Source organism: Mus musculus, chromosome 2, assembly GCF_000001635.26.
Source record: "Mus musculus strain C57BL/6J chromosome 2, GRCm38.p6 C57BL/6J".
Classification (NCBI taxonomy): Eukaryota; Metazoa; Chordata; class Mammalia; order Rodentia; family Muridae; genus Mus; species Mus musculus.
This window is the reverse complement of record NC_000068.7, coordinates 180,955,174-181,073,558: the sequence shown is the minus strand read 5'-3', so window position 1 is coordinate 181,073,558 and position 118,385 is coordinate 180,955,174. Positions and strand designations below refer to the sequence as shown.

The following is a 118,385-nucleotide window of genomic DNA, read 5'->3' as shown; positions in this document are numbered from 1 at the left end:
TTCTCTAGAGTCAGAACTTATGGAATGCCTCTATGTGTATCAAGGGAATCATATGAAGCTAGTTGTTTAAGCTGGTCTTCTGTAGAAGTGGGTTCCAAAAGATGTGCTGGCAAGTAAGTACAATTGGTCGAAGAAGAACGAGCCTTCCTTCTTCCAATGTCCTTATGTGAGGCCTCCAGCAGAAGGTGTGGCCCAGATTAAAGGTGTGTATGACCAAACCTGAATCTAAAACTTGCTTTGTCCCAGGCTGACCTTGAACTCAGAGATCTGCTTATCCTATCTCCTGGAATTAAAGACGTGTACTACCATGCCTGGGCCTAAGCCTCAAGATCTTTATGTCAAGATCCAGGTCAGAAACCTGTCCTCCAGCCTCAAGATCTCGATCACAGGTGTGCTCTCCATTCCTGGATTGTAGTTCATTCTAGATGTAATCAAGTTGACAGCCAGGAATAGCCATCACATAGTCTGAGCCCGGGACTGTGTTATATAAGGAATCCCATGGTCAGGTGACACCAAGAGATGGGAAGCAGTGAGCTAGGACATTCATGAACAGTGTGTAGGAACAGAGGGGCATTCAAAACACTAAGAATCTGGCTTTGGAGGAGAAACCACTGCATCTTTGCACTGCCCCTGCATAGGGTATTTCCTGTCCCTCAACACCTATATATCCACCAAGTCTATTTTGCTGCCAGTGATTTTTCTCCTTACACCTCATCTCCATCCTGTCTCCTGTCCATGGTCAAGTTTATTGATTTAGCAGAGGGACCTCATCTAGAGTTGTGTGAGCAATTGCTTCAGATGCTCTTTCAGTGGTCACACCAACTTCCCATAGGTCTGAAGTAGCATACATGGTGGTTGTGAACCTTTGTTCACAAAGCAAACATCTATGCCAAAAACACTATGACCCCAAAATTTACTGAGACCCCTAGGTACTTGCCCATCACCTTGGAAAGAAGGGTCCCTCCTGAGAGGGCACATGCACAGGGGCTGAGTGGGGTTTGAAGGACCCAGGATGTGTTGCAGACCAGAAGAGATGTGATGTGTATAACTGCCCATGTGCAGGGAAGGAACCACCAGCCAGAATGGTTTGAGGTACATTGGGAGTCGCCTATCTAGAAAGGACTGAGGAATAGGGTTACTATGGGTCAGGCCAGTTGCGCGTACCTCTCTGGGATAAATGTCCCAGATGACTTTGAATGCTGGAGTTGAGGCAATACCCAGCAAGGCCACCAGGTGGCAGTGCTCACCAGAAGAAGAGTCCTATCATTAGTCACATGAACCAGTTCTCTGAACAGACAAATCCAGACTCCTGGAACCTGCCTCTTAGGAGGTCAGGCAGAGCACACCTGCCCACTATTGCCTTTCTCAGCCAGGCTGACAAGGCTTGGGTAGCCATACCAATCAGTAAAGGCACAGGAGCTCAGAGGAGGCAAATTTGCCACAGGGGGCTATTGCCACATGGGGATCTCACATTCTCTTGCCACCCTCAGGATCTGGTTCCAGGCTCTTTAGTAGATCCAAGCCAGAGGTAAGAGTTCAGATGAGCTAAGGGAATCACACGGGACCTGCCGTCTGTTCTCTCTCATTTTCGGAGTCATACACACTCTGGGTGCTCACACTCTTAGCCTATCCCAGAGGGCCTCCACCCCTTACCTGCCTGATATGTCCCTCCCTGGGGTGTGTACCAGCACTGATATTCTCCACAGAGCCTAAACTCCACAAGACATAACCGGGCCTGTCTTCCATGGATTCCCCCTGCACGGGACCTGACCTTAAAAGAGCCTAACTTCCACAGGGTCAGCTGGCTTGACTTCCTTGTGGTCCAACCTCTGGAAAGAAAACTGTTCCTGGCCTAGTATGCAGATCCTAGCAGGTCAGGGCACTGAATACTGGAAGTAGGGAATGGGGTTTGGGGTTTTGCCTCCTAGGGCCTAAGAGGGGTTTTGTTTGTTTGTTTGTTTGTTTGTTTGTTGTTGCTTTTAAAATAATCTCTTGGTGTTCTGTAAGTGCCTGAAGATACATAGTCCTATTCATATCTCTCCTATCAGCTTGAACTGCAGCCAGAACTGCTGGCCCCATACCCACCCTGATTCCGTGGCCTCCGATAACTCCAGTACATATGACATATAGCACATATAGCAATGGGACCCAAAGCACGAGCGTCTTCATTCAGGGCCTGGGAAACTGAAGTCAGGGCGTTGGGACAATAATGTCCAGGACAACAGTTATCAGGATTCCTGCAATTCTGGGGCCCCAAAGGGAAACCCCCGCCTTGCCTTAAGTAGTTGTCTTGGTATGTGCACCCTGCACCTTGTGCAAGAGAGGTAGAGGCTTTCAGAGAGGAGCAGGCTGCCTGAGCAGATGCTGAACGGGCTTCCACAGAAACAAATCCTGGATACCCCAAGGTCAACAGTACCCCTGTGTACTTTCCACACAACCATCATCCCAACCTGGATTTGTTGGTACAGGTTGGTGCTGACCATCTACACCAAATCGTATGTCATTTTCTTCTGGTATCATCTGGCTGCCCTTCCACCTGGCTGGGTTCCCATCTTCCCCTTAGGGAGGGGTCCAAACCCAACCTCTTTTTCCAATCCTCGTTCACAATGTCCTCTTTCCTCCAAACACTGACCTCAAAGCATACTCCTTCTGCAAACACTACACTGCTTGTCCTTCAGGCACTGTGCCCCCCAGGTAACCTCTCTCATACAGCACTCTTGCTTTTGTGGTCTCCTCTCAAATGGCCTCTTCCTGTGATCCCGTCTCTCTAAGTGAGCTCAGGTCCTGGCATTCAGGGATGGGGGCTTGTCCATAGATAGATTCTGGACACCTCTGAGTCCTCAATAATCCCTTCTCCGTTACAGTTGCATCTGCTATTCCAAGGTGAAATAGAAGGTTGTTTTGTTTTATCAGATGAACCTTGTCCTCCACTTTAGGTGTAGTCTTGTGCTGACTGTTGTACTGAGTACCAGCTACAGCCCTGCTAGATGGAAGGCCCCTGGCCTTCTGCTCCTCTCAGAGCAAGTAGACATCTCTCTCCTGGTGGAGTTGTCAGATATAAGGTGCCTCAAATCTCCCTTACCACACCCTGGATTCTCTCAGCCCACAGAGGCCTAGCTCTCGCTTACAGGGAGCTGCAGACCGAGCTCTCAATCCTGCTCAGAGGCAGACAGCTGCGTCTGGGGCTATGCTTGACATTCAGAGCTGCTATTTTTCTCTCACACGTGGGTCTTACATTTGCGTTGGAATGGATTACTGCTAACTTCTTTGCTGCTGCTGCTGCTGCTGATAGCACAGTCATCTGTGGCTGTGCGGGATGGACAGCTCACACCTGCCCACTGCTATCCGCCAAAGGAACCTGGTGGTCATGGAGAACTTGCCCCCAGAGGACATAGCTGCTTTTCCTTCCCACAGCTCCTGCTATGCTGTTAAGGTCACCCTTTTTCTGGTACACTTTGAGCTCACCTCTTCCGCACATATTTTCCCTCCCCCATCAGCTCCCTTCTGGTAGGACTGCCTCTGTTCTTTCCTTCCCTGCTACTGGAATAGGTTCAGCACCTACCAGGTCACCCTCTTTGCAGGGGCATTAGGAGAGCCACTGTGGGTTCTGGGCACACACTGCCCCCATGAGAGTTTAATTTGATTGATAGTTGCTTTTTCTATTGCAAATTTTACTGTTTCTGCTCTAATCTTTGCTTCTACCTTTTCTCTTTAGGTTTAATTTTCTCTTCTTTTTAATTTCTTTCAGTGAGAGCTCAGTTTGCATATTGAACTATATTCTGTTATACACAGGCCTCGGATGCTGTGGGTGCCCTTTCCTCTCAACACCACATTACCTACCTCCCTCACATTCTATATATTCATCTTGATTCAGTTCTAAGCATTCATGTTCCTCAAGCTTCTCCTTCTGGCTTCTTGTGGGGCCACTAGTTCATCTAGCTTAATTGAATGCATATGTATATGTGTACATGATGTGTATGATGTATATGTATATGACATATATATGTGTGTGTGTATGATGTGTGATGTATATGACATATATATGTGTGTGTGTATGATGTGTGATGTATATGTATATGATGTGTATGTGTATATGTGTGGGTATGGATTGGTGATATGTATGTGTGTGTGCTTGTATGTGTATGTACATTTGATGTATATGTATGTATATGTGCATATGTTTATGCATATGATGTATGTATATGATGTACATGTGTAATGTGTATGTTTATATGGATATGTATGTGCATGTGATGTGTATGGTATGTGATGTATATGATGTATATGTGTATGTATATGATATATATGGGTATGGATTGATGTATATGCATATATGTATATGATATGTGTGTGTTTATGTGTATATGTGCATATGTATATGCATATGTGTGATATATATATACACACGTGTGTATATGCATAGTATGATATATATAATATGCATATGTTATTCTGGAACCACAGTTCATGTGAGTTCTGCATTTTCAACTGTGCCATGGCCCAGGATCCAGTTTGCTTTTCTGAAAGCTGGGAGTGGTACTGGGGGGTGACGGGGGCATGTGATGAGATCTCTCCAAGTAGGACTGTATTAAGTTACTTGTTCAGGTTCTGTGCAGCTTTTCAATCTCTGTTCTCATTCACTATGACAATGGATACTGGTGAAGTCAGATCTATCATCTCTGTTGGCTGTGTTTGCTTTTATTCTATTTGGCTTCATTTCTCTCTTCTCTCATCTGGTAGAAAATAACCTCATATTCTAGTTTTCTCTCTGTCGCTGTGAGAAAACACTGACTGAAAACCATTTGGGGAGAGAGGGTTTATTTGGTTTCCAGGGAGGGAGGCCAGGGGAGGAACTTGGAGGCGGGAACTGAAGCAGAAGCCATGGAGAAGCGCGCTTCCTGGCTCGTGTTCAGCAACATTCCCCTTTCTTTATGAAGGTGATATCTTACTCTTTATTTCAATTAAAAATTTAAATACCTTTTTAATTGAAACAGAATTATTTTTCCCTTTCTCCCTCCAGCTCCTCCCATTCTGTCCCCTCCCCACACATACATGAAAGTCCCCCGAACTGGGAGGGACCCTCGCTTAAGCCCCAGGATGACGAGACGCCCAAGAACTCACCAGAGACTGGTCTTGATGCAAACAGCAAGAGGTTTAATTGGGAAAGGCCAGTGCGCTAGGGACGACTAGTATCCCATGCAGGGGTAGAGGAGTTGACCCCCAGCTCAAAGGGTAAGGGGCTTGTAAAGGCAGAAACCGCAAACACCTGGCATGGGCTATAGCATTTGGCAAGCATAACAGGTTCCAGGAACGGCTGGAGTATTCTGTACAAACATTTCCTGAAACAATGGAGTAAGTTAAATTTCTACTTTGTGGTTAGTACAACCTGGAACAATGGGGCAAGTTAAACTTTCACTCCCTGCCATTAGTGGGGTCTATTTTGGACACAAGTCTAGGGACTTACATAATTTTTCACTCTTCTTTCTCAGGGTCTTTCATACACACTCTCAAGCTGATAGCCTTTTTCTTTGTTTCTTTGTTTTTTGTTACAAACTGTGATGGCTAATCTTAGTTGTCAACTTGAGGACATCTGGAACCAACTAAAACCCAAGCAGCTGGGCACACCTGGTGATGGGTTTTCTTGATTGGGTCATTGTTGTTGTTGGTTTTTTTCTTTATATATTCTGGATATTAACCTTTTGTCAAAGATCCCTCCCACCTCCATTCTTTGGCCTTCTCCTTCATTTGACTGATTGTTTCCCTAGCTGGACAGAGCTTTTTAATTTTAGATTTATAATAATGAAGTCTGGAATAGTAATATTTAGGATTTTTTTTTCAAAGACTTATTTATTTTATGTATATGAGCACACTGCTGCTGTCTTCAGACACACCAGAAGAGGGCATCAGATCTCATTACACATGGTTGTGAGCCACCATGTGGTTGCTGGGAATTGAACTCAGGCCCTCTGGAATAGCAGACAGTGCTCTTAAACACTGAGCCATTTCTCAAGCTCTTAGCTACATTGGAAAAAAAAAAAAAGATACAGCTCAGGGTAGGAACAGCACTGCCCACAGTGGGCTGGGGCCTCCTACATCAGTTAGCAAACAAGACCACATTCCCTCAGACAATGCCCACAAGGCAGTCCTCTAGAGCCAAACCCTTAACTCAAGTTCCCTCTTCCCAGGTTTGTCAAGGTCATCACTGAGACACTTCAGCTCCTCCTCCTCCTCCTTTGGGTTTTTGCATGGTTTTTATTTCATTTCTATGTTAACAACATGAAACATGTTACTTCTGTTTTTGCTTTGGGTGGTGGAGTACCTTTCAAAAAAAGAAAAGAAAAAAAGAAATTTGATTCCACAGTCACTGATTTCTATTCCTTCTAGCTTGTTTGCGTGGACCTAAGGTCTTATTCCTATGGCCACTATTTCCTCTTCCCCGGGGAGGGAGAAGATCTGAGGTGATGAAGCCGTTGTTTTTGTCTGCCTGAGAGAGATTTTCTTCTTTATAAAGGGTAATTTTGCTGGCTATTGAATTCTGGGCAGACAGCTTTGTTTCTCGGTAAAGGCATAACTGCACTGGGTTCTTGTTCCAATTTCAGTGTTTTTCACACCTTTGATTCTCTGTCGTCTGTATGTGCATTATCTAAATGTGTATACGGACCTATATATGTGTGTGTATGTGAACGTCTGTATGGTATGTGCGCGTGTGTGTTCTTATGTTTACAAAGTTCATATGTGTATTCATGTGTATGTGCGTGTGTGTGTTCTTATGTTTACAAAGTTCATATGTGTATTCATGTGTATGTGTGTGTGTTCTTATGTTTACAAAGTTCATATGTGTATTCATGTGTATGCGTGTAAGTACATACGTATACATATGTGTGGCATCTATATGTGTGTATGCATGTGTGTATATGTATGTGCATGTATGTGTGCATCATGTGTAAGAACATACATGTACACATATGTGGTATCTAAATGTGTGTATATGCATGCATGTATATGCATGTGCATGTATGTGTATATGTCTTTACAGATGTCATAGTACATGTATGGAGATTAGATGACTCCTTGTGGGAGTTGGTTCTCTCCTTCCAGCATGTGGGTTCTGGAGACTGAAGTCAGATCATCAGGCGTGGCAGCAAGTGCTCTCCACTGAGACAGGATTTTCAGAATTTTGAGGTGGACGTTCTCAGGCACAGTTCTTTTGGTGTTTATCCCAGTGTCCTTGGATTTCCTTGGCTCTGTTGTTTTGGAGTCTATTGTCTAACTTTGAAAGCAATATGACCACTGCTCCCCTAGATGGCTCTCCTTGGTTTTGTTTACACTACTCTACACTCCAGCTTAGAGCCGACCCTTGGTCTGTCTTTACTTTTTTCTGACTTCCTCACCGTGTGAATCTGCTGAGCATTGAAGTTAATTTTTCTGTCCAAGTTGTTGTATTTCCATCTGGATCTTCCTTCCTTACAGGCTCCATCTCTGCTGGAATAACTCTTAGTGTCTTCTATGCTGTCTACTGTCTCCACAGATCGCATAAAGCTATTTTAGGTTCTCTGCTGGCAGCCCCAGCATCTGTCATGTCCCAAACACTCGGCTTTTGATTGTTTCTTTGCTTCCTGGGAGTGTTCTTCCTGCTCAGTATTGCTCTAGGATAGAAAAGGTCCTTTGTGGGGGACAGCAGGTGCTGAGATGGTGTCCTCAAATTTGGCCATGAGGGGCTTTCCTTTTTCCAGGTAGTGGTGTGAAGGCCTGAGGACAATCAGGAGCAGGCTGGCTTAAAGCAGTTGTTGTTGGTTGCTCCTTATTCAGGGTACACAGCTTTACATCAGAAGTGGTCTTAATATCTCCCCCTCAGTTTGTATCTTTTCCTCATGCCTTGCTAGAGAGAATCTGTGTGGTGTAATTTCAATCAGCCCCTTTTAGAATCATGTGGTAGGATGGTAACTATTACATGTGTTTAGTAAACCCCCTCTTAGGCAGGAACTTGAGATCTGGGGGTGCCTTTCCCGATGCTGACTTCTTTGAGGGCCCTCAGCTGTGTGTTGGCTGAGCACTCTCTGCCTTTCCTTCAGAACCTCTTCTTCTCCTGTTCTTCTGTGGCAATATCTTCTTCAATGTTCCCTGTGGAAGGAGACTCCTGCTGCAGGGTAGATGGAAGTGGGCAGAGTTTGTGCCCTTGCTCAATGAATGGCACTGGCCCTGGAGACATGATTCCTCATAATATTCCTCATCTGTCATATAAGCACCCAGTGGCTGTAAAATGTGTAGAATACTCTAAACTTTTTGTGGTTCCATTTTCTGCTTCTTTTTCTCAGGGTGTCCAGGTACTGCCATACACTGGGCAGGAAAGAATGAAGCAAAGTCCAGAACAGATGGGTCAACAGGATCCCAGTCTGGCAGTGATTACGGGGGTTGGAGTTTAGAGGGGTGGGGAGCTGGGGTTGGGGGAAGTGTTCTCCAAGGATTTTAGTGTTACAGTTCTCTTAGACTGTATTCAACAAAACAGCTTGCATGCACACACTTTATTCGGGGTTAATCAAGGGCTATATATATGAACCTTGGAGAGTGGGAAGGGGCTCTTCTTAGGGTGAAGTCTCATTGGCCGAGGCTTTAAGGATCTGGAGATTCCTCATTTTCATGGAGAGACCTTCCAGGAAGTTGAACCTGTAATTTCTCCAAGGACTATGAGACATTCCCCCGGTTGACAATTGGAGGTCTGAGTCCACAGATCAGGCGGAGAAGAGGAAGCCCTGCTAAGAAAAGAGAGTCCTCCATTTTGTGCCAAGCTCAGGAAAGTTGTCTGAGCCTTAGTAGTAAGGTGCAACATTTTTCAGTTCCAAGCAGTTTAACAATGAGACTAGCCCGAACTCAGGCATCACCACTTTGCTAGTGTAGGGTCACACTGAGCCTTGGAGTGTGCACTGAGTTTACAATTACTCACCCCTAGCCCTGACTAGTTACTGTGGGCTCTCCTGACATCTCTCGGAGTCAAGAAAAGTTGATCGTCTGTGTGTTTTTGGTTCCCCTATGGAGGTTAGAGTGATGGTTTCAGAATTCTCTAGGATGAAACTCTGCCTTGCTTTTGTTTTTGAAAGATGCTTTGTCTGGGTATAAAATTCTAGGTTGACTTTTTCCCTTTTATATGTAAACATGTTGTCTCCAAGTCTTGTTACATTGTTTCTGTTTAGAACTCTGATAGGCTTAGACCTGGTGGTGACACAGGCCTTTAATCCCTGCAATCTTCAGGGAGGCAGAGGCAGGCAGATTTGAGGCCAGCTTGGTCTACATAGTGAGTTCCAGGACAGCCAGAGCTACATAGTGAGGCCATACTTCAGAAAAACAAAACAAAACAATACAAAAGCAAAACATACTGCAGTCCAGAAAAGAGTGGGCCACAAAGAGGAAAAAATAAACAGAATCTCACAGGCAAAGCATTGTTGGAGAATATGAGGTCTGTGGGGCCTGACAGACAGCATAGCATATGCAAAACAATATATAAAAGCACTAATAATACCAACAATCTAACCAAGGACATGTAGGACTTACACAGCACAAAACACTGCTGGAAGAAACTGAAGCCTGACAAATGGAAAGATGCATACATTCTCCAAGATGACAATATTATTAGAAAAATAAAGAATCTGCTGCTCCTTTTGGAATTTAAAAAATTTTTATTTTCTATGTGTGGTCATTTTGATTGCATGTGTGTTCATGTGCTATGTGTATGCAGTACTTGCAAAGACCATAAAAGGGTATTAGATTCCCTGGAACTGGAGTTATTGAGGGTTGTAAGATGGCATGTAGGTTCTGGGAACCAAACCTGGGTCCTCTGTAAAAGCAACTGTGGAGACATCTCTCCAGGCATTCTTTTTTAAATTTTATCCTTATTATTTTAATAATGTGTATGTGTGTGTGTATTTGTATGGATATGTGCATGTGACAGTAGAGGACAGAGTCATTGGATCCCTCTAGAACTGGAGTTACATGTGGTTGTGAGCTGCCTGGCATGGGTACCAAGAATCAAACACTAGCAAATGCTCTTAATGGCTGAGCCTCATCTCCAGCACAAGACCTCATGTTCTTTATTCTTTGTTTTTTTTTGTTTTTGTTTTTTTTTAACCTTGTCTTTCCCAACCTCAGGCTGTTTTATGAACCAATTTCATTGACTTCTGTTAGCTTTTTCTCTTTGCCGTAGACTGTGAGAAGTTGAATTGTGATGTGTCTGTGTAGGCTGAGTCACACACATGCCTTTTGCTGGGAATATATCGAGAGTATTGAAAAATCTAGAAATTGCTGAATTCTAGAATTTTTAAACTTTTCCTTTATGCATATGGGTGCTGCCTTTAATGTTTGTGTGTGTGCCACATGTATTCCCTGCTCATAGATGCCAGAAAAGGGCACAGGATCCCTAGGACTTCAGTTAAAGACAGTTCTGAGGCACACATGGGGGTGCTGGGCATTGAATTCCTCTGGAAGAGAGGGCGATGCTTACAATCACTGAGCCATCTCTCTAGTCTGGTGGGTCATATTTTTTTCAGGTATTCTTTCCTGTCTTCTGAATGGGGACTATAATTATAAGTGTATTGGGTCACTTTACATTGTCTTGTAGATCACTGATGCTTCTTTTATGCCTTTTATATTCTCTCTTTTTTTTTTTTTAAAGATTTATTTATTTATTATATGTAAGTACACTGTAGCTGTCTTCAGACACTTCAGAAGAGGGCGTCAGATCTTGTTACAGATGGTTGTGAGCCACCATGTGGTTGCTGGGATTTGAACTCCGGACCTTTGGAAGAGCAGTCGGGTGCTCTTACCCACTGAGCCATCTCACCAGCCCTTATATTCTCTTTTATGTGTCATTATTAATCGCGTCTTTGCTGTCCATGCTTACTAGTCTTCTCTTTTGCCAAGCCTCTTACTTCATTCTCTAGAAACATCTGGATCTTTTCTCTATTCTCTCCATCTCTATCTAACTTATTCAAAAAGTTAAATATAGCTACAATAACCTATAAATAAGTCTGCCAAATCCAATAGGAAGGCAAGCTTTGGTCAGCTTCAATTGTTTGGTTTTGTTTTGGTTCGTTTACTTTGTTTCTCTCAATGCCTAGAAATCCAGTTTAATGTTATACATTGTGAACTTGATCCACAGTGATTCCTTTGGTAGGAATATTTTTGCATCGCTGTGATTTTGACACTTGCTATCGGGCGATGCTGTGTTACTTGGAATATTTAGAGGTTTGAATCTTGGCTTTAAGTTTCATTCATCAGGAACAGATCAACGTTTATTCTGGTTCCAGCTGTCTTCTGCTGTTAGTGTTCTGCCTGGTGTCTGTTAGAAGGCTTTCTTTCAGTCCTTGTATGAGCCTGTGTACAGCCTCATCCTTGCTTGGTCCTTTCCTCAAATACTGCAGAGCAGATCTCTGTGGGGGAGGCTCTGGCCATCTCACCTCCATTCACCAGCCATATCAGTTTCTGCAGTCTCCCAGTTTGGCTCAACTTATTGGGGGCACCAGAAAGCAATGTGGGAGGAATCAGGGATCTTGTACACTTACTGTGTTTTGGGTGAACTATTCTCTTCTGCTTGGTCTCCGTGCCTCGAAGCTTCCTGCACTGAGTCTGTTCAGGTGAAGAGTGACCTCAGCCATGCTTCACTCGTGGTGAATTCCTTCTGTCATGATGTGCTGCACATTTCTCTACACTTTCTCACACAGGTTTAGCTCTCTGGGGAGCTGGGGGTTGGTGTGACAGATGCCAGGCTCTTCAGTGTTCTTATCTTTGCCAATAGTTAATCCTGTATGGTATTGGTGAAAAACACCTGGGTTTCTCTACCCTTCCTGAGGGCAAGTCCCTCAGGTAGAAGTTGACCCGTTTCTCCAGAGTCAGGTATCTACCTTTCTATACTTGCCAGAGTCTCTTAGAGCTTTGAAAGCTCGTATACCCTGAGGCCCAGGCAACCCTGGCTGCCCTAGGGAGCTGGCTTTCACAGCTGTGCACTGCAGGGATGGTGGGCCCTGACCAGTCCACTAAGAGATAATGGAATCTTATGTGGGGCAGCACAGAAGGTGCTCTCACCCTCAGTCTCTGAGAATCCCAAACACCCAGTTCTATGATCCCAGCAGTAGAAGGTAAAGGTTGATGTATGCGGCCACAGGAAACTTTAGTAATGCTACTGTCTTGATAGTCGGTGGAGACATGTACAGGGCCCTCATCATTCTAATTATGTGTGTAACTCTTGAGAAAGCCACAGCCTCACACACTGGTTTTGAAATTAAACAAGCAACAAAGCAGTAAATGTATTAAGACTTAGGAAACAAAACAGTAAGAAGAAGTGGAGCAGAACTGTTCATGATAACCTGCCCATGCAGGACAGGTATTGAGCCCAAGTGGCCAAGAGAGAGCGTCACACAATCTCCTGGGTTTGTGATGAGCACCTCAACCAAACTCTCTGGGGCTGAGCCTAAAGGGGCCGTGTGGCAATTTAGGATGCGAAATTAAATGTTATATTCTTCAGGCAGCAAGAAGAAATCTGGTAAAATATTTTCTGCCTTAACAATTCAGCTGAGAGGACAATTTCAGCAGGTCAGATGGGCCCATGGCTGACAGGACAGTGACATGGAACCTGAGTGCAGTCAAGGTAGGAAGAGCCTAGCAGAGTCTACCATGGGTTCTTCCTGTAACCAGTGGGCTCTGAGTAGATTTGGTGTGGGGAGGAGTCTGGTGGAAGAGGAGTCTTTGGTTATAAGACTCACACCAGGAGGCAACTGGGTTCTTCCCTAAGGGAAGGAAGATACTAAATCAAGGATGGAAGAGACCTATCTATAGGAGGGTTCAGGCCTAGTGACAGCAGGATGCAACCTGGGGTCCTACTGGCATTGGATATAAGAGCACGTTTGCCTTCAGAGGAGACTAGAAACTGAGGGATGGTCAAGTCCACTGGCAGCCTGACCAGCACATCCCCTGAGCAAGAGGACACAGATAGGAATCTTCCTAGGGACGTCTCTTCTGATCCTCGCTGCATATTATCTTCCCTTCCAAGGGACTGGCCAGGTGTTATTACATCTAGGGTGAAGATGAGAGAAGAGAACGGTGGCCAAGGTAGAACGGTGAGGTTAGAATTGATAACCAAGACAACAGTATGGTTCCAGCATCATCACCACCCGTTTACGGGTCTTCCAAAGGCATCCAGCAGGTGGCACTGCAGTCACACCTACTTGTTTGGTTCTGGTGAACTCGAAGCATGGTTAGTCTTGTGCCTGATTCAGTCATGGTCTCTGCCAGGGCACCTTTGTAGAGGACAGGCCAGTGTTAGCATCCATCTCACAACATGAGTCTGTGGCCTTCTCAAACTGACATTGACCAGATTTAACAGTGTATCCTTTGAAGAAACTGTTTACCCAAAAGTCTCTGCCACAGTTACCCCTCAGGAAAGGCTGTGCATCCCATATGTAGCCTCCAGGTCAGATGAAGCAAGCACCACTGAACTCAGGGTCCTTTTGCCCCAGGCTTTACTATGACTGGAATGTCAATATAATATAGGAGTTGTAACAGGAGTGGGGATTTGAGATTGGTATAAGATATCACCTGGGTCTCAGGCCAAGAAGGCTTCTAAGCTTCACCTTCTCTGGCTAACAGGTTTGTCAGGAGAGGGTAAGGAAAAGTACTTGGACTTGGGGTTAGAGCTTTACATTGAGCTGGCCACCAGCTCTCAGTCACCAGTCCCCTTGCAAGTTCAGTTCACTTTGGGTGAGGTATAGCAGGGCTGCCCATTTGGGGAATGAAGAGAGCTGCCCCGAGGACAGGCAAGTGTTACCTACTGGAGTCTATAGGTCTAGCAGGGTGCCCTGGGGGCAACATCTTGGGCCCTGAATGCCTGGAGATCTGTCCCATGAGGTAGCCACTCTGGTCATGTTTTGACTCCCTCTACTCAAGGCCCTCTCATCACCACTCCAATCCATATCACCCCAGGGCCTATTGCCATGTAGGATCAGAGACCTGGGGACAAGTTGTGGGAAATGTACAAAAGGCCTTACAACTAACTGAGGCATGGTTGCTGGCTGGCCTTTTGACTGTAGCTAGACCAAGCAGGTGCTTTCTCCTGCATCAGAAAACTATAGTAGATCCAGTCTCTGTGAGCATCAGCTGTGAACAGACCATTGTGAGGGTGCAGAGAATGCCTGAGTGTCTTAGCTAGGGTTTCTATCCTACACAAAACATCTGACCAAGAAGCAAATTGGGGAGGAAAGGGTTTATTCATCTTATACTTCCACATTGCTATTCATTACTAAAGGAAGTCAAGACTGAAACTCAAGCAGGTCAGGAAGCAGGAGCTGATGCAGAGGCCATGGAAGGATGTTACTTACTTCCTTGCTTCCCCTGGCTTGCTCAGCTTGCTTTCTTATAGAATCCAAGACTACCAGCCCAGGGATGGCACCACCCACAATGGGCCCTCCCACCCTTGATCACTAATTGAGAAAATGCCTTACAGCTGGATCTCACGGAGGCATTTCCTCAAAAGAGTCTCCTTTCTCTGTGGATAGCTCCAGCTCCCGTCAAGTTGACACACAAAACCTATCAGTAGGGTCTGGCCCCAAGCCCAGGTGGTAGATAGGGGCAAGGGCCCAGTGCATGGTGGGAGTGAGGTGTTTAAAAGCTGAATAGCTGTGGTTTATGTCTGTGCCTAATGGACATCCCTGTCCAGGGGATAGCAGGTGTTTGAGAAACTCTTTGTCCTAGCCCTCTTACCTTGCACACTATGAGTGCTCATGGTGAAGGTGTGGCAGAGCCTGTGACACATCAGCAGTCTCTATGACTCTTTGCTAAGAGTCATCTGGCAGGGCTGGATCGGGAGTGGTAGGTAGATACAAAAGTGAGAAATGAGTAGAGTCCTTGGGCAGTCTCGAGGACACAGAAACACAGATGGCCCATGTTTTATTCCCTAGAGGGTAAGCTCCAGTAATTTATTTGAGCTGAGAAATTTGCATCAGAAATAATGGTTTTACTACCAGAAATTGAAGTGTGGAGTCTGGTGTATGTGAACTGATACATGTTATTCACATGCCCTGGAGGAAGGGACAGCCAGATGCCCACAAAGGAGCCTCTTCCTGTTGCTGCTTGCGGGATGTGTGACATGATTTAAGCCACAGGGCTAGACCTCAGCTGGGTCTGTAATAGCCTGAGTCTGACAGCTGACCCTTTGTCAACATTCACTCACCCGGTGCTAACTCAGGATGCCCTAGATATCGACAAAGTAGATACTAGAAAGCCTGGTTGCCTTGCTATAAAGATGGGAACACCCACCAGAGGGTAAAACCAGCTGTGCAGAGAGGTTAGCAGCACTGGGAAAGTTGGTACTGCTGCCTAGAGTAGGTAGACTCTCCACCTACCTGTCCCCAGCCTCCCCAGGCTCAGGCCAGTGGGGAGGCAGTGAGAGTTCCTGGCCCGATAGCTCCATGGACAGGCTTGGGTGGACGGAATGAAATACCCATAACCTCTGTATCCACGAGGGTGAGGGAGAAGATCGAGTGCTCCAGCCCAACCTGGGCTGCTCGGTGTCCGAAAAGGGATTGTCTGAGCTGTTCTGCTAAGAGAGCTCCACTTGTCAGAGAATTCCCTGCTAAAGCTACCTACCAGTAGTTGGGCCTTCACTGAGACACCGGACTTGACTTGTCACATGTGTCCTCCCTCATTCCTTTTATCAGAATGAAAGCTCTCTCTCTCTCTCCCTCTCTCCCTCTCCCCCTCTTTATATATAAAATTTGTCTGACCATTTACATGTTAAATGGTGTTAATCTTGCTTTAGGGTGTGTTTAAGAGAATGACACGGATGATTGTACACGACAGAGGTCAGGCTTGCCCACGTTGTTGGTTCCAGGTCACAGTGCCCCCCCCCCCCCGAACTGTCATGAAGAATTCAAGTCATGGTGTTACCTTCAAAGAACTCACTGTCTGAAGAAATGTGTCTGGGAACACGTGCAGGTTACTATGGAAACACATGGGCTACTTGTTGTGGGGGATGGGCCCCGGAGGGTCTGGAGAAGAGGTGTTGAAAGATAAATGAGTCTTCCAAGCAGAGCGGGGCAAGGTGGAGGTGGGGTAGAGGACATGTCCTGGACAAGTAGGAAGCTCCTGGATGCTTGAAAACCTCAGACAGAGGCCGCCATGTGTATCCACACAAAGCTACCAGTGTGCTTAGCAAAAAAACACTATCACCCTGGGGGATGAAAAACTTCCAGTCCTTTCAGCTGGCTTGGGTGACAGACAGAACTGCTGCTAGTTACATATGGCCTGTGGATGCTCCTGCTCTGAAACCTGGGTCTGGCTGAGCTATCCAGGCTCTGGGAAGAAACAGGATGGTTCCATCAGTATCACCTTGTATGGAGGGACTATGGGTCTCCACCTCTCAAAGCTCTCTGATCCCAGGTCCTGAAGGGATACATATTCTTTTGCTCTGAACCATATTGTATTTTCCCCAGGCAAAGTCCTGCACAGTTTAACCCACGTAGAAACAGTTCAGTGGGGAGTGGTGTCCCTCGGTGGCCAGATATAGGGACCCAGAACATCAGGAATAGTCTCGGGTCTTCTAGCGGGCTTCCAGAGGAAGAGCCATGTTATGTCCCCTCCTCCTTCTCTACCTTGGCCCCACTCAACTCTCCTCTCTCTTCAGCAGCTGCGCTGTTGCAGATAGACTTCAGGAAACAGGTGGGTGTGAGGGAAAGGCTAGAAGAGGGGTGCATAATGCAGGGTATAGCCTCTTGCTTCTCTTTTCTCTAGGACAAGCTCTCCCTACTCCTGTCTTCTGCATGGTCAGACCTGGGGGTTATGGCAGAGTAGATCCAAGCAGAGACACAATGGGACCATGATGGGTTCCCTGTAGAACTAGAGAGAGGGTGATGAGGTCTTATTGGGAGGACTGGAATAGTGCTGTGTACTGTACAGAGAGGAAACAGTGCCATGGGGTGGGCTTGCCTGGGCACTGGAGTCTAGTGACCTTGATCTCAAGGAATCCTGGTTCATACCTCCTCCATGGAGATACCCAGCTTTTTGCTAACCCTGAAGGTTTGCACCAGGCATTTCCTTATCACTGGAGCCTGAAGGGCTCCCATTTTGCCTCTGCTACCAGGATTCTTGGGCACAAATGAACTGGTGGGCTTCATGGATAGATGCCAAAGCCCCAATTGTTCCCACTGCTCCCCAGAAAGACCACAGCTCTGCCTGGGTATGTATAAAGGCCTGGTCTTGTTGGCAGCTGGGCTTGTTTTAAAGGACATGTGTTATCATTTGTGTAAAGTGGACATTTCTGCTGGCTGTGTCTCTCATCTGAGTAAAGGCCACATTGCACAGAGCCCCCCTCACACCTGTTCAACCTATGTCTCTCTTGCCAAGGCTTACGTGTGATTCTCCCATGCATGTCTGCAGGACACAGCTCCACCAACCAGATCAGACCTGTCTCCAGTGGGACAGTGTCCCAGAGGTCTGATTTCTGAAACCATCCCCTAAGTCACTGGGAGGGTCCATCCACACAGACAAGAATGAGGGGCATCCCCTTCCCAATAGCCTTTCAACTTCTCCTCTTTGGCCCCAGCAAAGAACACAATTGAGTCTCTGACAGAAAGCTAACGTTTTGGCTGAAGTTCCTGTTGCTAGGAAGAGGCTCCCAGACCATGTAAGGGGCCTGTTGGACTTTGCTGGGTGTAGGCATGGGTGGGTGCGGTGCAGCTCAGCTGAGGCCTGAAAGCTGGAGTTGGAAGGTCACCCCACCTTTCTGCTCACCATCCTCCAGCATTCCAGGTCCCCCCTCTCTACAGAAGTTTTGAACAATCTACCTGTCATTTCCTCGTCATGGCTAACGTGTGGCTTGGGCTTGCTCTGTTGCTAGCTCCAACCCTGGAGGATCTGTGATCCAGCCCAATGCCAGCAACAGGCAGATTGACTTACTTGGGGTTTTAGCAGACTCTGCTTACCCATCACACCAGTTGCTTTCTGTCTTCATGCCTGAGTGTTCCTCCCTGGTGCAGCCAGGTAGACCTGAAGAATCTTTCTAGGGCCCTAATGACTCAGCAGCCAATGAGGCTCTTGTGTTTTGCCATGCAGGCAGACATCCTTAGCAGATCCCCTGAGCAGATAAGCTGAATTCTATGGTTCGGCTCCAAGTCCATCCCAGCAATTAGAAATCTCTCTGCCTTGGCACTTTTTCCTCCAAAGTGACAGAATGGGTCAACCTGGTGCATGCGACTCCCTGGGGACCCCTTGCTAGGCCCATGACTTTATACTTTCTATCACTAGTACCCGAGCATATGCACAAGTTACAAGTGTAGCAACTAGCATTTGCTCGATACTTTTAAATGTTAGTGATGTGTCAAGCATTTATTTACTTAGTCCTCCCACACACAAAGAAATGCCATCATTAAGCTGAGCTACATCACAGAGTCGGTAAGGTAGACTCAGATTTGGAATTTGGATGTCCCATATTTTCATTCTTGGGAACACAGGGTCTCAGTTCATTCAGGATGTTATGATGAAATATCTTGGATCAGGTCATTTGTAAACAACACATTTATTGTATATAAATCAGATACTGTGGAGCCCAAGATCAAGGCAAGAGATGGGTAACTGACATCAGTAATACCTTCCGCATGTCTTCACTAAATGGGGGGCGGTTAAGGCTCCTGATAGCACTTCAGGAGGTTTGAGTCTCTGGAACTTGAAGCCTCCCAAAGGTCCCACCTGCAACACTACCGACTGAAGATTAAATCTCTATACATGGAGGGGAGAGTGTGGGGCACAAACAGGCCAGAGCAAAGCTGGAACTAACATTTAAAAAACAGTAGCTAGCAAGACACACAGACAAAAGAAGAGCTGCAAGCCCCTGGCTCTGTCAGATGATGGGCATGCCTTCTGCCTGCCATGGTAAGCAAAAGCCATAGGAAGAGAAAAACCAGCCAGAGACATGGAAGAAGCAGCCACAGAGCTGGGAGGGGAACAAACACTGAACACAGTGAGTGAAGCTGAACCCCCTCATCTGCTTCCCTCCTGTGACCCTCAGCTTAGCCTCAGCACACCAGGCTGGAGCCACATGGCCTTGAACCAGGTTTTTCTGTTCGATGGCAAGTGTGGGGCTCCATCATTTGAATGGCTTGCTCTTATACCCCCATTATGCTGAAGCTTGCCCCACCTGTGAAAGATGATGATTCTAGTGGAAGTGATAAAACCATGCTAAAACAGACTCCTTCACATGCACAGCCTCTTCTGTATGTGGCTGCTTCTCCTTCTTCTCTGCCATGTTGTAAGCCAGGGGTCTTTGCTGGAGGCAGGTTCTGTGTGTTGAACCTTCCAGCCAACAGAATCATGACAGCACAGATGCAAACGTCCTAAGAAGGCTATTAGCATACAGACTGTGGCTGTATACAGAAAGGACAATATATCGTGGCTGGCTGGGGAGACATGACATGGAACTGGCTCATGATCTGAAAATCAGGGCTGCAGAGATGGCTCAGTGGCCAGGAGAATTTGCTGCTCTTCCAGAGGATCAGAGTGATTTTTCAGCATCCATTTTAGGCAGCTTATAACTGCCTGTAACTTTAGCTCAATAGGATCTGACACTTCTCTCTGGCTTCCATGGGCACCTACATACACATGCACGCACGCACACACACACACACACACACACACACACACACGCACCCAACTCATAAATAAAACAGTAAGTAAATAATATGAAAATCAGTCAGTATGATTCATCAGATTAACAAATGGAGAAAGCATAGGCCTATGTACATAAAGCAAAAAGGTATTTGGCAAAATTCAACAGCCAGGCATGGTAAAAACTGTCAGCAAGCTAGGAATGGAAGGGAGTGTTTTGACCTAATAAGAAGCAGCCACAAATGACAAAGAACTCATGTATAACTTAATGATGGACTGAACATTTCCTGGGTCTAGTTAAGAACAGACAGGGACAGTACCCTCATTTCTTTTTTCCAACATCTTAAGTCCCATACAGTGTGATAAGGTAAGAAGAAGAAACAAAAATCATGCAGATGATAAAGGAAGAGATAAAATTATTCCTTTTCTCATGCAGAACATCCCAGGCAACCTATAAAAAAGGTCTTAGAATTAGCAAGAAGTAAGCTTGCGGGTTATAAATCCTACTGTGTTTCTTCATGCTACCAATGAGTAGTTGGAAACAAAATATAGTATTGAAAGTGTCACTTATAATATTCCTCAGACTCTGGCTAGAAAGAGTCTGAGCTGGGCTAACAGTTCAAGGTCCTGGCTGGCTCTTTTTATAGGAGGGATCCAAGGTCTGATAGTGAGACTCTTCAGTCTTGTTTTCCTTGGATTCAAACTATCTGAACCTCAGAAGTCTGACCTTAGCATAGGGCCCTGGATAGGAACAAGCAAGTAGTTATAGTTATTATTAGCATTAATAATTAATTAATCAGGTAATGAGGCATAGGGCCCACCGACCAATCAGCAGCACCTATTAGTGATCTTATCCGTGCAAATCAGAAGGTGGGAGATGAAAGACCAAGTGCTGACTCCTTCTGGAACACGCTCATGTAGGGGTCCATGAACTGCTGGGGCCCGCGAACTCATGTGATGTCACGATGTTGAAGGGGCTCTGGGGCTGAGACGCTTTTCCAGTGTGTAGAATTCTGATATGAACGGAACAACTGAGGCAGCTCCAGAGAGGTCACAGAACAATCAGATTAGAACCCAGACATCCTGACTACCACTGCAGCTGTCACAGCCATCACCATCATCACCAGCCTCATCAGCAGCTACACCGCCACCAGCATCACCTCCATCATTTGTTTGTTTGTTTGTTTGTTTGTTTGTTTTGTTTTGTTTTGTTTTTTGAGACAGGGTTTCTCTATATAGCCCTGGCTGTCCTGGAACTCACTTTGTAGACCAGGCTGGCCTCCAACTCAGAAATCCGCCTGCCTCTGCCTCCCGAGTGCTGGAATTAAAGGTGTGCACCACCACGCCCGGCTATCTCTATCTTTATCATCACCATCATAACCACTATCACCAACAGCAGCACCATTAACAGCACCATCAGTATCACTGACAGCAGTATTTTCCTAGAGCCTTGTCATCTGCACCATCAGATGAGTGCTTATGGCACTCAGGTCTCTTTTTGGCTGCTTCCTTCTTGGGTATTGTGGGAGCTGCAGCCAGGGCCAGGAGCCAGTTATCTTTATCCCACACCTGCCTATCCTGGCAAGAGGTTCCAGGCTTTGAAAATCCACCAGGGCTTGGGAGCTCCCAACAAAGCCAAAAGCATCTCCATGTGAACGGTGAATCCTGGAGAAGTCCCCAGGTCCCCAAACCTTTATACCTTTTCCCTTTTGTAGTTCACCTCTCTTTCTGTTTCTCCTAGATTCTCTCTGTTTCGCTGTCTCTGTCTGTCTATTCTTCTGTCTCTATCACACACACACACACACACACACACACACACACACACACACACACACACATGCACACACAGCAAGCATGTACACCTTGGTGCTGGAGAAGCATGCAGTAAGCTATTTTCAGAGCATCCCTTCAGAGCAGAATGCTGACAGTACTGAGACTCATGGATGGTTCCCTGTATCCAGTTGTTTGGTATATTTTCCAAGTAAAATGCATATATTTCTAACCCATGAAATTGAAGTGAATTTAAATGAATGGATACAAGAGGAAAATCAAGTGTCTGGAAGTGCCTAGCTCACAAAACTTGAATTACCATCAATTACTGGGGAAATTATCCAAATTCCTGAGCCACAAAGCCCAGAGCTGATGGCATCTGACTTGCTTCATGGAACCCTGGCTTTTGGCTAAACATGGGAGTCCGTGCAGGTAGGAGTGTGGGGCTTGGCAGGTGTAAGATAGGGTGCAGAGTTGGGGGTGCAGAGCTAATGCAGAGACAGGGAACAAGGCTGGGGCTGTGGGACTGGTGGAAGGTGAGGGTGTGGGGCTGTTTGGTCTGTTTCAAACTTCCCAGCTGGTGTCAGGGCGGCCTTGACTTTTCTATTTTATAAATAGAACTACCATGCAAGCTTTCTTTTGAAAACAAATCCTGTGAAGAGAACAAAGTTACCACCTCCACCTGGGGCCACATCCCACAGTGACTTCTCTGCCTGTCCTGGAGCCAGCTAGCTGGTGGAGAACAAGCCCCAAAGGCAGGGACTAGGGCATGGGATCCATAGAGAGTACCAGATGTGCTCTATCTTAGAGGCTCTGGCAGCTGTGGCCTGACATGGTTCCCTGCCTTGCCAAAAGGTTACCTCTGTGAGACCCTGGATACCTTGGGAGGTTGGAGAAGGGTCCCTATAAGCCCTGTGATTCCTCCCACTTGCCTACCTTCTCCCCGGAAAGCATAGCCTCAGGCATAGAAATCCTATTAAAATCGTTCTGAGAGAAGCCTCTTTGCCACAGAGTTACAACCTCGCTGGCAAGCAGAGCCCTGCGCCCCTACATCCGGAGCTGTGGGAGATGAAGGAGCCTCCAGGAAACTCTGTAGGAGACAGAGAGAGCCCGCTGGGGGGTTGAGTGGGTGTTGCTGCTAATTAAGTGGGAGATAAGGGGCAGGAACCTTAATTAGCATCGTAAGGAGTCTCTACCTCTCCAAGAGCTTCATGGAGGTGGTTTAGTTAGAACAGAAGTTCAGTTAGGATGAGAACAGGTGCTGGAGAAGGGAGATGAGCAAGCAGCTGTCACAGCTAGCACAGCTGAGAGCCTGCCTGGGTTCACAGACTTTGGACCACACACTCTCCCGCATGATACAGACTCGGCATCATGGGGCCATGGGGGCTTCTGAGGATTGATGAGCTATAGGGTAAGGGGCTCCTGGCAGGGACTGAACAGTGCCCGACTTTGAAAAAGAAACACATCAGCCTTAAACACCCTTGAGACATCAGTTCCTCTCTGATGTGGTCAGCATACAATGATTACCTAACAACCTGGTAATGTTGTTCTCCTAGAGCCAAAAGGACTGGGCCCAAGGCAGGGAGGGAACATTCGGTGAGCTCCGACTCCAGGCCTCGGAATAAGCCACTTGTTTCTTCCACCCAGTCCTCCAGTGTCCTTCAGCCCATCCATCAGGCCAAACCCTTCATGAAAACGTCTCTGTTATCAGCCTGGCTTCCTAGAAGGCTCTGCTCTAGGGCTGGCTCTGAGGACAGTTCTAATAAGGAATTGTGCTTTGCCAAGGCTTATGGCTTGGGCTTTTGGTTCCACAGCTGAGTACTAGGAGTTGATTGTCCTACTTACAGATGAGGAGACATAGAAGAGGGAGGAGGAGAAGAAGAAGAGGAAGAGGAAGAGGAGGAGGAGGAAGAGGAAGAGGAAGAAGAAGAGGAGGAGGAGGAGGAGGAGGAAGAGGAAGAGGAAGAGGAAGAGGAAGAGGAAGAAGAAGAAGAAGAAGAAGAAGAAGAAGAAGAAGAAGAAGAAGAAGAAGAAGAAGAAAGACCTGCTCAAGCACCAAAACGTAGTGATTGTTGGAGCTGGGTCCTGGCTGCTGCCCATCAGCTGCCCACATGTCAAGTTGAGACTATTGCCTCCTGAGGGATTTCCAAAGAGAACAGAAAGAAGCCATTGTGTGTGGGGAGCCAGCTGTGGTTATGCATTTTGGCAGTAGCAAGGGACTGGAGGTACCACAGATCAAAATTGACCCTTTAGACATACTTAACTGGGCCTCAAGGTGACTCTCCTACACCAGAGGGACAACACAAGAACCCAGATTTGCCCCGGACTCTTCTAGCACACAGTGAGCGCCACAGAGAACAGTGGGGAGCCCAGGGTATGGTTTCTGCTCCTTGGGCTGTACCGGGAGGCATGGAGATGGGGCTACTGTCTCAGAGCCCCAACTACTTGGCATAGACCTGGTCTCCAGCTGCAGACCAAGGCTGAAACCCAGTCTGAAGCTGATACTCAGACTGCAAAGCCTGTCAGAGCCACTTCACTTAGAAGATTGGGGTCAGGCACCTGGGGATGGCAGCTCATACCCAGCTCCAGGGCCTCCTTCTGGAATGCCAGATTGATTTCTTAGGGCAGGATTTTCAATATAAAAAAAGTCAATTCCATGTTCCTCTTCTAAGCCTTCTCAGCCACAGCTGGCTCCTCCATCAGGCCAGAGGGAGTGGGATTGTCCCCAATGCCTAACAGCCTCTCGGTAGCCAAAGCGTCTGTTCACCCCGCCCCCCACCCCATCCTTCTTTATTTTCAGAGACGTGGTCATGGGCATGAGTCAGGGTAAGCAAAGATGATACAGCAGTGCCCCCCGCCCCTGTGAAGCAGCCAGCTGTGTGTTAAGGGCTCCCGGGAACGTGGGAAAGATGAATGGGAAGCTTGGATGTTCAAGAACTAACCACGTCCTTGAGAGGTGGGGCGGGATGACAGGCTGGAGCGCTGGTGTCCTTTTGACCAAGGACAGTTATATCATGGAGTCTCCTGTCTCCTCACTCAGCCCTAGAAGTCATCCTGTTCTGAGCTCTGGGATGGGGTTATTGTATTCTTATTTCTGGTGGGGCTGGCAGATGCCCAGATAGTTGTTAGGCTGAATGGATAGAGGGCGGACAGTGGACCTGCACTGGATGATCTGGGTCTTGAACCACAGATCTGCTTTGGAAAGAGAAGGTCCTCACCAAAAAACAAGAGTATAGAGCCATGGGATGGCTGGCATTCATGATTATCTGAGATCTCAACACCTGCCCTAGGACTTCCCTGATTGGGGATAGTCTCCCACTTTTTCCATAGCCCTAACTTCCCCCAACCTTCTGCTTGTCTCTCCTGCTCAAGATGGAGCCTAGTTTCAGGACTGCAAAGCTGGCAGGCAGCCAGAGCTTAACGTCATACAAAAGCACGGGGAGAGCTGTGTTTCTTGACAGCACTGGCCCATAGGGACATCTAGATGCCCTTTAGGCAGTGATCTTCTCCAATGGGCAGGTTCTTCCCGTACACTGAGGTTAGATGCCCATAGCTGGCCTGGTGTTAATGGCACAATGTAAAGGAACCTCCTGGCCTTCAGCAGTGGAGTTGACTGTCCCAGCTGGGGCCCAGCCAGAGGGAGGGAACACATGGCAATCCATCAACATACCACAGCCAAATTTATGTTTCCAGTGCCGAGAAAGCGTATTTAAATTCGGCAAATGGACATCAGGGTAATTATCTTCACCAGGACTGGGACAAGGTCCAGGGCTCTCTGGGGACAGGGCAGGAATGTGCTATGGGCTTCACAGAGACAGTGAGCGGAAACTGATACCAGAACAGCCCAGCAACAGAAAGGGGAGTCAGAGCTGCTCACCCTATCTGCTTGGAAGAGAGGCGCTCAAAGTTAGTGACTGGAGCTGCTGGGAAAGCTCCGTTAAAGCTTAATTGGAGGTAAATAGAAAGTCTGTGAATGTGCCCTTAGCCATGAATATTGATGAGCCTCATAGCCTTGCCTAGGTAAGCACCGACTCCAGTGGGCACTGAGTTGGCTCTGGGATCATGCTTAAAACCACACAAGCATTTCTGGATTGGAGATGTGAGAAGCTATTTGCAGATGTGTCTTTGACAATAAGGCGTGTGCAGAATTCCCTTGGGCAGACACTGTCAGGAGGACGAGGCTTCTATGGGTGTGGAAGGAATGGAGAGGGATAACATCATAAGATTCAAGATGCTGCCAGGATGTTAGTGTCCCAAATGTCCAGAGGCTGTGATATAGGACGAGGAGGAGGCCCCTGATGTCAGAGCTGGGTCTCTCTTCCTTCTCCAGTGACCTTGGCTTTGATATCATAGAAGTAACAACAATAATGTCACTCCAGATGTTTGTGACAATCCATCTGGTAAGACAAATGTTAGAACATGCCAGAAGTTGAAGGGAAAAAAGTGTTCTCAGGTGCAAATGACCCCTTTCGTACAGCTCTGTTAAGATCATTCATAAACTCAGGGCAGGTGGAGCCTTGCCTGACACCTGCTAGCAGAACGATATCTCAGTATCCCCCTGCCTCCAGCCAGCTGCACCTGGAAGACTCAAGACAATGCTTACCAACAGGCATCCAGCTGGGTTCTAGTCAGTAAGATCCATTGTGGACCTGGGACCTGGTTTGGAGGCATCTTGGTGACTTAGAGCCCTCTTCTTTTTCCTTGTGCTTCTGACCCATCGGCTTCCTGTCAACCTGGATCCCTGGAGTTACTGCTAGGGTGTGACCACTCTCTTATCCAGCCCACCTGGATAAGAATCCTACAGATAGTCTCCTCATCATAAGAAAAGTCCTGGATGATGTCACCAGATGCTCACAGGGCTTTGTCCAGCTTTGTCCCTCCTGCCCTGTAGGAGAATGGGTATCTAAATTCATGAGAGGTACATCCTAATTAGGATGAGTCAATTGCCTCCACTGTGTCTTAGAAGCCCTCTCAGCAGTGGAACACTATAGCTTAATAGAAAAAGGCTCCAGGCACCTTAGGGCATCCTTAAATGCCACAGGGATACAGGGGTCACTCATACAATTACTGATAGTCTCCACTGTGCTGTAGCCTGAACAGGACTTGGGGACAGCAAGGAGGGAGTTATGTAAGTAGGTAAGGATGGCAGAGAACAGGGAGAGGTGGAAGACACATAGTCCTGCACTGGGTGCTGGAGAGAGGCACTGAGTAAGGAAGAGCCAACCAGGAGACTGGTGGTTGGGAGCCTCCTGTATGGCTGAGCTCCACTATCAGTCTCCCGATGGAGCAGGAGGTGCCTCAGCTGCAGGCTGTAGGCGCCCACAGCAGCTTCAAGAGTCTTGGTTGCTGGTGCCCAAGACTGAGATGCCCAAGGACACCCAAGGGCAAATGGGTGGGAAAATTAGTCCAAACCCCATGCTCCCCTTAGTTGCCTAACAAGAGAAATGTCTTCCTTGTAATGATCTCCTGGCCTAGAGATCTGTGTCTTCAAGGCCTCAGGATAGAAAGTAGTAGTGTGAGTGAGTGCCCTACTCAGATCCAGGGAGAGCAAACTGTGGAAGCAGAGGCTAAGCATATAGGCTATCCCTCCCCATAGGATCTCTTCAAGGAAATGAAGGTAAAAGAGAGCAGGGCAGGAGCTACACCATAGGCTCAGTCACAAGACAGGCAAGCAAGGTAACCTAGTCACAAGGGTTAGGAAACACAGCTGAAGAACTATAGCATTCACTATGTACATGTACATACCCTATGCACACGTATACACCCTGTGCAAACATGCACCATATACACACACACCATGCACAATTATCCTGTGCATATACATGTCCCATGTAAACATGAACACATACCATGTGTATATACATACGTTGTGTACATACATACCATGTATATACATGCATGCACACATACATCCACACATCACATACCTTGTACATGCTTACCCCATGCATATGCATCCCATGCATATACATTCCAAACACACACACATACATATACCCTATACACACATATCCCATGCAAATATACCCCACATGCGCACACATGTACATGTAAACTCCATAAACATACACCCTATGAACATCCATACATCTTGCATTCATATACCCCATGCACACACATACAAACATACAATGTACACATACCACACAATTTTGTGTACTCACATACCTGCAAGCAAACATAGCATATATACACATCTATGCATGCATATGTTGTGCATTCACACCCTGTACATGCCTACTTCATGCAAACACACCCATTCATGCACACCTCATACACACATACCTCATGTACCCATATACCCATGGCACATGCAAACTCTGAGCATACACCCTATGAACATACATAAACAACACACACATACATCCTGTATAAACATACACCCCATGCATATGTACCCCACCCCACATAGATTCATGTACACAATAAACTCCGTGCCCATGCATGCCCATGCACACACATCCTATGTAAACACATACCCTACGCTCATACACACCATGTACACATACTTCACATGTACATACACACTCCACATATACACATAGGGAATTTATTTGTGCTTTATGTGTCTCTGTCAGCCTCTAGCTTCAACAGTCCCATGGCTTTGGTAGAGGAGCCAGGGGCTACCTAGGCTTTACTCTTCTGCCCACTCTGGGGTCACAATGGGCTCTTGTCACAAAGAGACCCAATACTTATAACCCCTGAAGAATCCAGGTGGCCATTGGGGTCCCTGTCTAATCTCTATAGCCCCTCATGGACACTCACAGTGTTGTTTGTGGGATGTGGGTCTCCAAGAAACTTGACTGAATGGTCCAGGCCAGCCTGGTATATGGTTTCTAGGAGCTGTGTTGGTCCCCAGAGAACCTGAGACAAGTCACAATGACCTCAGGAGAGTGGGAGTGCAGAAGGGACCTAAAGACTTTGCTGTGACTTCTGTCCTCTAAAAGAGAGCTTTCTATACCCTCAGCATCTCCCCTTTGGCCTATCTGTTCTCAAAGCTTCAGCTATGGGAAACAGCCCCAATTTACTATGAGAGGCTGATCTGAAAGAGTAGGAGAATCTGTTCAAGATCTGTGACTGGAGGGACACTGTCAGGGTCAGGGACACTATCGGGGCCTAAGGCCTCCTGTAACTCTCACATACCCCTGAAATTGGGGTCCTGATATGTCTGTGCCCAGGGGTGAAAGCATGGCTGGGCAGAGCTGAGCACTTCCCTGGAGAAGCAGAGTCTGTCCCATCATCAGATTCTGAGTCTCTCACTACACAAAACACTGGCAGTTTCTTAGAGGCCAATCCTGACTCCATTCCTAGGAGGGCTTTCCTCTGAGGGAAGATGCCGGCCAGGGGACTTCATAGGCCAGGGGCAGTATATAGTCTGGGTAGTATATGCTTGAGAGTCCTGTCCTCAGCTACTGGTGGTGACTTCTACCCATATCTGTGCTAGGAGGGGCTCAGAGTTAGCCAGACACCCACAAAGTTCACGGACCTGCAGCATCAGACTGTGCATACTGTCCCTTACAAGCGATCACACGAGGGAAGTCCCATGGTATGGAGATGCAGACATACAAGGCCATGTGTTGAAATCCAAATGGGAGCCAGACTACTATGGAAGTCACCAGAGTTGGCCCACATGGGTAGTGAGGGGAATGTTGGGCCAACTTCAGACCTGATTTTCATAGTGACCTCAGGGGTCTCAGGATATCAGCTCCATGAGGGACCACAGGAACTCACCTGGCCAGGCTTGGAGGAGTAAGAAACAAGGTGAGTTGGAGGTGAAGGAGAATTTTCCAGAAGGACCTTGCATTCTCCCCAGAGGGTCACTTAATCCCTGGCTGGCCCTGCAGCTGCCAAGTGCAGAGTGATTCAGGAGGCTGCCCCTCCCCCACCCTCCACCACAGTCTCTTGTCCCTCCTGTCCTCCTGGTCATGTCCCTCAGGGTGGGAGCTGCATCGATCCTTCTCAGAGGCAGTTTCTGAGGGACTCTGGCTGGAATCATTTGCAGGCGGCCAGCTGGTGGGGACAAAGGGCTTTTCTTTGTCAGCCTGTCAGGACAAAATTCTTCACAAAGAGCCTGAGACCCACCACCTGCCTCAGCATCAGCTGCAGAGCCCAAGCCGTGTCACTGGGCTGGGGATCAGCAGGTATTGAGAGATTTAGGGTCTGGCTGCCAGGGCCTGAGTGTGGTTGTGGTCCCGGGAGGGGGTTGAGGCCAATGTTCCTGAGCCTTGGGCACATAGGTGCTAAGGCACAAACCAGGAAACAGGGCTACCCTTTGGGTTGTGTCGAATCTAATCTGCCCCAAGCTTAGACTCTGAAGGCACCCGAGTTGTGGATTATAACTGTTGGCACTGAGATTTTCCCCTGAGAGTTCCAAACTACCAGAAAGTTAAAGAGTAATCCAGGCACCTGATCCTTAGCACCAATAACATGGGACCATTGCTGCCTCATTCAACAGCTGAGGAAACCAGGCTGAGGAAAGTGAATGGTTTGCCTGAGGTCACTGGATGGGAGGGGCTGAGCAGTTTTAAATCAGCTCTGGCTACCAGCCATGATGCTGTCTCAGGGCCAGCAGCAAAACTTGGAGCCAGCAGGGAGATCACTCTCATTCATCACCGCAGTGCTCCCAGGAGCTGGAACCCTCCTCAGAGCGTTCATAGGGAATGAAGTGCTGAGTGCTGAGGTGCCTGTGTGGGGAGAAAGGCAGAGCACTGACTGCCCCAGCTTTGCAAATTGATGGCAAAGAGGAGCACCCACAGGAAGTCAGGTGAGGAAGGAAGTCCTCAGGCTACTAAAACAAGGAAAGTGGGCTTTCGTATGCTAGCCACAGCCAGAGATAGTCTTGGCTAGCATACTGGCAGCTGCTGACCCTGGATGGCACAGACGTTCCCCTTAATACAGAAACAGACTTCAGGGTGCCAAAGATTCCCCCAGGCCTGGAGCTGCCACCGTGGCACCAGGCGCAGCCTGTAGCTTGCCCATTCTGTTTCATAGCATGACTAGAACTTGAGGGGCTGGTAGTGTCCTGAGCCAAGGGTCAGGATGAGTTCTGATCAGAGAAGGGCAGGAAGTACAGCCAGGCGCTGTGTACCCATGCAGTAGTAATCCTGATGGTGAACGAGTGCTTTAAGGCCTCACATCTCTGCTTCTGCTTGGCAAGACCTGGCCTTGGGTCCCCTCTCCCTGTGCTCACTGTAGACACCTGCCCATGAGCCCTAGCCATGAACCCTCTCCCTGGTTAAGCTTGGTCCAGGGGTGGGATTTAGAGTGACAGGGCAGGGCCCTGAAGGCAGATATTCCTTTCCTCCCTTCCTTTATTCTTCTGCTCTCCCTCCCTCCATCTGTCCCTGCCTGTCTTATTTCCTTCTGCTATACATCTTTTCCTCCATCTGCATTCAACACACACACCCAGTCACACTAACATCCCTTTCTGTGTGTGTGAGGCCCAGAGCCTCCCCACTGGACTCACATCCTTGTGGGATGGAGGCCTGGTGTATTGGACAGAGCCTTTATATGAATCCCTGTTTATACCAGCAGATGGTTACCATGGAAATGTCCTTGGGACAGGGTGTAGGGTAGAGAGGGCAGAGAGAGGGAGGGAAGTTCCCTCACAGGCCTGTATCTTTTGAACTACCTGTCCAGTTGGGCAGCAGGATCCTGGAAGAGAAGTGACAGAGCCAGGGAGGGAGGCATGTTCAGGGTTTGTTCTACCCCCACCCTCAGGAGACTCTGGCCTCAGGGTCACCCTAACCTTCTTCTGGGGTAGTCTATAGACTTGTAAATTGGGCTTTTCTTGCCTAGTGCCCTCAGTAAGAGCTTCACTTGGCTCCAGGATTCCCAGGGTCCCCAGCAGTGGTTTCTAGTCAGCAGGTGGGGCAGGAGGGGGCCTACAAATTAATGAGTGAGACTGATTAATCTGCTGCATTAGCAAATCCGCAGGGAAAGTCAACCAGCCAGGCAGATGTGTGTGAGCCAGTGCACGTGGTGCACAGGGCTGTGTCAGCAATGCCCTGAGGGTGGAGCCGACCCCCCACCTGGCCTTTTGCTCAACGAGAGACTGCCCGAGAGAGACTGCCCGCTGGTGCGAGCCACTGTCCCAGACTGCTCAACCTGGAAGGCTGGGCACAAAGCCTGTCTCTAGAAGCTGTGAAGATAAACAGGCAACAGAGCTGAGCTGCCCCCAAGAAACTCTGAGTTCCTCCTGACTCAGTCAGAAGCCAGGGTCTGATTCAGATTTGGTCTGAAGATTCCTACATCTGAGTTGTCTGGAAAGGGCTGAAGGAAATCACAGATCTGCAGTTACACCAACAGACTCAGATAGCGGGGGCCAAACCCTGTACACTAACATCCCCAGGTACAAGTGGACTCCCCAGCATCTATACTTTTGGAAGCCTCCGCGGGCTCACCCAGCTCACCACCCCTTTCCCAATCTCTGACTCCCTCTGAAACTGTGGGAAAGACTCAGGATGGAGAAAGCAAAGCGGCTTTACCCAGAAGGAGGTTTTGATTTGCATGGGGCAGGAGTCAGGACCCTCATCCCCGAACTAAGAAATAGATATCACTCAGGTGGTGAGAAGCCTTAGTCTGAGTACCTTTCTCCACAGCCATATCTGAATGACAGCACCTAACCAGAGTTCCAGGGAAGCTGGAAGAAACGCCAAGGGACCTGGATCATGGTTGGCCACTTCTATATATTTAAGAGGATCTAACACTGTGTAGTCCAGGCTGACCTCAAACTCACTATGTAACCCAGCCTTACTTTGAACCTGTGGCAGTCCTTCTGTCTCTGAGTACTGGAATTATAGGCACACACCACTCTGCATCTATCCTTGGCTTCTGGTATTAATAGAAGATAGAGCTGACTGTGTACACTGTCCTTGCTCTGTGCTAATATGAAGCAGAGGTGTCACATCAAGATGGCTGTAGACCCAGGTCCAGCTGCAGTTTTCCCATGTGGGACCTGTTGGCCTCACTGCTCTCCCCAGATCCCTCGGGGTCCACCATGCTAAGCCTTACACAGGCTTGCTTTCTGCCCCACAGGCAGTGCTCAGCCACAGGCTGATTTGTTCATCCAAGCCTACAAGTGTGCTTAGGAATACCTGGCTAGTGCAGGAATGGACTAACACATACATGAAGCGTGGAGCCATGGTCTGACTCTTTGGGGGACAGAGGTGGATGAGGACAAGCTAATCGGGGGGACTAGCCCTAGTGGTGAGCGTGGAAAGAGCAGAGGTCTACTGAGAAAGCCAAGCTTTCCCTTGGCTCCTGGAAAGTCTCCAGGCAGAAAGGGAACGGCTACCCAAAGAACATTCTTCGCATGAGGTCAGGGTGCCTACTCTAAAGCTCGATAGCCTGTTTTAGGATCCCACTACTGAATGTGTGATCATGAGCAAGTTGCTTAAATCTTCTTGCACCCACCTGGGAAGGCATAGGTAAAAGAATTAGCCTTTGAGGGTACTGTGGGAGTCTGGCATACCAACACACCCTCAGTGTTTGGGCCAGCATCTAGGAGGGCACAGGAGGAGAACAATGGCCACTGCGAAGGTGATCTGCCCTGGAGGAGAGTATTTGAGAAGTCCTATTGTAGGCTTTGCTTACAGAGCGTAGGCAGATGGCTCCTGTGACCTGGAGGAGTCTGAAGGTTCCAGAGCAGGTATGTGACATATGTATTCACTGTAGGCCAGCAGGCAAGAGAGCTAGGTACACTACTGTTGGAGGGGCATACAGAGGAGGGGGGTGGAGCAAGGTAGGGAGATGGGAAAGAGGAGGGTAGGCATGGGAGCCCTGTACTGTTGGGGTTGGGGGGTCGGTACGGAAGGTCAAAGGGACAGTCAACCTCAGAGCCACCATGTCTGGGAACAGAGAGGTATGTGCTATAGGGACAGGGACAGCACTTTCTTGCCTTCAACTTCAGGATTGTCTCCATCTTGGGGCTTGGAGTCAACGGCAGAGTCTCTGGGACAAGGCATGGTTGGGATCTGGCTTTTGGTGTTGGACAGGGTTTCTTTCTTCTTGGGAACCCGTTGTCTCTCCTTCCATCACCTGCTGCTTAGATGCCCCCTCCCTCTCGCACCTCCCCCCCAGCCTCCCCCCCGCCCCCCCGCGTGCCACCAAAGCACTCTAGGAACCAAAGTACTCGAGCACCTTCTCCTTAGTGGCATCCCTCAGGACCATCCCTAGCACCCTACAGCTTGTCTCCAAGCACCTCTCCTCTCTGGCCAGTAGCTCGCTGCCCACAGAGCTGGGGTAGGGAACTGCTTTCATGCTGACAGTTTACCGAGAAGGCAGGGGCAGAGAATCTGCACGCTTAAAAAGGACAAAGATGGACCTTGGTCCCTAGCTGGCCCTGCGAAGGTCTGGATACCAGGTTCTTCTCACTAAAAAGGTGACACGGGGCCTGGGCGTCACAGGATGATTCTTGGACTTGCGGTGCAGGAGGAGGGCGGAAGGCTGATGGGGAGTGGGTTCTTTCCTCTCAGGGTTGGGCTAAGGAAGGAGACTTGTTATTTCTAAAATGCAAACAGTCACGCCAAGGAGGGGTGAAGTGATGGAGTTAGCCAGTGCCCAACAGGGCGCCCTCCTCGCGCGCACAGTCCCTGAATGCGCACCCGCAGTCTTCACGCTGCCGGCAGGGTTAGGGCTGGAGACCAGGGTTAGGGGCTCATTTCCAAAAGGCGCCGAGATGACTGGAATGACCACGGAGTCCCCAGCCCCTCCCGGCATGTCGGGAGCCTCAGGAGGACAAGGAAACTTTACCCCCACAAGGGGCAGAGCACGGCCTCCACATACCCTCGGGGCCCGGTCCGCCCCCTCCTCCCGCTCTCTCCCTCCTCCCTTCAGTCCCTCCCCCTCCTCCCCTCTCGCCGGCGGCTGGAGGCTGCAGGTCCGGGCGGGGCCGCGCCGCGGAGCCCACAACCTCGAGCTCCCGCCCCGCCGCCGCACCCCGCGGGACGAGCTGCGGAGCCCGGTTTGGGGACGAGCGGCCGCGACACGGGGCATGAAGTTGGGTGCGCGCGGGTCTCGGAGCGGAGGCGCGGTACTGCCGGGAGCCGCCCTCGTCTAGAGCCCGTTCTGTGAGCCATGGAGATCGGGGGCTCCGGGGCGCCGCCGCCGCTGCTGCTCCTGCCGCTCCTGCTGCTCTTAGGGACCGGCCTCTTGCCTGGTAAGTTTCGAAACGCGAAACGGGCCTTTTTCTCCCGGGTCCTGGCACCTAGGACTCCGGGGCTAGGGGAGAGGAGGCCCGGGGCTGCGGTTCCAAGCCGCGGGTGCGAGCAACGGGATAGCCACAGAGACTCCTCCACCCACTACAGCTTCGATGTCCTGCAGTGCTAGCTGAGCCAGAGAGGAAGGAATCAGCCTCCAAGTGCTGGGAGAGGGGGTTTGAGTAAAGGCGGGGGGGGGGGTGGTCTGACTGCATTTCGGAGCTGGAATCAGAACCTCCAAGTAGGATAGAGGTGGAGTCCACCTAGGAGGGAGGTTCCATCCAGCCAAATCTCGCCTTCAGACCGCCCCCATGTCTGTCCCTGTTTTCAGGGATCTACCCCTACCACCCCCCGGAGTTCCACCCTACCCTTTCTGCTCCCCCAGGCTTCCTCCACCTCTCTTCCTCTGAGCGGACACCTTTCACTCTAACCCGTGATGGGGCTTCCTGCAGTTATTTAATCCTGGCCTTCCCACTGAGCAGAGGGGTTATGCCTTACTGGTCGGTTCAAGACACCAGGAAGAATGAGGTTGAGGTGGGGAGGCTGGGGGGGGGGGGACTCTAGGAGTCCTCTCCTAAGGAGTTCCCATGTCTCTCAGGTGAGCAAGAGCCAGTAGACAGCAGAGGCTCCCCTCTTTCTTCCCAACCCCCTCTTTTGATGCAGCAACCCAGCAAATGGAGGTAGGGAGGCCCCCTAGCCACGTAGGGGGCCAATGGAGAGGACACAGATGGGCTGCTGGCTGGTGGAATGAGGGGGCACCCTCTTCATGAAGCAGTGTGGCGCTTATCCATGGAATCTTATATCCGTCTATGAACACAAGGTCCTGGCAGCCCCGAGGCTCTGCGTTCATTGTCAGGCTGTACCCTAGAAGCCCAGGCAGCAGGACCACTCCTGTGGACAGAGGCTCAAGCTCCTGCAGCCATGAGATGTGGTGCACAGTCCTCTTTCATTCACCACCACCACCCATCCTAGCTGCCCCATACACCTTCTGCCACCCAGCCCCACCCCCCAACCCCTGCTGTCCCTTTACATCCTTTGTCTCTGCCGGTCACTGGAGATAGGGCACTTCCATCCAAAGTGATTGTCTGCAGGGGAGCTCTACCCCATTAATTCAGTGTTCACTATGTCAGTTGTCTTGTTTTCCTGGTGGAGTGCAGGAGGGCCTGATCCATTCATTCTTGGGGCCCTGGAAAGGCTTCCTTGAGGGGAGGAGTGGAGGTGCGGGGGGGGGGGGGGGACGACGACGACAAGGCAGCATGCCCAGGGGCCTGAGGTGGAAGAGAAATCAGAAGGAAGGGCTGTGATGGCATGGGGTCTGGTGTGGGGCTAGAGCAGCAGCTTCTGTGGTCACCTGTCCTTAAACTTTCTGCCTCCCCCACAGCTAGCAGCCACATAGAGACCCGGGCCCATGCGGAGGAGCGGCTCCTGAAGAGACTCTTCTCTGGCTACAACAAGTGGTCTCGGCCAGTAGCCAATATCTCAGATGTGGTCCTTGTCCGCTTTGGCTTGTCGATTGCTCAGCTCATTGATGTGGTAGGTATGGGGATGCCCTGGTGTTACATAGGACAATGGGGTCACCCTGCTGGAGTTATCACACTGAGACTCCATGTGGCTGGGTTCAACCAAGGTTGCCAGCAAAATGTCATCCTGAGCCTCAGCAGGTGCTCAGCACCGGGGAAGGGAGGTGAGCACTGTAGCTCTGGACCTGTTCACAGGAAAGCTAGTGGCCATGCTTCCTAAAGTAACCAGAACACCTTTTGGAGTAAAGACCAGGAAAAGGCTTCTGTGGGTATAGGAGGGCCAGTTCCCTCCTCAGCAGCTAGGCTGTGGAAACTTTGGTTGTGGCATCCTTTGAGTGGCCACTGTGGTACACTGGGGGGCAGGCACGATGATCTCAGATCAGATTCCAGAGGCCGCCAAGTACAACCAGTGTGGAAAGCGGGGCTTGGGTGAATTGCAGACAGGTCCTGCTTATCTGCATGTGTTCATTTCCCTAGTGAAAGTCTAGGAAGACTTCTGGGAGGACGTGTGTGAGCTAGGCAGCGAACTTCCTCCAAGAAATCCTGGAGGAAGCACAGGAGACATGGTCCTGGCCCGGGGAAGTATACTGTAGGAAGCTGGTCTCACGTGAGGCTGAGTTGCTTTGTTAGGACCCAGCCTTTCCTGGCCAGGCTCAGCTGCTCCATGTCGGATTCGACCAGCCTTAGAGGAATTCAGCCATGGGTTAGTTCACACCTGTATTTCAGTACCACCCAGGGTTCTGCCCTGTTCCTGTTGGACCTCAGCATGGGTTCTCTCCTGGCTGGTAGAGTCATGCTGAGAAGACATGACCTTACCAGTGAGAGTAGTCAAAGGCCATCTGATTTAGTAACCTTGGGGTCTCCATACTGGGTTTTGCTGGGTTCAGGGACAGAGCCTGGGTTGGAGGAGAGAGACCTGTCCCTGCAGAGCCTTCAGTGCCCTAAAAGCCTGCCCCACACCCTGCTACAAGGGGAAGTGTTGGCTCAAGGCTGGCACTGAACATCTTGGGTGATTCTCGGCCATTACATGTGCTTTCCTGACAAGAGCTGAAAGCAACTATGCTATCTTTGACAGAGTCAGCAGCAGCCCAGGGCTTCAAGGCTGATGTGATTGAACACAGAGACCTTGCTAGTTGGCTCTACTCAGAGCCAGACATTAAGATTTCATTCTCAGAAGGGTCCAGTGTTTGCCCCCCAAAGTGGTTCCTACAGTGGCTCTGGCTGGGGGACATCAAGGACAGTGCAGGAAGTACAGGCCCCTCAACCTTGCTGAGGTTTGCAAACACAGTTACAAAGTAGTGTCTGGCAGAGGAGACTGTTGGTGGCAGCTCAAGGTTCTGGGGAGAACACCACCAGGTCTGCCTAAGGCAGTCAAGCTCAGTCTCATGCTCTCTGCCTCGGGAGACACTGAGGCCCAAAGTACACCCAGCATCAAGATTTCTGCGAGGGACCTGGCTCCCAGGCCTAATCACTGCCCCTGATCTAGCTAAGGCCACACATGAACACGTATACACACACATGCATATAGATAGCTCCTGGATCTGGTTTGAGGGTGTCCCAAAGTTTCACCCCCCACACTGCCAGGCACCTTGGAAATGCTGGTTCTAGGTTGGCACTGTACATATTGGAGGTTTGTGGCTACATCTGTGTAGAAAGATCTACCTTGTGTCTGGCCTGCTTTGCTTTCTTCCACTAAGGGTTGGGATCCAGGTGTCCTATCAGTCCCAGCCTGCCTGTGTCCCTTTGTGAGCTACCATATCTGCTACAGATGCCCTCTCTGAGGTCTGCATCCAGTAAATGCTTTGCTTGAATTCACACCCCAGTGTCAGCCGAGGAGAAGGCTACTGAATCCCTGGTGATTTCCTAACCCAATGCTGAGCCCTTGTGAAATGTGTTCCATGGCTCTACGACATGTCTGCCGCATCAAAGGCCCCCGAAGTGTGACGGCCACATGCAGCTGGAAGGGATATGCTAGGAAAGGAAGACCCAAGCATGCCACAGCCAGATCTGTTCTGATGACCCCGGAGGCCTTATGGGATGAATCAGACAGTCTTCCATTCCCAGCTTCCTTGGGTATGGGTCAAGGTCATGCAGGGAAGAGGTTGCTGCAGACTAGCTCGTGCAGAGATGAGCCGGCTCATGCAGGCAGCACAGGAAGCAGCAGCCTATTGACTGTTGTGCATTCTGTCTTCTCTCCCAGGGAGGGGACTTGGCCAGGCAACTGGGTGACCTTCCTAGGTGACTCTACTGGAGATGACCCAGGCCTGAGGCTGGGCATTCAGGGGGTGCAGCCTGCCCACACATGCCAGCCTATTAGGATTTTTGTGGGGCAGGAGTTATTCTTGGCAGGGCACTTGCTGGATGTCTTGGGATCTCCTTGGTTAGGTCCTCTGAGAAGCCTGTTTGTCATGCTTAGGCTGATGAGAGAAAATGTTGGTCTAGATTGGTAAGTAAGCTGCCTAGTATGAGATGCACACATCAGACCTTTGTGCTCTCTGGGATGACTCAATGCTGTCCCCAAACTGTAGGCTTGAGTTTGCAGGCCCCTCCTGGGTACTGAGTAGCTTGAAGATATGGCTATGTCTGCCTTTCTGTCTTCTCAGACCCCTGTGCCTGCACCAGGGCTTGTTCTCCACAAGGGTCCTGTCTATTTTAGGGGCTGACTACTCAGACCATGGTACTCTAACCTTCTGTTCCCCACAAAGAATGCAACAGAGGGGCCCATTCCTATAGCACAGAGGGGGACTAAAGGCATAGGGGGTGGTAGGTAGATTGGGGCAGAGGATGTAAGAAACCTCACAGAAGAAACTATGGCCTAGATCTCCTCAGCCTGACTGGTTGTTACATGGTGACCTTGAGGTGAAACTATCAGAATCGTCCCAGGATATCCACCTTGGCTCTGGAAGGTGGGTAGTTTTGTCAAGACCTCCCAGCCAGTGGCTTTGATGGCAGCACATGGGTTTCATCTGCAGAGGGAGAGGAAGGGAGCAATGTGGGTGGAAAAGGCTGTCAGTTTTCTGGAAAGAAGACTCAGTCTACAGAGCTTGGAGCTGAGCTTATCCGCATGTCCTTCTGGAAGGGTTCCAGGGTCCTCGTCTCCTATCCCTAGTTCCCCTTAGGCTGCTCTCCCAGCGGCGGCGTTACCTACAGGGCTGAGGCACTCCTTCCTTCCTGAAGTTTAGTGTGGCTTATCCAGCTAGCTATGGATAAGTAGATGTAGGTTGGAACATATCTGTTACTGAGGAGAGCCTCAAGCTTCTTTCTTACTTGTGCCCTAGGATGAGAAAAACCAGATGATGACGACCAACGTGTGGGTGAAGCAGGTAAGTGGGGGGGGGAGCATCCCCACCTCTGCCCTCTGCCCTGTATCCCCCTCACACATGGCTCTCCACTCCCACCCAGGAGTGGCATGACTACAAACTGCGCTGGGACCCTGGTGACTACGAGAATGTCACCTCCATCCGCATCCCATCTGAACTCATCTGGAGGCCTGACATCGTCCTCTACAACAAGTAAGCCGTGTGGGCCCTGGCAGGTGAGATCAGGCCCCACCCAGCAAGGAAGCTCTAGGAACAAAGAGGAGCAACTGGAGAGGAAGCCCAATGGGCTTGGTGTGGGGGACCTGGGGATACCTGCTCTCAAGTCTGGAGGACTTCCAGCTCTGCTTGTCTCCTAAGGGCAGAGAATGGATTGGACATCCTCCTCTGGCAGTGGCTGCAGGTCCCATCCTTAAACTCTTCCATGCACAAGTCACAGTTTGGTTACCCAATGAGGCAGGGGATTCAGGGAGTAGATAAAGAACAAGAGAAGTGGCTGCTCCACAAAGCTTAGCCTCTGCTCTTCTTGGGCCCGCCTTCATGCTGTATCCAACACTGGGCATCCAGCCAGTAGATAAACCTCTCAAGATCAGCTCACACCCTGTCTCGGCCCCTGGAAGCTGAAGTCCACGTGGAGACAAACCCAGTTAGTGGTGACAAGACAGGAGGTAGGCATTTTCACACTTGTCTTTCCGGGGGACCTGGACTAGGAGCAGCTGGTTTTCGAAGCTGAGTAGGTGATGTTCTATTCCCTCGGGGTCTGGGTGGGCAGCAGCTTCCACAGTGCTTACAGACAAAGCAAACCGAAGATCTTCTACCCCCCCAGTCCCAGCCATCTGCCAACAGCCCCCTCCAGGCCCTGGGGTGCCTGTCTGACCTACAAATGCTCCCATTTGATTAAGAATGACTGAGATTCTCTTCCTCTTTAATTGAGTGGAGTACTAGGCACATCCTCGGCGTGTAGAATGAGCTGAGGGTGGTTTTCTAGAATGTGTTATGGATGGACTTAAGAATGAGCATATGCCAGGGAATGGAAGTCTCCAATTCCCGCTCTTCCCTCAAAATGCCTGTCTTCTGCAGCAGCAATCCAGCTGAACCTTGAGCCCTGGAAAGTTTCTAGCTAGTGCTTGTTCCACCCTCGAACCCTGGGATCAAGGACTGAATCTACTCTGGGCAGCCTATTGAACCCATGGCAAGGAAGGACATGTATTTCCTGAGTGGTATTTGTTAGGCAGAGGAGTATCAGCCCAGCACTAAGCTGAGAACAGGCACTCAGAAGACCTCACCCGTCTAAGGTCACCTTTTTAATCTCTCGTACATGCTAGGATACTGTGAAAGGGGCAGCCCCCCTTTTTTTGTGGGGCTGGAGATGAGCATTTGAGGTCTATCTGAACAGGACTTGGAGCTGGCGAGGGTTGATAGGACTCTGGTGCCAGCAGGGAAGAAGGCCATTTCCAGCAGTCATCAGCAGTTGCTAGCCAGATGGCTGGTCCCAGTGCTGGACACGGGAGTCCCCACTGTTGTGTTGACTTGGGGCTCCCTCTCCTGGAAGCCCAGAAGCTCTCCACCTGGTACAGGGCAAACGGAGGGTCTCACACTTGCCTCTGGAATGCAGCCTCATATGATGAGGCCTCTTAGGGGAAGATAGGATCTGGGACCCACCCTCCCCGAGCTACTGGCTGGCTCATTGAATCCACTAACTCACACTGGAAGGCTCTAGAACCCAAATGCCTGTGCTTCCTCTGGTTTCCTGGGGACTCTAAGGTGCAGAACTGGAAACCGAGGACCCATATCCTTGCCCTGCATCAGCAACCTTGGCAGAGAAATGCTGACAGCCTATTCAAGGAATTTGCTATCCTGGTACATGGGCTGCTAGTGGTTCCTGGGACTGCAATATCCTTTGAGCATTCTGAGTACCTTACCCTTGGCACTAGGAGAAGAAAAAGCAGCCAGAAGTAGCACACAGAGTGCTGAGCCCTGTAGACTCTACTGTCACCTTCTCCATAACTGGGGCTTTGTGGCAGTGTCATGTGGAAGCAGGGCCGGAACCTGAAGGAGATGGGCTGCACTGCTACCCTCAGAGAACTCCGTCCTCAGAGAGTGTGCACTTGGGATCTCTCTGCAAACACAAGCCCAGAAGCATTCTCAGAGGGAAGCGTACACTCAGGTTTAGGAGCTCTAGAAAACTCAGAAAGGGGACCCAGCCAGGCTAGGCAGGGCAGGGAGAGCAGTTGTACTAGCCCCAATTGTGACTAGTACTGGTGAAGGCAGATGCAACCACAGTATCCTGAGCTGAGTCCCCAGTGTGTCTCAGGGGTGGGAAATCTAGACTCAGCAACCCAGGCTGCAGATGGGAGCTACGGATTCAAGTGAGCCCTGAGGGCCCCCTGTCTGCCAACTGGTTGCAGCATCTCCTGCCTGCCCTCCAGAATATTTGCAACACAGAAGATCCACTCACTGACAGTAGGAGAATTTAAATTTGTGCCTGGAGTGTTTGGGCTTTGATTTTTGGAGAGATGGGACTGAGAGAAGGAAATGAAACCAAGCCTGATTCCACACGGCCCGAAATGTGCCGCAAGATCCACCCCCGTGTACCCGGAGGGAACCTCTGCTTCTGCGGAAGCCAGGCTGTGCTCTGTGCAACGCGCAGCCAGGAGCCCTGTTGGGGTGCACGTAGAGAGCAGTGTTTCCAGCTTCTTCCGTATGCATCACAGCTACACAGGAGAAAATTGGTGGCATTAACTCAGGATGTGTTAACGTGCAGGAGGGTCCAGGGTTGCCACCTGCTGAGACCATGAGAGGCTCAAGTCTTCTGGACTTGGGAATGGTGTTGTAGGATTTTTGGCTAGCATAGGAAGGGCCACTAAGATTCCCAGGAGGCTACCGTGGGCCCTGGTCTAGACCTGAGAAGCTGGTCAGGAAAGCAGGGCCAGTTAGCTGATGAAATTCAGGAACCTGGATTCTTCTGCCTAAGAACCCTGAAGGACACTAGCCAACGAGCCGGGCCTGTGAGAGGAGGTGGGAGAAGAAATGGACAGAGGAGGTCTGGGCAGCTGGGTAAACAGAAGGTTCTAGAGCCCATGGCTCTGAGCTACACTGTCTTATGAGTGTCGAGACCAAAGGGATGCGTTGCTAGTGCCATTGCTGAGGAATTTAATCAGGCTTCAGAGAACTCGTTAGCTATAAATCGAGGTTTCCTGTCAGCGTTTCTGAGCTGAAGCTGGCAGTGTTTGCCCAAGCGCGTTAGTGCATTGCTCTCTCACGGTCTGTGAATGCTAATCTAGGACCAGAGTGATCAGCCCGGGCCCGTGAGGAAGCCAAGACCTAAAGAGTGGCATTATGGCCCAGGTTTCACAGGGCAAATAGAGTAGAGGCGCCGCTCTGAAGATCAGTTCTGGGGAGGGTTGTGGAGGCAAGCAGGGTGAGGAAGGCTTCATGGGAGCTGCTACCCAGTGTCACCAAGTCATAATGTGTAAAATGAGGTGTAGCATCACCATTCATGAAGCTCAGGGGTCAAGGCTGGAACTCTGCTTGAGAGGAGGGGCCTGAAGGACAGCAGCCCCATTGCCACTGCTCAACCTGACACACATTCCCCAAGTCAGAGAGGCAAGAAGTCAACAATTGACACTGGCAGCTGGATTAGACAGCTGGAGTCCACATCCAGCCTGTGCCATGACCTGTAGGGAGGTAGCCTCCAAATTCTTGGTGCCAGTGGAAAGAAAGACGCCTTCTCAGGCTCCAGCGGCAGAAGTTCAGGGTTGATCCATCCTGAGTGTGGGCTCAGTCCAGGGGTATTTGTCCTGAGAGGTACTGTGGGTACCTATACATTGCTATTTCCATACCTGGGGTCTTCTGAATGGATAAGATGGGCAGAGAGGCCAACTGGCTTCCAGCAAGATGATCCATTAACCAGGACACAATGAGCAGGGATCAGGCCTCTGGGCCCTCTTGTCCTGCCACTGTGGGCACATGCTCTCCATACTCAGTGGGTTTGCTATGGTCCTGCAGGGACCTCCGGGATATCCATAGCACACTACAGGGGCCAGTTGTCAGCTCCTAAACTGAAGAAGACAGGCACAGCCCCTCCCCTTAGTACATGAGATGCTCAGGTGGGAACCAAGGGAAGTCAAAGGGAAATTCCCATGGTGCCTCAATAAGCAGAGGTGACCCAGGCCCCTCTGAATGGAGGTACAAATGCAAATTCATGGAGGCAGTGGGTGCTCAGGGGAAGCCAGTGGTTTGGTCCCACCCTGCGCCCTCACAATAGCGATGAGTAAGAGCTGTAACACTAACTCTGCTCACTGTGGGCTCCATTCATCCTCTTCTTCTCCGAACCACATGTCACCTTGACTCAAGGGTGAGAAACTGAAGTGCACAGGTGAGTGACGGCCCAGTCCACATGGACCACCACACACAGTCCTGCACTCTGTGTGTGACTGGTGGAGCTGTCAGTCAGGCTGGGAGGCTTTCTCCACAGTAATGTTCGTGGGTGTGGTGTATGGAGGGGCAGACCTCATTGCTCTTTCTCTCGCTTCCTGCCAGCGCGGACGGGGACTTTGCAGTCACCCACCTAACCAAAGCCCACCTGTTCTATGATGGGCGTGTGCAGTGGACACCCCCGGCCATCTATAAGAGCTCCTGCAGCATCGACGTCACCTTCTTCCCCTTCGACCAGCAGAACTGTACCATGAAGTTTGGGTCCTGGACCTACGACAAGGCCAAGATTGACTTGGTGAGCATGCACAGCCGTGTGGACCAACTGGACTTCTGGGAAAGTGGGGAGTGGGTCATTGTGGATGCCGTGGGCACCTACAACACCAGGAAGTATGAATGCTGTGCCGAGATCTATCCTGACATCACCTACGCCTTCATCATCCGCCGACTGCCACTGTTCTACACCATCAACCTTATCATCCCGTGCCTGCTCATCTCCTGCCTCACCGTGCTGGTCTTCTATCTGCCCTCGGAGTGCGGCGAGAAGGTCACGCTGTGCATCTCGGTGCTGCTTTCTCTCACCGTCTTCCTGCTGCTCATCACCGAGATCATCCCGTCCACCTCGCTGGTCATCCCGCTCATCGGCGAGTACCTGCTCTTCACCATGATCTTCGTCACCCTCTCCATTGTCATCACGGTCTTCGTGCTCAATGTACACCACCGCTCACCACGCACACACACCATGCCCGCCTGGGTGCGCAGAGTCTTCCTGGACATTGTGCCCCGTCTCCTCTTCATGAAGCGCCCATCTGTGGTCAAAGACAACTGCCGGAGACTTATCGAATCCATGCACAAGATGGCCAACGCCCCTCGTTTCTGGCCAGAGCCTGAGAGTGAGCCCGGCATCTTGGGTGACATCTGCAACCAAGGCCTGTCACCTGCCCCAACTTTCTGCAACCGCATGGACACAGCAGTCGAGACCCAGCCTACATGCAGGTCACCCTCCCACAAGGTCCCTGACTTGAAGACATCAGAGGTTGAGAAGGCCAGTCCCTGTCCATCACCTGGCTCTTGTCACCCACCCAATAGCAGTGGGGCCCCAGTGCTCATCAAAGCCAGGTCCCTGAGCGTCCAGCATGTGCCCAGCTCCCAGGAAGCAGCCGAGGGCAGCATCCGCTGCCGGTCTCGGAGTATCCAGTACTGTGTTTCCCAAGATGGAGCTGCTTCCCTGACTGAGAGCAAGCCCACTGGCTCCCCAGCCTCCCTGAAGACCCGTCCATCCCAGCTTCCAGTGTCAGACCAGACCTCTCCATGCAAATGCACATGCAAGGAACCATCTCCTGTGTCCCCCATCACTGTGCTCAAGGCTGGAGGCACCAAAGCACCTCCCCAACACCTGCCCCTGTCACCAGCCCTGACACGGGCAGTAGAAGGCGTCCAGTACATTGCAGACCACCTCAAGGCAGAAGACACAGACTTCTCGGTAAGTCTGTGCATGGGAATCACCCCGACCCAGATAGGACCAGATGTCTTGTGTTTCCCACACATGATCCAGAAACCAAGGCCCCAGAGAAGCTGCACACATTGAGGGTACATAGTGTAGTCTCTGCCTGGCATGCCTCACAGTCCCTAGGCCACGCTGGGGTTAACATGGCACAGTATAGCTGGTGGACAGTAAACTGAGATGCTGCACCTTCATCCAGGTTTCCCAAACAGCAGGTAGAGAAACTGTTTCTAGCCCTATGATTCTAACACCTGCAAGGTCTTCCTTTGAAGTGTTCAGGCTGTTTAATGGCTGGCTACCCATGCCTGGGTGACAGGCAAGGTCCCATGTTGGCCTTCCTCAAAATGTAGTGGGGCTGCTGCTTCTGCTGCTGCTGGCCTGTAACCCCAAGAACAGCTTTCCCCTGGGCTTCCACCTAGTGAAGTGTGGTCCTTTGCACCCAAGAAAGGTTGAGAGGTTATAGGAAAGAGAGTGGAGCTGCAGAAGCTGTGCTGCTCGCCCCCCCACCCCCCACCCGTCATCATTCCTTTTGAAGGGTTGTAGGGTGCGGACATAATGCTGCCCCACTGCAAGGCTCTCAGGAACCTGGTGACAGAACGCAGGTGCTTAGCAAATGCTACCTGCATTTGTTCTTCATGCTTCAAGCTTTGACTCTACAGAGGCCTGAAAAAGAATGTCCATGTTCCTCTGTTTCTCCTGCACTTTTCCCAGATCGCAGCTCTGGTGAATAGCTAGGCTGGGCAGCAGTTGTAGCTCTGTCTGACCATCTTCTCTTTCACATTTGTCTGGCTGTCACAGTAAGGGTCTCCAGGACTGGGGTCTGGGATCAGATGACGCTGAGTGCAGGACTCCTGATGCTAGATAAGCTGTTTGCCGAATCTGGGTCTGCCTGTGACAGGGCACAGTTTGGGGTGTAGAATAGGAGTCTCAGAGAGAGGTCAGATGAAGAAGGCATTAAGAGAAGTCCTACCCTGGCCTACCTTTCTCTCTGCTGTGCCAACTGAAATGTCTGTGGCATCTTTACATTGACCTTGTCTGGGCCTGGCATTTGTCATTGTCCCTCCTGACACCTTGGCTTTGCTGGTTTCTGTTCATCTTCCTACCCAGCCTGAGGTTTGCCTGTTGACATTACTGGCTTGTCTCCTAGAGCTGCTAAGCCCTGCAAAGAAAGGAGGCTGATGCTCCCATATTCCCAGGAGTGGGTCTTGGCTCCCAGAGTCATCCCATTGAGTCCCTGGAATGTGTGAAGCCATTCTGGGGACTCCAGAGACATGTCTGCAGAGAAATTTTGGTTCTGGGACTGTCTTGCTGCAGCTCTGGGGTGGAGGGAGAGCTCCAGGCACTGGAGTGAGGCCACTGAGGGAGGATGGATATGACAAGTTTAACTGAAATCCTTCTGAAACCAGTGCATCTGCAGCATAGTCCCATGGCTGGGGCTTGTGACCTCTTCCATCTCTGCTGGCCTGCTGCAGCTGCCTGACCTGGTTCTGGCCCTGGGAATCTCTCTGACTTAATAGAGACAGGACAGCAGGGCTTTGGTCCATGACTGTGGTGTTTCATCTTCGAAGTCTTGGTCCCAGGTACAGGGAAAGGAAGAGGAACACCAAGCAGCCGTTTGCTCTGAGGAGCCCTTGAGGGGCTTTTTATCTAGCAGAGATCTATTCATCCTGAAGTTTTCTAAGTGAGCATGGCTACTTACGTTGGCTTAAACCAACAGGACACCTATGATTTCTTTGAAAACTCAGGGTAGAAGCCCTTGCAACTGGGACAACCCAGACCAAGTGTTTCTCTGCTGGGTTGAGTTCTATTTACCACATCTTACTCCCTGCTGCTCACATATATGCACAGACTGGCTCAGGAACCCCCTCATGCCCTGTCCCCGGTGCAGCTCTGATCAAGCTTGGGGTAATTACAGGCCCTTCTAGACAAATGATGTGCTCACAGGACAGTGATGAGGAAAAAGCAACAGTGTGTGACAGCCACCCTGCCTGAAGTACAAGGGCAGATCTGCATGCAGAAACTGCCTTCAACACATTGCTAATTCTCAGGCCTAGTCAGACCTGGCATTAATCTCCCTCCCGAGTCTTTGCTTCTGAGAACTGCTTGAGGAAGTAGCTACTTTGCATCAGGCCCTGGAAGAAGCTAGAGTCCACACTGTGGGATCCAGAAGTGTGTGTAGAAGGAGCCATTAGTCATTTGGACGTCATCGTCACCATGTGCTATATAGCACGGTCCAATGAGGATTGACTGGGTAGTCACAAACGGTGGATATATATATATCATTCTTTTGTGTGCATCTTGCCACCATTCACCCTCTGTCTCTGACCATCCTCCCTTCTTGGAACATCTCCTGGCACCACTGCCTCCCCACCAGTGCCTGCTCAGGCTGGCTATGCTGCCCATGTAAGAAGTAGGTGTGCATGGTCAGAAGCAGACCAGGGGGCAGTTGGGCACTTAGGCCTTGCTTTTGGGATGGCCTTAGTGATCAATCCATTACCCAGCATGTCCTGGCTCTTACCCTCTGGACTAGGACACGTGGCTGACATCTTTCTGAGATCCACTTTTTCTTAATTTGATTTTATGCTATGTGTATGGATGTTTTGATTACATGTATGTCTGTGTGTCACATGCATGCCTGCTGCCAGCAGAAGCCAGAGAGTGTGTCAAATCCCTTGAAAAGGGAGTTATGGATGGTTGTGTCCACCATGTAGGAGTTGGGAATTGAACCCAGGATCTCTTGAAGAGCAGCCAGTGCTCTTAACCACTGAGCCATCTCTCCAGCCCCTGGGATCCACTTCTGACATCTGCACTGTGAGAAGATAGACTCAGCCTCTGTGCTGCTACCAGCTTTAGAAAACATAAGACATACTTCATCCCGAAGTCATGGGCCCTTTGTCTGGCCAAAGTAGGCCCAATGAGCTACATTTTGAGCTTAGGCAGCCTGCCAAGCAGGTAAGACCAGCTAGTGTACAACATGATCCCCAAGCCTTCTGTGGCGGTGTGGACTACCAGAAAGCACTCAGATGTGTCTGAATTCAAAGACCCCACACATGCAGCCTTAGATATGGGTTCTATAGATGCCCAGTCCACCTCATATGTTACCTCCCTCTGTTCTACCTAGCAGCAGCCTCTCTGACCCTGCAGATTCTCTGGCCATGCTCTGTCTCACCACATCAGTGTACAGATGTGTATCTGATGGGAAATACAGAAACTGTGGCTCATAGTGCCAGGTTCCAGAAGATTCTATGGTTGCCCATGGTATCTGAGAGCTAGAATGACCCATGTCTGTGTTTGCAGGTGAAGGAGGACTGGAAATACGTGGCCATGGTCATTGACCGAATCTTCCTCTGGATGTTCATCATTGTCTGCCTTCTGGGCACTGTGGGACTCTTCCTGCCTCCATGGTTGGCTGGTATGATCTAGGGAATAGCGGCACCTAGCTCCCAGGTCTCTACAGGGCCATGCGACTCGTCAGTCACCCACATCTTCCAAACCGGCCATGAGACACCTAGGAGAGAGAGATGCTGCCCTGGTTGACCCTGGTTCTAGTCAGGCCACAGGCCTGGTTGGAGCTAGTTGAGGACTGATATAGTTACAGGCTGAGTCCCTCATTAAAGTTTCTCCAGAGCAAGTGACAGTCACTCCCTGGCTTACAGACAGCACACACCCATCTGTGTCACAGAGAATGATCCAGTGTTGATCTCAGTTGTCCTTTGAGGCCAAAACAATTCATCCCCCTTCAGGAACCAGAGCCCCTCGTGCTGTGGGATTCCTACGGCCCAGGAAATTCCCATGGTGCTCTGCTGGCCACACCCTCTCCCTCCCCATAATGTGGTTCCCTCAACCCTCCAGGCTGGGCTGCTCTCTGACTCAAAGGTGTCAGATGTAAGCCCCGGCAGGTTTTTATTTTGTTTAGGTTGAAGCGAATTGGTAAGAAATAGAGCAGTGAGATATGTGGATGAGTCCCACTCACAGGTGAATGAGTGCAGGGTCTCACAGGAAGAGTGAGGCACCACAGGACTCCTGCTTCCATCTCAGGGTCACAGGCATCAATCATGAGCATTTCCTAGGGTCCATAAACCCGAGGAGGGCAAGGGCATAGAGGGTCTCAGGGTTGTGATGGAGCCAAATCCTGTCCAGGGCCTGGGCCGTTCATCCCCTCATGGATCTTCCTTGATATCCCTGTATGTTTCTGCCTCTCTGGAATTAGAAGACTGAAAGTAAGATTTCTCATCACGGTCCTGTGGTGTGGCCACAGTTCACCTGAGCACATCTCTCTAGACCAGTAGGAGTGGTGCGAAGCCCCTTCAATGTTGTAGAATAGCGTGAGCTGCCAAGAGACTTCTAAGCAAAACAGGCTCTGTGACTCATTTTTCGAGGGCCATCGACCAAGTCTTAGGGGTGCCTCACCCTGTCTGCCTTGCACTTAGGGAAGACCCGAGAGGTTCCTCTTCCCCTTCCCAAGATGGCACCAGGCAACCTAGAGAACCCACCGTGGTGGGATGGGAGAACGAACATGCTGTGCACATCTCTATGAGATTCCACTGAGTGAAGCCCAGAACATGGGAGGCATGCAAGAAATCACCCTGTGTCGTGGTCCCAGTTGACCCTCCGCTGTCTCCACCAGCCAGGTGGGTTTCACAGAGCTGGGCCCTGCACCCTCAGCCAAGCTGTTCTAGGCCCTGAAGCTGAGGTCCCTGTTTGGATAGTCCTGGGGACTGCAGAATGAAAGAAGAACTTAATGAACGCACCAAGCCTCCAGTAGGTACGGCTGCCACCTCCGTGGTATGACTTGCCCATCCCAGCTGAATGAGGATGTCAGGAAGGAGGTATGCCAGAGGGCCAGCATTGCCTTTACCTGACTACCTACAGGCAAATCCACCTTTAAACACAGAGCTGCTGGACATCCAGGGTGCTGGTGGGAAAGGAACTCCACACTGGGAGCCCCAGGCCATTCCTATGAACAGGAAGGGGATGCAGAGGCCTGGTCTCTGAACTCTGGATATTGTTCCAGGTCTTCCCTAGAGTCCTAAGGGCATCGAGGATCCCATCTGCCATGTTTCAGTCTGCCCTCCACTGACTGACTAGATCTCTAGCCCCTATATTGGAACTGTCGGGATGCTGCAAGATGACCCTGGTGGGGAAATTCATGCCAGAATCTGGGGACCAAGGGGAACACAAGCCCCAGTGATGAAGACAGCAGGTAACACCTGACAGATGTGTGTTCTACCATTATGGTGCATACGTGGCTCCAACCACAAGAAATGCAGACAACAGTGGAGATCAGGGCAAGGCCATTGTGACATGGAACAGGACCGCTGTGCTGGTCTCTTCAGGGTTAGGAAAACTGAACTGCTGGGATGCTCCTGACAGGCTACCCACTTCCCCCTACCCCCCAACACACATTCACAAGCCAGAAAAGGAAAATAAAACACCGTGTTCTCCCCATTCCCACTCAGCCGGCCTTTTGTCTGCCTGCTTCCAGTGTTGATATGTGTTCAAGATAAAGTTCAGTTAGGGCAGAATGCTTGATTTAAGACTTTTGAACCAGTGAGCTTTAAAGAACAGAGACTGTGTGGCCCCAGCCCCTCTGATACGTAGACATTATCTCCCCAAAGCTCCCAGTCCTCCCAGTCTACCCCATCCCATTAGACAGCATCAACTCAAATGTGAGTCTTGGAGACCAGTTCGGCTAGCCATCATATGTCTGGGAATCCCATATTGGACTCTGCAATGTCTGGCTTCTTTCGCTTGTGTGGCCAAGGCTCATCTGCGGTGTTGTGTGTGATAGACTCATTGCTGTTGTGTGCTTGTTGGATCTTAGTTGTTTCTGTCTGAATAAACCGAGTCGTGGTGTCTTCCCCCATCAGCGTGTGGCCCTGTCTTCATTTCCAGGTGTCAGTAAAGGTGCTGCTGAGTACCTATGTTCATCTCTGTGGGCATGTGTTGCCATTTCTCTTTTGTTAATAATGTTTTTTGCTTTTGTATGCTACGATGTCTTGACATGTTGGGGGCCTATCAGACTCAAGACTGCTGTTTCCACAGCTGGCCAATTACTAGTGCTCAATTTGCTCGGAGCCTACCCACCTTCGTGGCTGATGGGCCATCTACAATATTCCTTATAAAATTTACACAAGAGCCAGCCACAAGACAACTGGAGGCTGTTTTGTAACCCAGAGCTTGAGGAAGTGTCCAGAATATCACAGGATATTTCCTCTATGTGCACTGAGCCCCTCACAGAAACCCCCGTGAAGGTGGGGCTACCTCATTCCCTCACATACCTTCTCTGATGGACCTGGTACCCCCCAATCCTGGCACGACATCTTCTCAGTAATTGCAACTGACACCCATGCTATAATGCCATCAACCTCCCAGGGAGTCCCTTGTCTCCCTGGTAAACTAAGATCTAGGTACAGAGCCCTGGGGTCCATCCCACACAGATAACTCACCCTACAGGTTGGAAGTAGCCTTACTGTTGCCATAGCTCTTGGGCTCTGGTGCTTTTCCACTAAAGACATTTGAGAATCCACTGCTTTATACTCTGGGTCTCTTGCCACCCATAGAAATTAAGATGCATTGGTACAAAGCCACTAGCTGGTTTTGGAAGTGTCCTGCCCTTTTGGGGGAAACCTGCAGATCCCTGGTATGTGTCCATGGTGTGCACACGGGTTTTTTTAAAAAGCTACATGAGAACATTCCTGGCTCCTGCTGCTTTATTCTAGTCTCTTCCATTTCAGTCTGTAGAAAAATGCCAGTTGCAACTCCCCAAATTGATTTGCTGCTGACCCGCAGCTGGAAGCACACTGCTCAGGACACAATACCAAGGGGAAGGGTAGAATTATCAGGCCCTGGCGTTTGCACTGGGATTTAGATGATTCAAAGCACTTTCCACTCAGATATGCCGTTTACACTTGTTGTTTGCAGGTAGGAATTTCCATTACTTTAATCCTGCCTGACATTTCTTGCTATTTGCTGGCCTCACGGGTGACGTGCAGATAGAATGCACAGACCGTCAGCATGCCTACATATACTTTCTTTCTTACTGTAACTGCTTATGTCACCAGTACCCAGAAGCTGTCAGTCTCCACTGTGTATCCACTTCTGCATCTAGCTTATGTGGGTTCCATACTGTAGGCTGTACTGCTGCGCCTGGCTTCCCTCAGCCTGTTTGGGATTCATCTGTTTACACTGATGGATAGTTTACCATATGGTGATGAGATGCCAGTTCTCGTGTGCTTACTGTGTGACTACCACACCATTTATTCACCCATTTTCTTTGCAATGGATGTTTGGGTGGTCCCAGGTTGTCGTTGTATGAGAAGTGCTGCTGTGGAGGGTTAGGGTGTGCATACCAGTTTTTCATCCCAACACCGGGAGGGAGAGGCATGAGAATGAAGGGTTCAAGGCCACCCTCAACTACATTTTGAGTTTGAGGCCAGATTGAACGATGTGAGACTTTGTCTTGAACAAATCACCACCAACAGCAAAAACATACAAAGGGCTGGGAGTCAGCACAGTGGGTAAAGTGTTTTCCATGTATCCATAAAGACCCGTGTTCAGATCTCCAGCACCCATATAAGAGCAGAGAATGGTGGCGACTATCTATAACTCCATAAACATTTTTCGCAATTCTCTCAGACAAGCAGGTCCCCAGGTTGGTTAGTAAGTCTAGCCAAACTGGTGAGCTCCAATTTCAGTGAGTAACCAAATCTCAAAAAAATCAGATGGGAAGCAGTAGATATTACTTCCTACCCCCACAAACCACACATACCACACACAAATACACACACACACACACAACATCACCATCACTACCACACACACATACACACACATCACCACACACATACACACACACACACCACACACATACACCATTACCACCACACACCATACACATACACACCCAAACCCCACACCACCATCACACCCCACACCACACACACACCACCACCATCACACACACATACATCCTGCACACCATACACACACACACCACACACACATACACACACCATCACCACCACACACATACACACACACACCATCACCACCACATAACACACACACACACTGCATCACACACACATACTGCATCACACACACATACTGCATCACACACATACACATACACCATCACCACACACAAACACATCATCACCACACACATACATACACACACACCACACACACCATCACCACATACACATCACACACGCACCATCACCACACACTCACAAACACACACACCATTACCAGCACACACCATACACATACACAACCACACCCCACACTACCATCACCACACACACACACACACACACACACACACACCACCACCACCACTACCACCACCACCACCACACACACACACAATAATAATTATTGTAATTTTAAAATATTATCTACATGTTTCTATTGGGAAAATACACAAGGCCAGAAAAGACTTGAACACCATTGTTGTCTGCTGGCCTGGCTAGCATTTCTTGAATCTTCTCTCAAACAGCAGGAAGCATGCTTATTCTTTTCAAATGTACATGGGACAGTGGCCACGACAGACCACATGCAAGGCCTGAAAGCAAGTGGGACTGAATTCATGACTGGGTTAGCAGAGTATTTTCCTGACTAGCAAAGAATCAACTAGAACACTGTGTCTGTTTCAGAGGGATTTAGAGAGTATGTCTTTCCATCAGTGAAACATATTTACGGTAATTTCTGCCACACTGGGAGATTTATTGTTTAATATGTTCTAAACCCTGCACAGGGGAAACCCGATCTAATCAGCCGCTCTGGACACTCGCTCTTTTGGTTCTCATTCTAGAAGCTGCTCCTTGCTTATGGCAAACACTTGTAAAACAAAGCTTTCCGTATTGATTGGAAACACCACTGTGCCTCCACCTCCTGAGAACAGGACACCCTGCTGCCTTTGGCACTAGTTCATTAGAATATTCTAGAATGGCCTTGTTTTAGACTACTGCTGAGTGACTACCTGAGGCAGAGGGAGGTTGTTGTCAGTCTGCTCACACCATCCCCAGTCCTTTGTAGAGGTCTCCATGAGTGCCTGAAGGTGTTGTGGTCCTTAGAATATCCTTTGCCCTCATCCTAGATATGAGATGTGAGTGTTTCCCCTCTGCCCGCTGAGTGCCCCCTCAGTTTTTTGTCTGGGTAGTTTGGACTGTAGATTCATTAGGAATGAGTGTTCCAGTTGGGCAGTGGTGGTGCACGCCTTTAATCCCAGCACTCAGGAGGCAGACTTCTGAGTTCGAGGCCAGCCTGGTCTACAGAGTGAGTTCCAGGACAGCCAGGACTATGGAGAGAAACCCTGTCTCGAAAAACAAAAGAGTGAGTGTTCCTTCTGTCTTTACCACATGTGATGCTAAGGACATATTTCACAATCCACCTATTGACTCTCATGGCTCTGTCATCAGTCTGAGATCTGAGATCTTTCTCTGATGTTCCAGTCTTCAAAGCCTTGTTACCTCAGTATACCAGTGCTCCATTTATGACTGCCTCCCTCCTCTAGGCCTCATCATGAGGCTGCTGTCAACAAGTTCCCCACACCTCTCTCGACTCAGGCTCCTGGACACGCTCTCCTCTGATCCTGCAGCTTGCCGATGGCTTCGACAGTGTTCTCAGGCTCACATCTCCTGCTGACTTTGTTTCCCAGTTTCTTTTCCACACACCATCCTTCAAGCTGGCTTCCCTTCATTTATTCCTGTTATTTTGGGCTTCGTGTTATTAATATTCTTCCCTGCCTCTGTGGCGCATTGTAAGCTTTAAAAATTAATAGACCAAAGAAAACACAAATTCCTCTTCATCTGATACAGGCTGTTCATTTGTCTTAGTGTGTTTGCCTTGGAAGTTTCCTTTTCTTCACATGCCCTAAGCCTGCATAAAAATGCTGTTCATGATTGGGCTGTGAATGTCATCTCTGTATATGTGCATGTGTGTTTTAGAATGCATATGTGTGTGTACATAGGTCCAGAAGGAAACTATTCATTGTCTTATAACAGCTTCCTGAGGATCAGTGCTGTACAACTGTGCAAGCACATGCATATATTCAGTGACACGTGTACATACAGACATGCACACATGCAATTACATGCAAAGGGATACTTGTATGTATGCAGCATGACATAGAGACATGTGTCCACAATAATGCTCATAGAGACACATGTGTACAGAGACAGACATGTTGTATACTGGCATTAATACACACATGTACCTGTGTGTCCACATATGCACACACATGTATCTACACACATTGAGTTGTGGTATGCCGCAGACATGACAGCAGGTGCAGAGGCCCAGGGGTAGCCATAGCAGACACCCTGCTGTGCTCTACAGTTGGCAGAAGGTCTGGAGTTCACCCTTAGAAAGACAAGGATTCCTTAGAAATGAAAGTCGTGCCAGGTTTACCCTTAGTGGGGTAAAGACGAGCAGTGAATGGCCAGGTGGTCACCTGCTGTCTTGGGTGAAGGATGAGAAGGCAGCACAGCATCCAGGCTGAGTCCTGGTAAGGTCCAGAGGAAGGAACCTGGGCTTTGAGGCCCAAGAATGCTAGAGAGTTTTGAGTGAGAAGGTGGCGTGAGTGGTGGAGACAGCTCCCAGCAGTGATCAGACACCTCACATAGGCTGACAAGCAAGCAGAAGTTTATCTGAACCTAGAAGTGCTACAAAGAAGGGGCTTGAAGGAGGAGCACCGCCCTCCTCCCTTCCAGCTCCTGCCACCTCGGGGTCTTCCTCTGGGTTTCCTTCTCTGCCCCTCCAGCACACAGTTGTTCTTAGTGCTGAGACAAAATTATGGATGATGGTGCTGGGGAAGGCCAGGGCAATTTGAAGTGGCGGAGGGAAGATCCTGGTGAGAGAGAAGGGCAGACACAGCTGGACTGTAGTCTAGGAGACCTGTGGCCCAGCCTCCTGGCACAGTGAGCTCAGGCTTCCCCAAAGTAAAAGAAGCTGAGGTCTCCACACCCCAGCTTTTGTTGTGACATGAAACAAAGCAGACCCTTGAATTGTTCTCTGGTCTCAGAAGCAGGGACAAGGCTGTACTCACAGGGCTCTAGCTTGTCCATAGCTGGCTCCCTACTCCTGACACTCTCTCTGTCACACACACCCCTGAGCCCCTGTGCCTGCCAAATCTGCTCCCACATGCCTCCAGCTCCATCATCTACTTGAGGACAATGTTTTTGCACCCACCTGTGCCAGCTGTGCCACCTGAACCCACCTGTGCCAGCTGTGCCACCCATGCTCACCTGTGCTCACCTGGTCTTGTGTTCACAGAGCTCACCTGGGTTTATCTGTACTCACACTCCACCTGTGTTCATTGTACCCTACCCCACACTTGCACCTAGAAACACCTCCTCAGGCAGGTTTGTACATGGGAAGCTTGCTCAGCACATTCTGAGAACGGGAAGAGGTCATCTGGTGCTGCACCCTGTCTGCCTACTTCCAAGTCTTTCACACACACTCAGAGCCTCCAGAGTGCTCTGTCTGTGACCTCAGGTGCTCTCACCACATCAGGTGTTCACTGGAATACATACCTGAGATCCATCCTCTGTAAGCACCCCTCCCATTATAGGGCTTCTCCAAGACCCGTGAGCACCCACACTCCCGCAGCTCAAACCTCTCCTCCTCACTGTGGCTCCTCACACTTGCAGGCCCAAGCAGGGTCTGCAGGACAACCAGCCTCACAAGTATCAGCTCCACCCCATTCTCGAGGGCAGGACCTCTTCTCAGATAGAAGCAGCACCATCTTCCACTCTATCATTGTTCAGCAGAGCTCCCCTCCCTCCAGCTATCCCTCCTTCTTGTACCATGGCTGGCACAATGACAGAAATTCACCTGCTCACTCCAGGGATTCTGGGGTCTGCACCTCCTGCAGTCTAGGGTTGCTTGTGTGGCTGATAGTCACAGGCTCACCTGAGAGGAAAGGGGACATTCCAGGACTGGGGACGTAGCAGCTTCAGCTTCTTGTTCTCTGACCTGTCTGTCAGAGGAAGGCTGGGTCCTCTTGGGAGAAGCATGAGGCTCAACCCTTGGCCTAAGGCTAAGCACTCAGGATGCCAGCACATCGGGTCTTTGAGTCCCAAGCAAGTACCTTAGTGTGGGTTCATCAGCCAGAGCAGAGACTTTACAACTTCTAAATGCATGCTCTCTCTCTCTCTCTCTCTCTCTCTCTCTCTCTCTCTCTCACACACACACACACACACACACACACACACACACACACACACACACACACAAACACCCATGTGTGTGCAGGGAACCAGCCACTGTCTAATTCTAGAGTCCCTTCCTAAAGCAGGAAGCCTGATACCTTGGTCCTCAGGGCGGAGGATATGTCCCCAGTCTCCAGGAAGTAGAGCCTCGTTGTGTAATCCAGGATCTATAGATCTGGGTCTGCCTAGCTTAGCTGTCTCTGCCATGAAGGGCATTGGGGGACGGGCATTCTCATGGAGGAAGGAATTCAGCTTCAGCACATGTGCTGGGGAAGGAGACATCAGATGGGGCCCAGCTGATTTCTCATCCGCAAGGATGAGGCTGGGCAGGGTGGGTTTCACTCACTCCGTATGGCTGACTCGCAGGCCTGGCTCACCAGCTGGAAGATGGTGGCAAGGGACTGTGGCTCTCCCTAGAAAGAGGACGTGATTTGGGAACCCATGACAGGTGTCACAAGGGAGCCCCAATCTCCAGATTGTGGGCCTCACCCACCTTCTCTCCTCGTTCACCTTTGGACCCTGGTAGACCCTGTAGCAGGATAAAGGGAAAAGGCTGTCAGCATAGAGGCAGGGAGCTGCAGGCGTGGCAACATGGGTGGATGTGGTGGCAGGTTCCAGATGTGTATGTCTGCCCTCAGTTCCAGCCCAGAATGAGCAAGCGAGGCTGGACATCCACAGAGACAGCTCCAAGTGGATCTGGGAACGATCTGCAAAGAATCTATCCCCAGCCGTGCATTTTGTGCTGGGGAGGATAGGCAGAGCTCCCAAACAGGTGAAACACTGTCTAGAGAACAGACCCTCCCTTGGCCCAGAGGCAGGGCTGAGCCAAGAAAGCCACATCATCCTGCTTCTCCTTCAGCTGTGCCCACACTATAGAGCCCACTTCAGGGGCTCTAAGCTGCTGAGACCCTATTTCTCTTGACTGAAGATTAAAGGTGACCTTCTAAGGAGCTGGCTCCTCATAAGTCAGCTGCTGACTCCTTCCAACTCTGTGCCCCATGGAAGCCACAGGAAGCTCTGAGCAGGCAGATCTTCAATCAGGGAGGTCCCTGTTGTTTGGCTGCCTAGCTGGAGGTATGTGTGAGGGGGTACTTACTGTGGGACCCACAGCTCCTGGGGCTCCTCGCTCCCCATTGGTGCCCCTGGCCCCTGCCAAGCCCTGGAACCCCTGCAAAAATGCAGATATTAGAGTTTGAGGCCCAAGGAGTCCATTCCCCTGTCCTGGCTTGATATCCACAGTCCCAGTGCCCAGCGAGGTTAATTCTAGCTGCTCGCAGGCCTTGCCCTCCTCCCTAGCATGTTCTGAGTTCTGTCCCCAAACCAGTGTCTATAAGACAACCTTTAATCTTCATCCAGCACCCAGACTTTCCACCAGCACCCAGGACAAAACCCTACCTATGCTCAGTACTCAATCTCTCTCTGCATCCAGGGTAGACTATCCGCCCCTCACCCAGCACTGAAATGCTCCCTGCTAGGCTCTGGGTACTCTGGCAGAAACAATAGGATTCACCCAGACCCAGAGGGTAGTCCTTGCAGCATATCCTGGTGGTTCTCAGCTGCTGGCCTAGGGCACCCTCTCAAAGGTTCACTGGGTACAGAGCTCACAGTGAAGACCTTCTGGGATTGAGGAAAGAACGTCTTCTCAGGGTGAGGAACCCCGAGCCTTCCTTTGGGTCATAGGCTGCCTTTGATGTCCCAGCTGCTGGGAACTCTGACAGCCAGTCTAGACACCTAAGAGGCCCAGTTGGGAGCCCTGACACCCCTGCACTGTAGCGTTAGGGTGCAGGTATGATCAGGCCCACACAAGGACTCCTTTCCATAGGAACCTGTTCCAGGGGGCAAAGGGTCTTTTCTGGTGTAAATTAGGGATGCTTCAGTGTACAAACATTCGGATGCCCAGCAGAGCCCTGTGGAAGGCTGCAGTGGGAACAATTCCCTCCTCTACAGTGGTCTGGCAGGTGATGTTCAGTGCCTTTCTCCCAAACTATCTGCCCAGTTCCAGGGAGCCTTGGGGATTCTGGTCAGAGCCTACCCTGGGGCCAGGTGGTCCTGGCAGGCCAGCAGGTCCCTCCAGTCCTCTCATGCCCTGGTGAACAAAGAAGGGGAAAATTGAGATGGGGACTTCTATCAGCCCATGCTTTCTACAGTGATCACCCCAACATCCCCTGACAGATTCTTCTCGGCATTCTCTTCTGCCAACTTGATGCCCTTTGGGTCCAGGCTAGTACTACCCCAAGAAGGTGACCTACCCTGGTAAGGTGAGATATATAGCTTGCCCCAACTCTGATTAGAGTAGCTGCCTCCCTTCACCCCACCTCGGGATGACAGCATTTACCCTCAGCATGGGCTGAGATAGCTTTCTTCCTAGCCAGACCTTAGGAAGTAAGGCAGATGAAGCCTTGGGTGGAGAAGGAAGCCTCTCCACTTCCTTGTTCCCTCTAGCCTCTGTCTCCAAGACTCTACCTGAGCCCACTCTCTCCCACTCACCACCCACTGGGCCTGGAGCCAGTACCTTTGGTCCCTGTAGGCCAGTTTTCCCAGGGATGCCTTGCTGGCCAGAGAGGCCCTGTGAGGGAACAGAGATAGTCCACCAGGGCAGAGCCAATGTCATAGGCGAAGGAGGGTCCTGCCTATGCCATCACCCTGCCTTGGCCCTGTCACATTACCTGCAAGCCTGAAAGTCCCTGATCCCCCTTCTCTCCTTTGGCTCCTGGTGGCCCCTGGAGGGGAAGATGGACTGAGAGGTGGGAACAAAGACAGAAGGGAAGAAGACGCGTGCAGAGCAGCACTTACCATGGGTCCCTGGACTGCGCGGCCCTGGGTCCCTGGTGACCCCTGCTGACCTCCAGGGCCTTCAGGTCCTGTTTGTCCAGGTGGGCCCGGCTCCCCCTGGAGACACAAGGAGGGGCTGAGAAGGCACACCCTCTGTCCCTTCCTAGTCACCCCGTGCCCTCTGCACTCTGTCTGACGCCTACCCTGAGGGGATCCTGACAGGACCTTATCTATAGGGAATAATTAGCCTCTAGTCACATATTCAGAGCCATAGACAAGTCAAAATGGATCCAGGATTTGAAGCTAATTCCTCCACCCAATCCTGGTTCTTCTCTTCTGCTCTGGTTCCAAAGGGGGAAGGCTTGGAGAAGAAGTGTGCACAGAAATCACCAAGAGTAGTTCGCTGGGCTGATACAAGGGTACCGGTATCTCCTTAAGCTCTCAAACCCCAAACACCAACCTGGGTTCTCAAAAGCTCTAAGGCATGGATGACACCAGATGTTTAAACTGAGATTGGGGGAAACACTTCCAAACTTTTTTTTTTAATTAAGCAAATCAGTGCTCCAAACACGACACAGCAAACTGCTCAGTCTTATTAATGCACAACTATAAATAAAATACTAGCATGCAGAACACTGGCACATACTGAACAGTAATGAGGACCGTCACCATGCTGGCTCCCTAGTGACTGGAGAGGACTTCGAATGTGGGGAACCAGCAAAATTAATAGCAAGTAGCTTCAGGAAGAAAATTGCCTGATCGTGTCCATAATCACTGAACATGTGATATTGATATATATTTAATGTCTGTTTTTATTTGTTTTTCAAATTTCAAATAAATTAAGATGAAAGGAATTTTGCTATCACATGAAGACGAGTATCTGGTTAAGGGTCTGAATCAGCTCCACATCTAATGCATTACTATGAAGCCAAAGGGAAGATAAAGACATCTGTATTACATGACACCATTCGACAGAGTTCTATTTGCTACCATCACTACGAAAGAAAAAGAAAACAGAGTTATAAACACTGTGCTGGAGAGCACACGATCTCCTGTGACTCTGAAACACATGGAAGTAAACTAATCACAAGTAAGAGAAATGAGAAAGCTCGACACAAGGACGACCCTCAGTGCCACTTCTTTCTGAGTGCAGCTATAACCTGAACTTGACCCTAATAAAAACAACAACTGCATTTCCCAGTCTAAATGGATGAGTGGCTTCTACAGCTCAAAGTGAATAAGCAAGGAGGCCCAGACAGGGCTGGCAAGACTGCTCGGTGGTTAAAGGCATTTATCGCACTAGCCTGGTGACTTGGGTTCAGTCCCCGGAACTCCCACGAAGGTGAACGGAGAGAATAGAGTGGTCTTCTGACCCGCACGTGCATACATACAACCTGTTGTGGGTTGAATCTGCCTATGTTAAAGTTGTAGGTATGGAGGGCCACTGCCAGTGGACAGGCACGGTTTGGGCGGGCTCATAGCCTGGTAGACAAGCCAGCAGGGAGAGGTACGGCTAGATGAAGGTGGTACTAACTAGCAGGGCTGAATCCTCAAGAGATGGACTAGAGGCTGGGTTTTCAAGGAGTAGAGATGGCTTTTTCACCTTACACCATTGAGCTGGGGATGAACCAGCATGTGCAGGCCTGAAAGGCCTAGAAGTCCCAAAGAAGCCAGAGGATGTTCACTTCATACTCTAGGATTGGGGGAAGCCTTTTACACTTCTATTGTATTTAACACATTTGTTTTGTGTTTGTGGACAAGTGTGGAGGTCAGAGGATGACTTGAGAGTGTCGGCTCTGTCCTTTTATCGTGTGGGTCCTGAGAAGCATTCAAATGGTCAGACCTGGTGGCAGGCAACTTCACCTGCTGCTGGCTTTCCCACTTTGGGAGGTCATTTAAAATAGCCTACAAAATTCAAAACCCAGAAGAAACAGAGCAATAATGTAGACTAGACGAAACTTACCTTTAAAATCTATATAAAAACCAGCCACAAACAAGGTCAGAAGACACACAACTAACAGCAAGGAAGTCACAAGTCACTCCAACAGCACAGCTGACCCCAAACTAAAACTCCCTACAGTAGGAAGCTGGAGGACTTATTTCCAACAAGAAAATCTGGAAGCTTATGAAAGACTTCCAGGCTAGTCTAGACAACAAGAGTGAGACCCTTTCCCAAACCAACCAACCAAAGGAAAAACAAACAAAAAAATGAAAAAAAAAAAAAAAACAAACCATAGTTATGTCCATTTTCCCCACCAGACTGCCTAATATCAGCCAGTTATCCAGGAGTGGTTTGGAGCACAGCTGGCTCACCCTGGGAGAGCAGGTGCACATGTTCAGCTTCAAGGGGTCACAGCTGGCACTGTGCATCTAAGGACACAGGAGTCCATCCCCGAGGACAGTGGAACTCCTGCAGAATGTGCCCAGATAGGGAGGAGCAAGTACTGCAGTGTCTTTAGAGGGGGGCCAAGCACTCACTCCACTCACGGAAGGCTGACTACCTTACATATGTCCACAGTACAAAGACCTCAGCCAGCTCTGCCCAAAGATGCACAGTCCTCCCCAAGAGGCACTGTGCCAGGCTTAGGGCAGGGCACGGCGTGGGGGTGCAGTTTTACAGGCCCTTTGGAGGGCTAAAGGGAGGTGAAGGTCGAGGCAGGGGAGGAACATGTCCCCGAAGCCGCCACCACTTGCACATCTTGTACTCTGTACATGTGGCGCTGTGGTATGCCAATCTAGAAGCAGGCAAGAACGGCACCTTTTAGGCCACTGTGGGGATGGTACACTGCCTTCAGCTTCACACTCCTCGAACTAAGACCCTCATCCCCACACACCCCTGTGTTACGGAATGAGACCAGTTCTACAACTCTCCCCCAGAAGGAAATCATCCTGCAGCAGGCTGCCATTCAGCTGTTTTATCTGTCAGACTACAGCAAAGACGTCCTTTCCACGTCAGACGGTGTTTGCTAAGACTAACACATTCCCTGATAAAGGTTAGAGTGGAGCAAACACATACGTAACGTTCCCAGAGTCTGATTCCCTGGTTTTGTCTATGCGCCACGCATACTGAACTTGTAGTTTTCTCTGCTGTTCCCCAGCCTCAGACGGAAGGGCAAAGCACTGTCTGTGTTTGTCTCTGAGTAATCACCTGTAAACTCACTTTACTCATCAAGATTAACTTTCAGGTTTCATTTTTTTCTGGGCTGTTGGTGCCACCCCAGATATTAATTTTACATCTCAAAAAAACAAAAAACAAACAAAACAAAAGTCATCTGTACTCTGACATATCCACAGAGCTCTGCAGACTCAGACCCTCTCTCCAACATGCCCATAGACCCTGTGGACGGCACAAACTCAGAGGCTAGTCATGTTTGAAAACACTCTGAAACTCGGTCTCCCATGTGTTGTGGCTGGAGGAGTTAGCAAGTGTCTATGGAAGGGAGTGAACAGTGAATTGAGGAGCTGGGAAACCTGGACACACACACTGGCCCTCCCAAGCCTCAGTTTCCCCATCTGTGCCATGTTGGTGACCCTGCCTATGAGAGTGGGTGAAGAGCAAATATCCACTAAATACCAGGTTTGGGGCCAGATATCCAGCAGGTGATAGGGGAGCAGAAAATGATCCCTGGTTTCCCTGTGATGACAGATCCCTGCTTTTCTACAGGGGGGAGCCTTTCCCTGTACTCTGAGTGTGCAGGGTCCCTCCACTGCAGGCAGATCAGGTGTATGGCTCCTGTACTCCACAAGACCTACCTTGGGCCCTGGGTGCCCCTGCTGTCCTGGAGGGCCGTTCCTTCCAGGGAGACCCTGTGAAAATACAGACAGGACTGAGTACTAGCTCCACCGTAATCCTCAGTCACACTCAAACTCCCTCTTATCATCAGCTGTAGATTCCCATCTGTGTTGCTGGGGGAGGGGGGATTCTCTAAAATGGAAGATGTCCTTACTGCCTTCCTTCTCATTGCTGGGCATCCGAGGAAGTAAAGCAGATTTGAGGCCTATATACAATGAGACCTGTGGACCACCAAGAGCAAACTAAGTGCTATTGACACATGTCCTGACTCTGGAAGCATTGCAGCCCAAAAAACTGGCCCAGGATCCCTGGGCTTGCAGAGAGAGGAGACCAAAAGAGGTATGAACATCATTTAAAGATGCCATGGCCTGCCCAAGGTAGAGGGCTTATAGTGCTGGCCAACTCCTTTCCAGTACCCAGGCTACTGCAGTTTACAGTACAGTCCTGGAGACCAGCTGGACCTGGACTCATTCCGTCAGAAATATTGGAGAAACTCTTGATTTCCTGGCAGAGAAAGGCCGACATCTGCCCACAGATGGAGGGTACATCTAAGAGAACAAAGCTCAGCCACCATGCAGAGGGGCTGGCTGCACTGGGATGGTGGGCCTGATAGCCACAGAGGAAACCTGAGGACGCCTGCCCTCTGTGTAACATGCCTGTGGAGGGTTGTTGGTGGACCTAGTTTCCTGAAGGCTGAGGTGAGGGGCATAGGCAGACCACTCCACCCAAACCAATGGCAGCAGAAGTCGATGATCACCCCCAGAGGAGAAGATGTTGGACTCACCGGAGGGCCTTGGGGCCCTGGTGGCCCAGGGGTCTCAGATGAGTAGGCACAGGCTGAAGGGAAGGCCGGGCACGTCTCTCCATCCCTCTGGAAGAAAAGGAATCATTTGCTTAATGAACCATTCACCGGATCTCATCTGATTTAAGACTCAGCATTGTCAACAGACATCTGATTCCAGGAGACCTCTAGAGTCATCAACCAGAGGTAGAGCAGGTCAGAATCAGGGCTGCCAAGTCCTGAGTGTGCAGCAGGCTCAGGCACCCTTCCTAGACACCCACATGAACCCCATGGCATGATGGCATCTCCTTTTTCTCACTTTCCTCCCAGGCTCCTAGCATGTCCAAGCCCAGTGTGGGCTCCCAGGAGCTCACTAGTGAGGAAAGCTCTCAAGTCCCCAGCAGGCCTAGAATGAGCTTCCACCTGGGCCTAAAGAGAAGGGGAGAAAGCTTCTCTCTAGGGATGAGCAGGGACTTCTGACACATAGGTGTCACTGATGGAAACTGGATGTCCCAGTCCATGATAGCTACAGTAGCTATAGGTGAAGCTTCTTGGCCTTCCCCCAAATACCTGTGGGGGAATTCAGACCCCTGGACACCTCAGTCAGAAAGTCTGCTTTCATCTCTCTCAGCATAGTGGATCTAGGTAGACCATCTACCCCAGACTCTGTGTCACAGTGCCTTAGTGGCACTCTCACAGGGCCCAGGACAGTGGCCAGGGCCTTTTTGCCACCTACCAGTGCAGGAATCTCACAACACCTGTCCTTGTCTGCCCAGGTATCACTGCACACGATTTGCAACATCTGGAGCTGGAACTGTGAGGCAGGGAAGGTCAGGCCCTATAGGCAGAGCCCACCCATCCCATGAGACAAGGCCCAGACTCACTGTGGCTGAGCTGCTCCGTGGCCCTCTGGCCTTGGCTAGCCTCCCTAGTGTGATGAAACCACCTGTGGGTGGGCTGCCAGCATCCCCAATGGGACGCTCGGCCACCTTCCGACAGTCCACATAGAGTCTGACCTTAGAGTGGCCTACAGCTATATGTACCTGCAGAAACCACAGTAAGTCTCGCACCCCAGATCACATCAAGACAGATTAAAGGGGCCAACACATAGGGTCTGGGATCAAATTCTGACTCTACTCTGGAACCTACTGAGGCCTTGGCTTCTCAGAGAAAGCTGCTGAAGGAGCCTCCCCCCTCCCCGCCCCCCCAAAAAAGAGTTTGCTCTCTGACCCAAATTAAGGAGGGACAGTCAGAACAGCGGAGCACAAGGGTCAAAGGCTCTATATAAATCAGTGTTTGACTCTCACAGAAGACAACCACATGCAGGGAGGGACAGGCCAGAGGGTCAGGGCTCAGACAGACAGTTCCCAGGACCTTGTGGAAGCTTCCAAAGAAGATCTTCTTTGCATCCTGCAGGTCAAAGGTGACCTCCTGCAAGGCTGCCCGGGAATCATGGTTGAAGTAAGTCAGAGACTTTCTGCCAGCTGGCGGGGAGGATACAGAGCAGATGAGAATGGTTGAAAGAGAGAGGCAGTGATCAAAGGCCCTACCCAAGGCTGAGCGGGGGGGGGGGGGGCCCACAGTGCAAAGCCATGGGTATCTGTTCTCATTCATGGTGGGCGTCCATGCCTAGCTGCCTGGGGAGACCCACAGCTTGGTCTGGGGGTTGGCATCCTTGGACTCGTGTTCCATGAGGTTAAGAAAGTAGGCAGCAGCCCCCATCCCGCCCAACTGCCAAGGGTGATATGGGGTCCACAGTCACCATCCAGCAGAACCCCGAGGATGGGCTGGAAATCTTCAGCCATCATCTGCCACAGTGCAAAGGCTTCCCGGGGTGTCTCAGGGAGTAGACGCACAAGGAAGACAATGGTGTGTTCTGGTGGCAGGGTTGCTGGGTAGATGTCACTGGAGAGACAAGGGGGTGGGGCAGATTTCAGAGGACTCAACAGAGGTATTCTTGGTTCAGTTTCTCCATAAGGAACATAGAAGTGTAACAGAGCACACACACACACACACACACACACACACACACACACACACACCAAGGGCCCTGGGCCAACAGACCCTCTGCTCTCTGAAGCCAGGCCAAGACAACAATGGAGGCCACAGTGCAGGGTTGCTCTCACTGAGTACATGTGCTGAGTTATCTATCAGACCAGCAATGGGGGAGTCCATGCCCATGTGGATCCAGGCTAAGGGCAGATAATGGCAAAACAAGGAGTCTTGAGTAATGAATAAAATCATTCTTATCATTCTGCATCTCGCTATTTGCCTTTCATCTGCTCTCAGGATAAAAGCCAAGAGCTAGAAAAATACTAGCTCAGCCGTGAGCCTTTCTTTTCTTTTTTCTTTTCCTGGGGACAGGAACTCACCACATAGCCTGGGCTGGCATTAGAGTCATGGTAATCCTTTCTCAACCTCCTGAGTTCTAGGATTTGAGATGCTACCATGCACACAACAGTGCCACAGTTCTCTGAGCACAGTGACCGTGATGGTCTCACTATCATTTCTGGGGCAGCTCTCCATTCCACCACAGAAAGGATTCCTGTGCTCTCAACAGCCAGAGTCTCCTTGTACAGCAGCTGGCATGATGGGGGCCACTTGTGTTAAGTGGGCACTCTGAAGAAATTAGTCATCTGTCCTGCCCTCTTTTGAAGCCCAGAAAGGCAAATAGATAAACAGGAAAAGCCACCTATTTGAGGAAAGGATCAATGAAGGCAAATCACTACTGGGAATATAGGCAGCTTTGATTCAGTTTTGTGGCTAAGAGTAGAGACAGAGACAGCGAGGGAGATAAGAGAGGCAGAAATAAGACCACTCAACTGCCTACACTCCAGGTAAAGTGGCTTTGCCTCATGAGTTCAGTCCCCTGACCAGTTGAACCACCAGACTAGATCTTGGACTTGAAGGATGAACCTCCTGCTCTGTGGTAGAACCTCCCCACCATCAATGAAGGGGCATGTTGTAAAACATGGTCCTTCAAACAAAACAGCTGCCATCTTCATCAGATCAGCTATGCCTTCTAACAAGAGGTCATGTAACTGGACCTACTCATTGTTGATATCCCTCAGAGGAAGGGGCGGGGAATCATTGGAGTCTCTGAGATTCTGGCTACTCCCTCCTGCACAGTTATTTGCCTGTACTTCTGCCTTAACTGCATGCTGCCTTAGAGTCTCTAGAGTCTATACATTGGGAGAAGTTAACTGAAGGGGAGCACCATTTATGTGGCTATGTGGTAGTCACCATTCACACTGGGTAAAGTCTTCTGGTAGAGCTGCTTTAGGCTCCTGTAAGTAGCCTCTCACCCATGCTCTATAAGTGAGCCTAATTAATTCATTGGTTCCTGTGGGGCTTATGAGGAAGGGGTAGATGTCGCTTAGGTCTACCCAAGTTGGAAACAAGCACAAGTCTCACAACAGCACAAAAGTGGGGCAGAGTGGGAAAGAGGGACATTTGTAGCAAAGATAAAGAAGGAAAGAAGAGGCTGGTGAAGGAATTCAAAAGATAGTCATTAAGGTGAGGGAAAGCCTTGTACGCCAAGCCTGAAATGTGGGCCATGGACACATGAGAGCTGGATGACAAGGTCAAACACAAGGTACATGTGTCAATGGCCATGCCTGCCTCAAAGGACACTTCTCACAGCAAAGTGTGCAAGGAGGTTATACAGATGGAAACGTTCTCAATATCACTGTCACTGAGAAAGTGGAAAACCATATTGAGATACCGCCTTGTAGTCAGAAAGACAAAACCTACTGAGTGGTGGTGGAGAGAGGAGAGCCTTGCACAGTGTTAGGAGGGTAAATTAGTACAGGCACTATGGGAATGAAGGATCCTCACAAAAACAAAAGAACTACCAGATGGTGTGGTAAGTCCACCCCTGGGTACAAAGGAAATGAAATCAGACTTTGTGGTCACTGTACTCCACTCACCAGAGGCAAGAAATGGAGCCAATCAAGATGACCATTAAATTTTGAGTGAGAAATGAAGCTAGGTTCTGAGGACGGAGAGGTACGCATGCACCTCAGGGTAGGAACAGTAGTGGATGCTGAATGGTAAAAGCCACTGACATGTGAAGTCCAGGGAAGGAAGGGCATAAAGAACTGGAGTGTGGGTTCATCGAGGACGACCACAGACAGTCACCAGCCATGCAATTCATAAGACAGGAAGAGAAAACTTGGCTTGCACAGTAATAAAATAATAAGTGTTAGAATGAATAGCTATGCTTGCCCTTATATAACCATTAACTAAGTTACGTATCTATAGGAAAGGTGGTAAGCCTGTGTGGGTCTGAGATGAGCACACAGGAAGGGCATTCCCCAAGCCTCTCTCTTGCTTGACCAGGAGGCTTCTGCATGCACCTGCCCAAAATTTCTAACTGTTCTCATGGAGGGGCATAAACAGGGATGAGAGTCCCCAGCGTGCTGCCTGGGCCTGGACCCCAAGTTGTTGTGGAGGCCCATGGTGCCATGCTTGGTCCACTTGGGGGACTCCTTTCTTGCTCGTGGGAGTACCTGGTAGTGCTGTGAAGGTCAGGGCTTTTACATCTGTGGGGCTTATTTATATTTTTGTTACATGCCCAGGCCTCAGTTCTTCCAGGTTTGGGAAGTGAGCCTGTTACTCAACCATACTGTGTGGTTCAAAGTTCAGGCTAAAAACATGAGACACGGAGATATGGGTGCCTTCTAGATACTACGGGCTTTTGGGGCCTTCTCATGACTTCTGGGAAGCACCCACTTATTACAAACCTAGGATGGGGATAGATTTGCCAGTCAGGATACAGAGCAAACACAGAACCTCTTAGAAGGAACAATGCCATGGCTTCTATGCAGAATTTTGTGAATCTGAATGATCTCTGGGCCACATAGGAAAAAGTCCCATACATGACTTCAAGTCATGCTGGCTATGGAGCCTAATTCCACACACAAGACTTTATTAATCTGTCAAATGAGCATTTCTGGAGTGCACTGAGCTGAAACCAAACAGTCTATGGCCTGCTGACATGGTATCAGAAGCTAGTCAATTCTGGGACAGGGTCATGGCAGCTATGTGGCAGGCCCACACCAACTCTTCCCACCCAAATTACACAGTCCCCTCTTGTTCCCCCATTTCCCTTGGCTCCCTCGCACCTGACCCGACGCATCAGTTGAGCATCCTTGAAGAGAGTGAAGGTTGGGACCACACCCAAGGCTGAGGGCTCCATGGCAACTCCTCGAATAGAGGCATACTCCTTTGCCACGAGGCCAAAGGCCACCATCAGGTCAAACCCTGGTGGAACAGGGAATGGTGACCAGGAACAATTCAGTACTGCTAAATTTCCCTCTGGCCAACACAGAAGCCTCAGGCAGCCCCTTTTGCTCCCTGTAGCCTGAGGATTCTATGGTCCTGACCCCAGCTACAGGCTGAGGCTGTCTTATGAGCCACTGGGGTGATCAGTGTCATGGTGGATTCCTCCAGTTCCCCCCTCAAGTGTCAGCTCCTTTTACAGAATTAATTGGCACAAATAAGAGAGTGAAATCATGCCAGGTGGTGGTGGCCCATGCCTTTAATCCCAGCACTCGGGAGACAGAGGCAGGCGGATTTCTGAGTTCGAGGCCAGCCTGGTCTACAAAGTGAGTTCCAGGACAGCCAGGGATATACAGAGAAACCCTGTCTTGAAAAAAGAGAGAGAGAGAGAGAGAGAGAATGTGTTTATAACTGGTGCTTAACTGTGCACCAGCAGGTGTAGAGGCTCAGCTCTTCTGAGGTCTATTTCAAGGAAGCAGCCATGTCTACCCATCCCTGCTTCAGGGCAGCTTCAGGGCAATGGTAGCCCCACGCAGGCTCTCTTACTGGAAGTGGGTGAGGTATAGCTTCATACTACAGAGCCTACCTACCTACCCTGTATTTTAAGGCCCTCCCTTGCTGGACAGAATCATGCCTCATGATAAGCATCTGTTCTCACCCTCTTGCATAGTACTTATGAGGACTCCAGGCTTTGTATCGCTTACCCCAGATGCCTGGCAACAGGGAGCCACCTAGGGCCTAGACAGCTCAGCCTCTGCCCCTGCACATGCAGATGCTAACTTTGGAACCCTTAGTTCCCCCACTGTGAGACAGGAATAAAACTCCCCTGCCAGCCTTGCGGACCCTGTAATTGATCCTGGATCCTGGATGCCCCATGATCCTGCCCCAACCTTGGGAGAGTCAAGAAAACAGAGCAAGCAAACAACAGAACACAGCTGGCACAAATATACAGGACCTACCTGAGAGGGAACTGTCCGGGTGCAGGGCTGGGCAGGCTGCTGAGAGGACATGAAGGGTCTGGTGAGTCACAGCAAAGCTAGCCCAACTACCAGAAGGACCACTTCACGGCAATGTCAGGCCTCTGGTGAGCACAGGTGGACCTATGCTGAGGTAGGCGCCTGCTCCCCTTGACTCCCTTTGTCACACCAACCCTGCAGTCTCCATTCCTCACTGCCATCCTGGGATCACACTAAGTGGGCAGATGCTCCTGCCTACCCTGTACACCCCAGGCCAAAACCAAGGTTCCACTGGGGACTCTGCCTAAACACGTTATGGGCTCCAAATGAACTGTAGGCACCAGATGGTAGGGTCAGGGAGATGACTGGAAGCAGCACAGGTCTGGAGGAGGTAAGAAAGGGTACAGGCTGGCCCTGTAGCCAGTACAAGGCAGATGACATCACAGTCAGGGCTCCAGGCCCGGTGGTCATCCACTGAGCAGTGAGGGACTGATTGTGATAGGCATTTAGATTATAAGTGGATGACCCCAAAGGAGGCACTACAGCTGAGGTAGTAGGTGTGGCAGCCTCTGAAGGCCCTTTGACTTCAGCAGCTGTGGCTCCTAGGTAATTGTTCACAGCTAAGCTTGGCCTTGTGGGTTGGAGGATACCAGGCCACTAGAGACCTACCTGCCATGTCCTGTGGCATCAAGAGCAGGTCTTTTCTGGGCAGAACTCTCCATACTCTCTAGACATTTCCCAGTCACTCTGATCCAGCTTGCTCTATTTGCTTTAGGTACCCTGCTGTCCATGGCATCTCTACATTCTGTGTTGTACCTGGGGTTTCCCTGGGTATGAGGTCTCACTAGCTCCGGGATGTCACTGGTTCTGGTGCCTCACTGAATCTGGGGTCTCACTGGATCTAGTATCTGGCCTACTCTGGAGTATGACCAGTTCTAAAGCCTGACTGGGCCTAGCATCTAGCTGGACCTTGAGTCTGGCTTGGGCTTGGTATTTAGAAAGAGCTGCAGCATTGGTGACCACTAACCTGTGCGGTATGTGGCAGACACTGCCATGCTCTCCCCTGCTCTGTAGACAGCTGAGACCAGGACCCTGTACTTCGTGGCAGACATCAGATCACGAAGCACGGCATGGCTCCTGGTGCCTGGTACAGAGATCTGTGGAAGGAGGAGGCCCCTGAGCCTCTCCTCTTAGACTTCCTTCTCCTTTCAAGGCTATACTCCCTCTGCCCATCTTTCCCTCCACAAAGAAGCTGCTGCTACCCTCAGTAGACAGATAAGATCCACACCTAAATCCCTGGATGGCTCCTAGCTCTTTATACAGACTCACCGATTTCTCTGGTCCAGAGCCTGAGGCCAGTGTGTAGTTGAGCCGGTAATGGAGGACATGGCCACTTGGTGGTGTCCAGTTGACCTGCAGGCTGTTGGGGGTCTCCGAGGACAAGGCCAGGCTGGATGGGGGGCTTCTGCTTGCTGCAGCTATCCAGTGGCAAGGCAATGTGGAATTCAACACTTTCCAGAATAGAGGTACCCACAGCCAGGTCAGCTACCCAAATGGTCTTGCACAATGTCTAAAGCCCTGACCTGCCCAATCCTGCGCATTGCCCCTGCTGAGTTCCCCAGCACCTGTAGAAGGTCTTGCATGGAGGGCTGTGCTACCCGTGCTGGGGAATTTGGACCTCAGCCACCCCAAGATTTGTTTCCCTTGTGGGCTCAGATCCAGTGGTCCAGCCCAGAGTCTCAGGGACTCAGGTAGACTGCTTGTCAGTGGGTCTGAGAGTAAGAGGTCCTGGACATATGGATCAAGGAAGGCCTGGGTCCCCTCTGTGCTGCTCCTGTCCCAAGACCATCTGAATGGAGGATAGGCCACCTACAGGGGGTGTAGCGGAGGGACACGGGGTCGCTGCGAGTGCCGTCCCTGTAGTAGGCAAGGATGGTGATCTCATATTCCACATGTTTCATCAGGCCAGGCAAGGTGGCTGTGCCAAGGGTCCCTGGGACAGAGATCTAGAGAAAGGCAGGGGTCCACCTGGGTCACAGGAAGCCTCACCTCCAAGAGACAGACTCACAGGCTATGGGCAGACAGATTGTCTCAAGATACAGGACTGGGATGGGCACAGAGTCTAAGCCTCACTTGGCCTTGGGATCTGGGGCCATAGGAATTTCTCTGAAAGGTCGCCTGCCCCGTGTCCTTACCTCACGGGCCTTCCCTTCTCCCAAGGGCATCCACTTGATCTGATAAACAAGTACACCAGACAAGGCAGTGGCCAGCCATGACAGCTTTACTGCATCTCCCGGGAGCTCCATCACAGACAGCTGGCCAGGGCTAGGAGCTTTCTCTAGAAGATGGGGTGTATAAATGGAGCATAGAGTGCTGACCTTAGCGTTTACTTTTAGACAAGGGTCGGCCACATGGAGGAATGTCCCTGGCCCCTTGTCCAGACACTTGTCCCCACCTGCCCTAATACAGCTAGAACAGACACTCAACATAGGCCCTTCAGTAGGACATAGGGGCACAGTCCAACTGCACCCCAGCCTTGACTTCGCAGACTCACGTGTGGTTACATGGCCAGTCAGCACGGAGGAACCACCCCCAAGGTAAAAACAGGTGACTCTGACGGTGTACATGGTAGAGGAAGAAAGTGGGCCCAGAGTAGCTGAAGTAAGGTTCCCAGGAACCTGAGTCTGAGGGAGGGATACAGGCAAATCCGTCAGGAACCTGAGCTCAGAGTGGGGACCCAAGCTCAGGGCCTATAGCCGGGGCTAGCCTGTGAGATGCCCAAAATGGGAAAACTGCAATCAGTCATGGATCTCAGCATGGCCCATGAGTGGGGACTCCTCTGCCTGTCTCACCTTTAAATCCCACAAAACATTCTGCCTCTAAATCGAGTGTGGCCACAGCCTCAGCATGGACATTCTGCATCTAAACACAGCCTCAGCATGAAATCACTATTTATGTATGTGCGCGCACACACAGGTATGTGTGCATATGCATGTGTGTGTCTTTGCTTCGAACCTAAGGATGCTAGGCTCCCCATGTCTGTGTGGATGCTGCATCTACCTAGGATTCTGAGTCCTCTAGGAAGCCCTTTGAAACTTTTGGGCCCCTGCTCTTACCTGCCCAGAGTGGCTGCCATCACTAGAGATGTAGCTGACCTTGACCAGGCGCACAGGCCTCTGGGCTTCCCAGGACACACAGGTTGAGTTGTAGCGAACATCTGAGAAAGTCAGGTGTCTTGGGGGCCCCAGGGCAGCTGTAAGGCACAACGAGGCCTCAGGGGCTGGCACCCTACCCTTGGGACTGAGAGAAGAGTGGGAGGTACTGGGCCTGAGGGCATATGGGTCATCCAGGGTTATCTGTGGTCTCCCACTTAGAGCAAAGTAAACAACAGAACTGGGGAACTGCTATGTCAGAGGTTCTCAACCTGTGGGTCCCAAACCCCTTGGGAATTGAATGACTCCCCCCTTTCATAGGGGTCACCTAAAGCCATCCAAACCACAGATATTTACATAATAATTCCTAACAGTAGCAAAATCACAGTTATGGGGTAGTGACAAAAAATAATTTTATGGTTGGGGGGTCACCTCAATATGAGAAACTGTGTTAAAGGGTCACAGCATTAGGAAGGTTGAGAACGCTGGGCTGTGTGACCAGATACTCACAGGTCCTGGCACGGATGCTCTGGACCTCGCTGGCCTCTGGTCCCCGAAGGCTCTGCACTGAGACATCATAGTCCTGGCCAGGCTCCAGACCATCCAGCAGTACCTCAGGCTGTCCCACATGTACCTGGCAGGGACATGGTGACACAGTACTCTCTCTATACTGAGCCTCACCATCTGCCCCACCCCATCTCTCTCTCCCTGCCTCTCACCTCTCTCTTTTGCTCCTCCCCAGTGGAGGTAGCCAGCAAGTACTGCACCAAGTACTGAGTGACCCCAGCAGAGGGCGGCCAGGTGACGTGGAGAGTTCTGGGTGTCACTGCAGCTAGGGTCAGTGGCCCAGGTGGAGGCAGGGGTGCTAGGAAGGGATGATCATCAGGAGAATCTCAGGGGAATTGTGGCACATGCAGAACTCATATACATGGACAACAAAGCCCTTTTTCCAGTGACAAGACTTTGAGTAGGTAGGGTTGTACAGATGGCCGGGTAGGCAACCACCATCCAGAGTACAGGACTCTAAGTCACGTGTCTCAAATGTCAGTGGGCTGTGTTTTCGGCTCACAGTCCTGGGGGAGCCAGATCACCCTGCTAGCCTAAGGCAATTTGCTACAAAGGTGATAAGGGATGTTGTATCCAGGATCACACACACAAAACCTCACATACTTCACCAAGGTGTCTCTGTGAATAACTGGAAGAGGCAGATCCAGAGGCATAGAGCAGAGCAGAGGTTGCAAGGGCTGGGTGAAGGTGTTAATGAAATGTGCAGTTTTTGTTGGGAAATGAGTATGATCTATGATAGTCTTAGTGCAAATAGCCCTTAATATACTGTCCTTGTTTGTTTGTTTGTTTGTTTGTTTGTTTAGGTTTCTGTCTTTTGAGACATGGTTTCTCTATCTATCTCTAGTTGTCTTGGAACTCACAGAGATTCACCTGCCCCTCCAATGCTGGGATTAAAGGTGTGTGCTACCACAACTGGCAAAGCCCTGGATACACTAACAGCTATCTATTGTCCCCTGTAAGTGGGTAAGTGTGGGCGCATGAGCCCTATCTCAATGGAGTTGTTAACCAGAAATCATTATAGGTCCAGCAGCAGGCTGAGAGACAGTGGTCTTGACCATGTGTTGTCACCAGACAGGATGGGAGCCTTAGGACATCATGGCAGCAGCAGTATTGAGCCATGGTGTGATACAGGATCAGAGTCTAGATCCCAAGCCTCTTGTGGCTTGTGGGAACACTTCTGACCCAGAGCTGCCTGTAGTCATGCCCTGCTGGTACTATCCCCAAAGGGCAGGACTACACAAAGGCCACCCTTTTACCTGTGGTTGCCCGGCCTTGCAGGCTCTTGCCAACCCCACTCTCATAGACAGGAAGCACAGAGACCAAGTATTCTGTGCTGGAGGTCAGGTTTCCAAGCTCCATGGATGAGACAGGCCCCTCCACCACCACCTGAGCAGGAAAACTTCATCAACAGGGTGTAGACTTGGGAGACATGACACTGCCACCCTGGGAGATTGGATCCCCATATGGAGCAGAGCAGCACCAGGCACCATGGAGACAGGCGAGACTGTAAAACCATCCACTCATCTATCAGTGTCATCAAAACCAATCTGTTGTCTGCAGTCACAGCCCAGCACTCCACATTCTGACTCTGTCCAATGGGCTGTATCTGTGTGTAGCTACCCACTCCCTGTGCTACCCTGGATCTCCTCTCATGCAGTCTTACTCATCTCTAGGCCCTCATTCCGATGTTCAGCCACAGCTCAGCAGAACCCACCTGAACCATGCCGGATGAATCCTGCCAGCTGCCCCAACTCCCAAGGATGGTCTCAGCAGAGGCTGAACCAGGGGACCCCCTCTTACCTCCTTGGGGGCACCACCCCTAGAAGGCTGCCATACAATTAGATACTTGAGGGGTGGGTATAAGGCTGGAGTCCAAGACAGGTGGATACTGGATGAGGTGGCGTGGGTCAGGATCAGTCTGGTGGGCGTGGGGAGGGGGTCCAGGACCCGAGTACCTGCTGCTGGTTTGACTGTGAGGAAAGGCAATCAGGGACCAAGCAAGCACATCCACATACTCCCTCTGGTGGCCATGTACAGGAAGGACAGGAAAATCCTCCTACCCCAGCCCACAACATATCCAAGGAATTGGCCCAGTATAGCTTCAATCTCCCTGTTCCTCTGCCACCGTGGTGCTGTGTTCTTACCTGGGCCTCTGCCCTGAATTTTTTGGCAAATGAGTCGGCTGAGCAGAGGAGCTAGGGTGTCCAGCTGAGGGAAGTCCAGCACGTTGTGGACAGTGATGTCCAGTGGCTGGGACGCCAGGAGCTTCAGCTCAGCCTCATCGACATTCTTCACACCTGCTTTAGGGAAGTGTGTGTCAACATGCCACTCCGAGACTCTCATTCTATTTACAGACAAGACCACAGGGGAGGGACCTACCAGAGTTCCCATCATGGGGGAGGGCAAAACTGAAGCTGTATGTCCTAGATTTCACGGGGTCTCAGTGGAACACAGGAATGGGCCAGGGGAGGCCAGTGTGCTTAGCTCTGGGAACTGGGAAGCAGGCCAGACTATGTGGATGCTGGTGTCAGGTACCCACCCATAAGAGAGGGGGTTCCTGGAAGAGAGGGGCTCCTGGAACAACCCCCTACACTTGGAGTTTCCTTCCCATCAAACAGTGCAGTAAATGTGGTTGACGTCCCAGAGAGCACCAGGGACACTCCTTACTTGAGGAGCAAACGGGGAAGGGGGAAGAGCTGTCAGACACAATGGCAGCTGCCAGGCAGGGGACCAGTTTGAAGGTTACTTGCAGTATGAGTTGGAGGGTGGCAGGGAGTTGGGGAGTGTCACGGCAAGGGAGACAGGGACAAATTTTGCAGATGTTGCTGGAAGGTGTAGCCATGCACCTCTATGGAGCAGGGCTCACCCTCTGGCCCCTATGGGTGTGGATGCTGCAGGCCAGCAGTTATCATGTACCCAAGTTTCTAGCCAGAGATGGTAAAGCCAGAGTGCAGATGTGTCTGTGATCTAGAGTCCACCCTAGCCATGTGCATTCGAACCCAGGGCCCAGGCACTGTGCCAGCTCACCCACAACAAAGACATCAATGTCCTGATCCTTAAGGATCCTGGCAGCTGTGCGCACATCATCCTGGGACTTGCCATCTGTCACCAGAATCAACACTTTGGCTGCCTCTGGACGGACACCGGCTGCTGGCTTCAGGTTCTGCTCCAGCACATGGGTTAGAGCAAGGCCTTGGGAATATAAGGGACAAAGTGATGGGCAGCCACTAGGACCTCCTCCTCAGGTGCCCTCTCAACCACAGCTGACACACTCGATCCCAAGGCTCTCTGTTCATGTTTCATCGGTCCTGCCTTGCCAGGCTAAAGGCACTTGGGATCAGGGACAGCTCCTCCTGTGAAGAATACCCATAGCCCAGCAAGACCATGCCTAAGAAGCTGCCTGCAAGGCTGACCGTCCAGCTGAGTAGGACCAAGAAAGAAGCTACCCATGATCAGTGCAGACTCTTGCTCAACAAGGTGCCCAAAGTTCCACACTTTTACCAAGGTTGGGGTGTGGAGGGGTGGTCGATTTTGCCCTGTAAAGTGTGAAGTGGGCTCAGCACCCACTCATCACATAAATGTTCAGGGGCAGAGGGGTCAGGAAAAGTTTGGCAAGAGGCTTCAGAACAGCTAAACCTCAAGACCCAGGACATACCTGTGAATGTGTTTCCTCCCTTGTAGCGGAGGTGGTGTACAGCTGCTAGCACTTGCTCCTTGGTTTGGAAGGAGTTCAGGTCCCACTCGGTCTGGGGGTCTCCACTGTACTGTGTCAGACCTAGGGGTGGGCTTTGGTTGCTGGATTGAGGTTTTGGGGGAGGGGGTCTTTCTTTTTTGCATCACTGGGGGGTAGGCAAGCACGCTAGCCACATGTTGTATGCTACTACATCCTCAGTGTCAAGGCTCAGTTTTGAAAACCTGATCCACAGAATCACCTGCTCTGGGTAAAGCCTCTGGGAGTCCCACTCCCAGGAGATGACACATTTTCAGGGCCCAAGGCTCACATAGAGATATCATCAGAGGGACTAATTGGGAGCTAGCCATTCCTGCAGACCATAACGACAGCCCAGACTCACAGAGAAAGTGAGTCAGGACCTGACTCAGACCAAGCAGGCTTCTATCAGCCAGGTTTCTTAACTTTCTTGGCAGTTGATGGACCTTGAGAGGCTGTAGCAGTCACTATCCTTTTCTGAGGGCAGCTGCTGTCCTTCTGCTAGTGAGAACTCAAGAAACCCAATCTCACCACCACCCACCCACCCATCCCTGCAAGGGCAGGGCAAAGGAGACGGTACCTACCTACTTGGACTTTATCTGGTCCTATTGCAAATTGTGTGATGATGCTGGCCAGGAAGTCTTTCACCTGCTGGAAGTGGTTGTGGCCGATGCTCCAGGACCCGTCCACCAGGAAGATTATATCAGCAGGTGTTGGGGGTGTACATTGGAACTGGGGGTGATCTGAGGCAGGTAATAAGGAGTGGGGTACTGGGTGGGGCCTATGGCATCCTCAGGATACCTCAAGTATTGGAGAACTGCCAGGGATCTTGGGGTGTCAGGATTTCCAAGGACATTGTGTCTCCCCAGGCTTAGAAAAACCTTCTTGCATCCTAGTTTGGGGTTTCGGCTTCTCTAAATCCCTTCACAGAGGGCTGATTACAGCCTCAGGTCTAGGGGTCACTTCTGCCTCCTTTAGAAGTGCCCATGGCAGCACTATGTGTGAACCTGACAGTTTAGTCCCTAGGCTGAGCAGGCTTCAGCACCCACATTTCCAGGCCCATCTGCCTATAGGTGACCAGCTGGTATGGCTGGGACTGACAGCACCACAGACAGTCCAAACCTGGGCAAATTGACAGGAAGATCAGACAGGAATAGTAAGAACCAGAGACATCTGTGGGTGGCCTCAGGACCTTCCATTTCCCTAGAGTTCTTTGTAGATACAATGTTCCTACCTGGGGCCCCTGATAATTTGACAAAGATGACACCTGACAGGCCTCAAGAGATTTCTGAACACAGCCAGGTGATTCCTCTGTGGGTTCCGATCCTTAGACTAAAGGTGGGGGGGTCCAGGCCTGCCTGTAAGACTCTCAGTGGAGTGGTAACAGTGTACCAGAAGACCCTATCCATAGCAATAGAAGAGAGCACAGGGCCTGGACATGAGGGAGTAATACCCAAGTCTGGGGACAGAAGCCTTCCTACAGCTCTGTGCTGCTGGAGCAAGGAGTGTCCTGATGTGATGGGAGAACGATGAGGACATAGCCCGACTCCATCCGGCTCCACCAGACAGCTTACCCAGCTTCCCTTGCTTTCCCACTGAGGCTGCAGTGTGGCTCTGCCTCTCCAGGTCTGTGGTTGTCTGAGCAGAGTTTTGTACACCAAGGCCCTGCTTGAGTTTCCTCTGATCCTTACTGGCCACTCCTGGAGGCGGAGGAGGGGTCATAGCTGCTACCATGCACCTCCCAGACCTAAGCTAGGGCTCTAGGACAAAGACTATCTGGCCCCTGTACATGAGATTAGTGAGTCCAGAAACACGACGGGTAAAGAACATGTGGTCAAATATAAATAAGAACTTCTGGCCATATAACAAGACCCAGGAAGCTTCACAGGGCTCTCCCCTCCCCCAGGGTTTACTCTCAGTTCACTCTGACCTACCAAGAATGGGCAGGTCCCTGCTTAAGGTAAAGGCAATGCTGGGCTCAGATGTTTTCTCAGAGTCTGGGCCCCTCAGAGGCAAGGAGGTAGGCTCCAGGGTGGCTCCAGCCAGCCTCCGGCTGCCTCTGCCCAAAGATTGGCTCTTCAGATCCTCAACTGCAGAGAGAGGAAGGACTGTCAGGCCCAGGACACCAGCCCAAAGCAGGAACAGGGGCTTGGAGCTTAGGGATCTGTACACTTCCTGGAAGGCAACCCCACAGACTTGCTGTCTGCCTCATGGAAGATGAGCAGCAATGTCAGAAACAGGTTAAAAAAAAAAAAACCAACAACAACAACAACAAAAACCCAAGTACTTCACAGGCAAAGTGCTTCAGGGCACAAGCCAGAGGCCTTCCAACCAAATCCACCCATCTGGGTACAGGAGGACTTACTCACAAACTCCCTTCGTGCCAGCAGGATAGGCCCCGAGTCAGTGAGCTCAAAGATCTGCAAGGTGTAGCTCTTGGAAGGGTTCAGGCCACCCACAGTGGCCTTGGGGGTCTTGGTGGTCAGTATCAGCTCCTGCTCCAAGTCCCCTAGGTGGGGGTGGAGAGTTGTTGAGGCTGCCAAATTTACTATACATGTGAGTGCATACACGTGGGTTGATGTATATCCACGCTAATGGGTGTGTACTGAACATGCTTGTGCATGTACCACTGCATATGAACTATGTGGGGTATGCATATGTATACATGTAGATGTGAGTGGATGTTTGTGTGTGTTGTTGTGCATGTCTGCATACATATGTACACATGGAGTGTATGAACGTGTGTGCTACATGTGTGTATCCTTAGGTAGTATTCATGTATGCATGTACATGTTGATAGGTGAATGTGCACTGCATGTGTGCTTTGCATGCACATACACAAAAATGCATGTGGGTATATGTGAGTTATGTGTCTTTCATGCATATATACTATATGAGTATACATGTACATGAATGTGTGGGCATATGGATATGTGCATTACACATGGATTATGTACATAGTATAAGAGACCATCCAAAGCAATCCCTGTTGAGGTCATGGAAGGGGACAGGATGATGTCAGATGGGAGAACAAGACATGGGAAAGGGGAAGAATCTCTGACAGCCAAAGGAAGTCTCTTCTTTGCAGAAGAACCTGTCTTGTGGGAGAACAGCCACCTTTCCTTCTTTGGAATGCTGTCATCTAAGACAGGAACAGATTCCAGCATTAAAAAACAGACATAGCCAGGCCTAGCAGTTCAGTCCTCTCATCCTAATACTCAAGAGACAGAGGTGGGCAGATTTCTGTGAGTTCAAGGCTAGTCTTGTCAACAAAGCAACCTCCAGGATGGCCAGGGATATACAATGAAACTCTGTCTCGGAACAGAACAAAACAAAAATCATGTGATTCCAAAGAAGCCCTGTTCTATCTGGAGGTGGGTGGGGTAGAGTCAGAAGTGACCTTGTAATGGATTGAGGAGAGATACCTAGACTCACGGACATACGCACAGCGCCCATGTCTCAAACAACAGGGAATAAAAACGATTCCCACCTGGGAGGAACAGAACACTGTTTCTGCACAGTGGGCAGTCCCCAGACCTGCACCCAATCTGACAGTAGGCAGTGGCCAGGCAGGGAGCCCCAGACCAACAAGCTTCTATCATTTAAAATAATTTGTTATAGCAGCAGAAGATGGGCTCAAGCTGCGTGTGCAGGCACAGGCCTGAAATCTAAGCATACAGTGGGCTGAGGCAGGAGAATTACTGAGTTCAAGTCTAGCCTGAGCTATGCATCAATTAAAAAGAAGAAAAGACCATGTTTAAAAAAGACAGAATGTCACACTGACTAAAAAGGATGCTTTGGTTAATATCCCTCTGGAAGCCTTTCTATTATATGAGTATTTTATAACTTTTAGCTTTATGGATTCTCTGTTCTTTATGTTCTTTTTATTTTTATAATTTATTCTTTTTTTTTCTTTTACCTGGATTTGCTTTTCTGTTCTATATAACTTAGTATGGATGCTTAACTTCTTAGGTCTTTTTTTTATCCCTTTTTCAATACTGAGACTCACTCACTCCAGGACTCACACATGCTGGACAAGCGTTACCACGGAGCTACTACAGCCTCAACCCTACTACTGTTTGTTCTTTAACTTATGGAGTTAAAGCTATTAATCTTCCTCTAAGCAACAGAAAAAAAATATCGCATCTATGTAGTTCAGGTTGGGGACCCTCTTCCCTCAGCCTCTGCCTTGCCACGCCCAGCTTGTCATCATGGCTGTCCCTGTAACTGGAGGGCTAACTGGGATTTGGGTACTCTCCCTTTTCACATGTTCACTGCATGCAGGATCCAGGCACTCTCGGCACCTTCTGTGTGTGTTCCTGCTGGTTACAGGAGAATACAGAGGCCTCTCCAACTACATCTGCTCCATGTGATTGAGGAAAGGAACCCAGAAATGATAGAAATAGCTCTGCCAAGGACGGTGTGGGGAGCAGCTGGCTGGAGCAGGCTCAGTGAATCCTACTGACAGTGTGAACTCATTACCACAATTTTATTCAAGTGGAAAGCCTTGGTCCTGAGAAAGATGGAAATGAGATGCACTATCTTTTATATCAATGCGTTAAGTCGACAAAGGGGACTCCATCTTTAAAGAATTTGCTTTTTTTAAAAAAGGCATATGAGGGCTGGTGAGATGGCTCAGTGGGTAAGAGCACCCGACTGCTCTTCCAAAGGTCCGAAGTTCAAATCCCAGCAACCACATGGTGGCTCACAACCACCGGTAATGAGATCTGATGCCCTCTTCTGGTGCGTCTGAAGACAGCTACAGCGTACTTACATATAATAAACAAACAAACAAACAAACAAATAAATAAGGCATATGAGGGTGGGAGTGGGGAGCCCCTGTCTACACCTTCAGCATTTTTCTAAGATCTAGGTTTGTGCTAAACATTACATCCTGCTCTCAAAAGTTGCACTTGGCTCATCAACTATGTTGCTTTAAGTTAGCCAATATGTAAGAATGTGAGACCTAGCTCTGACCATTCAGAATGAAGTACCAGACTTCTTCTTTTTTTTTTTTTTTTTTTTGGTCAGTTATTCTTTTTTTTTTAAGGTATTTATTTCATTTACATTTCCAATGCTATCCCAAAAGTCCCCCACCCGCTCCCCCACCCACCCACTCCCATTTCTTGGCCCTGGCATTCCCCTGTACTGAGGCATATAAAGTTTGCACAACCAATGGGCCTCTCCTCCCATTGATGGCCAACTAGGCCATCTTCTGATACATATGCAGCTAGAGACACGAGCTCCGGGGGGTACTGGTTAGTTCATATTGCTGTTCCACCTATCGGGTTGCAGATCCCCCCCAGCTCCTTGGGTACTTTCTCTAGCTCCTCCATTGGGGGCCCCGTGATCCATTCAATAGCTGACTGTGAACATCCACTTCTGTTTGCTAGGCCCCGGCATAGTCTCACAAGAGACAGCTATATCTGGGTCCTTTCAGCAAAATCTTGCTAGTGTATGCAATGGTGTCAGCGTTTGGAAGCTGATTATGGGATGGATCCTCGGATATGGTCGTTTCTAGATGGTCCATCCTTTCGTCTCAGCTCCAAACTTTGTCTCTGTAACTCCTACCAGACTTCTTTAGTTAGAAATGAAAACACACTGGGACCTCTGATTGGGTGTGCCCACTTACTTGCTTACTTAAGCTTAGCCACACACCATTCTGCAGAAGTAAAACTTTGTGCTTTGCCAAAATCCAAAATAACAAACTCTGGATTGTGTGCTCATTTTCTTGAGACCCAAGTCCCATTTCTAACCATCCTAACAGGAAAGAGGAAAGAAAGCCTAGCAGGGAGACATGAGCTCTCCATACCTGCCATAGGTGTCACCTGCACCAAGAAGCCAAGGCCACTTCCCTCTGCTTCCCTCCACTTCATCTGCAGCTGGTCCTCAGGCAGTACTGCCAGCCTCAGGCGGCTACTTACTGTAACAACAGGATTGGAAGTTGGGGTATAAGGCAGACTTACCAGTGACCAACTGACTACCTCCTACAACCAGAAGGCGGCTTTCCCTAAGAGACATGGAGGGATATAGCCCCATCTAGGTGTCTTTAGAATCTGTGGCCTCATGAAGATCCCACAACCTGTGATATTCCATGACAAGGCCACACTGGTAGCTTTATTTAATTCCACCACTGTACCCAGGAGGGCAGTGTCCACCCTGTGATGACTGGAGGTGCAGAGATAAAGCCCAGGGCCTTGGCAGCTGCCTTGGGTCTCCTAGACTCAAGAGGAATGTAGAAGCAGCTGTGCAGCTGCACACACACACACACACACACACACACACACACACACACACACACACACACCCCGAAGCTGCCAAAGTCATGCTAAGTTGATGCGTCCCCTGTGGGCAGAATGGATGTAGAATCTCAGCTGGAACTATGGTGATGGCTGTCTGCTTATGTGCACATGGTGTGTCTGTGTACACCTGTGCCTACATGTGGGCATGTGTGGGATGCATGCTAAGCTTCAGCTCTCAAAATAGGAATGGCATTATGATAGCTAGTACTGTCAGCTTTAGAGAATCTAAAATCACCTGGGATATCAGACTCTGAGGATGCCTGTGGGGGATTATCTTGGTTTTGTTAACTGACGTCAGCAATGTGGAGAAACGCATTTTAATTGTAGATGGGGCTATTCCCTCGGCAGGGGCTATAAGAAACTAGGGTAGTGAGTTGAGCACTATCGTTCACTCCGTTTTGCTTTCTGATGGTAGATTTGGTGTGACTGGTGCACCTTGGCTTCCCTGCCATGAATATTATACCCTGACCCATGAACTAAAGTAACCCCTTTCCCCATAAGTTGCTTTTATCCACATTTTGCCACAAAGGGAAAAGAAACAAAGACAGGGCAATCCTGTCATGAAGGAGGGGGAACCCATGGTCAATGGGGGGGCGGAGGGACCATAGGGCCTGTGCTGACCCCCCAAGAAGCTTCCGGACTCTGTTGCAGAAGCTATTTTTGGAAAATGGGGACAGAGGCCTCTTCTAGACTCCTCACCATGTGCTGGGGCACAGAGAGATAGGCAAAGACTGAGAGTGCCTGGGATAGACACAATGACCCATTCAGAATGAACTCTTTCCGGATGGGCTCGGCCGCTCTGACCGTGACCTATTGAAAGGCAGGAATGTGTCAGGATGAGGTGGGGGTTCTGAAAGGCCAGCTGTGAGCATGGGTCCCCACTCTTGCCCATAAAGAGCCTTCTGTTTTTTTTCCCCCTCAGTGTGTTAGGAGCTTTTAGAACTATCTCAGACAGTACAGGCACATGTTCCCCTCCCTAACCTCAGCTCACCTCTCAGCTGGTCTCTGAGGCCCCAGCCCATCCCAGCCATGCATGGGCAGCCTGTCATGCTGAGACCTGAGCTGGGGGAACAGGATTTGTGGGTCTTACAGAATCACTCTAAGTTGTTCATACAGCAAAGCCTTCCTTCCAATTGAAACCTCAGCCTATGAGCCCCACCTTGGGGTTCCACTGTCTGAACAAAGGGAGCTGAAGGACTCTGTCATGTGGAAGTCACCCCCTTGGATAAGAGGACAGGCTGGGAAATGAAGTCTGATGGGTTCCAGGCAAACACTGAGTTGGAACCACCAACAGTGCTGTGGATAGTAGTGGTAGGAAGATATGTTTTTAACTTGGATGAGAAACAGATCCAGACCAGTCAGGTATCATGAGGAATATACTATATTGTTCCTGGGAGCTAGATGTAGTCATGAGTGTGAAGGCTATGGGCACACAGAAACATGCCTTCCAGGGACCCACCTGAGCCAGCAGCTCCACAGGAAGGAGTCTGCAACACAGATCCTCCCCAAGTCCTGTGCACATCCCTTGGAGGTCATAGAAATACTACGAGAGACTTTCCCAGGGGGAGCCTGCCTGGAATAGCCAAATAGGAAGGGACCAGATGGAAACTCTTGCCCCAAGACATGTACAGAGAAGAGAGATAAACTACCCTTCTAAGACAGAGTAGGAAGGCTTTTTTCCTTGGGAGTGAAGAGGCAGGAATATTGATCTCTATTAAGCCATGTGTGTAGTATATGAAACCAGATTGAAAATTTTACAGAATAACTATGCAAGGCATAGATAAAGGATCAAATTTGGAGAATGCCAGTAATCTTGAAATAACTTAGGCAAAAAAAGCCTCCCTAAGCAAGGCTGAAGTACCACAAGGTCAAGGCAAGAGGGAGGGTTCTCTTCTCTGCTCTACCAGCTTGCCTGTTGCTAGAACAGCTCTCAGGCTGGCATTTACTACAGGAAAATGCCTGTGATGGCAAGTCAGAGGCTTGTAGCAGAGTTCCTCTTGCAGGCAGTGGGGGCATTGCCTCCTTACCTTGTCCCTGCCCCAGTGCCAACGTGGTGCCCAAGAACATCCAGAGGCAGAAGTGTTGGTAGGAGCCTTGGAGGCTCATACTGCACAGCCTGTGGGAGGAGAGGTCAAAGCCCTTCACCACTTAAGGAACTGTCTTACCCGCCTCCCTGACAAGAAAGCTTGTTCTGCATCCATTCCCATGGACCAGCAGGATGTCCCTACAGACATAAGTGAAGCCCAGAGGCCTACAACTTGTCATTATGGAGATGTTGATGAAGACTGAAGCCATACTAAGGCATCCCACTGAACAAAGGACCCTCAGCTACAAAATCTCCTAGTGTGCTCAAGTACCCTCTGCAGGGAGCCAATTCTCCCTGAATGGGGGAGCACTGCCCATGCCCCTTCTGGTATTCACACCCACAATCGATAGACACAGTGGGGATCACCAGAGTAACAAAACCGTGAGGCCCCAGCAGCCCCACATGGTGTCTGAGATTGGTTTGGATAGATTCATACCATCAAGGTCATCACATTCGGTGGCTTGCTCTCAAGCAGAAGGGACATGTGAGGCCAAATTCTGATTATAGCAGAAGTAGGCACAGTAGGGATGAAAAGTATTGGGGAACCCTTGAGTCCTCTCTGAAGTTGGGAGATAATGCTTGAAAGAGAGGCCAATAGGGTAGAGTCCACCACCTCAGGGTAGCACTTTGGAGGTGGGAACACAAGCATGACCCAGCCTGGAATTCGTGAGCCCGAGGAACCCAGGATCCCCACCCCAGCCCTGAACAAAGCACCTGCATTTCCTGTATACTCAAGGTTACCTCTGCAGAGAAGCCAGCTCTGTGAGCAGAGCCAAGGCCAGTAGGAAGGCTACAGGCTGATACACCCTAGAACAGTAGTTAACCTGGGAGTTGTGACCCCTTTGTGTGTGTTGGGGTAGGGGAAGGGACATCTAATGACCCTTTCATAGGGATTACCAAAGATTATTGGAAAACACAGATTTTTACATTATGATTCATAATAGTAGTAAAACCATAGTTATGAGGTAGCAACAAAAATAATTTCATGATTGAGGGTCACCACAACATGCGGAACTTTTTAAAGGGCCACAGCATTAGGAAAATTGAGGACCACTGCTCTAGAGTGTATATATGCACCCATCCAGAAGATTTAAACTAAGGTGTCAGTGCTATGGACCACTGCTCCATCTGCCTATGAAGTGCCACAGAAATGGCCCTGCCTTCTGGACTCACTCTGAAGCCAGACCCCTCCCTACTTCATGGCCAGGGTGGTCACAGCTGATGGACATAAGTTCCCCTCTGCTGCCCACCAGCCCTTTTTGTATGTCCTTAGTTCCAAGTGTCTTCTGAAACCCTCATAGGATCTGGAGAAGATGCTCAGGTCTCCAGGCTACACTTGAGTCCCTCAACTTGTGGGGCCTTATCACTTTTCCCAGTCTCTCCCCAGTGGATTCTCTGGTAAGCCCCCTCATGCACCCAGCCCCAGGGCCATAAATGAGTCACTAACCTCCTGCTCCAAGGATAGTGTTCCTCACTTTCCAATGCCTCTTGGTCTTGCTGTGACAAAGCTGGAACTTAGAAAAGGTTCCCTTCCCTGATGTCACCACTAGGCCCGCCCTAAAGTCTTTTCCCCTCCCTTTTATCTTCTGCTGCTTGGGGCTTGTTTTCAAGAATGAGATGGTGGTCCCAGCACAAAGGACCCATTTCACACTCTTCTGGGAATCCCACCAGGGGTAGTGGGGGACTGCAAGTCTGTCCCACAGAGAGGCTTCTTGAGAATAAAGGCCAGTGTGTGTAGCCCTGGGTGCTGGGCATTGAGAGCCTCTGACCAGCCTATTTGGGGGAAGGACCATTTAGACTACCAATCACTAGGGGCTGGGGCTGGGGTCTGCAACCTCCATTCCCTTCCTTCCTGTTCACACTAGAACTAGGAGCAGGCCCATGCCCACACTACTTACACCTTCCTGAGCTGCTCCTGCCTGTGTAGGTTGGGAAAGCTCTGCTCTCAATGAAGCTCTCGTGATCCATCTTGAAAACCCCACGGTCTCACCCTGTAACTCTCGGCAAGGTGGCCCAGTAGACCAGGCCAGGGATAAAAGGCCCCCTACTCCCACTTGAAGGCATGGCTCATGACCCAGCCACTCGGGTTCCCATGGGTCCAGTGCAGCGTCAGTTTGGTCTTCAATTACACATGGCCTCCAAACCATGATGTGAGATCTAGGGTCACAGTCCCTATAGATCCTCCCACAGTCAGATAAAGTTGTAATCTCTGAGTACATGCATCTGTGGCCGTAGCTCACAGGAATCTTGAAATACCTGTGTGTATCCACGCACAGCTCAGTACTCCTCTGTGCACTGTCTGTCTCAGGTGGACTACCCTGTACTTTCTACCTCCTGCTACCTAGAAATGCCCTGGCAGCCCGTGTACCAGCCCCGCGGTTCTGCTTTCCCTGTACCTAGCAATGGCATGTGTACACCCATCCCCACGCTCTGAGATCCACGTCATAACCCCCTGCAAACTAAGTCAGAACAGAGTGCCCTGGAGCCTGCTCACCTCCCTCCTGACCACAGCCTGACAGTAGGGGATACTAACATGGGAGTAACAATTTAAGTGGGCAAATGTGATGATGGGGGAGCAGACACTCAGGATATTGTCTTAATGGTTTCAAAGGAAAGGGGCTGACCTCTGTGTCTGGTCTGGCCATTTGGGGCAGGAAGTCTGGAGTGAAGCCTGACTTGAGACTGATAGAATCTTGCCTGCCCAGAATCCCTTGATGCTAAAACCCACACTTCAACAGCTGGCCAGAGGCCCACATCAATTTCAGCCAAACAAGCACTAACTCCACCCAGGACACTTGGTGGGAGACAGAGTTTGCCTGACCCATGCAGGCTGGAAAGGCTCAGGAAGGAGTAGTGTTATAGGCCTGCTCCTAGAAAATCCTGCCATTGCTAGGTACAGAGGAAGCAGACCGTTGGGCTGGTACAAGGGCTCCCAGGGCATTTCCAGGCAGCATAAGGTATCAGAACTCCTTGGTCCTTTAGTGCTGCCCACAGACAAACCCCTCTGCAGGCCACATACAGGAGGCTCCATACTATCCCACTGGACATCCCTGGGCCAAAGCCAGGATAGAAGACAAGAGGCCAAGCTATGACTTGCCCCAAGGATGTGGAGTCTCTGGAGATAAGCCTACCACCCAGGCCATGAACATGGCCCAGGAAAGGCTATCCACTCAAGCCACAGCCAAGAGCCACTCCAAGATACCACTCCTTTCTCACCTCCTAACTACATGACTAACCACAGACATCCAAGGCTGCTCAGCCTCTTGCCAGGTCACCTAGGCCGACAATGTCTGACTTAAGTCTAACCAGGCCTCCCTGAAGCCCAAGCTGTCCCTGCCATGTGTTTGTTTACATATATCCAAGGGAAGGGCTCTCCAGGCCTTATGTTTATAGAATATAGTCTGACAAGTTCCCTACATACAGGCTGCAAGCAGCAGACAAAGGCCATACCTAGAACCTTGCCCTGGGCTTTACTTATCCTGTCCTTTAAGGGATTAGAAACGTGGTATAGAGGGCTCTGGATTATGTTAAAAACAAGCCTCAAAACATGCAGCTCCTGTACTCAACATAGCACCAGAAACCTGTTTGTAGCTAGGGCTATTTGCCACTCCCAAATGACCTGAGGCAGGCAGCTTCCTGGACCAGAACCAATAGATTTCATTCCCCTTTTATCACCTTATGTCCACCAAATCAAGGACTCCTTCATTCTGGGGATATTCCAGTTTCAGTGAGGTTCTTCTTCCATGTTCAGACTTCCTTGACTCCTGACTTTCTGTGTACTCAACAACCCCAAGTCTCTGACCTATGATGTCATCTATCAGTGGTTACTCTATCAGGCACAAGTCCTGGGTATCTTCTCCCTTGCTTCCCTAGCTCGGAGATGTCCTGTTACATGACTACTGAGTAGTGTCATGTCCACTTGAGGACAAAGCAATCCCAGAGGATTCCCCAAACTTAAGCCCTACCAGTTCAGCAGAGAACCATGAATCCCCATGGGGGAGGCGGGGGGTGAAGCAAGCACTGGAAAATTAGGGCCCAGACAGCTCAACATTAGAAAGTAGGAGCAAACATGACAGACACACAAACCACAGAACTTCAGGTCATGCACTGCTGGTCAAACTGAGGGTCAGACAGGAGTGGGTTTAAGGAGACAGAGACCCCAGCTGGTCTCTCCAGCCACAGCACACAGCAGTCACGGAATCCTAGGAGGGGGCGGCTGTCACACCAACCACTGATAACACATGGGTCTCAACTGCAGTGTTCCACAAAATCCACATGGCGATAAGTGGGGAAGGACAGCTGCATGCTGAGGGAGACACAACCAAGTGTGCTCTGAGCAGCCTGAACAGGCTGGGAGAAGGCCTGGGCTGTCACAGACACAATGCATGGCAAATACTAACAGGTGCTCTGCCCGGATGGAGGGTCCCCATTAAGATGCTTGACCCTGGCAGTGGCAGTTGGCCCCTGAGCACCCCCTCCATGCTCAGGCTCCCCTGTACCAGGTGGGAGCGGCAGATACGTAGGAAATGCTCCCGGCCCCTTTACTCTCCTTTCCTCATTTCTGAGCTGTCCAGGGCTGGCCAAGTTCAAATCAGGTGTCCAAGGAGGACCAGAGCCCAGTCTGCTTTGTGTGGCCATCTGTGGAGAGTTTGTCCCATTTAACTGAGGGCTGGACAGGCTGATGCAGGAAAGGCGGAGGGTCACAAGGTGAGTTTCACAGCACAGGCCACACAGGCTGTGGACTTAGGTGAGGGTGTCGGTGGCAGTGTGAGCTCCAGTATTGCTTTTGTCATCTCATTTCCAGCTTTAAGGCTCCAGGCACTTTCTTCAAGAAGAAAGAACTAGCAGACCTTTCAAGTTTAAAAAGACATTTCAAGGAAAGCAGATGTCTGACTTGGCTGACATTGCACAGGGCTGCAGTCCCAGGCTGTGCTAGGGCTGCAGAGACAATGCCTGGGTCCCAAGAACCCAGAGTCCAGGAGGGCTGCTCAGAGGACCCAAGAGGCAGGTGGATGACACGTCCCCTGAGGTCTAAGAGAAAGCCACCCCACACCAGGCAGGCAGCACCAACTCAAGTCCTGCCTGAGCCACTGTCTTCACACTGAGGTCAAATGCAGGAGGAACAAGAAGGGCAAAGTGCAAACACAGCGGTCCCCAGCAGGGCTGGGCTAGGGTGCTAGGCTCCTACCAGTTCTGGTTGTCCCAGCCCTCATCAGCCGTGGATGGGGCTGCCTTCTTGGTGGCCTTTGCCCTGCCCTCCCCACTGGCTCCCTCCCAACTCTCCCAGCCATCGCTATTGCTGTTCTTGTTGTTGGATGCGGAACCTGAGCCCCAAACGTCCCAGCTGTCCGAGCTCCTCCTCCCTGTTGAAGCATCTGCACAGGTCCAGCTGTCACTGCTTGGGGACTTGGCCTTGGGGGGCTCAGCACTCCCAAAGGTCTCCCAGAAGCTCTGGTCTATGTTGCTGTTCTGAGAGTTGTCTCCACTGCTGTTCTGGTAGCTGTGGCCCTCTAAGGGTCTATCAAAAATTTTTGAGAAAGGACAAAATCTCAATAGTTGTCACAGAAAGATACTTGTGCTGTCTGTATTCCTCAAGCTGCCCAATCTGCTCAAGTCTCAGGGGCTCTCTAGAACAAGACCCACTCATTGCTTCAAATGCCCAGCCCACATTTGACCAAGGTGTAGCCAAATGCCTGTAACAGCTCTATGCTCTCTTCCTGGCTAGGAAGAAGCTGCTGCCTTTCCTGGTGCTTCTTAGCCACCCTTGCAGTCAGAGTAGCCCAGCAGGTGAAGGACCGAGACTTGGCCTTGTAAGGCTCCAACCAGGTACTGAGGACAAGCAGCTTCTTGGAAGGGAGGGATCGTCTCTTGCTACCTCATTCCCATCATCACTCAAACTGCAGCGTGTTTGCTAGGGTGCTAGGAAAGAGGAGCCCTGGTGGTGGGGGTGAGAGGGCAGTCACTGTGCCTCTAATAAAGAACTGGGTGTACCACACGGGGCAGAGGGTGACGGGCCAGGCCACCAGCTCTCTCTCAGGGAGCCCAAGGGACCCAGGGCCTGGGGTGAGGACGTGGACTACCTGTCTGAAGAGTCTTCGGCTTTCCCAGAGAAGAAAGTAGTGACATCACGCCATCCCTTACTGCCAACTCCCTGGACCTAGAAGGAGACATGAAACCAAGTTGGGGCCCCACTCTACACAGCACCTCTGGCTCTAAAACATCAACGAAAATGGATGCTGCTCTGCTAAGACAAAACTTGGAGGAGTGTCACATATAGATACACACACACTTGTGCACAGTAACACAGCAGCAGTGCTGAAGAACACTAGTTGTTGGCTGTTTAGTTTGCTGTGAGCATCTATCTCTGCCTTCTCCGCAGAAGTTTCTGTGATGGCTGGGACAATGCCACATAGATAATGGAAGGCATGGCCTTCCTGATGTCACAACACTTGAGATACTTTCAGAGCTGTGGGCCACTACAGGCCTTGTCTTTACTACAATGCAATGAAAGTCTTCAGGAGATATTCTCTATTGCCATTGTGTTGTGAAAGCTGATGACCTCACTCCCATCCCACCAGGCCCCGAGGTCACAGGACCAGCAATAGCTGACAATGGCACTTACCAAGGGATAGGCCAATGGCAGCAAGACAGAGAAGAAACACAGGTTAGTGGCTAGCAAGTCCCCAACAACCAAGCTGTTTCCATATTCCTCAAGCCCTCAGAAACCAGAGGGCACTGACCACTGCCTCAGCTGGCCCAAGACCCTGTGGGGCTCCGTGCCTGGAATATGGAGACTGGCTTGGGCTGTGCTGCAGTCAGCAGGGTAGGCCCTACCTTGGATGCCAACTGAGAGACCCCACTGGACACATCATCAAAAATCCTTCCCTCCTTCACCTGTGCAATTTAAAGGGCATCGTTAGGAAGACTGCAAGTCCAGACTGCACAAATACCTGTCACATTAAGCTCCCAAAGTTCTACCAGGAGCCCATCTGGCTTCAGCTCCATAAAACCTTATCAAACCACATGACTCTGGAGAAGCCAACTGCTGCCCAGACTCCTGCTGCAAGGAAGGTTGGGGACTACTGACTCCTACTTCAACACCACTGCCTATGGCCTGGCCACTGAAGTAAAACAGAAGGAAGAGAAGGACACCCTTGGGATGTCCTTGGGAACTGACTAGGAAGACTAAGAAAAAGAAGCCTAAGACCATCTGGACCAGAGAAAATTAGAGGCAAGATTTTGCTGATCCCCAGCGTACCCATTTCCCAGATAAGTAAAGAGCCTCAGTGGGACACACCAGCACCTTGATTTTTGGTGCCACCCATACCTTCTCCTGTGCAGGCTTGAGAACATTCTCATTCAGGCTGTGGCCCAACTCCGAAGCCTGTGGGAAGAAATGCCGTGTAAGCTCTGCATACAGCAACCATTAGCTGCTGGTCAGTAAGCACAGGACAGCACAAGCTTTGCCAACAGAGAGGGAGGCAGTGAGATGTGGGCCCACATGGGAAGCAATGTCACACAAGTGACACCAGAATGGAAGAATCACGCTATGAAGGGAGCTCCCTCATACTGCTGGAAGCAGCTCTGGCTCTCATCCACGAGTCAGGAGGATGGACACAGATCTAGCTGCAGGCAACTCTTCATCCATCTCCTGAAGGAGGCACTGAAACTCACATGGGAGAGAAGTGTATGGGAGGCGGGGTGGAGGGAAGGAAGAGAAACAGCAGAAAGGGCCACGAAGCTTTGAGTCAACCCAGGAAGTGACTTGCCTGGACCTCCACCTCAAGGCAAGACCAAATAAAAGCTTGAAGGGAGATAATTCATTAACCTAGGAAGGCTCTTTTCCAGAAGGGTATAATTCCAGCTGCTATTTGGTTTGGGATAATTAAACCATGAAATGAAAACTGAACCAAGCAGTCTTTCTCTCCAGAGCTCACTGGGCCCAGACGTGGGCTGTCGATCTTGGGGAAGATGAGCTTCCAAGACCAACAGGACAAGAAGGTGCGAGTGCAGCACACACAGGTGACCCAAGCAGAAAGGGAGATACAGCCAGGAGCAATGCACATGCTCAACAGACATAGGGCAGCATGCACCAGCGCAAACAGGGTTTTACCGGCTCTGACTGCTGCTTGTAACCCCAAAACTTGACCCAGTAGGCACGAAGGCAGTTACAGAGAAAGAGCAGGTGTGGGAGTCGCATTAGCAACGCCCACAAGTGGCAGAGAACACACCCCTCACCATAGCCTTTTTCTTTTCTTTTTATTAATAAAAAGGGTCTCATGATGCAGTCCTTGACGGATCCTCGGCTGCCTGGTTGCTGGGACTGCAGTGGTTACCACACCAGCGTGAACTACTTTTTACCTGCAGCAGACCCACGGCAGTCTGTTCTGGGCCCTGGCATAATTTTTTCTCTGCTCCAAACTCATCACAGTCCAGACTCCATGATAGCCTGAGGAGCCTGATCCAAACTTAGAAGCTCTGAGGCAAAGCCAAGAAGACTTCTCCTAGGTGTTTACTAGGGGTGTGGGGCTGGAAGAGGCCCTGAGAGGCAGAAATGTACATGAATAGAGTGCTGCAGGACACAAGGACCTAAACTCCTGCCCATCTCACAGTGGCGACCAGAGCTCTAAGCATGGCAACTATTATACTCAGCTTGGAATAAAAATAAACTGCCAAGCCGGAGACTGTAAGAGTCGGCCATACAAACCAAGCTGCCAAGTGAGGATGTGGTGACACCTGTCCAGGTGAACAGACCGAGGCTGAGAGCCATGGCCTAGGCAATCTTTCCCATTTGAGACAGCTGTGGTACTATGGCTTCATGTCTATCGGTGGCTATGGCACAGGGCTGAGGAAGCCCTGAAACGAGCACACTGCGAGGACAGAAGAGGACCTTCTTCAGGACTACAACCTTAGATCCCGAGCACCAGCCCAGCCCAGGGTGCTTCCAGACACTGCATATGATATATGACTAAAGTTGCTGGGTTTTGCTTTTTGTTTGTTTTTCCTTCCTTTCTTTTTGTTTTTTTTTTTTTTGAGACAGGATTTCTCTGTGTAGCCCCGACTGTCCTGAAACTAGTTCTGTGGACCAAGCTAGCCTTCAACTCAGAGATCCACCTGTCTCTGCCTCCCAGGTGCTGGGATTAAAGGTGTGCACCACCAACCACCCGGCCAGACTAAGTGAGAGAGGAGTTTCTCTTTTTACCTTCTGACTTGCTTGAGATCCAAATTTTGTAGCCTAAAAGGAAAACAAAAGCAGCACATTGAAGTCAAATGTCGTGACCCTGACCATAGAGGCTTCATGTACATGGGGCCCAGGTGGAAGCCCTGGCAAGCACCCAGGAAGTAAGCACCAACCTGACAGCAGGTCTAAGGGCCAGGTTGCTGCTGCTTAGACTTGGGTAGATCTGGCTTAGCAGATACTGCAACAAGCCCACAAACTGGTGGTGGTAGGACATGTTTGGGCCCAGCAGCCACTCCTGCCCTACTGGCCCAGCATGGAGGCATCATAGTGTCTAGCATATGAAAAGGTAGGCCCACCTAGAGAGGTCCAAGCTAGAAGGGATCCAGATCTCCCAAACACCAGCCTTTCTAGAGATGAGGAAAAATACCTTGTCAGCAGCCGGTAACTGCTGCATGGTAAATGGGCAGGGAGGGTAGACAGAAGGCTTCCAGCTTGTTTGGATGGCCATGGGCACTGCTGGTCTGAGTCCTGTGGACCACCGGACCAACTTACCTCTACCCCTTTTCCTCTTTGTACTATTGCCACACAGCCCAACCCCAGGCCCAAAGCCTATACACCTTCTGGCTTCTATCAGTGATCATTGCCAGAGCCAGACATGCTCCCCACACGGCACGGTCTATCTCTATTCCAACTCAGACCCTCAAGTTCTCCTCTCATTTTAGGTAAAGGTGAGCGAGAGGAGCTAGACTATTTCAAGACTGAAGACCCAACGGCAGAAATTCAGGCATGGGCACTCATCAGCTATTCACCCACAAGAAATCAAGTCAACCTCTACAAGCAGCTTGTCTCTGACACACACACACACACACACAACCACCTTCGATATAGTAAGGGCTCCTAGGCCATCCTGCAGTGGAGAAGGTCCATGCTTGTCTGCCTGAAGGACCCCAGGACCTGTCTCCCAGAGCCACAGGCCTGGAGTGGACGACATGCACCTCACAGTTACTTACACCCTCCTTTGCTGCAGATGCAAACTTGCTCGCCCCAGTGGTAAAACTGCTCCAGCCCTGAAAAAACAACAGGAAATGATGAGGCTTTTCTAGTCCCTGTGCATGCCAGTCTCAACATTTTAGCACAGGACGGTTCCACAGAAGGCACCTCCAATACCTCCACAGCTCTTGTGACCAGCCAAAAGCCACCAAGTGCTACAGTATCCACATTCCCCTTGCCAGCTGCAGCACACAGCACAGTTCTGCACAAAAGGAGGAACTCAAAACACCAACCACAGCACAGGATGGCTACCAGGCCTCTTAAGCAGCCCTAAAAGGGAGTTGGTGAGCTTGTGCTCACATCTGTCCTGCCTCCCTCCTGCCTCCCAGAGGAGCAGACCGTGGTGGGCAGAGGTTGCAGGTTTCCTCTAGGTTCAGTTGTCTCCTCACCAATACCTTCCAACGTAAATTAAAGCTTCTTCAATATAGAAACATCCCATTTAAACCAAAGCTGGCCTTCTCCCCTAGCCCTCGAGATAGTGCAGAGGAACCACTACCCTTCAGGAGACATCTATATTCAGGGATCTTCCTTAAAAAAAGGCTATCAGCAGAAGACAGGGAATACAGATGCCAAATGATGAGGGGCTTTAAATAAAACTCTACAGGGCCTAACATGGTGGAGCACATCTTTAATCCCCGCACTTAGGAGGCAGATGCAGATTGGTCTCTGAGTTTGAAGACAGTCTGGTCTACAAAATGAGCTGTCAAAAAAACAAGAAAGAACTGTACAACAGCCATAGGCCTTACGATAAAATCCTGCTTTTCTGCCCTAAAAATAACCTGTGTGAAAGCAGAAGAGGGACTGTAGCTGCCATGGTCCTGTAAGCAAATCTTTGGTTTTTCAGATAGGTTCTCACTGGGTAACCCAGGCTGGCTTCAGGCTCACTTAGTTTTCCTACTTGCTTCAGCTTCTCCAGACCTAGGGGTACAGGTAAACACTACAATATTCAATTTCACTTTTAAAACAGTTTGAACCAGGCACAGTGGTTCATGCTTGGAATCCCAATAAGCAGGAGGATGAAGCAGGAGAATCACTGCAAACTCAAGACCAGCCTGGTCTACACATAAGTTCACAGAGCTACAAACTAGACATGTCATTAAGAAAAAAAAAAAAAAAAAAGGAAAGAAAAAGGTTAAAAAATATTCACTCATTAAGGAATAAACACTCAGAATACAAAAGACAAGGTTGTTGTCAGTCTTCCATCTGTGCCATTTAGACTGCAGTGCGCATGTGCAGCAGCAAGGCAGATGCTTGCCGTCTTCCCCTCTCACAGCATCTCATCTATTCCTTGCACACCCTACTTAGTTATACGTATTTTGAAGATCTGGTATCATCAGCACAAAAAGCCTTTCCTCTTTTTTTATTAGGTTGGTTGTTGTTCTGTTTTTAGAGACAAAGTCTCTCTGTGTAGCCCTGGCTATCCTGGAACTCACTGTGTAGACCAGGTTAGTCTTGAACTTAAGAGATCCCACTGCCTCTGACTCCTGAGTGTTGGGACTAATGGTGCATCCCACAATCTCTCTTTTCACTTTCAGCATTCAGCCCACTTAGTGCAGCCCCTGCTTGGCCTCCAGGGTGTGTGCATTTATGATTGCTACAGAACACAACACCACAATGAACAAAAGTAGCTTAAACATTACTTTTCTCAGAAAAACAAGCCTAGGATGCCATACCCTGAACTTCAGACCCGGAGTTCCAAGTTGCCTTGAAAGCAGACAGATGCCCCCAAACCCAAACACCACACCACACCCCAGTAGAAAGCCAAAAAACTTGAGCAGCCTCTGCTCAGGGCCTCACTTTCTGAGTCAGTCTACCCAACACAGGCCAGGAGGCTGGGTCAGCCTTCTGCTGGGCTCAGGATATACCCTGGAGATAAGAGGAAGACAGGCTCCATAGAAAACCTTTAGTTCTTTGAGGAAATCTACCTTGGCAAATTTGATGTGCATGTTATGACCAGAAGTGGCTGAATACCTTTGGAATATGAATATAAGGCCTTTTTTTAAAAAAAAAAAAAAAAAAAAAAAAAAAAAGGAGGTAAAAAGAGGCCTTTAATCAGATGAAAAGTCATGTGCCCAGGACCACCTACACTGCCAATATCTAGCCATTGGACAACCCCCTTAGCTATGTCTGGGGCAGCAGGCACTCTGCAGGTCCTAGGCCTTCTTACCGAGTACAGCGATGACATGGCATTGTTGAGGAAGTCATCTTCTCTCTTCTGAGGTGGCACTGTGTTCCCAAACCCTACATAGCGATTCTCCTGAGCACTGAAGATAAACACAGACATCACAACCACAGCCATGAACCTTGCCACTCCTCAACAGTGAGAACATGGTCACTCGGAGAGATGCCCCTCCCTCTCACAGGACACCCTGCATTCTGGACAAGGGGCACAGGAGCTATACAGATACTTTCTACCACATGATCTGAGGTTCCACAGCAAGATCTATAACTCCTGGTAAGTGGGGTTACTGAAAACATCAAGCATCACTTACAGGCCAGGTGATTCCAGGAAGAAAATACATCATCTTTAATACTGGATTTTTCTCCACATTCAAAACCTCCACTCAAACCTAGGCCATCTTGGGGCCTGCCACAAGTGGACCCCAGATCACACATACTGTGGACACATACAGAAGGAGTGGGCCCAGCTTAACCTAAGGAAAGAGTCCAACCTAACGGAGTAAACCCCGCAGGGTGGCCTGTCAAGGATGCTCCCACCTGCCTTCCGCTACCCAGGCTGGAGAGCCTTCCGCTACGCCCGGCCGGAGAGCCTTACCCCTGGTAGGAACCCAGGTCATCATTCAGCCAATCTTCAAAAGCCTTGTCCCCAGAGGCGGCTGCACTCTGTGGCTGGCCAGAGGCTCTGAGGTAGAAGGTTAAAGGTCAGTAAGGCTTCAACACACCAAATGAAACCACACAGTCTGTGACAAGGACTTTTCATATCATAGTTGGGGTCAAAGAGGTACCAGCTCTGACCCATAAGAAACTCAGGCACAGCTAAAGTCGAGTGGTTCTCTGTATCAATCTAACAGCTGACAGTAAACTCTGGTCATACCAGGAATGGCAGTCAGGGTTCAAATTTGGGAAATACACTGGTGTTATGTCATCAGTGGTGCTATGATCTGGTTATGTTCTACAGGACCTGGAAGACGTGCTGTCATCCCGTGCCATCCTGGTGCCTACACTATAGTGTGACCAACAGCTCACTGAAGAGTGACCACATGAGGTAAAAGCACAGCCCACATCCCCACAGGCACTGTCCAAAGGGTTGTGTGACACATCTACAAGAAGGGGAAGGAACTCTTCTGCAGAATAGGGCAAGATGCTACTTCTTATGGGGTAAATTTTTACTACAAGTTTACATCCTTTCAGAAATGTTAAAAAGCTACTTTTTTCTCTGACTTCTGGGAATAGCTCACAACTGAAACTGCTCCCACAAGTGTAGTAAATGAGGTTTCTATGGAGTTCCTAAGCTACCACTAACGTGAGGGTGAAGCTGAGGTCTGACCAGCAGGCCAGAGGAGCTACCGGTGGGCAGTGAACTGCAGTGTCTTGGGCTGAGGTGGGGTCCAGTTCTGTGCAGGCGATGACTCCAGAGACCACTCTTTACCTTCTGCCAAAGTAGCCACCTAACAAGATGAGACAGGACATGAGGAGATAGACCACCTACTCAACACTGTAAGCCAGTACCACCATGCTATGAACCAGGGCTCCCATGACGACAAGTAAGTGTTGGTGAGCTACGGCTCCAACTTCAAATGCACAAGGACTCATTTATCTGACCCCCAGAAGGGCTCTAAGTTAAGACAGCCAAATCCTTAGAGCGTCTGCAGCTAAGCCATCCTTTTAAGGCACTACTCCTCACTGTTCCTCTCCTCCTTGGATTGTAGACCATTTGCATTCCCTCTGGGCAGGAAGAGCCTGCCACAGGGTTAGTAGGGGCCACTTGTCCTGGCCTGTTCTTGGACAGTGCATGGCCTCCATAGATGTTCAAAGTGAGAAGAGAAACCTGCCTCCCAAAGCCACTGAAGCCCCATCTGGCCACCAGCAAGGTGTGCTTTGTGTTCATCTCTCTATGTGGAGCCAGCCAGGCACTGAAGCCCCATCTGGCCCCTATCAGCGTGTGTGCTCAGTGTTCATCTGTGTGGCCAGCCAGGCAGGCCCTTACCTTATCCCTGAAGAGCGCCGCGGCTCTGCTGCTGTACTTGTCCTGCAGTGACCAGCTAGGCTCATAGTCGTCCTGTGTCTCCAGGAACTCTCGGAACTTAGCATTCCCACCAGCCTTCATCTTCTCCAGCTCAATGTCCTTCCATTTGTCCATTGTAACAGAGCGCACAAAGCTAGAAACCAGATGTCTGATCTGATTACCAAACCCCAGGAGACCCAACTAGCCTCCCAACCCAAGATCACATCCTGAGCTAGATACAGATGCCTCCTGTATGGAGGTAAAAGCCAGAAGCAGCTTCACGGAGGCAAGCCGGACCGCAGCTGATGCTTGTGGCCAGTGTTAGTGGAGCGAGGACCACCTTATGGTGGAGAACACCCCCTAACATCCTATCAGACAGCATCTGGGCAGCAGACCCACAACGTGGCAAGTAGGATAGAGCAGGATGTGCAGGGCCAAGTGGTTCAACACTGACCTGAGGTGCACCCCAAGCCCACGGTGTCTCCCAGAGCATTCCAGGCAGATCCAGATGCCATAAGTCACGCTGACCCACTGAGGATTGAACGCACCACACTCAAAGCAAACCTGCAAAGGGGGTAGGGTGGCACACACAACTCACAAAGCAGCTCAGGGCAGGATTAGGACCCCGAAGACAAAAAGAGATGCCCCAAAAGAATGCAGAAGAGCGGTGGACCACATGTGCACAGACTAACTAAAGGGCTAGTACCCATAAGCTTAATAAGGCTGTTCAGGTTGGTCAAAGGATGTGAGTTCAGACTGTTCTGGAGGTGGCAGTAGCTGCCCAGGAACTGGCATGAAGATACAGAACCTCTGATGAGAAATGTATTTAGAAAGCAGACCAAGCATCCTTAGCACAACCTGAGCGATGCAACAGAAATCCCACTCCCCAAGCCACACTAGTGAGCACCAGGAACTACTAGCTGCTAGCTGCTCCCCTGTGCCATGATCAGTCTCTCCAAGGAGGGACACAGCCACAGCTGCATGTGACACCAAGACGCTCATCAGCCCAAAGGTCATACTCACATTATTCTCATCCTGTGCCCGGACTTCCTTAAGAACTTTCCTGGTTCTTGGGCTGGCCATGGTGCTGCAAGGAGGAAAACAAGCCCTTACGACAAGTTACTCTGCAAGGAAGAAAATGAACTAGCAGTGCAATAACATTACGTAATACTTTCTTCCTAAGATCTAACAGTGGTGGCCTTGCACAGTACAGGAGCCATTTACCAAGGAGGCTCTTCTCAATGAGGAAGGACACCTTAGGGCACAACTAGCAGTCAAGTAGTGAGGAACGCCACAGAGTACAGGTTTAGCCATTATGTGCCACCAAGCAGAATAACTGATAAAAAGCTGTCATTTGTAGTAAAACTCACAAGGAGTAGCCTTATTAAACCCATGAAGATTGGCTGCTCAATCTTTTCCCCCACACGAAAGAGCAGTGCCCTGATGAGAAGAGGATACTCTGCACTTCCTCTCTCCCAGCTCTCCAAGTCGGGGTAGGAAGTAGGAAGCCCTCAGACTGCAGCAAGGGGCAAGGAAGTATCCCTGGCAATGGTGTTAAGATAGCCTATAAATGGGTCCTCTATGAGGACATCTGGACAGATAAACGTGAGTAATGCAGACATAGGACATAATAATAAATGCAGACCACCTGCCTAGGGCCATTGGTGAGGACAGCAATGAGGCTCAGCTAAAATGAAAATCTCATTTCCTGTACATGTCTCCCCCTTCCTTCTTTTCATGTGTGCCTGTGTACACACGTGTGGAGTCCAGAGGAGGACACAGATTGTCTTCTATAGATTTCTAACCTATTCCCTTGGGATACTGAGGCTGGGAGCAAGCTCGCAGGATCTTCTTATCTCCATCTTCCAAAGTCGAGGTTATAGACACACGTGCAGTCATGCCTGGCTTTTATGTAGGTACTAAAGATTTGAACACAGAAAGTGCTCTCACCTACAGAACTGTCTCCCTAAACCCTATTCATTTCTCTGTATCTGCCAGTTTCAGCAATGTTTGACTTTTAACTAACTGGTGGGTCATTTAATTCAGGACTAGGAAAATAAACCCAAACTGTGCCAACCACAAGGTTGGACATAAACTAATCCCAGTGGTATGGCACACACCAGCACTGAGGGGTCTGGATGCAGGACCTGGGCCTCTAGCCCCCCAGTCAGGTGTGGTCATCCATCCCAATGGATTCATGCTGTTGCCTCTCATTCACAGGGCAACACACATACAAACAACAGACTAACACTCCGTGTGACCAGAAGCTGCAGGTTTTCAGGGTAGTTACCTTGCTACTCGCTGTTAGACTGAAAGTGACCATTCTCTATTCACGAGGTAGGCTGAGTATTAATGTGAGGTTCACATAAAAGTCAAAACAAAACGCCTCCGCCGTATATCCTGTATTTAACTTTAAATTTAAGTCTGCAGAAACACAGTGTTCAGTAAAGATCTTGACTCTCAACCCACCAACCCTCCTACATCTTAAACTCTCTGTGTTTTAGCGTGACGCCCCCGTCTGTCTGATGTTAGGAAATAGTTGTTTACTGTAGCTGTCTGAAACAAAATCCTAGTACATTCCACCTTCCTTTTTTTTTTTTTTTTTTTCCCCCAGACAGGGTTTCTCTGTATAGCCCTGGCAGTCCTGGAACTCACTTTGTAGACCAGGCTGGCCTCGCCTCCTGAGTGCTCGGATTAAAGGAAAAGGCATGCAGCACCACACCCAGCTCATTCTACCTTCCTTTTACTGCATTAATCACATGTTAGAATGGCATCCTACGACTGTGAGCACACAAATGCAGATTTTTGCATGTAGGACTCCGTTACTGGCATGACTCACTCAGGCATAAGTTAGAAGCCCAGGCATTCACTCACGCACACAACTGCCCCAGACAGCTCAAGAGCATTTGGGGAGACACAGCTAGAGCTGAGTTCCAAAGCTCTCTGCATTCTTTTCTAGCTGCTACGTGAACGTCACCAAGACCACAGCACGTTTCTGTACTGGATCCCAGTGTCCAAAGCTCTGTGGCTGCCCTCAGAGGCTTACAACCACAAATGGAGGCAAACACAGGCAAGAAGCCAGCATCTCCTAAGGCAACTCTGGATCTCTGAGTAAAACCAAGCAGAAGGACATTCTCAGCTACGGGCCTGAGACAGGGTCTCTACACATAGCTCACTGTGCAGACCAGGCTGGCCCAAAACTCACAGAGATCTGCCTGCCTCTGCCTCCCAAGTGCTGGGATCAAAGGTGGTGCCACCATGCCTGACTTGGTTTGGATTTAAGAAACTCTTCCTGTGTGGTAAACTTTGGATATTGGAGAGAAGTTAGGGTTTGGTCTGGGGTTTTTTGTTTTTTCAAGACAGGGTTTTTCTGTGTAGCCCTGGCTGTCCTGGAACTCACTCTGTAGACCAGGCTAGCCTCGAACTCAGAAATCTGCCTGCCTCTGCCTCCCAAGTGCGGGGAACAAAGGCATGCTCCACCACTTACTTCCCTGCTCAAATTAATCATCTTAAATGTTGCTTAATAACATGAAAATAAGTATCTCTCAGTTTAACCAGCCTAAAGAAGGCCTCAAGAATCCTTTTTTTTTTTTTTTTAAGATTTCTTTCTTGGGTGGGCTCACAAGTGCATGCCTAGAAGCCTAGAAGGTGGGAGCTGAGTATCTCCTTCCTCCAAGTGAGTACCAGGATCAAACTCAGGTAGTCAGGCTTTGTGGCAAGCACCCCTACCTGGTATCCATATCACCCACCCTTAAGAATTCTTAATAGCTGAAATGAAAAAAAAAACAACAAAATACTCTTCCTTCAGGCAGACATACCTAGTAGATAATGAAGCAAATAAGGATTTCAAACTTTAGTGAGCTACATGTCACACTAGAGAACATTTGCTTCTTAAATGGGACGTGATGTACATCTGAGGTCAAAGGGGACATCTAGGGACATAGCTTGGCCCTAAGGCTACACAGTATGGGTGACCAAAAACCGTTCAGAGAACACAAAGAACCCATGTCTAAGTTATGCTTCTTCACTCTGAAGAACAGACGATATCAGATCATCACCTCGTCCAGAACTATAGTTAGGGCTTCAATGCTCTAAACATTGCACAGCTATGGAACAGTGTATATTACTTCTGACTTGTGGGTGCCTTAAGAGTGCAAATACAGTATATTCTATTGCCAGGTACAATTGAGAAAAAGTTTAGAAGCTTGATCCTGTGGGGGTCTGTTGTTGAGATGTTTTGTTTTTCCTCCTTCCGCAGAGGACTCACTTCAGAGACCAAGAAGGGAAAAATCAAACAAACTGAGGTTAGAAAACCTGGCTTACCGGCACCTCTGGACAGAATCTTCTTTCGAAGTGAAGGGCTGAGGCCCTTTCCCGACAAAGTGGGCAGTGCAGAACCAGTCTGCGTCCAAGACTGCTCGGGACCAGAGCGCTGAGGGGCCACGTAGGTCCCTGCAACCGCTAGGCTGAAGGGCGGTAAAGCTCACAGGCCGGGAGGCAGGGGAGGGGGGGTCTGGACGGCCGCACACTGGGATCCTGGAGTTTGGGGTCCGAGGAACAAAAACGTCACGGGTCGAAGGACTGGAGAACCCGGGGCCAGGAAGCTGGGAAATGGGAGGTACGCGGGAGGCACCGGGGAGTAAGTCAGGGCTGAAGACCGGGGGCGTCGGACAGTCACGGTATTGGGGGACCAGGGGCCTAGGGCTGCAGAATCGAGGATTACAGGGCCAGGAACTGGGTGATCTGAGAGCCGGAAGGGCAAGGAACTGAGGGTCCGCGGATGCCCGGTGTCCTGGCCGCAAACTCACCTGCTGCCCCCAGGAGGTCGGGTCCGGCCGAGGTGCCAAGCTGGACTAGGCGCTCAGATCCCCCCACCAGCCGCCAGCAGCTTCCGGCTACGTCGCGCTTTGCAAGGGCTCATGGGAGGCCTCCGAGGCGGTACTTCCGCCTCTGTGCGCGAGCCCGAGGCGAGGCTTCTTTTCCGGTCTGTCTAAACCTTCGGCTGAGCGCCAGGTTTGCAGGGTTGCCTCTGCGTGGGCAGTGCGGCAGGGCAGCGCAGATGGATCCGGGCTGCGCTATCTCCAGCGGGATTCTAGGGCGTCCACGGTCTCGACCAAGCCCGGGAACAAGGGACTTCCCGTGGCTTCTGTCAACTCGAACTCCGACCCGTGGTTTAAAATAGACTTGGGCAAGCAGTTCTGGTCAAATCAATGTATTTAGTAGCCGGCGGGTTTTAGTTTTGTGTTCACTTTGGGCCGCCCTGTGTCACTAATTCCTTCCTCATTGGCCTTTTGACGGTTTTGCTTGGGCTTTTTATTTTTATTTACTTGTTTGTTTATTTATTTTTTAAGAGACTGGGTTTCTCTGTGTAGCCCTGGCTGCCCTGGAGCTAGCTGGCTTCCAACTCTAAGATCCGCCTGCTTCTGCCCCCCCGAGTGGATCAAAAGATGTGAGCCATCGCCGCCCGGCTCGTTTGACTTTCAAATTGGCCAAAAGTCAATGTTTTATTGAGGTCAAATCAAACGTACCTGCATCGAAACTTACCGTGAGGCATTTTATCAAATTCAGATCCATACAGTTGGGACCTCAAGGGACAGTGGATCCCTTTCTCCATCCACTGTTGGAGTTTCTTTCACAGGTTTAGAGCTTTGTGTAAAGAGAGAAACAAAAAACGTAGCCTTAAGTCACTTAACCACAGCCTGATATTGTTATTTGAGATAGACTTTCACATCATAGCCTAATTTAGCCTGGAACTCGATTCAGCCTCCTGAGTTCTGGAATTATAGACACCCCACCTAGCTTCATAACATGGCATTTCTGTTTTTGTGAGAAAGGCTCTTATGTATACCAGGATGTTCCAGAACTCATACCTGCCCTCTGCAGGCTAACGTAGTGGCCAAATGCAGGGGACAGGAAGCTTACTAAGAACATAAGTGGCAAATTCCTTAATTGCAGCACTGGGGAGGCAGACAGGTCTCTGACTTCCAGGCCAGCCTGGTCTACAGAGTGAGTGCCAGGCCAACCTGGGCTATACAAAGAAATCCTACCTTTACAAACAAAAGAACAAAATCTAAGCCAGATATAATGGCTCAACCTTCCACCTCCTATAAACTTAAACACATACACATAACCATGTGAAGCCCAGGGCATAAGAAAATGGTGGCTGGAACCTCCGGTAAGGGTTCTGTGATTCTACTTTTATCATGAGGATGTGTTAATGGCCTCACCACCACTACCACACATCTAGCCATTGTTGGGCTGCTTTGCTTATTTTTTTTTTTTTCTGGCTGAGGGCAGCCATGGTGACTGTGCCTCTCAGTGGTGATGATCATGTCATGCTCAGATGACACTACAACATAAATAACAGAAAAGTAGTCAAGGCCTTGAGCTCAGACCCTCGATGTGGCCCAGCATGGTCCAAACGGTTCCTTGGCTCCCAGGGAAGGTAGCAGGGAGGAAACAGCTAGACCTACACAAGCTAGGTGTGTTGAAGTACATTTTGTACATGTGAGCTTGTGAAGGTATGTATGTACTTGTTCATACATATGTAAATGCATGCCTGCGTGTATATGCACTTGGTGTGTAGGTCAGTATTACATGTGTGTGGTGTGTGGGCGCTGTAAGTCTAATATCTCATTACCAGGCTCATAGGACTCTGGTTCACCACACTTCATCTATATAGAGATAATAGTTATGGCTTGTGCTGAGGGCAGATGCTTCTTCAGGACCATTGTGTAAAACAGGCCATGCTATCTATGTATACATTGCACAGCTACCCAAGACACAACCTAGGGCGTGGGACTAACATTTCAGGGTTCTGTGGCAGACAGAAGTGCAGATCTGGGCTTCTCTCCCACCCATAGCCTTCAGGTCAAGCTGGCTGAAACGCTGCTTGGCAGGTAAGAGCAAGCAGACCGGACCTATAGCTCATCTGGAAGCATCTTGGCCAGCGTAGTTTGTGGTTCTCAGCCTTTACTCACCTTGATTAAGACATCTCAGCTGGGCAGTGATGGCACACGCCTTTAATCCCAGCACTTGGGAGGCAGAAGGAGGCAGATTTCAAAGCCAGCCTGGTCTACAAAGTGAGTTCCAGGACAGCCAGGGCTATACAGAGAAACCCTGTCTCGAAAAAAAAAAAGGGGGGTGGGGGAACCTCAATTGTAAAAATGCCTCTGGAGCAGTGGTTGAGACCTTCCTAATGCTGTGACCCTTTAATACAGTTCCTCATGTTGTGGTGACCCCCCCAACCATGAAATTACTTTTTTGCTACTTCATAACTAATTTTGCTACTGTTAAAAATTGTAATGTAGTGCTGGCAAGATGGCTCAGCAGTTAAAAGCATGGACTGCTCCTCCAGAGGTCCTGAGTTCAATTCCCAGCAACCACATGGTGGCTCACAACCATCTGTAATGAGATTGGGTGCCCTCTTTTGGTGTGTTTGAAGATAGCTACAGTGGACAGTGTATTTATTTAATAATAAATAAATACATAAATAAATAAATCTTTTTTTAAAAGAATCATTTTTTTAGAAGAATCATAATGTAAACATTTGATATGCAACCCCAAAGGAGTCTCAATCCACGGACTGAGAACCGCTGCTCTAGAAAGATCAGGCTGTAAATTAAGCAAGCATGTAGTGTGTTAATCAGTGACTGATACGGAAGGGCTGAGATTGTAAGTGGTGGTCCTAGGTTCTATAAGAAGCAGGCTGAGCAAGCTACTGGGTGTAGGCTAGTCAGCAGCATCCTCCATAGCCTCTGCATCAGCTCCTGCCTCCACGTTCCTGATCACAGCAGTAGTAACCCTAACACACTGCTCCAGGAAGCACCAGCGCTTGAATCGACCAGCTCAGATGTGAAAGCCCTTGAGTTTAAGCTCACCCTGAGAACATTCTCCACAGAGCATTGAGCTCCTTGACCTTAGATGTTAATCACCAGCGTTCAGTCAGGGTGCTTCCCTGACTGGCCTCCAGGGGGCAGGCCAGCCTACTTGGGGATTCATCAGAAACAGCCCCATCTTCCAGTCTCCTGAAAGTCTGTGAAGGAAAATATCGCCGTGGAAGAGCTAGATAGTTCTGGCAGGCCACCCAGGGTTGGATGCAAAGAGCTGATGCAAGGAGGACTGACTGTGTGCAAGTAACCTGGATTCCAGACCTGGAAGGAAAGCTCTTGCCTTGTGTGATAATTGGAGTAAACAGTGATAAAAAAAGTTCCTGGTAACAAGAGGCCGTAGTAAACAGCCTGCTTGGCCTGAGCTGGCCTTCCAGTCAGAAGGCAAAGCTAAGCCCTCTGGTGTGAGGCCTGTTGAAGAATTCCGAGTTCACAAAAGCAAAATGGTGGGTGATCCTGAACCCTCACTACTGGACCTGTTATTTACTATCCCAAATTGCAAGTGTACCGTCCGGCTAACACCCTGAAATAGACAATACAGACAACACAAGGCCTTTGTGGGTCATGTTCAGCCCTTGTGACGAGTTGGAAACCCAGTGCCCATACTCCATCCTCTATGGGCCTTCTGGGTGCTCATGGCATTTAGCACCTCTCTCCAGAAAACAGGCCTCTCTGGTCAGAGGAGCACACACACCAGACCTTAGCCGACGGCACGAGCACCCACTCCTCCTCTGATGAGCAGGGTTGAGTCGGTTGAGGTTGATCTCCAGCTGACAACGTACCTACTGCATCAGCTCCTCCTTTCTCCTAGGAACTCACTACATAGCCTGGAGAGCCAGATCATTCCCAGTGCCTAGTGCAGTTCCACTTCTTGCCATGTCTCCCTTTCTCTTTACCATGTGCTCAGCAGAGCTGTGCCACCTTCCAGAGAAGATTTTACTTTTTTTTTTTTTAAGTGAAGCTGAGGCTAGATAGCAGGGATTAGCCATTGTACACCCCCATTGAAGACTTTGCTTTCCTGTTTTGTTTCTTCTGCCTACTACCTTCAAATCCTTCCTGAATCAGGAGAGAAGAATGTGAGCTGGCTCAGGTCCACCCAGATAAGGAAGGCTGCTGCAGTGAGATCTCTGGACTTTGGATGGTGGGAGGGGCCTTGATATTGAGAAGGGCCTGGTAGAATCCAGTCTGTCAGCTGCAGTCTTACAGTGTTCAGGGAGGCCTGGAGTTGGGATAGAGGGAACTAGAGGAATGCCAGACAGAGCAGGTGACACCATAAGGTCAAGAAGCCATACAGGCTTCAGAAGTGCAACTGTCCTTGGAGGGGAGTCTTGGATCGTCCTTCCATTCTAACCCAAGGATCTCACAGCCATGTTGAGTCACATCTGGTTGCTAAGAATGTGCCAGGGCTGCCCATCTCCTCAGATTGCAGGCTTTGTGGCTCACATCTCCAGATTGTGATGGCCAGGACCCAAATACTCCCTGTGCCTTAGCTCCTCCCATTCCTGTCTTAGATGGGAGTCTTTCTTGATTCTAGTTGCTAGAGACAGAAACCCAATATTAAATGATGGACACAGCAGAGAGAATGTATTAAATCTGTTGAAAGCCGGACATTGGAGAGCAGACAGTCCACAACCTGCAGTATAGAAAGCAAGCTGCCTCTGTGCTCCTCAGATACCAGGCACACTTTCCCTGCATTGTAAGGGTGTTTTTAATTCTTTGTGACCTCAGCTCCAGTGAAGCTGACAGCCTTCCTGAGAAAAACGCTAATGACAGATTGGTGGGACTTTGTTGGTCTTTTTTATTCTCTATAGGTTGCTTAGACTAGGCTGACCCCTTTCAGAGCCAGCCATGGGAGGATATGTGATAGACGCTAGCAGCTGGAGATTTGTAGATCCAGATAACAGTAACACTGCATACACATATATAGGCTGGCTTGCATGTGTACAGGAGTCTCAATGTGAGAAAAAGCCCAGGGAAGGACATTAGAATGAATCCTCCTGTCCCAGAGAGCCTGGGAGGAAGAATGGCTGAGGTGTGGTAGCTGCACCTTTCCCTGTCCAGGAGCTGAGAGAGAAACAGGATGCCGGATCCCTGCTGAAGGGAGAGGAAAGATTTCTAGAGGTCAGGAGGATCAGGAAGGCTAGTTGACATGAGTGTAGGAGCCATGACTTCAGACTTGTTAATAGCCAGCCCTTGATACCCAATACAACCCAGGAGCCTAGGGCTGGTTTGCACAGGAAAGATAGGAGTGTTGTGAAATCTGTGAAGGGATAGAGGACCCACAGGATGAGACCCTGAGGGCTCTGGAGAGTTAGTGGGTAGAGGAGTTGGTGCCTATGGGAAAGCTGAGAAAGGAGTCAGTGGGACCAGGGGGGCCTGGGATAGTCAGCAATGGACTCAAACCTACCCTAAGGGCAACAAGACAAGTGGGTGGAGATTAGGCTATAAGAGGACCGCACAAGGCCATCTGACCAAGGCTGATCCCCACAGTGGTGCTAAGCAGTTGAAGGCTGCAAGCTGATAGACCCAGATAAGTGGTAACTATCCCCAAGGCAAAGTGTGGGCTGTGTACCTCTCTTTTGGACATGTTCTAAGCTAGTCATGACACCTCCGGGCTACTCTCTGTCCTAGTCCTGCCTTCCAGGGCCTCGGAATGTTCTCTTTGTCACAAAAGTACAATCTATGCCCAACTCTGGAGTTGCAGAGACCTGTTATAAAAATCCCACCTCTATCATTTACAGGTTCCAGGCCAGCCACTCAGGGAGAAGCTGCAGATTTCTTACCTATAAGTGCAAGAACATCCAGGAACCCACAAGGGTTTTTATGAAATTAAAGGAGCTGGCAGGATGGCAGAAGCTGTGGGAACCACTACTATTGTTGCTGCTGGGGTGGGGACTTCCAGAGTGAGGTACCCTGTACAGAGAGATAAAACAGCGGACCTGGGAAGAGTGCCCTGTACATTGTCCAGCAAAATTAAAGTATGGCCCACAGTGAGAAATGCCCATGCTGGGACTGTGAAGCTGAGTTTGCAGAAGAGATCATTTATACACCTTCCTGGGTTCTCCCTGCTACAATTTAATGATGGGGTCCCCTCTAGAATTCATGCCAGGCCTGAAACTTCAGGGCAAGAGCTTTCTAGGCGTGGTCATAGGGAGATGGATGAATTAGAAGGCTTTGACTTGAGAAATGTATTCTTATAGAAGGGTTCTTGGTCTCTCATCTTGCTACCTGCCCTCAGGCAAGGTTTCAACAAAGGGCCAGCTTAGAAGCCTAGTGGCCACACCAAACACCAAATCTGGAGAAGGTAGATCTTGAACTTCCAGTTTTCTGAGCTGTGAAGCATAAGTTTCCGTTCTTTATGAACTACTCTAGCTCACATCCTTTGTCTCAAACACTGGTTTCTTGTTGACATTTAAGAATCATGTTATGGGGCTGGCAAGAAGGCTCAGCAGGTAAGAGAACTGACTGCTCTTCAGAAGATCCTGAGTTCAAATCCCAGCAACCACATGGTGGCTTACAACCATCCATAATGAGATCTGACGCCCTCTTCTGGTGAGTCTGAAGACAGCCACAGTGTACTTACGAATAATAATAAATCTTTGGGCCGGAGCAAGCAGGGACTCAGCAAGCAGAGTTGACAGGAGCGAGCAGAGGTCCTAAAATTCAATTCGCAACAACCACATGAAGGTTCACAACCTTATCTGTACAGCTACAGTGCACTCACATACATAAAATAAATAAATAAATCTTAAAAAAAAAAAAGACTCATGGTATGGACTCTGTCATGAAAGACAGAGTAACAGAGAAGAAAAGTCGGGGGAGAGGCCCAGGGAATATACATAGGATACACTGAAAGAGAGCAGCTGCTAACCTCAGGAGAGGGCAGAGGGAGCCAATGGGGCTTGCAGCTGGCTTTTGATCTCTTTGAGTTCTTCCAGTTTGTTTAATGAAACTAATGCTTGAAAGCTTGTGAGAAAAACATCAGCCCCGCCTGCCTCTGCTTTACTTGACTCTTTGATCCATGAGTTTCTGATGCTAAAGATGAGGTTCCAAGATATCCTGGTCTGACCCATGGCCTTGGGCTCTTATGGAGAGGTTCTCAGAAACCCAGGTATGTAGCCAAGGGAAGAGTCTCCGCCCTCATACTGTTAGACTCCAGGCATGGGTCCTTCTGCTACAGGGAGTTCTGCTCTCCTAGAGACCGGAGATTGAATTTTCCTAAGGGTACATGGGCAAGCATCTATTAACCCCCGATAAAACATCGACTATAGGCCAAAGAAACTTCTCCATCCAAGTATAGCTTAATAAATAAGTGTGTTTATCAGGATTGCTTACAGAAACATAAATAAAGGATTGCTTACAGGCTGAGGGTAATTCAAATGCAGCTACATCACTGAAAAGTCCACGTCAGCATGAGAATTCCTGAGTGTTGCATCACTGCACAGCCTGCAGTTAGACCCACGGGAGAGTCTTCTCCAGCCAGCCATTAGTGTTACTTATATAACCTTGGGCAATGCTTTGTGAGCCTGTGAACATTCTTAGCTTCCCGGGCCTGAAAACTCGCATGTGCTTCTCTCTTCACTCCAGGAGAGAGTGTTTCAGTTTGGAGGAAATGGGTACCAGGCTTTATGCTTCCTGATCACGCTCTCTGACACCCGAGTGAACTATCAGAACGGACTGGACTCACCTCGCTTACCTTGCTCTGGTCTAGTGTTCGTATTCACTCATGGAATCACCATCATTGGCTGGTATGGGCTCCATTCTACACTGAACTGGTGGTGGTCTCATTACTTGTACTTGAAATTCTCTCTCTGCCCTGGGACCCAGGGAGGCCCAGGCATGTTGTTCACCACTCAGCAATGTGAGAGATTCTGTAAGAGCAAACGTGAACTGCAAGATTCAGCCTATCAGGCTTAGTTATAGCCACTTTCTCTTCCTCCTCCTCTTCCCCTTCCTCCTCCTCCTCTTCTTCCTCCTCCTCCTCCTCTTCCTCCTCCTCCCCCTCCCCCTCTCCCTCTCAGTTGTGTGATCTCCCTAAACAGCTTCCAAATCTGAAGTGAGAATCAGGCTACCAGCTCAGAGGATCAAGAAAAGCAGATAAGAAACTGGTCTCCCAGCAAGGCCAGCCCACCTTATTCCATCTGTATTAGTCAGGTTTCTTTAGACTCTAGGGTGGTGGTTCTCAGTCTTCCTAGTGCTGTAACCCTTTAATACAGTTCTCCATTTCACGGTGAGCCCCAACCATAAAATTATTTTGTTGCTACTTTATAACTATAATTTTGCTACTGTTATGAATTGTAATGTAAATATCTGAATATCTGATATGCAGAATGTCTCGACCTACAGGTTGAGAACCACACCATCTAGAGAATCAGAACTAACAAGCATATATATATATATATATATATACATATACATATATATATATATATATACATATATATGTGTGTGTGTGTGTGTATTTGCATATATATGTATATATGTATTTGTGCATATAGATGTGTGTACGTATGTATATATGTATGTGTGTATATATGTGTATATGTATATATGTATTAATTCGAGTGGCTTACAGGAGAATTGGTAGGCTAGTCCAACAATGGCTGCATACTGATGGAAAGTTCAAGAATCCCGTAGTTATTCAGTGCAGGAGGCTGGATGCCTCAGGTGGTCTTCAGTATAAGCCAGAATCCCAAATATGTAAACTCTAATGTACTTGTGTAAAAGTACAGGGATTTTGTGCCCTTCCCCTTGAACTCAAATAATGACATGGTGACCTATTATCATTTTTATTAATAAGCTTCAAGCACTATAGCTGGACAGACATTCATCCATTCCACTATGCTACCTGCTACCCAGTCACATGCCACGTTTCTTACTACCCAGCCACGTGCCCCATTTCCCATCAGTCTCTCCCTAGCTGTTCCTGCTCCATCCATGTCCTCATGACAACCCACACATCATAACTCTCCTCTCTCCCTCCTTTCTCCACCTGGGACCCTCTCACTGGCCTCTAAAGTCCTGCTTCAACTCTCCTCCTCAGCTATAAGCCAGCCAATTTTTTATTAACCAATTAGAGGTGATAGAGAACACTTTTTACACAACACCAAGACAGGCAATGCTTTAGTAATAATGACAAAACTAATGTCCAGACTGCAACTAGATCTGTGGGCACAGTAATCAGTGAGAATGAGGACAATCAAGTGGGGGGTGGGGGGAGACGACAACGACAACCTTCTGGGTTCTTTTCATAGGCTGCCGGCAGAAGGTGTGACCCACATTAAACATGGACTTTCTTACCTCAAACGATCCAGGTTAAAAATGGATCTTCCTACTTCAAATGATTTTTTTTTTTTTTTTTTGGTTTTTCGAGACAGGGTTTCTCTGTATAGCCCTGGCTGTCCTGGAACTCACTTTGTAGACCAGGCTGGCCTCGAACTCAGAAATCTGCCTGCCTCTGCCTCCTGAGTGCTGGGATTAAAGGCGTGCGCCACCATGCCCAGCTACTTCAAATGATTTAATTAAGAAAAAAAAATTTAACAGGTGTGTCCAGCTGCTTGGATTTTAGTTAATTCCAGATTGTAGTCAAGTTGACAACCAAAAACAGCCATCAAAAGTCCACCTCTTGTTAACTTGACACACAATCATATCCTTATAACATGCTTAACTCCCAAATGAAACAATAACCAGTGTATAATTACACTGAACATGATACAACTATTCCATGAACAATTATAAACACATTATATATTTAACCAGGTCATAATTACATCTAACATGATATCTGTAGTACAACTGCAAATACATTATCAGTTTTAGAATAGGTGGCACTGTTCCTTGAGGAACATTCTTTCCTATTCATAAGAAAGACAGTCACAATGGATGCAACAATAGATGCTAGTCTGTTAAGATGGAGCTTGGCACGGGGAGCAGACGGGGCTCTGGAGGGCGATGAGACTGAGCAAGTGCCTGGGATGGCCATAAAGTCCAACTGTGAGGTAGATGAGATGTGTGAATATCTGGTGTCTATATTCTACCTGCTCTTCCATGTACCCACACCAGCTTAGCTCCAGGTCAGGAAGTTGGGGTAGCCCAGAAACTTGATATGACATGGCCCTGCTCTGGATACAGAAAGGCAAGTTACCACAGATAGACTAATCAGCCAAGGGAAGCCCTGGGGTCCTAGCCACCCCTGATTCACAGTGTATGTCAGGAAGAGTCCACAGCTCATGTCTGCTCTCTTATGAACAGGAACACCTCTCTGGTCTCAGAGAGTAGACTCTAAAGAAACTCAGACAGGCTATAGTCGGACTCAAGAACTTGCAGGCACCAGAAACAAAATGTCTGCTGTCTACCAAGAGAATTGGAAAGAATACAGCCTGAGCACCCACCTAGTTGAAGGTATGGAGGGTTGGACCAAGAGTACTCAGGTAGTTTCATGCTAGGCTCAGTACTGCACTCTGATGTTGGCTACAATTTGGATACCATGGCAGCTGGAGACACACACTAGGCTGCAAAAAGTATGTGTGTCTGTATGCAAACCTTGCTGTGGAGGCTGTAGCTCACGTATGTGGCCATGGTGAGGACATGCCCAGAGGCGTGCACAGTGTCTTGTGGTGGCCTGTGCCATCTGGCTATATGCATGGTGGTTCCCTTGAGATGACATCAAACCCACACTAGAAAGAACTGAGTGATCAATATTGAAGACCATGTATAGCTGTCATAGCTAGAGAAGAGTGCCATTTCTCTGTTGAAGTTAAGGGACCACTAATGTTCATCCTAGTCTGCTCAGGAGACCCCCACCTGAGGAAATTATTAAGCCCCGCATGTCAGGCACTCTCTTCCACTTAACATACATCACTGGTCTTTTTACAGAGTGACTTTCCATGAATACCTGCCCAAGAAGTTCTGCCATCTTCACACAGCTTGCTCTGATGGTTAGGACTTCTAAACACCACATGTGGTTCTACCCCTGCCCCATTCAGGGAACATCTGTTTAGTCTCTATCCTTAGTTAGAAGCCCCTTCCTGGGCCTCATTTCCCACCAAGGCTGCTCTGAGTGGGCAGGGAGTGATTGGGAGCTCCACCCTCTTGTCAATCTCTCCCTTCTCATCAGCCGGACCCTCCCCGCCCCCCCCCCACTTCTCCTCTCTGAGCTTTATTTACTGGGGGCCTGAGACATGCACCTCCACCAGCTCGGATTAAGGATCTTGGCTGGCTTCCTCCCCAAGGCTGAAGGCCTTGACTTGCTTGCTATTAAATGGGCTGGTACAATTGGACCCTGCCAATGCTGCTTGTGACTGTCCACCAAGATGAGATAAGGGAAATTTGGTAATTCATAAAATAGTACGAGTGATTCAGGAATTAAGTAACCACAGGAAGTCACAGATCACTTCTCCATGAGAAGCCAGTGGTGGAGGAGTTCTCAGTGCACAATGGTTGTCACACAGAGGAAGGCTATCTATAGATACTCTGAGCATCCCCATGAAACTGGGTGACGCTGGCTTTGCTTCTCTGTCCCTGAGCTGCTCAAATCAAGGGCAAAGCTACCTAGACTCAGTTTCCCCCAGAAGCCTGTGGCCAAACCACCTTGTGTGAACTGGTTCTCCTGTCTACCTCCTTCTGCTGCTAGCACAAGATTCCTGCCCCAGGGACAGGCCTTTTATCGTTATTCACTAGGACCTGCACTACAGCCCAATGCTTCCCTCTGACCATGCTATCCATTCCTGCCTGGATATGAGGCTCCTCTACAACCTAGCTAAATCCCATGTTCAAGCCTCCGGGAAGCAGGGTGTTCTGTGTACTATTAGAGTGCCTAGTGATGTTCCTAAGTAGACCTGGACCCACACCTTCTGGACAAGAGAAGTACTTACTGGTGAGCCCATCATTCCTCCTGCTCCTGAGTCCTTGCTCTCAATACACACAAAGAGCTCCGGACCAGGTCGGGGCTTCTAGAAGATGAGGCGTCTTAAAGACTTTCACACTGAAAACACCTCTTTTCATGGGGTACCTCTGAACCTTCACAAGAAAGAAGTTTGAACTCAACAGAGCAGAAGTGTATGTCCCACCAGAGGG

General features: G+C 49.7%; 3 protein-coding genes and 1 long non-coding RNA gene across 27 annotated transcripts; 2 read left to right on the top strand and 2 right to left on the bottom strand.

The window, feature by feature from the left end:
- The first annotated feature begins 29,979 nt into the window (after positions 1–29,979).
- Positions 29,980–51,248, top strand: Chrna4 (cholinergic receptor, nicotinic, alpha polypeptide 4). Of its 3 annotated transcripts, none has more exons than XM_006500551.3 (6): positions 29,980–30,172; positions 35,989–36,140; positions 39,406–39,450; positions 39,530–39,639; positions 43,987–45,361; positions 48,680–50,836. In XM_006500551.3, exons 1-6 carry the CDS (start codon positions 30,142–30,144, stop codon positions 48,803–48,805), a joined length of 1,839 nt encoding a protein of 612 aa, XP_006500614.1. In that variant the 5' UTR covers positions 29,980–30,141; the 3' UTR covers positions 48,806–50,836. The 3 variants fall into 3 exon arrangements, with proteins under 3 accessions (XP_006500614.1, NP_056545.3, XP_030102632.1); NM_015730.5 differs by lacking the exon at positions 29,980–30,172 and adding an exon at positions 34,382–34,567 and having other exon boundaries at positions 48,680–51,248; XM_030246772.1 differs by lacking the exons at positions 29,980–30,172; positions 35,989–36,140; positions 39,406–39,450 and having other exon boundaries at positions 39,562–39,662; positions 48,680–51,248.
- Positions 51,249–56,013: 4,765 nt separating this feature from the next.
- On the bottom strand, positions 56,014–90,236 carry Col20a1 (collagen, type XX, alpha 1). Of its 4 annotated transcripts, none has more exons than XM_017319287.1 (36): positions 86,946–90,236; positions 84,429–84,539; positions 80,982–81,125; positions 80,551–80,706; positions 79,201–79,359; positions 78,563–78,682; positions 77,935–78,099; positions 77,052–77,204; positions 76,708–76,877; positions 76,164–76,293; positions 75,060–75,205; positions 74,851–74,974; positions 74,305–74,441; positions 73,743–73,872; positions 73,384–73,526; positions 73,062–73,194; positions 72,518–72,666; positions 72,216–72,345; positions 71,192–71,227; positions 70,076–70,214; positions 66,712–66,854; positions 66,324–66,433; positions 65,834–65,992; positions 65,686–65,763; positions 64,953–65,039; positions 64,129–64,182; positions 60,397–60,492; positions 60,270–60,323; positions 60,116–60,169; positions 59,636–59,689; positions 58,700–58,771; positions 58,097–58,132; positions 57,950–58,016; positions 57,702–57,869; positions 57,227–57,304; positions 56,014–56,240 (listed from the first exon to the last, which is right to left on the bottom strand). In XM_017319287.1, the coding sequence occupies exons 1-35, from the start codon at positions 87,022–87,024 to the stop codon at positions 57,231–57,233; spliced, it is 3,960 nt and encodes a 1,319-aa protein (XP_017174776.1). In that variant the 5' UTR covers positions 87,025–90,236; the 3' UTR covers positions 56,014–56,240; positions 57,227–57,230. The 4 variants fall into 4 exon arrangements, with proteins under 4 accessions (XP_017174776.1, XP_017174777.1, XP_006500790.1 ...); NM_028518.1 differs by having other exon boundaries at positions 56,019–56,240; positions 71,192–71,230; positions 86,946–87,024; XM_017319288.1 differs by lacking the exons at positions 84,429–84,539; positions 86,946–90,236 and adding an exon at positions 80,191–80,316 and having other exon boundaries at positions 71,192–71,230; positions 72,518–72,699; positions 73,384–73,872; positions 77,052–77,207; positions 80,982–81,195.
- Positions 57,863–61,568, top strand: Gm30797. Its single transcript, XR_375446.3, has 2 exons — positions 57,863–60,476; positions 61,220–61,568. It is a non-coding gene; the product is annotated as a predicted gene, 30797 (long non-coding RNA).
- A 796-nt stretch (positions 90,237–91,032) lies between the features above and the next one.
- Positions 91,033–106,334, bottom strand: Arfgap1 (ADP-ribosylation factor GTPase activating protein 1). Of its 19 annotated transcripts, NM_001374670.1 has the most exons (15): positions 106,230–106,320; positions 105,745–105,957; positions 102,445–102,508; positions 101,876–101,985; positions 101,404–101,575; positions 100,764–100,864; positions 100,012–100,098; positions 99,403–99,499; positions 97,196–97,252; positions 96,207–96,239; positions 95,118–95,147; positions 94,332–94,388; positions 93,839–93,898; positions 93,085–93,161; positions 91,033–92,522 (listed from the first exon to the last, which is right to left on the bottom strand). In NM_001374670.1, exons 3-15 carry the CDS (start codon positions 102,502–102,504, stop codon positions 92,189–92,191), a joined length of 1,275 nt encoding a protein of 424 aa, NP_001361599.1. In that variant the 5' UTR covers positions 102,505–102,508; positions 105,745–105,957; positions 106,230–106,320; the 3' UTR covers positions 91,033–92,188. The 19 variants fall into 19 exon arrangements, 18 of the variants coding, with proteins under 18 accessions (NP_001361599.1, XP_011238238.1, NP_001349965.1 ...); NM_001363036.1 differs by lacking the exon at positions 93,839–93,898 and having other exon boundaries at positions 91,035–92,522; positions 93,085–93,155; positions 106,230–106,334; NM_145760.3 differs by lacking the exon at positions 95,118–95,147 and having other exon boundaries at positions 91,035–92,522; positions 106,230–106,334.
- Positions 106,335–118,385: the final 12,051 nt, after the last annotated feature.

What these genes read in the sequence shown, in the direction of transcription:
- Arfgap1 (XM_006500594.3), bottom strand. Translation starts at nt 102,504, where the DNA reads ATGGCCAGCCCAAGAACCAGGAAAGTTCTTAAGGAAGTCCGGGCACAG. An exon ending in GGGCTTGGGGTGCACCTCAG is followed by an intron (nt 101,576 to 101,875) that starts GTCAGTGTTGAA and finishes TCTGGTTTCTAG; the next exon opens with CTTTGTGCGCTCTGTTACAA. An exon ending in GCCGAAGACTCTTCAGACAG is followed by an intron (nt 92,523 to 93,084) that starts GTAGTCCACGTC and finishes AATTTTTGATAG; the next exon opens with ACCCTTAGAGGGCCACAGCT.
- Col20a1 (NM_028518.1), bottom strand. Translation starts at nt 87,024, where the DNA reads ATGAGCCTCCAAGGCTCCTACCAACACTTCTGCCTCTGGATGTTCTTG. An exon ending in GCAGGTGACACCTATGGCAG is followed by an intron (nt 81,126 to 84,428) that starts GTATGGAGAGCT and finishes ACCCCCACCTAG; the next exon opens with GGGACTTGGAGCAGGAGCTG. An exon ending in GTTGTGAGATTCCTGCACTG is followed by an intron (nt 65,040 to 65,685) that starts GTAGGTGGCAAA and finishes CTTTTCTTCCAG; the next exon opens with AGGGATGGAGAGACGTGCCC.
- Chrna4 (NM_015730.5), top strand. Translation starts at nt 34,486, where the DNA reads ATGGAGATCGGGGGCTCCGGGGCGCCGCCGCCGCTGCTGCTCCTGCCG. An exon ending in GACATCGTCCTCTACAACAA is followed by an intron (nt 39,640 to 43,986) that starts GTAAGCCGTGTG and finishes GCTTCCTGCCAG; the next exon opens with CGCGGACGGGGACTTTGCAG. An exon ending in CAGAAGACACAGACTTCTCG is followed by an intron (nt 45,362 to 48,679) that starts GTAAGTCTGTGC and finishes CTGTGTTTGCAG; the next exon opens with GTGAAGGAGGACTGGAAATA.